At 39.3% G+C, this 143524-nt stretch overlaps 9 protein-coding genes across 14 annotated transcripts; 5 read left to right on the forward strand and 4 right to left on the reverse strand.

The window, feature by feature from the left end:
* Nucleotides 1-717: 717 nt before the first annotated feature.
* Nucleotides 718-3280, reverse strand: glo1 (glyoxalase 1). The gene is made up of 6 exons (XM_033985749.2): nt 3121-3280; nt 1871-1953; nt 1444-1584; nt 1292-1359; nt 1130-1219; nt 718-1032 (listed from the first exon to the last, which is right to left on the reverse strand). The coding sequence occupies exons 1-6, from the start codon at nt 3187-3189 to the stop codon at nt 920-922; spliced, it is 564 nt and encodes a 187-aa protein (XP_033841640.1). The 5' UTR covers nt 3190-3280; the 3' UTR covers nt 718-919.
* Nucleotides 3281-3925: 645 nt separating this feature from the next.
* eprs1 (glutamyl-prolyl-tRNA synthetase 1) lies at nt 3926-15737 on the reverse strand. 2 transcript variants are annotated; one of them, XM_033983041.2, is made up of 35 exons: nt 15552-15737; nt 14183-14267; nt 14007-14106; nt 13758-13914; nt 13532-13668; nt 12987-13087; nt 12770-12896; nt 12501-12693; nt 12249-12420; nt 11937-12170; nt 11770-11854; nt 11616-11675; nt 10646-10756; nt 10430-10566; nt 10152-10359; nt 9951-10063; nt 9751-9868; nt 9383-9565; nt 9132-9311; nt 8648-8860; nt 8298-8516; nt 8001-8222; nt 7649-7920; nt 6920-6971; nt 6619-6828; nt 6453-6525; nt 6266-6345; nt 6084-6185; nt 5844-5999; nt 5547-5744; nt 5288-5461; nt 5051-5211; nt 4827-4905; nt 4681-4745; nt 3927-4603 (listed from the first exon to the last, which is right to left on the reverse strand). In XM_033983041.2, exons 1-35 carry the CDS (start codon nt 15592-15594, stop codon nt 4453-4455), a joined length of 4971 nt encoding a protein of 1656 aa, XP_033838932.1. In that variant the 5' UTR covers nt 15595-15737; the 3' UTR covers nt 3927-4452. The 2 variants fall into 2 exon arrangements, with proteins under 2 accessions (XP_033838940.1, XP_033838932.1); XM_033983049.2 differs by lacking the exon at nt 8648-8860 and having other exon boundaries at nt 3926-4603.
* A 487-nt stretch (nt 15738-16224) lies between these two features.
* tdp1 (tyrosyl-DNA phosphodiesterase 1) lies at nt 16225-21951 on the forward strand. Its single transcript, XM_033991357.2, has 16 exons — nt 16225-16460; nt 16788-17388; nt 17470-17513; nt 17921-17976; nt 18061-18157; nt 18232-18266; nt 18379-18471; nt 18551-18718; nt 18790-18868; nt 18979-19155; nt 19235-19283; nt 20934-21000; nt 21092-21199; nt 21320-21422; nt 21491-21596; nt 21705-21951. Exons 2-16 carry the CDS (start codon nt 16794-16796, stop codon nt 21776-21778), a joined length of 1851 nt encoding a protein of 616 aa, XP_033847248.1. The 5' UTR covers nt 16225-16460; nt 16788-16793; the 3' UTR covers nt 21779-21951.
* Nucleotides 21952-22430: 479 nt separating this feature from the next.
* Nucleotides 22431-32153, forward strand: LOC117388614 (homeobox-containing protein 1-like). 2 transcript variants are annotated; one of them, XM_033986215.2, is made up of 10 exons: nt 22431-22637; nt 26332-26826; nt 27375-27460; nt 27542-27652; nt 28006-28162; nt 28242-28324; nt 28438-28533; nt 28638-28729; nt 28915-28998; nt 29080-32153. In XM_033986215.2, exons 2-10 carry the CDS (start codon nt 26333-26335, stop codon nt 29389-29391), a joined length of 1515 nt encoding a protein of 504 aa, XP_033842106.1. In that variant the 5' UTR covers nt 22431-22637; nt 26332; the 3' UTR covers nt 29392-32153. The 2 variants fall into 2 exon arrangements, with proteins under 2 accessions (XP_033842106.1, XP_033842099.1); XM_033986208.2 differs by having other exon boundaries at nt 22432-22637; nt 28635-28729.
* A 741-nt stretch (nt 32154-32894) lies between these two features.
* kif13ba (kinesin family member 13Ba) lies at nt 32895-57196 on the reverse strand. 3 transcript variants are annotated; one of them, XM_055220976.1, is made up of 39 exons: nt 57085-57196; nt 55633-55925; nt 53080-53170; nt 47262-47274; nt 47046-47106; nt 46878-46970; nt 46373-46553; nt 45757-45844; nt 45335-45469; nt 43963-44075; nt 43692-43803; nt 43386-43598; nt 43188-43298; nt 42955-43089; nt 42742-42872; nt 42559-42645; nt 42281-42471; nt 41946-42207; nt 41696-41858; nt 41466-41621; nt 41185-41334; nt 40941-41075; nt 40689-40862; nt 40447-40604; nt 40234-40366; nt 39990-40145; nt 39822-39921; nt 39559-39685; nt 39419-39474; nt 39191-39315; nt 38840-39115; nt 38605-38757; nt 38449-38526; nt 38315-38365; nt 38008-38158; nt 37251-37381; nt 36961-37020; nt 36188-36761; nt 32895-35423 (listed from the first exon to the last, which is right to left on the reverse strand). In XM_055220976.1, exons 2-39 carry the CDS (start codon nt 55700-55702, stop codon nt 35218-35220), a joined length of 5400 nt encoding a protein of 1799 aa, XP_055076951.1. In that variant the 5' UTR covers nt 55703-55925; nt 57085-57196; the 3' UTR covers nt 32895-35217. The 3 variants fall into 3 exon arrangements, with proteins under 3 accessions (XP_055076951.1, XP_055076950.1, XP_033847456.1); XM_055220975.1 differs by lacking the exon at nt 57085-57196 and adding an exon at nt 56131-56276; XM_033991565.2 differs by lacking the exon at nt 57085-57196 and having other exon boundaries at nt 37251-37348; nt 55633-56281.
* A 9100-nt stretch (nt 57197-66296) lies between these two features.
* Nucleotides 66297-78403, forward strand: pnoca (prepronociceptin a). The gene is made up of 3 exons (XM_033988903.2): nt 66297-66397; nt 76046-76179; nt 76919-78403. The coding sequence occupies exons 2-3, from the start codon at nt 76057-76059 to the stop codon at nt 77516-77518; spliced, it is 723 nt and encodes a 240-aa protein (XP_033844794.1). The 5' UTR covers nt 66297-66397; nt 76046-76056; the 3' UTR covers nt 77519-78403.
* Nucleotides 78404-78817: 414 nt separating this feature from the next.
* pdpr (pyruvate dehydrogenase phosphatase regulatory subunit) lies at nt 78818-84348 on the forward strand. The gene is made up of 18 exons (XM_033985443.2): nt 78818-78983; nt 79513-79796; nt 79881-80014; nt 80091-80172; nt 80258-80421; nt 80715-80836; nt 81028-81145; nt 81226-81375; nt 81550-81742; nt 81839-81963; nt 82129-82284; nt 82378-82511; nt 82602-82750; nt 82824-82936; nt 83201-83295; nt 83366-83455; nt 83643-83825; nt 83933-84348. The coding sequence occupies exons 2-18, from the start codon at nt 79534-79536 to the stop codon at nt 84338-84340; spliced, it is 2679 nt and encodes an 892-aa protein (XP_033841334.1). The 5' UTR covers nt 78818-78983; nt 79513-79533; the 3' UTR covers nt 84341-84348.
* A 1381-nt stretch (nt 84349-85729) lies between these two features.
* Nucleotides 85730-87686, reverse strand: mrps11 (mitochondrial ribosomal protein S11). 2 transcript variants are annotated; one of them, XM_055231376.1, is made up of 6 exons: nt 87531-87686; nt 87297-87389; nt 87115-87213; nt 86507-86636; nt 86333-86398; nt 85730-85886 (listed from the first exon to the last, which is right to left on the reverse strand). In XM_055231376.1, the coding sequence occupies exons 1-6, from the start codon at nt 87614-87616 to the stop codon at nt 85779-85781; spliced, it is 582 nt and encodes a 193-aa protein (XP_055087351.1). In that variant the 5' UTR covers nt 87617-87686; the 3' UTR covers nt 85730-85778. The 2 variants fall into 2 exon arrangements, with proteins under 2 accessions (XP_055087351.1, XP_033846149.1); XM_033990258.2 differs by having other exon boundaries at nt 87297-87401; nt 87531-87684.
* A 482-nt stretch (nt 87687-88168) lies between these two features.
* Nucleotides 88169-94399, forward strand: mrpl46 (mitochondrial ribosomal protein L46). The gene is made up of 4 exons (XM_033990246.2): nt 88169-88439; nt 88790-88991; nt 91612-91782; nt 93282-94399. Exons 1-4 carry the CDS (start codon nt 88176-88178, stop codon nt 93524-93526), a joined length of 882 nt encoding a protein of 293 aa, XP_033846137.2. The 5' UTR covers nt 88169-88175; the 3' UTR covers nt 93527-94399.
* The last annotated feature ends 49125 nt before the right edge of the window (nt 94400-143524 follow it).

The following is a 143524-nucleotide window of genomic DNA, read 5'->3' on the forward strand; positions in this document are numbered from 1 at the left end:
GGACAGGGAACATTGGGCTCACATTGGGACTGTCCCAGGTAAATGGGGACGTCCTATGCTACTGATTACAATGATATGTCAAACACAATGATCAATGCTAGAAAGCCACGCTCAACATTTACAATGGGGAGAAAAAAAATACTTTGACATTAATTTCTGAAACTTTGCAGACAATTGTTACCTGCCCCTGGTCAGAAATGCCAATTTTGCCTCTAGGGTCCACCATAACTTTCATTGTAAGTGAATGACGCTAAAAGTGCAATAGAGATGGAAAGACCCACTAAACATGAACAGAAACGGACCAAAGTTGGCAGAGTGAGCCAACCCCATGGAACCTACCAGCTTAGTGCAAAATGAATTCTCCTATTTTACATGACTCACAGAAATTGGCTTTACAGTGCCACTTTTTAAGTGACCCCTATGAGATGGGAGATACATGTGCTTTGTCTTGGGCCAATGAAATTCATAGGAGTAATTGGACACATGAGGACAACCCTAAAAGATAATTGTGGCCTGTACAGCTGTCAGGAAGAATGGCATATTGGACAGTTGCATACAGAGGTGATCACGAGTCCATGGTGGTGTAAGTCCATGGTGAGCACATGGGAGAGACGTCCACATGGTTGGGGCTTTAATTTTTTTTATTTTGCTTTTTCCCTAATTAAAATTATATATTTACATGGTGTGCTTATCCTGTGTTTACTTAAATAATAAAATCACAACATATTGTAGCTGGGGTGGTGCCTTCTGTTTTTATTACACAATTTGACAAAAAAACAACTTGTAGTAAATGGCACAACTCCACAACAGAATCTATTAAAAGAAATTACCCACTTCTTTCTTGTATTGTAAGTCACCTTAATGCTGTTCAATTTTCTTTCATCTCATCAGTCCATCTTACAAAATATTATCATCCGGTTTAGCCTGTCTTCTGCTCACCTTGTTGAACAATTTTTGCCATATTGTTGGGACTAAGTATTTCAATCCAGTAACCATCAGGATCCTGAATGAAAGCCAGACCACACATTTTACCTGGACACAGTCAGAGAACAGCAAGGTTAAAAATGTATTTAACAAGTCTCCACTCACAACATTAAATATGTATTATTAATATACAGATTGAGCTTACCTTCATTTGGCTTCTTAACAAATTTCACTTCTTGTTCTTCAAACAATTTACAAGCGGCATCTACATCTGGAACAGCAATTCCTATGTGACCTAAAAATAAAGATTTAAAAGTCATTGATTATCAGTTGCATTATATTAGATTACATTATCTTATCTTCTTACCAAAGCCTCGTGGGTCAGAATTTCCATTGTGATAGGTTGCAGTCTCATCGGTCTCAGATCCCCAATTACTAAAAAAAAGAAAGAATGAAAGAAAATGAATTACTTATATAAATATAAATGCATAAATTAAAAAAGAAAAAGTGACGACTCACTGTGTGAGCTCAATGGTAGCTCTTCTGGAAAATGTCCAGCATGTTCTGTCTTTCACATCAGTAGGAATCTCCTTTGGGTCTTCATAGCCCAAAAAGAACAGAGAGAAACGCATGGAGGGGAAGTCAAACTTTTGCAGGAGCCTGAAACATTTGGCACATCAGAGAGAAATGGCTTGTTTCAGTGAGATTCAGGGGCAGGTCTAGCAGTTAGAGTAACATCAACACAGTAAATATTTAGTGCTTATGAACTCATTCTCTTAAAAGAAAAGTTTGCGTGTGTGAAATTAAGCTTTCTGAAACATTTTTAAAAAATATCTTCTGGCTTAAATGGCAAACAGGGTGGTAACAACTACATATGTGCAACGTATTAAACCCCTACGTGATCAGCAAATGCTCTGAAAGTATTTGCTGTAAAAAGCAAACTTACGTCATGCCAAGGATTCTGGTGTAGAAATCCAAAGATTTCACTGGATCTTTAACACGGAGCATCGTCTGCTGCATCATGAAATCCTGCATGAATAAAAAAAAAAAAAAAAAAAAAAAAAGATTAATCTTTTAATATAATTATATAATATCATTATTAATCTTTTACTCCCATACAAAAAAAAATCCATCAACATTAAAATATAAAATATAACACACTACTTAGAAAACAGAATACATGTATAGCAATACATCATGTTCTGGGAAGTAAAATGTGCCTACAGAACAGAATCATTTGTGGAGTAATTGTAAGAAAAACAAACTATAGATACAGCACAATGATGTCTGCATATACTGACAATTTCAAAGTGCTAGAATCAGGACTTGAACCATCTATCGATCTACCTACATTATTGCCAGTTCTCAAACATTTTACCAGGTTAAAAGTTGAATGAGTAATAGTGAATGAATGTAGCCTGCCTAAGTAAGAGGGCCCATCTGCTGCTTATTTGTAGCCTATAGCCTACCTCAAAATAAGGTAGTTTATGCTATTTTCATGAAGTCAATGGTAAAATACTCTGTTTATTTAAAATAATAATAAAGCAACTAGGCTATATCTGTGAATCCTGGAGGGCCTTCAGTGCAGTGGACACTGTACACACTAGGAATGTGGCTTGGCACTTGGCGCTTTGGCACTTGGCGCTTTGGCACTTTGGCACGGTGAAAAGGTGAGGCGAAATACTGCAGTCTACTGACTCTACTCCAGCGTGCGTTTGGATAGCCTACTATTGGTCTATTTACACTCTCAACTTAAAAACGCCCCCAGAGCAAGTAGCCACTTCTCCAGAGGCTTGAATGTAATCCCCATGCGCTGAGCTTTGCCGCGCCTTGAACACTTTTCTGGGAAATGCGTTACGCACAGACTTGTCATGTCTACTTTGTCCGGCGCGGTTCCTATTTTATTTAAGGATTTTCTTAACCAAGAAAGCGCACATGGGAAAAGTATAACTTTCACTGTTAGCTTACAAATGCTTTGTAAAAGTTTTAGGTAAACCACTTGCCATTGTGCAGGTAGCCTATTAGACTTCATTATTTATAGCCTATAGAAAATACAAAAAGCAACCACATCAGAGGTAAAACTAAACGATGGCAACTCGCCTTCACCGAGCCCTGACAGCAGGCTTGGCCTGTGCAAGTAGCTGCACGGTCCAAGTTCAGGGCTGCGAGTTTCAATGGTGTAAACTGGGCTCCTACCTTTGTTATTGCGTGTCCCTCTTGGCACGCCGCCACTGCTGCCTCGTCTGACAGACCTTTGTCGCTCATTTTGATCAAAGTGGTTGGTTACAGTCGCCACTCGGCAGTTCACTGCTCACAGGGCGCAGCGCAGACGAGTGAGGATCTGCCTGTCAGCTTCAAGAGCCTCATCCGGCGCTGGCTTTCAAAATAAGCCACAACCTCATCTGGCTCTGGCTTTCAAAATAAAAGCCCCTCTCCCGGGTGCATTTTGCTGATGGATAACGTATTCCTTTTTGTATTAACACATTTTACATTTTGTTCATTGTAAAACGCAACATTAATTTAATAAACAGCTCATTAATAGAAAATGGTCCACTGTTTGAGTTCAAAATTGATAGCAAGCAACAAACTATCTTGTTTTTTATTGTTGAAAAATGGCTGATGTGAATGACAGAGACCGGGGACGGTGAAAACAATCTGTCTCACTCAAACCTCAAGTGTAGAATTACTCAAAAATGCATTAACCAATGAAAATATTACCACGAACAAGTTAATGATGATATATAATTGGTATAAGTTACAAGCTCATGAACGGTTTTTGTCCCAATTGAAATTGCAATTCCGCTTGTTAAACTAAGGACAAAAATTGAACAGAAAGTTACATCTGTATATTTTTGTCCTAGTGTTTTAAGTCTACTTTTACAAAGATTCTGAAGTCAATGGTTTAGGGCACGATTTTTCACAAAGATGAAGAGGGAAACAAATCTAGGCCTATGTATTCATGACACAACGTTAAAAATCCCAAAACAAAACTCAAAAATATTGTGTAAAGTACTTTATTGGGAGCACTGAATAATTGCTTTAACCTAACAGTAACGCTGAATGGCATCAGCTGAATGAGATGACTGAAGAGCACTTGAGTACCTGAGTTCATCAGACCAAGAAAGTTAAAGAGACATTACATTTTAATTCTACATTTTCTTGTCTGGTATCTATAGTTATGTTGAGTCAATTTTAAAGTTACATTTAATTATACATCTAATATGGAGATCTTTCTCTTAGCTTATCCACAAAGCGTCCATTGAGGCATTTTGACATATAGTATTACATAATTAAAACGGCACAATGACAGTACCCCAGTCCTGTGTAAATTCTGAATTACTCATTGAGCCATCAGTTGTGGGATTAGAAAAGAGGTAAAAGGAAAGTGTAATATGGCATTAAATAATAACTAAATATTACATGACACTGTCCCCCATCACCGTTGTCAGAATTCTCACAGTAAAGACATGAGAAAAGAGGTACACAGAGCTTGGAAAACGCCCTCTGACTTGTAGAAGCAGGACTGTTTTAGTAGCTGCGTCCAAACAGGGTATAGTACTTGGCAGGCTCTTTGCCACTGACACACACTTGGCCAGGCTGAAGGGTCTTCAGGGGGGAAAAGGGGATGCAGAGACTCTTGGCTCCCATAGATGGAGCTCCAGGTTCAAGATCCTGGTCCCTGTTGTAAATACAAATCAAATGTTAATTTACATCAAAACAAATCAGCTAATGAACTGTAAATGTTGTAATGAATACTTTGCAGTGGTTTTCTTGATCCAGTCTTCACACTCAATTTCTCCACAGAAGGGAATTTGGACGATCTATGAAAAAAAGTTGAGAAATAAAAATGTATATGCCATAATGAAATTGTGCAAATGTAATTGTATGGCAGCGCAACTCACCTTCCCTTGGTCCAGCTCTTTCTGAAACTCCTCCATAGTGTCAACAGCCACCATGTGAGAGTTCAAGTCATCTGAGGCTCTGCAAACATGTCAGATCAAAATAGATTTTCAGGTACTCACAATTTTATTGTCAGGTACCCATTTAATGTTTAATAAAACTAAAAGCATAACAGAAATAGTCAAGCCAAAAGAGAAATCTTCAAAATCACAGAGGTGTATCTTACTTCTTGAAAAGGTAGTTTTGAATCTCCTCCAAAAGAGCAGGTATCCTCTTTTCCACCTCAGCATCTGGAATGGTCAGTTTTTCACCAGTGTCTCTCCTCACAGCCACACACTGGCGCTGTTGCATGTCTTTGGGGCCAACTTCTAAACGGATTGGGACTCCCTGAAAAAATATAAAATAATGCACATTTCTTCATTCCATTTTTGAATGCATCACTAGAGAATTTGAGAATAATAACCTTAAGTTCCCAGTGGTTGAACTTCCAGCCAGGGGAGTAGTTGTCTCTGAGGTCAGTCTTCACCCTGACACCAGCATCCAGCAGCCTACTCATGTACTTAGAACACTGAGCCATCAGTGCCTCCTTCTGCTCCTCTGGGAGAGAGGCAGTCACACCACAGGGGATGACCACGACCTAGAACATTAACATATTTGTATGTAAACTCTACAATGTTGCATTTTTTATTTATTTTTTACTTTATCTGAGCAGTTTTGAATACCTGTAGACAGGCAACCCTTGGAGGAAGCACTAGCCCCATGTTGTCTCCATGGACCATGGTCATGACACCAATGGTCCTTGTGGTGATACCCCAGGAGTTCTGGAAGGCCAGTTGCTTTTCACCTGGATTTTTGGGGTCTTCAAACATGATCTCAAACATTTTAGCAAAGTTTTGGCCAAGATGATGAGAAGTAGCACCCTAGAATGGAGGTTAGGGATTAGAAAGATAGCCATTATAAATATTTCATTTTGATCCTATAAATGTAGAAACGCAAAATAAACCCGTTTAAAAAAGTACCTGAATGGCTCGACCACTGGCAGAGATGAAAGCCTCAACAGTGGTAGTGTAATCTCCTCCTGCAAACTTTTCCTTCTCAGTTTTTCTTCCCTTCACGACTGGAATGGCCATCAGTTCCTCATAGACCTTGGCATACAGGTCCAAAATCTGTAGCACCTAGAGATTTTTTACAAATATTTTAACATATACATGTATGTTAAAATGGAATTAGACAATATCAGGGGATGGACGGAGAATTACTTCTTCCGCTGCCTCCTCTTTGGTGGCAAAGGCAGTGTGACCTTCTTGCCACAAAAACTCTCTAGTCCTTAGGAAAGGCTGAGGGTGTTTGAACTCCCATCTCTAAAAAACATAACATAAAGGACAATGTTTTAATTATCAAGACAAATAACTCAGGAAGAGACTTCAAATAAAATACTAACCACAACATTACACCACTGATTGAGTTTGATTGGTAGATCTCTGTGGGACTGGACCCATTTAGCATAGGCTGGGTACATCACTAAAACCAAGAGTCAACAAAGAATAAATCAAAACTTAATCATGCGAAGAGGGTGAAAGTATAGATATAGACAGACTATAAACTAGCATTGAAGACGATGAAAGTACCTGTCTCACTAGTGGGTCTAACAGCAATTGGCTCAGCCAACTCAGTCTTTCCTGACCTCGTCACCCAGGCAACCTAAGAAAAGGCACAAATAAAAATACAAAAAAAAAAAAAACAATTATATATATATATATATATATATATATGCTTTTAATATACTAATTCTACCTCTGGAGCAAAGTCTTCAATGTGGGTCTTCTCCTTCTCGAGGGCTGCCTGAGAGACAAACATGGGGAAGTAGCAGTTTTCCACACCAAGTTTCTTTATTTCTCGATCGAAATAGTCCTTGATGGCCTCCCAGATGGCAAAAGACCATGGTCGAAGCACATAGCAACCACTGACGTCATAGTACTCAATCATTTCTGCTTTGGTGATGACCTGGCAAGGAACAGTTTCGTGAAATTAAAATACATATTATGGTGAAATAATGTTGGCAGGGATAAACACATTTTTCGATGGGAGACCTCACCTGAGAATACCAGTCAGCCAAATTTTCCTCTTTCTTAGCTTCAAGACCCAATCTGCGATTCATAAAGTTAAAGTTTGTGACCAGCAAGTACCAAGTTACAAATCTTGTCAGTGAAGTACATGCAAAATGCCAGTTTATGTTCAAATAAGTATATATATTTTCATGGATTTTATCATCACACAGCCATTACAAGGGAGCTTGTGCAGCATGCATTCAAAATGTCAGCAAACAGACATACAATATTTGCCTAAATGGTTAAATGGATAATCCTTATTAACAGTGCAATTCAACAGACATTGGAGACTAGCAACAAAGAAAAGCTGTAATTTTCCACCATACACAAAATGCTTCTAGTAACTACAACTCTAGAAGCTGTGCCGTCAAGTTTTTCAAACATGACTAAAACCCGGCAAGCAAACTGATCAGTCAAGCAAGTCACTCGACACTCACCGACTCCATGACTTCAACATTGAACAGCTTCATCAGAATCTTGACTGTCCATCTTCAATAAATTGTGCCTAATTCCATTTTCAAACAACTCAAATAACCAACTCAACTCAGTATTTTAGATAACGGATTTTATTGTGAGCTGAGTAGACCAATTTCAATCGTTTGTTCAGCAAATACACAATAATGCAAAACTAGATTAATAAGGATTATCATTTAACCAAAAATCATCCCTTTTAAAGTGATCCAATTTCAAACATTTTTCCATCTTATCAATCTCACCGTGTCTGCTTCTTGGGCCCTTGACCCTCTCCTCCTCCCGCTCCCCCTGGTGCCTCTTTGCCCTGGCTGGGCTTGTCTCCTTTGCCTTTCTTTCCACCTCCAGCCCCTCCAGCAGCTCCTTGTTTTTCAGATTTGTTCTCCTTCTCTTTGCGACTCTTGTTTTCACCACCAGATGCACCTGCTGCTGCCATTGGTTTGTACTCTTGTCCTGTCAATGCCTTGTACTTGTTCTTTAAATCCAACAAAGTCTTCACTGCCTCGTCAACTTGCTCCTAAAATTAACAATACCAGCTTTCAGCAAGTCTTTTCACTTCACTCGCTGCATTCATTTAAAGAAGGAATGACTTCTTACCTTGGCTGCCTTTTCTGACTTCAGTTTTCGCACCACCTCTCCTTGTTGTGCAACCTGTGCATATAGCACCTCTGCCTGTGGGGATGGAGCAGACTGGGCTGGGGGCTGTGGCTGGGCAGGGCTCGCTGGGAGTTGTACTCCTGGTTTATAATCTTGTCCAGTCTGTTGTTTGTACTCTGCCTTTAGAGCTAACAGCTGTTTCACAGCAACATCCACCTGATCCTAATAAAAGAAGAAACAATCACTCATTCACTGATGAAGAGCTACAGTGAAATGCAGTTGTAATTATGAATATACTTTTGGAGCTTTTTCAGCCTTCAGTTTCCTGACAACCTCTCCCTGCTCAGCCACCTTCTCGTAGAGGCCTGCTACAGATGGAGCTGAGGTGGGTGTGCTCTGGACAGGGGTGGGGCTCTTCTGCGCTTGGCTGGCTCCAGGTTTGTAGTCTTCCCCAGTCATTTGTTTGTATTCAGCTTTGAGTGCAAGGAGCTGCTTCACTGCTGCATCGATTTGATCCTAAAAAGTTTGGAGAACATTTTAAAAGAAAATAATATACCAATATAGTCTGATAAATGTCAAAATGCAAGCCCAGCATTTTGTTTGTTTTATTTGAAACTTTTAAGCTGTGTATATACTACATCAAATACCTTAGGTACTTTTTCAGCCTTGAGCTGCCTCACCACCTCTCCCTGCTGTGCAACACGTTCATACAGGTCTGAAGATTTGGAAGATGAAGAGGGGGCCGGAGAAGAGAGGATTGGGGTAGTAGGAGCCATCCCTGGTTTGTAATCCTGACCAGTCAGCTTTTTAAACTCTGCTTTCAGAGCCAGCAGCTGTTTCACTGCTGCGTCAATCTGGTCCTAGTGCCATTAAAAAAGCAGTTCTTTAGTCGGAAGGCTCTAATGGGCAATTTGACTGGCATGCCAATGGGTGGATGACAAAAGACAGAATGTTGTGAACAAATAGTGGATAAGGGACACGGCAACTCAGAACATACGAGTATGAGGACAAATGAAAATGCAACACCAACACATTAGTGTAGTGAATACAAGCAGTTTTGGACGGGCAGTATTGCTATACAAGACTAAAGAGCAATCCACTTAGCATTAGATCAATTATAGTAGTTTATACCTTAGGAGCCTTCTCCGCCTTGAGCTTTCTAACCAGCTCTCCTTGCTCAGAAACACGTGTGTACGGACAGGTGGAAGAGGCTGTTGGTGCGGCTGTTGGTGCAGCCGATGGTGCTGGGGTGGATACTGGTGGAGTCATGCCTGGTTTGTACTCCATACCAGTCACCTGCTTAAACTGTGTCTGCAAAAATAAAATGATGCAAGTATGATTTAATTGTAAAGATTTATTCTAAAATTTTGTTTAAAACGTACCTTCAGAGCCAAGAGCTGCTGGACAGCCTTGTCTACATCTTCTTTTGGTGCCTTAGCAGTCTTTAACTGGCGCACGGCATCTCCCTGAGCCACAATGCTTGAGAACAGACCACTGGCTGAAACTGAAGCTGGAGCAGGGGCAGGAGCTGCTGGTGATTGTGAGGCTGTCTTGGTTGCGGAGGTCTGAGCGTTTAATAACAATGACATTTACTAAATTAGCATTGTTCATGTTAATGCAGGTTACACAAATGCAGCATGTAATATAAAAGCTGGTGTACCTAACTTTTCTTGTTAAAAGTTAAAATCAAGAAAACCAGAAGTACAAATTCAGTCAATTGTATAAGAACTGCTAAAAGAGGCTTTCTTACTGTATTGTTTGGAGCCTGACTCTTGTTCTTATCCTTTGACCCAGCTGTTGGCATTTCCTTTGTATGACCATCAGGAATGTAGAAGAGGACACAGGGGCTCTCCTTGCAGCTGTTGGGGCTATCAATGTGCATGGTCACCGTTAAGACAGCTTTACAAACTTTACTGACTCAATTAACAACGAATTGACCATTTCCTTTACCTCACTGGCTCATATGGCTGATCACAAATGTAAAAGCCACGCCTCTGGAGCTGTACAATGTCTCCTTTTTTTAGGTTCTTCAGACAGGGGTCTCCAAGCATCTTTTCCTCAGACTATGACAGTAAATTGATATAATAAAATACAAATCAGAGAACCAAATTAGTCACTGAACATCATAGGCATAGGATGTCTTCAACAAACCTTGCTATTCTTGTTGATGTAGTCCTTAAAGTCATCATCTTTGCCCAGGACTGCTTTGGTGATTATAGGCTGGTAGTTGACACAAACCGTTGGCAGCAGAGGGGCGCTGTTTGTTTCAGCCAGCCAGGTGATCTTTGTGGTCTTCTTGTAGTCTGTATTCTCAAGGTTCAGACGAGCCTCCATGGACAGAACCTTCCCGTCAGCAGCTCTAAGTAAGAAAATTCAGTGCTTATAAAGGCCACAGGAATACTGCATTAAATATGTTGCTTCATCCATACTTGTTAATCCTTGTGATGATGAGGTTGCCCCAGTTGATGAAAGTTACCATCTCACCCTCAGAGAATGTTTCAGCATCTGCTCCTTCAATCAAAACCCGTGGCCCATACCAAACTTCCTTCATTCCTACATCAGCATTCTACGTACAAACAGAAAGTGATAAAAACGCATCCTTCTGCAAATCAGCATAGCTAACATGGTAAAATTACATTTCTGACCTTGGGATGTTTTGCAATTTCCTTCTTCTCCTCTGTGGCTCCAGGAATAGACACAGGAACCACGTATGAGCTGGACAGGGCTGTGTACCTGGGGGCTACTGGATCAATAACCTAACACATACAATAAAACAATTAGTCAAACAAATTACATGCATAACTCAAAGGGAATACATAAAACAAAATGATAGAAATGTTTAGCCATATATATGTAACAAAACAATACAATTATAAAAGGAGGATAGAAATGAAAACTCATGACATGATATAAGCTTGTGTACAGCAATAAAAAAAAATCTCCATTGGTGAGCAAATTATAGCCTTAATCCCTTTATCTAAACACAATTGCAAGTATTATTTATGGCAGTCTGCTTGGCTTATAAAAGAAACAAAATGTACCCATGGACATCAAACAAAATAAGACAATGACAATAGTTTTGAGAGAAAAATTGGAGGGCAGATGGAGTACCTTCAGACAGCTAATTGGCAGCTTGGAAACACAAGAGTGAGATGCCATTTAATGGAAGGGGAGACAACAGAGGAAGAGACATGTCTCAAGTGAATGGACCACTAAGATTTTGGAGTCTCTTGTGCATTACTAAACAGTGAATAGTGAATTCAACTGTCTGAAGAAAGCAAGTTTTAGTTGGTCAACATGCATGTTAGAGTTAAAGCACAGGAGTGATATTTTTATTTGATTAAATTTAAAATATCTTTAAACAGACGGCAAAGCAACATATGTCAGCAATGACACCAATAAACATAATGAATAATGATTCTGATGTTCATGCCAAATACAAAGATACAAAAATAAATGCAATGAAGATGACTTTTTGTTAATAATGGTCAGTTGAGGAGGACAGTACAGAAAAAGAGATGTCCAAAAATAATTTAACCAGCCAAGCAGAGCCATTCCAGATGTAATGGACGCTACAATGGTGCGAATATCGAGAACACTTAAAACAAAATGTACCTTTTTATTGAATGCCCAAATCTTGTCCCATTCCATGTTCACCACAGATCTGGAGCCACCCTGGATGAAAAAAGCATTTAAATGTTTAAAAATAAGATCAAACGCATAAATGCAGACCGAAGTAGACCACATTTTTAGAATAGTGGAAACACACCTGAGCAGCTATAAACTGTTTCAAGCCCTCCACAGTCATTCCTCTTCTAAGCACTCCTCTCACTGTAGGGAAGCGGGGGTCATCCCTGTATAAAACATTGGAGCAATGATAGAAAAAAAGTTCAATTAAAAGAAATTACTGAAATTATGTGTATGCTTAGTGCTTACCATCCATCAACATATCCCTGGTCAACAAACCAGGTGAGTTTCCTCTTGGATAGAACTGTGTTGTTAAGGTTGAGTCGGGCATACTCCCAGATGTAGGGCTTCCTGATACCCAGAGCGTTGATAAACCAGAAGTACTGGTCATCACGGTCATGGTACTCTGTGGTCCTGAGAGCATGGGTTACTCCTTCCACACTGTCCACAATTGGGCATGCAAAGTCGTATGTGGGATAAACTCTGCAAAAATAAGATAAAGTGTTCAATATTTGCTAAATAACTATTTTAAAGTTATTCTATATCAACAAAGTCAACTACTTGTAAGTGCTTCTGGTGCGGGGGTGTGGTGTGTTCTTGCAGCGGTAAAGCGTAGGGTCCCTCATACAGCCATTGTTGGAGTTCATGTCCATCTTGGCCCTCATACAGCAAGTCTGCCCATATTCTGTACCCTCTTTCATCTCAGACCACATTTTCATATTCTGCTCCAAAGCTGCAGAAGACAGAAAGTGCCCTATAAACTAATATGTTCCAGTTTAACAAGTGCACATGGTTGTCTCTATCACAACATACTGTTGTTACGGCATTTTGACTCAATACGCTGCTCTCTCTCCTGTTTCATCTGCTCTGGAGGAGTGTCGTCAATGTATGCCTTGCCCTCTGCAAGAAGCTTCTCGGCAAAGGCCATTATAGCAGGGAAATGATCACTGGTGTAGGTGAACTGATCTGGTTTGATCTGGAGCATTGCAACGTCTTCCAGGATTACCTAAAAATACAGTTAAAAGTTAAGTTTTTTGACACCTCATCTTGAGACTAAATTAAATTAAAGATAGCGCTCTAACCTTCTCAAAGTCCTCTTTTTCCTTCTCGGGATTAGTGTCATCAAACCGCATGATGAGCTTGCCTTTGAATGTCAGCTGGTAGTGTTGGTTAAGCAGAGCGGCCTTAGCATGGCCAATATGCAGATATCTACACAGAAAAATAGACAGTAGTATAAAACAAGCATTACACTAGTGTCATAATATCACAAATCAGAAAATCCTTTTAATCTCGTCTTACCCACTGGCCTCAGGAGGGAAGCGAACGACAACATTGCCCATTTCAGCTCCTGGCAATTCAACAAACTTTCCAACATCCTGCTTCTTTTCCTTCTCCAAAGACTGAAAATAACAAAAAAGTATCTTTTTATATATTCACATTCATATTATTTATATATTTTATTTTTACTATATCTACTTATCGTTTGATACCTGACAGATGGAGCAATTATTTTTTTTTGGGGGGGGGTTAGTATTTACTGTAGGTACTTTTTCTATTGAGGAACATTTTTATTCCTGTACTACAATAAGATTTGAGCTGTAGAGGGTTGAATAACTAACTTCTATGACTATTAACAGTATCAATTATTTATTGCAACTCATGATCATTAACAATACTGTATATATAGAACAGTTTGAGAGGAATCCTGCTTTAGGGCATTGTTTCAGTGTTAGAATGGCATTCAATATTATCATTTCTCGTCTATTTCCTTCAGCAATACATTGTACTTCAAAATGTTTTATCATAACAGGCCTAAGTAGCATTAGGATCTAAAATTTACTTACACCTGATCTGGCTTCTGGGGCTTTTTTACCAACATACTTATTGCCCACAGATGAAAAAGGGACCTGCGCATTCAGGAAGGAGAACCAGCGATTGACATGGGTGAACGTTTTTCCCTTGTTTGGCCATTCTCTATGACCTGAAACAAAATTTAGAACTTGTAGTGCAGCATTTCAAAAGCAACAGGTTATGTAATGTACATTCCACCACATTATAGAGGTCTCAAACCTTTAAGGGCAGCCCAGACAGACAGATCAGCCAGGGTGAGGGAATGTCCAACCAAGAAGGTCCGCAATGACAAGGCCTTGTCCAATTCACAAAGGGCTGCAGCCAAATCTATTTGACAGCACAGACGACGAGCACTGAACTCCAACCAATGATCAACCTGAAGAAGAAAGCACACTATATTAACATTTATGCAAGAAGGATATTTCACTTTTCACTATTTTTCATTTTGAGCATAATCACATCGCTTACCTCAGTCTGCTCCATCATGTCTGCTCCATAGAGGCCAAGGGCTGGAGCTACGCGAGCCAAGTAGCGACTAATGGAGTTGGCATCATTGAACTGGATAGCGCTAATGAGTGACACAATGTGAGCTGTAAATATCATACATGATATATAAAAAATATGTAACAATAGTTTTTACTCACTCTGACACATGAAGCTTTGTGTCTTTGCCTTCCTCCACTGATAATTGGACAGTCCCTTTCACGTGTTCTGCAGCCAGGAGAGCACCTTTGGCCGAAAGAATAAAATGTAATGTGAGGACTTGAAGATACTGAATATCAGCTCATACAGAAACATACTTTTGACTGAAAAGTCAGAAAGCGGACAATAGTAGCAACATCAGTCTGGAGTTGCTGTACACGGTGTATGAATTAGTGTTGTCACAATACGGTACTACAATTTGAAAACAATTTTGATACTAAGAATAGGAATAGACTCAACACTCAATAGGATTTTGATACCACAGGGATACTTCCAAATAACTCTTACTTTAGGCAATACATGCAACTTTCAACACAAAATAGCAGTACGGTTACCTTTATTACTTTATGATCTTATACTAGCTCTGATAAAGTTTTTAAGAGTGAGAAAGCACACTATATTAACATTTATGTAAGAAGGATATTTCACTTTTCACTATTTTTCATTTTTCATTTCTAGCTCACTTATAATTATAAAAAGGGCACTCAAGACAATAGATTTAATAAAAGCTCAAAACAAAGTAGTAAACAAAGTAATATTGTGCTAAAATATTAAACTGAAAGTGTAAATATGCAATTTCACGTTATTTATTTATCAGAACAAGGAAGAAAGTCCAGTTTGGCAGACGTTCAATCAACAGCAACATTTGGTTTCAAGGAGCTTGCATCAGCCAGCTGACCCAGTTCAACCAAAGAACTGCTACAACTGGAATGTCTCCTTTGTTCACAAGCAAACATTATAAATAACCTGACTTTATTTTGCCACATTTATGTATATGTCTAAACGTTTTTGTATTTGATAGAACTGCATCACAGAATTACAATCAGTCTCAAAAATCTGTAGCCTGAGCCTCCATGTCCACGGTATCCTTGTATTTTAGTTGCTTGGCACGTTTGAATGGTGCTAATATCGCGTTGTAGCAAATATATGCACATTTACGTGTGTGTAAGGATTGGAAATTAACGACCATAGATATGCATTCCCATGGCCCTGGTTATGACAGTGCCACGACGGCATTCAGCTTAGCTCTGCTAGCCCCAGACTGGAGCCGGTGCGCAGTAGCATTTATGCAATAATACAACAAAATTAAAATGATTATGCCATTATTGGGATACCACAATACTCTAATGATATGTTGTAATGATAATGCTGTTCTAATCATGTAAAAATAAGAGGGTTAAGAAGTCAACATTGTGGTGCATGTATCAGTTGAAGTTGGTGGTTGACACGCTGTCATGATGGGACTCTTATGCTAACAACTACTAGCAGGTAAACTAAACTCCTGAACGAACACGAATGAGCACAACTTACCCAAAGGAGGATTGCTCGGATTGATAGTTAGATTTAACGCCATGCTGTGATGTTGTATTTCACAGGATATAAGACGCTGGCCAGCAAAAGTCTGCAGAAAGACCAAAGCTTCCTCACACACACCCACAGACAAGGCAGACCTAAAGAGCACACTCCACAACGTGCTCGCTCCTCCAGCTCCTGCACGCCCTCTACTGGACAAGGAATGAAAACAGATAAAACATCATGAAACAAATGTGGATAAACTAATTAGTGAGACATGAATCCAAAATAGCAAACATATATCTGTACAACCAGAAGCACACGTTCAAGGAAGTTAAAAAGGTACTTTTTTTCTTCAAAATATTTATTTATTTATTTATTTTTTTAAACACATTAAACACAGACAACATGGTACCCTCAAAAACAAAAAAACAAAACAAAAACAAAAAACAAATTAACAAATTATAATTTTATAACAATTGAATATACGTTCATTTGAAAACATAAATTATCCTGAGAGAAAGAGCAATTTTTATACAGATTCAATTCCACATACAACCAGTCTTCTACATTCCATATTTTTATCATTATTTTATAGGCAATTATTTTATTATATATTTATTTCTGTTGGTCCTCTTCTTGTCCTCTTTTTGGCTCATGTTCCTACTCCGTAACACGCGGGGGCGCTATTGCACTAACGAGTTTAGCGCCAAGAATAACACCGCCACGAGGAAGAGCCCATGCACCTTATTGCTTTTGTTTTGTTTCGTGCATGTTTTGTGCACTTCATCGCCGCATCTCTCCAAAACGAGGTAACAATCACGCTTCCCAAAGAAAAAACGAATGCAAAGATAGAAGAACATCTACCGACAGTTGTTTTTGCACGAATCTACGGCCTTGCATCTGGGATAATAAAGACAGTGCAAAGTAAGTGAAGATTTTCTATGGGGAAAACTTTGTGCTGTTAGTTGATTTAACTGTCTAAAGGGGCTACAAAAAAAAGGTTGAGGGTACATTATCTCAACACGTTTTCTCGTGGAGATGTTACTGCTTTAACTGAAATTTTAAACGTACCTATCTTGTATTTATTCATTCATCATACTGTGGAACATTCCAAGGAAATCATTAGACTATATGCAGACTAGCAAGACCCTCTGTCAGAAAAGCTACATAATGCACTTTTAAGAGTTACCAAACATTACATAAAACGTATGTCATGTGTCAAACTTTTTATGACCTGTGTTTTTCCCTTAGTAGGTTATGTCTCAAGAAAGTCAACATGGCAAGTGGAGCATCTCTAGTAGTGAAGATGAAGATGAACGCCTTCCTCCTTCTGGAACAACAACAAAAAGTGACAAGACCACAATTTTGCAGTCTCCATCACCCCCTAAAACAGACTCAGTTTCGATCAAAGTAGACATTAAACCCGAACAATGTGACACTTCCACATCTTCACTTTTTATTGGGTCTGAGGCCAGAAAGTCTGCTGCCTCAAACCAAGTGAACCCTGTCAAGTTTGAAACCAGTCCATCGCTGGCTGGAAAGAGAAAGAAAGCGGTGCCAGAGGGGTCAGGGTGGGCTCTGTCTGATAGTGATGACGATGATGATGCTGACGTTAAGAAGAAAACTATCAACAATAATATCCCTAAGAAAGAACCTTCAAGCCCTCAAGCCAAAAAGCAGAAGGTAGCAAATGAACGTCCACCCAGTCCCCATGGTCGCGTGTACTACGTAGATGAGCCAGAAGACTTTTTTGAATCCACATTCCCCAGTCTAAATGACACCTATGGCTTCTATCTCAACAAAGTCACTGGGCTGGACCAAAAGTACAACAGCGGCGCACTGCACATCAAGGGTGAGTGAGTATTTTAACATTAAACCAATAAATATTCATGCATAATTAAGAAGTGTATTATGCCTTTTTGTATAATTGTAGACATCCTTTCACCATTGTTTGGAACGTTGAAGGAATCTGTTCAGGTAATTATCTTTATGTTTAGAGGTGGGAGATATATTAAAAAATTAATATCTTCAAAATAACCATATCAATATTATTCAACATTACAAGAAAATATAGTCTATAAAACAAATAAAAGGGCTGCAAAAAGCGTACATTAAGAATAAAAATAAAACTAATCTGCTGTGTAATCTTCGAAACACTGGTATATTTATTATCTTGTTTGTTAACACTTTTACAGTCATTTCATTCTGTGCAATACTTCAACCTAAAACAACTTTTACAATCTAATGGATAGCCAGAATATTATCATACAGACAATACTGAGATCAGAATTTAAGTTGATATCACCCATTCCTAAGCATATAACTTATTCTACTTACATTGAATATCCTTATGTCTTCACATTGCATTTTGCTTTTTCATATAGTTCAACTACTGCTTTGATGTGGCTTGGATGGTTAAGCAATACCCAGAAGAGTTCAGGTAAATACATTTTTTTTTAAAAACATGATAAAAGTCGTGCATTGTGTTGTGCAAGACTAAATGATCACTACTTTGTATTTACAGAGACCGTCCGGTTCTCATTGTCCATGGAGACAAAAGAGAGGCCAAAGCTCGGCTTGTCCGAGATGCTCAACCCTATCCTCATGTTAAATTATGCCAGGTAAAATTCCACTTGACTTTTTTCTAATAACCTTTTCAGTTTTTGCATTTCACAACCGTTCTTAATTTTTGTAGGCTAAATTGGATATTGCGTTTGGAACTCACCACACGTAAGTATTTCAGGAAATACTATTTGTTTTATTATCTGCGTTGCATTGCTGTAAGTTAACAATAAATGCAACAGTTCAATTTTAGACTGGTATTTGCCTGTTTATGATATAGGAAGATGATGTTGTTGTGGTATGAAGAGGGTTTTCGAGTCATAATTCTGACATCCAACATGATTAGAGCGGACTGGTATCAGAAAACTCAAGGGTGAGCACGTTTGGTGTTGGAATTTGTTTTTTTTTTTAAATTAGTTTTAAAACCATGCTTTTGTCTTTTTAAACATCAGGATGTGGATGAGTCCTCTATTTCCACGGTTACCAAAGGGCAGCAGTAATACAGGTGAGTCACCCACCTTCTTCAAAAGGGATTTGCTTGAGTATCTTGCAACATACAGAGCACCTGAACTTGAGGAATGGATGCAACGTATCAAAGAACATGACCTTTCAGAGACTAGGTAAATTTACAGAAGTTTAAGCCTTATTTTTTTATATTATTGTAAAATAAAAACAAACAAATCTGTTTTAGAGTATATTTAATTGGCTCAACTCCAGGGAGGTATGTGGGAGCAGACATGGATCAATGGGGCCATCTCAGGCTGAGAAAGGTATTACTTTTTTATGTTTTAAAAGTACCCACTAGACTATTATGGAGTTGTATAATTAAACCATTATAATGACATCATTTTAAAAACAGTTTTGTTTTGTATTTTTTAAGCTTTTGTATGACCATACTATACCTATTCCTGATGAAGAACAGTGGCCTGTTGTTGGTCAGTTTTCCAGCATTGGATCCATGGGAATAGACAAAACCAAATGGTTGGCAGCAGAGTTTCAACGCACATTAACTACTCTGGGGAAGTCCTCTCTCCGGTCAGATCCCCCTCTTTATTTGGTATGTCAGAAGACGTTTGTCTCATGATTAGCTAAAAACTAAGTAACTCAACAATATTCACTGCACCACCCTTTTGCAGCTGTATCCATCAGTAGAAGATGTGCGGACAAGTTTAGAAGGGTATCCAGGTATGTTTGACTTAATTTGCCATATATACACTCACCTGAAGGATTATTAGGAACACCATACTAATACAGTGTTTGACCCCCTTTCGCCTTCAGAACTGCCTTAATTCTACGTGGCATTGATTCAACAGGGTGCTGAAAGCATTCTTTAGAAATGTTGGCCCATATTGATAGGATAACATCTTGCAGTTGATGGATATTTGTGGGATGCACATCCAGGGCACGAAGCTCCCGTTCCACCACATCCCAAAGATGCTCTATCGGGTTGAGATCCGGTGACTGTGGGGGCCATTGTAGTTCAGTGAACTCATTGTCATGTTCAAGAAACCAATTTGAAATGATTCGAGCTTAATGATATGGTGCATTATCCTGCTGGATGTAGCCATCAGAGGATGGGTACATGGTGGTCATGAAGGGATGGACATGGTCAGAAACAATGTTCAGGTAGCCCGTGGCATTTAAACGATGCCCAATTGGCACTAAGGGACCTAAAGTGTGCCAAGAAAACATCCCCCACACCATTACACCACCACCAACCTGCACAGTGGTAACAAGGCATGATGGATCCATGTTCTCATTCTGTTTACGCCAAATTCTGACTCTACCATTTGAATGTCTCAACAGAAATTGAGACTCATCAGACCAGGCAACATTTTTCCAGTCTTCAACTGTCCAATTTTGGTGAGCTCGTGCAAATTGTAGCCTCTTTTTCCTATTTGTAGTGGAAATGAGTGGTACCCTGCTGCTGTTGTAGCCCATCCGCCTCAAGGTTGTGCGTGTTGTGGCTTCACAAATGCTTTGCTGCATTCCTCAGTTGTAACGAGTGGTTATTTCAGTCAACATTGCTCTTCTATCAGCTTGAATCACTCGGCCCATTCTCCTCTGACCTCTAGCATCAACAAGGCATTTTCGCCCACAGGACTGCCGCATACTGGATGTTTTTCCCTTTTCACACCATTCTTTGTAAACCCTAGAAATGGTTGTGCGTGAAAATCCCAGTAACTGAGCAGATTGTGAAATACTCAGACCGGCCACACTCAAAATTGCTTAAATCACCTTTCTTTCCCATTCTGACATTCAGTTTGGAGTTCAGGAGATTGTCTTGACCAGGACCACACCCCTAAATGCATTGAAGCAACTGCCATGTGATTGGTTGATTAGATAATTGCATTAAGGAGAAATTGAACAGGTGTTCCTAATAATCCTTTAGGTGAGTGTATGTATGTATATGTGTGTATATGTATATATGTGTGTGGTTATGTGTGTGTGTGTGTGTATATATATATATATATATATATATATATATATATATATATATATATATAAATTATACACCAGCCTTCTCTGTGGCTGGTCCCAAACTGTGGAACGCGTTGCCCCTGCACCTTAGACAGGCTGAGTCACTCTCTACTTTTAAATCAGCTCTTAAAACGCACTTTTTCTCTTTAGCTTTTCATTGATATGTTGACTTTTATAGTGTACAGTTTGTAGTTATTTATTTGTATGTCTGTCATTTATCTGTGTTTTTAAAATGTCTGTTGTGTACTGCACTCTGGTTAACTCTGTTGTTTTTAAAGTGCATTAGAAATAAAGTTGGATTGGATGTATATGTCAGTATAAATTGTTATATAAATTGCCATACATTTTGTTTAGCGGGAGGTTCGCTTCCATACAGCATTCAGACAGCTCAGAAACAATTATGGCTTCACTCTTTTTTTCAGTAAGTTTTTCTTCCAGTTTAAAATATTCAGTTTTTCATGAGTCAAAACAGACGTAAGTTTTGAAAATAAACAAGAAAACATGTTTTTCAGCCGGTGGAAGGCAGACACAACTGGGAGGACTCATGCTATGCCTCACATTAAGACATTCATGAGAGTTTCTCCAGATTTCTCTGAGCTGGCCTGGTATTGTATAACAAGGTATGTATTGTTTAGGGTTTATTAGCTTGACTTTTAATCTATTTACATAATGACCGTATTGTTATAATGCTGCCAGTCTTCATGAGCTTTTAACCATCTCTCCATATTGCATGTTTAAAGTGCAAACTTATCAAAAGCTGCATGGGGTGCCCTGGAGAAGAACAACACACAGATAATGGTCCGGTCGTATGAGCTGGGAGTTCTCTTCCTGCCCTCAGCCTATGTAAGAATCATACTTTACCCACTGTTTGAATGTGAAATAAAGGTATAGTAAAATTTTGTCTGTCTCAGAATATGAAGACATTCCCTATACAGAGAAATCCCTTTCCTGTTTCTTCACCTTCCACTGGATTCCCTGTACCCTTTGACCTTCCTCCAATAAGTTACACCTCTAAAGGTATCTGACAGCTTACACCCAACAGTGACCTCTAGTGGGGAGTCAGTCATTAAACTTCTTTAGGAAACTTGATTAAACATATTTTTTCACACAACTGTTTGTTTACAGATCAGCCATGGATCTGGAACATAGCGTACACCCAGGCCCCGGACACACATGGTAATGTCTGGGTCCCTTCATGAGTGCATTTATGAAGTCCTTCCACTAGACACTAGAAGACTCTAAGATGATTAGAGTCCTCTGAAATATTTTTATGTTTAGACTTACATTATGTAAAAATATATATTTTTAATCATTTCTGTTTGCTGTTGGACGTCATGTGTAGATTTTGTGCAAATAAACAGTCACCACTTTTAAGTGTATTCAGTTTTTTTTCAGCATCCTGAAAAGTGACGCTCAAAAAATCCAAATGTAGCCTGTACATAATTTGATGCAAATATTGTTATATATGTAAAAAGGAAAGTAAAAGCTGTGGACAAAATTACTTTCCAACTTATTTGGTCTCACTGCATAGGTCTCACTTTAAAAAAGCAAATTCCATGTCTTTCTTTTTTGTGATTGGAGACATGGGGTCATTGGGTTTACATAGCAAACACAATGTGTCATGGAGAGTGCTTTGTACTGTATATGCATACAGTATGTGGAATGTGGTGAAGTCAACCCAGTCCATAAAATGGATTATACATCCACGAAGCAAACCCACGGACTAACCCTCACCATGTATTTTTCATTTGCGTTTGTATAGGCTACTATCATAGTTACATTGCAGCACGGCAGCAATAAGCAGCTTTACGCATGTTTTGGTCGGTTTTCACATAGATGACAAAAGAAACTGCGATTCCCATCGGTCTTTGCGGTATTATATCATGGCGCCTGTCTGCCGGACAAAAGGCGAATGTGTCTGACGGAGGATTGAAACCCAATTAGAAACAGAGGAGACATTTTGGGGGAACTAACTGTGTCCGTCTGGCCCGGTGCCCCGACGAAGAGCACATATGATCCAAAAATAATCTCTAGGGGCCCTTTGACTGGAATATTAAGGTAAGTTTAGTCGATCGGATTCTGCTATAGCGATGTTAGAGCGTAATGTTGCCAGTTTCATTTCCCCGGTATGGAGAACTGAGCCGAAAAGTCCTCAAAAATGGGCTGTGCTCCGCCGCTGTAGTTTGCGTCTTGTGCACAGATTTCCTCCACCTATAGACAGCCTGTGTCGAGTAGGAAAATGTCTTTTTTGAGAGATGCGTGCATATTTAGACGATCGGCGTCAACAATTCACACTTAGATGCCAAAGTTTTCATTTGCAATCTGTGCATGCTGTACCATAGTAAATTAGAGCCAACGATGTCTAATAATACACGTATGACATGTAGCATTTAGCTTGCTTGATGTTTTTTTTAGTATGCTAATCCTTTTCAAAAATAACTGTATTTGTACAGTATGTTACAGTGCACTCAATTGAAACATAATCTACGGACTATTTCATCCGTGATCATGCAAACTCAGTCCAGATAAAGTGGACTTCGCGAGTTTAGTTAATCACAGTAAACTTTTGGCTCCTGACTTTCAATGCCACGTCCAGACTACTCTTGGGGTTAGCCTATATGTAGAACAGACAAACACATCTCAACTCAAAAATAGCTGCACTAGACGTGTGCTGTCTTCTCTGCACGTTGAAGTAAATAATTGCAGTCTAAAGTGCATGTAGCCTTATAAAAACCCTGCTTACCCACAGCATGATGTTTTGGAACTTTCTACTGGGGTCAGAGGTCAAGTTCAGAGCAGCACCAGTGAACCCTGAACGTGTTAATAGTTTTACCCAGCAACACCTCCAAAGAGTGAAGGCAGCAGGGAGGACGTGGTCTTAAGGTTCAATGCCATAAAATCTTAAATTACACTGAATTAAGGATTAATACAGAAACTAATATTAGTTAATGTAGCATATCTGACTGATGAATGTAGGTTATAGACCACCAGCTATTGCATCTATTTATAGACAGTTTGTATAGCCTAAACCTACACTCCCTTTAACCCAAAACCATACTATCGGAAACATTTTGTGACTGCTTTTTGAAACTGTATCTGCTTCAGACAGTTTATTTGATAGTTATAACAAGTTATGATGCCTGTTATCATTCCATAAAGTTGCAGTATAGTTTGGACTAGAAACTTTAAGACACACATGCCATTGTATTGCTGCTATGAATAATTGGTGATAAACTTAGTATGAATACACACAGCAAGCTTTAATGATCTGCTCTACATAAAGTATTCCAAAAATAAAAGATGCACAGTTAAAATGATCTTGTACGCCCTTTTTTCTGCGGGACGATATTGATCTTATGTATCTGCATGAGTCATCCTCTGCAGCACAGACACAAAGTATGGAGTTCAGCTGCCGGAGATGTAAATTTTTCTTGGCATTTTTCCCAAGATGCACACACACACACACAGTCTGTAGACTCCCTCCATTTTGCCGCCTGCTTCATGTAAGTGTTGACTTTAGCATTGCAGTGTGCACATTTTATTGCTCTGCCAGCCTGCTTTTTTTCTTTGGCTTCACAGAAGACACATGTGATGACTTATTACATTATATGCTTTTTATAACATTCTTTAGAGGAGAAAAATGCATCACAAGATGTGTATTAAAATGCCAGCTGGATAAAAATGGAAAAACCCAAAGCTCTAAAAAAAGGCATATGATTAAGGCATGCTGCGCACGCACACAGATAATAACTCTATTTGGGTCGCCGACATTTCTATTATAATGAAAGCTCTCTGCACAAGAAGACATGCAGAACATTGTCTGTGTGTTTAAATCTGCTCCAGGAATCTAAAAGAGGGTCTGTTACTTCTATAGGTTTGTTGCTCATCACATGGTAGAAAAAAATGCTAGATTTCTGAGGTTTTATTTCAACGCATTCCTCAATACATTAGTTATACTTGTTCTTCAAGCACATACTGTATTTGTTGCTTTGTGGCAGCTGGTCTGAATTTGAGATGCAGCAATAAATAAGTGTTGAAAAAAACAAGAAAAAAGGGATCTGGTAAAGGATCTAACCCATCAGAAAGTTGATGTGTCCATTTTGGCACATTTCACTTACTTGAGTACTACTGTATAGCCAGTCCTTTTTTTTTTAGATCTGCAACTATTGTAACATTTGTTAATTGTTTAATCTGGGAATTCCTTTTTTGATTGTTTTTAGATTGTTAAAGGCCTGTGAATATAAGATTTTTGTCAAGTCTTACGAAAGTGGTGTTGCTCCACTTTTTTACTCCACTTTTTATTTTTATTTCTTTATCTATCTTTATTTATACAGGGGAGCCGAATGAGAGCACTTGGGCTCTCTTTTTCATGGGTGCCCTGTTTAAAATACAATACAAGCAGAAGTCTGTATAAAACATTAAAAACAGGTGCAGGTGTGTGTATAAAAGTTACCAGATTATTAAATTGTGACTGTGTCACAAACATATCCAGCTTTGCTTTTCCTTGGAGTGTATTCCATTTTTGTAAAGCAAAACAGCTAAAAGCTCTCTTTCCTATCTCGGTTTTGGTGCGGCTAGTCCTTAGTCATTGATACCTGAACATTTAATACCAGATCACATGACTGTATAAGTCTAACAAACAGGTGAAGCATTCTGGCAGTTTTTGAAATAGTCCCTTATAGATACATTTCATACAGTGCTGTTCTCTTCTAACAGACACTTTTTCATAGAGAATACAGTGATGGGTTTCAAACCCATCACCTGTAATAAAACGAAGGGCAGAGTTTTAAAGTAGAGGCTGATGTCTGCATGTACACCACATCCCCATAATCCACTACATAAAGGAAGATTGCTTGCACTATTTCTTTTCTGTAATTTATTGGGATACAATAATTGAAAAATAAAATAAATACAAATAAAATTATAATTTAGATTTTAAACTGTTTTTAAAGGATAAGTTTTCATCAAGCCAAAATCCAAGATATTTATAAATGTCGTCTCTTTCACTGGATGTACCATTTAGTGTATAAAGATTTGTAGCTTGCACAGTACTTCAATGTTTTTCAGAAAAAAATCGTATACCTAGTTTTATTTGCATTCAAAGAAATTTAAGATTTATGAGGAAATTTTGGATTTCATTAAAATCTTGTTGCAGCTTTAAAGCACCTAATCAGCAGAGGGAGCACTTGGATACAACACAGCATCATCTCCATATAAATGCATATGGTTTTCTTCTAAATTGTAACCAATAGAATTTAAAAAAATATATAGTAAAAAGTAGGGGGCCCAAAATTGAGCCTTGGGGCACTCCTTTACTTAAAGTTAGAAAATTTGATTTAAAACCATTGGCTACTGCTGTCTGGGTTCTGTTTGATGGATAATTTTGGAACCAGTTACATGTAGCATTGTCAAATCCAATCTGCTTCAGACGCTTCAAGGACTCCATGATCCACTGAATCAAAAGCTTTAGTTAAATCAATAAACAGAGATACACAATGTTGTTTTAGGACATCATGGATAGCATGTAATAGATTTTTCTAGATTTTTCAACAAAAACACAAAATGCAAAATCCAAAATTTCTGGTCACTGTGTCATTTAGATATACAATATTATGGGTCTAAGCATATTTTGGATAATGATTATTTGATTAATAAATGTGTGACATTTATTTTAATTATCACTGCAAAGTTCTAGTCTCAATGTATTTATCATAATTTGTGTAAATATTGCTCATGTGAATGTGTGTTGTAGGATGTTCCAGCAGTGTGAGGAGCCTCGGTTCACCATCGAGCAGATCGACCTGCTGCAGAGGCTGCGGAGGACAGGGATCACCCAGGCTGAGGTGCTGCATGCTCTGGACACCCTGGAGCACCTGGACCGGCAGCATGGACACAAACTCCCCCACAAGCCCCCATACCTGCCACCTCCATCTTCCCTGTCCTCGTCCAACCCAGCTGCGTCCTCATGCTCCATGTCCACTGCCACCCAGACCAGCTTCCCAAACAGCCGGGTCCCACTGTCCCCCAGCAACGCCTTCGATAGCACCTCACCTCCGCTCCCGGTGCCTGTAGCCTCGCCCGTCACCATGGCAGCTCACAACGGCCTGGTGGCTGTGACCAATGGGAAGCTTTCTCCTCCGCGCTTTCCTCTCGGTGTGGTTAATGCCAGCGTGGTGCCCCCTGTCTATGGCTTTGAAGTGAATGAAGAGGAGATGGATATTGAGGACAAAGTGGAGGATCTCATGAGGTTAGAGCTGGGTGGACAAAAATGCTGTGTTCTCTTTTGCTTCTTTTGGATTATTTGGCTGTGTTGACAGTGACATGAATGTTTAGTCATAAATTCATCCAGCCACTGGTTTAGTTCAAATTGTTGTTTTGTTAAGCCAAATAAATATAGTATCATTTGGAACTGGTGTCATATGAAAACTACTGGCCAAAATAATGAAATAATAATGAATCATATTTTCTATTAATTCCACAAAAACGTTCTCAAAGTCTGGAACTGCATTGTTGCGCCCTGATCTTTCTCTGAATCTAAATATGATTATGGCTTACACATACGCAGTTTTTTCTCATTTGTATTCTGTAGCCAGACGGCTGCAATCAAAGTAGTATTGATTTGAGAGTGTGTGAAGATGAAATCATACCAGATATAGAGCAGCCTCTGATGCCTGAACACATTCATCTAATGCTATTCAGTCACATGGAAAAAGCTGTGCCATTTCTCATACGTGCATGGTCGCCAGAATATTACAACATTGATAAACAATATTTTATCTCTGTCCCTCTGTCTAGAAGGGACAGTGCCGTGATCAAAGATGAGATTAAGTCATTCTTGGCCAGCAGGCGGATCTCCCAGGCTGTGGTTGCCCAAGTAACCGGTGAGTATGGACGGTCTTCATTAAGAAAGACTGTAACATAGTAAAATGCACTCAGTGATCTTGGTCTTTACCATTTCTCAGGGATCAGTCAGAGTCGAATCTCCCACTGGCTTCTGCAGCAGGGCTCTGACCTGAGCGAGCAGAAGAAGAGAGCCTTCTTCCGCTGGTACCAGCTGGAAAAGACCAACCCCGGTAAATCAACAATGATGTTAGCGTATTACCATTAATTTAAGATGATTGCACAAAGATATGTAAATATCTATAACACTTAAAATAATATATTGTTACTTAATAGTTATAGTTAGTTTTGTCTGAAATGTAGCATTTTGCATTTTTAGTACCACAAATTAAATGTGAATTTTTAAGGTTCTTAAAAATTCACATTTAACTTGTATTTAAATTTAAACATTTAAATTTTATACTTTTTTTTTTTTCCAAAAGAAAGAGAAATATGTCCATGGACATTCAATTATTGTGGACTGTGTTGTGATTGTGGGTGAGATGTTAAGGACATATTCATTATTTTGGTGTTTGGTGATGTTTAGGCGCTACCTTGGCCATGCGAGCTGCCCCTTTGGCTTTGGATGATGTGATGGACTGGCACCAAGCTCCACCCCCATTTGTCCCCACACCTGGGGGCTTTCGATTGCGCAGGGGCAGCCGCTTCACCTGGAGGAAGGAGTGTCTGGCTGTTATGGAGAGGTGAGCTGCAAATTTGAAAGAAGACGACAAATGTCATCAAATGTACTTTAAATAAAATGTGCTTATTTGAATATTCCAGTTACTTCAGTGATAACCAATATCCGGATGAAGCCAAGAGAGAGGAGATTGCCACTGCGTGTAATGCTGTTATTCAGAGACCAGGTGACGCACAATTTTGTGTACAATTTTCACAGTATAAACATAAAATATACATTATTCTCCTTAAGAAAATCTGTGTAAATCTGCCCATAAATGCAGTAATGTGTGTATTATAGGAAAAAAGCTGTCAGATTTGGAGAGGGTCACATCTTTGAAGGTGTACAACTGGTTTGCTAATCGCCGCAAAGACTTGAAGAGGCGTGCTAACATTGGTAATGTCCTTAATATTTTGTGTGTTTGTGTTTGTAAAAATAATGTGTATTTAACTAATTTGTCATATCGATGCACTATGGTTAACTGTGTGTTTTTGAAGAAGCATCCATCTTGGAGAGCCATGGCATTGATGTTCAGAGTCCAGGGGGCCAGTCTAACAGTGACGAGGTGGATGGCAATGACTTTCCTGACCAGGTACAAATTCTTTTTAAATAGTTGATCTTGTGGAGAGTTATCTAACTTAACTATATGTGTTTTCACATGGCCTATATGTAATAAAAGTATGTTTGTAATTAGCTACATGTCTGGTAGCAACAGAAACACTTAAATGGTTCTTAGAGTTGGTGTGTGTTCATGTATAGCCTACTGTGCTGCTGCAGGTATGTGAAGTCCCCCTGTTTGACAAAAGAGCTTCAGCGCGGCCGTTTCTTTATGGCCGAGCAGACCTGTCCTCTCCAACACAGGTATGGTTTAATTACGTCTTTATTACATATGTGACAAGTGAAAGAGATAGCTGCATGTATTCAACATCTGCCCTACTCTAGGTCCCCACTCTACTCCCAAGTTGGTTCTCTGCACTGGGCAGAGGGGCCCTGGCTGGGCATCGGAGCTCTCTGATTGGCCGCACTCTGCTCTCAGGGCTGGCCTCTCACTCTGAAGGGGGCAGGTTGTCAGGGGTGTCTTGGTCCCCCCCATCCCCTTCTCTCCAGGATGAAGCCACCATTCACACTGTGTTAGCAGGTCAGGAGCCAGTCAACCTGGAGAAGGCCAATGACGAGCAAGCATCAGCTGCAGCACTGGCCAATCAGAGCAGCCAGGAGGATGACGTCAAGCCAGAAGGTTTGGAGGACGACTGAACGGGTTGGTGCAGATCATGTGCTATTATGCAAGCAGATTTTATAGGAATGTATCAAGTGACGAAATGACCAAAAGCGGTGTAACTATAACCCTGAAATACCTCCCAACCCTACCTCCAACCACCAACCTGCTCCGCTACACTCTATAGATATCACCTTCTTATCCTCCGTAGTTAAAAGTACAAAGCTTCTTGTGCTCCCTTAACAGACTTAACCAGGACATGATGCGTGTGCATCAACAGACCAGGACAACACTGTAATACCTATGTTCAGGGTCCCTCACTGCTACCACAACACAACTAAACCGCCTCAAACATTCATTTGTTATGCGTAGACAATGGCTTTTAAGATTATGTTGCACATTTCTTCATAGTCTAATATATTTCAATCTTCAGTTTAAAGTTCAGCAAAATAAGCTTAGTTTTCCTGCAGACAGAAACACTCAAAAAATGTTGGTATTGTGACTGTCTCTTCTCTCTGCTCCCATGAAATATAAGCTTATAAACTAATAACCATTTATTCATAATACTGAGCTGTCAAAGGTAGCTGAACTGTAGGCAGACTTGTATAAACTGTTAACTCTGGTGTTTAGGCAAAGCAGCTGGCCAGTGCTATGGCCAGTGAGCTGCTAAATACCACCTTCGTGATCACTTATTTATATGCAGTACTACTGTCTTCAGTGTGTATGCATATATCCACGTACAAATGCAGTACATGATTTGTGAGGGTATACACTTTTCAAAGTATAAAGATGTTTGCTTCAAGTGGCATCTCAGTGGCTTGTTGCTAAAATGCAATGATCCATCAGCCAAAGTATTAATATAGAGATTTGTTTTTGTATTGATCATTTTGTGTAAGAATATGTATTAGATATACTCAACGACGCATCAAATGTGTCATTCTGCTTTATTTGTGTTCCAAACACATTTTTATTACTTTGAATATTTTAAAATGACACTATCGTATTGACTGCTCTGCTGACAGCGTGCGCAGTGACCAGATGAGTGACTGCTTCTTTTGGACGAACAATGGATGATTTTTCCAGTGTTTAAATGCAGCCATTGTGGAAGTCCTGCCATTTCTTGTTCATTCCATAGAGTATACATTTGTCTGGTTAGGAAATATTATGGATTGGGTAGTTTAAATAGTTTAAATGTAGAATTAAGAGATATAAAGCAGATGATCTAAAATCATTTACTGCTATCTGCCGGTATGTGCCAAATCTATAAAACTGAAAGATAAGCAGGGCATACACTATAAGTGTTAGTCAGCTGCATAACAAACCAGAATTTGTATAGAACAGTCAGTTGCTTATGTTTTAGCTTTGAGAGTGTCACTTATTAAATCTCACTATAATCACTTTCTAGTGAACATCACAGGAGTTTTAGTGAGCTGATATACAAAGTATGTACAATGTTGTTCAGCACATAAGATGTACTGTACGTCTTTAAGTTGAAGTGCCTTCATATTTACTGCTTGTCATCAGACGATTTGCATAAACAAGGACTTCTGCAATAGTTGTGTACACTTTGAACCTTGTTTCTAAGCCATTTCGGCTTTTACAAATATTTTATCTCTTTAGGTGCTTCATGCTAAGCTACTAGTTAAGATTCAAAACAAATACCTCACCTTTCCTCCGTTGTAAGCTACATCAGGTTCCTCTGCAGCTGTTCAAATGTGAACCCACACTGTTTCAACTCAATGCGCCCTGAAAGGGAAATCATATTTAGGACCAACCAATATGAAAAGGGACAACCCACTGAAAATAGAATTATACATCATACTTGGTCCCACTCCTGATTTTGAATAAATACCTAAGTGTGATGTACGGCAGCTGAGCTGCTCTGTGTGTTACAAGTTCTCATGTCTGAGGCACTGCTGCAGTGTACGTTTTATTTTCACTAGATTTGAAAATGTGTTAAAAACCTCACCAAATCTTCTCTGCCTAGCAGAAGCCTTCAGAAGGGAATTGGATTTGTGAGATTTAGACTTTAAGTCATTTTTAAAACCCAACATTTGTAAGCTAAATAAAAAATAGAAAAAATGGTTATGTGTGGATAAAAGCATCAACTACTAAATTGGTTCTTCTTCGTCCTTCCTACAAATGCCTCAGAAAGCTTCCATTGTACTTACCTCTATGTCATATTGTTAGTGCACTTTGTTCGCGGCCCCATACTGTCTTTATGTTCTAATGCAGTTGTACCTTCTGCCTCCTCCCATGCTTCATTTACTGTACCTTATGACCCTCCTCAGACAACTGCTCCTCAGTGTAACTCTGGAAACCACCTCTTTCATATGACAGGATTGTGTGGTGGAGGGGCACAGGTGTGGGGGAGGCAGAAGGTTCTAATGGAGTCATGCTTCAGGAGGGAGCGTAAAAGGCTAAAGCTTTGAGTTTGTTTTAGCTGCAGAAATCTGACTCACTCACTTATCAGAACATGTAAATAGATCAGTTTGGTCAGGAGTTATCTATACTGTAGATACATCAGTGCTTCTCCAAGGTTTTTATTTGTTTTGGGCAATAAACTTTTCAATAATATTCCCAGCAGGATATTTTCTTATGTTACTTGATTGAAATAATTTTGTTTGACAGTCAAGATTTAGTGCCTTTTTTGGACAGTAGACTGTTCAGTAATCAGTATGTGGACTTTCTACATGTGCTTTTTGTTACTTTTCATCTGTTTGATAAACCGTATGTTATTTTTAAGGTGCATTTTTATTGATGATTCTATATACAAGGGATTAAACTGATCTGACCTAAGTATTGGACTTGAAGCCTTTTTTATTGATGCATGTTCAAGTAATCATACAAATACAGAAAAAAACATTATCTTTTTTTTATTTCCTTTTCAGATTATGGTTCAGATGGTTAAAAAACAAAGTTATAAATGTGTCATTATACATGTCTTTGGATTGCAGCACTGAATTACATATAATGCAATTAACCAAAACTTGTGCTCAGATTTTTTTTATGCACACAGACATACATACAATGAATCACCAAATGATGTGATGTTCACACTAGAGACAGAGATGACTAGATTAAATGTAAAACAGATTACATTTGGATGGTACGCTTTTTTCATAATTTAAATCTTAATGGAAAGCACCAAATATTTTCCGAAACAGAAAAGGACGAGGTAGAACAAGAACACTCACTACTACTGCAGGAGCTTCATAATCCTCAATCTGTTATTAGTGCGGAAAGACAACCATAAATTCAAATTGACTATCTTAATAGTGAATTTAGTGTATAATTCTGCTTAACTGTTCTAAGGCTTAAAACAGTTGACCACTTACCCCATACACCTTAATGCAGTTATTTTACAAAAGTTAAAGACAACAAGAGCACTTCAAAATAAGGAAAATCTGATCAGACTTCTTAAAGTTCACCCATGTTTATGTTTTGATGGAATATGTGCATCATAAGGACTTTACTTTTTGATAACTCAAAAGCTTGTATGGTGCTGCAAACTTTTTAAAACATTGATTGCACATACATATACATTTTACAGAAAATATGTAAAACTTTCACTTGAAAAGCAAATTGCTTCAACATCAACATCTTTCACTGTACAATACATTAACAGGCGTCACCTTGGACTAAATAAGAACACTGAATCTTGTTTTTCAATCACAACAACTTTTTGTTATACAACAGTTCCACAACTATCTTTTAATTCCTTCTTGAGAATTGTGCAAATGTATTGAAGCACTGATATGAGAAACTGCGTTGAAGATGCATGGTTGTGTATTTGAGCCACAAAAGAAAAATGGCCAAGAAGGAAAGTCAATGTCTGTCTTAACAGAATTCAAAAATCACACCGCCCCACACACATAAAAATATTGCTCCCTTCATTCATTATTTCAACAATTATGAACCACTATACAATGATATTTCCGCAGGCTCTCAAGATGCACAGCCACAAGACAAACTTAAGTCCTGTTTCCATTAACTCCACTTCCACAACTCACAGCATCTACTTTCTTTGATAAAAAATAATTATCTCCCAGAAATTATTCTAGCCTTTCCTTCTTCATGGTTCACATGACAAAGTGCCTTCTCAATTTACTGCTTCATAAAAATAGTTCGCTGCCAACTTTAGCTCAAAGGCAAAGGCATATGGATAAAATTCCAATCTAGTACACAGTAATAGATATGACTATGATTTATGATCATCCCAAAATGAGCTACGTATTTTACATTTGAATTTACAATAGCAGCGATTTTCTCAAATCATTTGTGCAACATTGATTAAATTAGCAATTTTCATGCAATAAAAGCATGTGTAAAAGCATTTACAAATAAATAAAAAACAGTCCTCTCAGACAGAGGACATGTTAATAAAAGGAATGCAAACGATGCATTAATCATAAGTAGACTACATAGTGTGTGCTTATGTGCATGATACACAATGTATCGGCTCCCAAATGATATTTCTACGTGTTCATTTAACAGGTCTATATTGCATCTGTGTATTGCTTTTTCAGGCATGGCTAAATTTGCTCTTGGCGTGTTCTGGCTTGTTCTGCTGGATATGTCTGAAAACCCAAACGTTTTCAATCAATCTACTGAGCCAAGGTCACTATAAAACTTTGAAGTCCCTCTGGAATGTGACATTCAATAAAAACCTCATTTAAAAACATCACATAGTCTGCCAAGGCTGTACCTTGTCCTTTCTCACCAGATATGCACAAAGCATCCATTAGTTTGTTTTTCCCATATGTGTCAAGATTAAAACTCATGAAAATGACAAATGCATAGTGGAAAAATAATGCTTCATTCACGATGAATTCCCATTAGAACTCTACATGCCACTTCTCCCCTCCTTTCCACATACTTCTACCCGTCCACACGAACACCTTCCCAGAGACCTCAACATGGCGCCACCTGGTGTCCAGATGCCAAACATTATTATTCTTTTATACTGTGGCTGGTTCAATTATGCTTCCTTTCCCTCTGTTTAATGCAGTGTCAAACATCTCAGTGCAAAAACCACACTCCTTAACACACTGCTAACTTTCATAGTGGCTTTATCCAACGGCGCTGACTGCCAACTTCTTACTTCAATGACAGCACTGACAATCCCAAACCTCCCGTGTCTCTGCTCTCCTCTCCCTCCATCCCTGAGATCACTTTACACTTTGCACAAGTCATCCTCCAAACCACAGCGCAAGACCAGACCTTAAATTAACAAAACAAAAACAAACTAAACAATGGTAAAGGCACATTCTGGGAGAAGAGTCCTGGAGGGAGAGAGGGCGACCACACCTCACAGCTCAGACATGTGGTACTAGGTAACAATGAATCATGGGATGTTGAGCTAGACAGGTAGATTCCTGCTCCAAAAGAGGGCTAACAAATGCAAACATGTCGCTGTGAGAGTGGAATTAAAAGCACTCCAGAAATACGCCAAGAATTACATTCATAGACAAAAAATACAAAGGGTCATGGCCAGAGTGCAGAAAACAGAAGATTAGACAAACAACGGCCAAAAATATGCCCAATTGTCTAACCGTTAAAAAAGGACTCGAGACTTACATAAATTTCCCACACCAGCTCTCCACAAAATACAGTCAAATCAAAGTCACACAACACAGCAACATGTTTGCATCCTTATTTCAAAAGTTCAAAATAAATATATCCAGCTTAAGTCTAAAACTTTTTGTTTAGTCCTGTTTACTGTCCTTCTCAAAGACGTTTATTTTTATCCATTAGTTGTGATGGATGTTATGAGCACGCCTCCAGCTGGCAAAAGACAGTTGCATAGAAAACAGAAGGGTTTTGGGGACATGAACTCTCCCTGAATCCTCCTGGAGTCTCTCTCAGCTGGTCCACGATTTGCGGTTCTCCCCCCGGCGGCTGACCAGTGTGTCTCCTCTGAGGACAGGAACGTGCGGGGCAGGGCCAAAGTTTCCTGGGGGTTTGCTATCCCTCCCTCGACTTGACACGCGGTCTGGACGAACTAGAACGCCATAACCTGGTTTACAGTGGAAGTAGCGATGGCCTCCCACTGAGCCGTCATTTTTACCTGTTAAGAAAAAAGGGGCAAACTAAGGCAAGGTCCAAGACTAGTTTAACACGACATATTTAGTTGGCTTAGCTAAACGTACTAAACTATAGCCCGACTTAACACCTGGATGGACAGTGTGTACTTTGTTTGGAAACTTGGACAATACACACTTGATTTGCTGAAATATAAAATCAACTATCATAATGTATTTTGAGTAATTCGAGTAAGGCGTGAATGCTCAGAAATGTTCTATTTTTACCCCCCACTGCTCTGTACTTGCAGCTATTCAAATTCAGAGACTAGGTTATTGATGTAGGGTTCAGAAATGTCCCAGCTATTTTTTAATTAAAAAAAGGTGAGGGTTCTTCAGTTTTGAACAGGAACTCAATTGATTTCTATTATTAAGCCATTTTAGATCAATATTGCAGCTTACAATTGTCAAAATGTGAAATAGTGTAATATAGTTTGTTTACAAAAAGAAGCTCCTAACCTTGAACACTATAATAAATGTTTAACCATCACAGGTGTAGTAGATTAAAAGCTGGTTATGTAGTATGAACTTAAAACTAATCAAACTAATCCGATATGATGGATATCAACATTTCCAAGCTGAACCTCTGCGGGTCCCCTAAAGCGACCCTAGTTTCAGATAAAGAAATGTGCAAAAGTTGTGTGGTTGTCAAAATGTAACAAATGAATCCTACACATTATATTTTGACTACCACATGCAGACACTTCACAAAGCATAACTTAACATTCACTTAAGTAACTTATTTACTTACCGACAGGTGTATCCAGCTCAACCCCCACCCATACTCCTTCAGAAAACTGAGTGAGTCCCACGAAGCGCACAGTTCCCGCCTTATTGCTTCCTACTGTAACATAAGCGCCCTCTGTCAGCCAATCGGGGAGCACTTCGTCATGGTTGCGTTCGTCATCCACACAAATCTCCAGCCTTTCAAAGTTTTCAGATGAGGTAAGCTGTTTTAGCCTGGAGGAGGAGTTTTCTGTGGTTCCGTTCTTGTGATTGGCTGAGCTATGGGAAGAGGGCTGAACAATATCGGCCATATTGGATCCGCACTGGGGAGGAGAGTTCATAACATCGCTCTGGTCAGTGTTTTGCTGTTGGGAAACTGCAGGTAATGTAGTCTCAGCAGCCACAAGGGAGGAAGACGAGGAGGAAGGGTGGAGGACGTCGGACAGGGTTACCGTGGAAACGCTACTAGAGAAATAGCCGCTGGAGGATTGGCTCAAGGGGCTCAGGGGAGTGGTGTCATGCGGGTCATGCACAGGAAGAGGAGGGACATCCGGTAAGTCTGCTCGCTTGTCTTTGGAGGACGCCTGAAGAATATTGGTCTACAGTGGACCAGCAGGAGGCGCAGGAACATGGCAACAGAGCGCATGCAGACAGACAAAATCAAAATGAGCAACAGAAAATAAGTCAAGTCACAGAATTATTATTATACAACTATGCAATGCTTTCCTTTACTGCAGTGCGACTACAAAACTATTTATTAATGCATTGTTTGGAAATTAAAAAAAATAAAAATCTCACCACATCAACCTTGACTTCTCGCTCTTCTGGCCCGGCTGATGTGACGATACGTGGCATGTGCTGTTGAAAAATACCACAAAGGTCAAGGCATGGGAATCAAGTACAATGTAAGAAAACGGAATGGTTATCCTAAATTTTGTTTTTTATGTTGTGTTTTTAACAATAGTACATTAAATCATATTTCAGTGTAATAAGACCGGAAAAATAACATTACGTCCAAATATAATTGTTGTATAAAGGAGAAAGATGAAATGCAGATTGCTGACATTTACAGCTGTAGCGTTGCTGACCTGCTGGTTGTGTGGAGATGGCCTCAGCTCCTTTTTGTCGTCTCGTGCTGGAAATAAAGACTTGAGCAGTTTGGGCATCTGAGGAACCAGCGCCTTCACTGAAAGATAAGAGGCAGCAAGTCCTGAACGACCTGGGGGGAGGGGGAAGAGGAAATGGGGAACGGAGGCGAGGGACGCAGAGTAGAGTAAAAGAAGAGATGGAGAAAAGAAAAGATGGTGTGGGAGGAAGAGGAGGCATGAAAGATTAAGAAAGTTGAAAGCCATATTCCCAAACACAGTGACAGGCTGACAGAGGCAGACATCGGCTGACAGGCAAAATGCAGATGGCCAAATCAATAGCTCTACCGCAACCAAAGCAATAAAATCATATATTAATTTTGTTCATTAATTGAACAAAATCCATGAAAAAGATGTAACACAGATTGATTACACTATCACATTATGGTTATGAGAGATAAGAACAGAACAAAAATAATTATTCAAGAGGAGATGATGAAAAAGACTGAGAGAACAGACTAGAAATAGAAGAATGAAACAATTACATAGCAGTTCTGCTCTGAGCAAAAGGATACAGGCCCGAGATTGAATATAATGGTAACAATGACACATGAGATAGTTGAGTGAGTGCACTACTTAGGCAGCATTCAGTCCATCTAGACTTGAACTAAATAGAAGGCTAGCAGTGACTGGAGAGAAGGAGCTGTGGAGAAACTAGATAAAGGAATAGAAACAGAGGATGGTATAGGAGGAGCTTCACCTTGCTCTTGTTCCTGGGTTTGTGGAGAAGATGCCGAAAGAGGAGTTGGGGCTGAGGGGGGTGATGGAGAGTAGGTGGAGGGTGAAGAGGCTGGACGTGGGAGAGTGCGCTGGACAGGTATGAAGATGTCCTGTTGACTTTCCCATCGAACCTATAAAAGAGAAGATATCCAGTCAGAACACAACATTAGATTACATGATATTTTCATATACATATACATGAACTTAAAGATTACTACATTTTGCACAATACAAAAAGCTTTGGAAATTATATTGATTTGGATATTTCAGATAGGAAGAAACATTACCTTGTCGTCCAATAGACAACTTGTGGACAGGTCCTGCCTACTTCCCGACAGCTTAACACAATAATGAGAGAGCATTTACCAATGGTACAGTATATCAAATGATAGATGATCACATTTATGGTAAAGTGCTTTACTCTATTCACTGATGGAGAGCTTAAGCTTCGTCTACTGCTCTTTCCTCTTGACGTCAGTTGCTCCTTCACAGCCACTTCCTAGAAAGAAAAAGACAACATGTTTAAGAAAAAAAAAAAAAGCTTAACTTTTGTATTGTCCTCAGACATGGTCCACACCTGTCTGAGTCTGTCCAAGGTGAGGATGTTCTCTAAGCTGAGCACACTACGGAGATATTTCTCGATGGCAGCTTCTTCTTCCCCTGACTGGCTGTTGTGTGCATTAGCAGCGAGCCGTGCCAGCATTTCCCGGTCCTCTGTACCGGGGGCATCCTGATAAGAGAAGAAAGGATCAGAATGTCTGAAGAAATAAATTAACCAACACTTCAGGACTGTTATCCCTTGGTGGCCATACCCCTGGAATGTTGGAGACCACCTCAAATGTCACCCCACAGCCGGGGATGGTGCTGCGAGTGGACATTCTTTTGAGAAGGTTGTGGGCAAAGCCCTGACGCCCAGGGTTGACATTGACACAGATCCTCTTCCTGAGCACGAGCTGCATATCCGCTGGGTGACTGAGTTGAACCACTACGCGAACTGTCAGGTAGACTCTCTGCTCAGGCCACGCCCCTCCACGACTGAGCTGAGGACACTCGTGCACTGTAGAGTCCCATGATGCCTCTGCTTTCACCTGAACAGGCCGTATAGACAAAGTGTAAGAGGGATCTTTACTGAATATAAAGGCCCTAACAAAGAAATCTCTAACCTCTCCATCATAGTGTTTCACAATCTGAAGGTCAAAGAAATCATCTTCATCCTCTCCACTCAGAGTGGCATCCCAACCACCAGCTTCAGGGACCTCAAACTGATCCTGAGAGCTTAGGTCATCAGCTGGAGGAGAGAAAGAGAATATAATTAAACATGTTGTCAATCATTCTGTCTGAACTGACTTGACTTTAAAATCAATATTAGGTGTATAACTAACAAAACTTACGCCGGAGATTCAGAAAGACAACTGGAATGTGCGTTTCCATGCCAGGAAGAGGTACCCTAAAAGACAAAAATCATACAAATGTGAATATATTTCTCCATTTATATATCTGTGTGCATGATGAAAAATTATACTGTACTTACCATTCAGCCGGTGCACCAGGAATTCCACTACCAGCAGAGGGCACCATCACTGCATTTCTTTCTTCAGTCAGAGTCAAGCGCCACTCGAGCAGCTGAGCCTCCCTTTCCATGTCATCTTCCGTCTTTTCTGTGTAAAAAGAACATACCGGTAATCCTTTTTCAGCACCCCCCAAAAAAAACAACTGAGCTTTACTCAGAGAAGACGATAATGCAATAATAGGTATTATGGAAGTGGTTTGGTGTATTTTGAAAAAAGGATTTACCTGCTTTGCTGACCAGATTCTGCAGATGTTGGTCAAGGTATTCCTGCCTCTTTGTTAGAGCAGCTAACCACTGTCGCCTCAACCGTTCAAGATCTCTTTCCTACATAAAAAGCAGAAGTTACACTTAGTTCTACAAGCAATATTTCAGATTAAAAAAAGCTTGCATACCTGATAACTGTCCATCTCATCTCCCTCTTGGTTAGTTGTAGTTGATCTGATCTCCACACAGCCTACTGACACAGCAAGAACTATCTCTGCTATCAAAGGCATGGTGCCTGAGTCCTGAACTGAACGCACATCTACTTGGATTCGCCTAGACTGACCCTAAAAACAAGAAAATCATGATATTTCAAATGTTTTATTATCAATATTGAAATAGTGTTTAAAATGCTTATTCATAAAAGATATCAACCTGACGAAGCTGAAATATTCCTCCTGTTCGGATGTCTCTAGCAGGAATGACCTCAACGGGAACAAAGTCTCCATTTTCATTTATCTCCAAGATCTGAATCCACAGCTCCAAGCGACGAGTTACCTCACTCCATCTGCACACCAAGCACACATTTTATTCAACAAATTGTTTTTTGTAATTCCTTGGTGCTTCATATCATCCTTTTTACTATACCTGTCTCTTAAAGTGCGTGTTTTGGCTTGGATGATGCTTAGGTCCCACAGAGCTGGGTTTCTGCCTGCGTCTGCCTGTCTGTGCCCATAAACTTCAATAGCGACTGCACCCTCAGTCAGATATTCAATGAAGTCCTCCGAAACAGACACTGCATGCTCCTGTTGCACCCGGGAGAAAGACTGAATTATAAGTATAAACTGACCTAAATTAAACATTAAATATTTTTTGGATCCATGCTTCACCTTGCAGCTATCAAACACAACCATGCAGTGAGGATCTTTGCCACTTGGTGAGGAAGATGATGTATCAACTTCAGGGGCAACAATGAAAGGTTCAGACTGGTCCCAGAATGAGTACTGACAGAAGACAAAGTTGGACAGGTACTGAGGAAGCCCGGTGGCTTGCAGGATCTTGATCTGTAAAATACAATTAAAAATAATGTCTTGAAAAACAGAACTCTGGTACTGGTCAAAAATCCCCAAAATATCACATACCATACAGACTAATTTACGGTCCTGTATTTCAATAGCTTCATTATCTTGGATGTTGTCAGGGTCATCTCCACCAGCTACACTGTCTTCAAGACCACCTCCTACTCTTACCACTTCCACATGAAGGCGTCCTGCCACCTTAAAACATGCAGAAAAATCAGTCAAGTCAGCCCATGGATTTAAATGAATGTCTAATATTGACATACGTAATGTTAAAGTTAAAATAGTAGTATGAGAGTATGTGTACCTCTCCTTTCTGGTTGATAATAGGCACTGCATACTGGAGCTTTACATCGTAGAAAAGACAAGATAAAAATACATTGGCAACTCCAATGAGGCTATGGTTTTCTTGCTCATCAAAAAATGGATCAGCTCGTCGAAAATATGTCCGCATACCCTGTTCAAATTTAAGACAGAATTGGGGTTAAAAATCCCCCAAAAACGCCAAAAAACATGTTGCTCATTAATATACTATTTTATTTTGGAATATTTAAATATTATGAAAAAAATATTTTCATTCATACTTACAGGGTTGTCTTGATCCTGTTGTTGATACTCTTGCCACTCTTGATACAGCTCCCTCATGTCAACAAGACGATTCTCCATTTTTTCCAAACTCCAGATTTGCTTCCCACGAGCCCTGCGCCGAACCTGAATAGCTGGTTCACTGAGCACGGCATCCCTCTGTGGAGGAAGACCAACAAGTTTGAGACATTTCTTATGAAGAAAAACTACAATGAAAGAATATGTTTAAAGACCTTGCGGTTTGCGTTGAGGTTGTCTGCTGGTATCTGCAAAGTAACCCTGTATTCCGTGTGTCTTTCTAGTTCATCGGAAATAAAACAGGCCTCTTGCACCATTAGGTTTGCTCTCACAATCTGCTCCCTTAACCTTCGCAGACTCCTCACCAACACAGCCTCCCTACAAGTAAAGATATAAGATCTAATTAGTTTAAATTTTAGACATTTCTTATATATCATGTCCTTGATTTTGAACACCGACACTCACCTGTCTTCACTCCACTGCCTGAGCCTGCTTTGAGCGCTGGTGGAGTGGCTCATTCCGCCCATGCTGAGCCTCTCCAGACTGCGGTAATGGGACTGCTGGCCTTGCTGAGTGGGTGCTGGAGTTATGGACAGTCTGTCAGGATTGAGTTTTCGTCGGAGCTGCTGAAGCTCCTGCTCGTACATCTGCCTCTGCCGCTCCAGAGCCGAGCGTTTCTCCTCTTCATGCTGCCTCTCCAAAGACTGGAGCACTGCCTGCATGGGGTCTGATGAGACAAAAAAAACAAACCCTCTAATACAGTCCCTTCACTTCAGAGTATAATCTTGCCTTGCCCTTACCATTGTTTCCCAAAGCCTTCATCATGACTTCAGTCTGGGCAAACTCATAGGAAAAGCTGACCTCACTGGACACTTCACTTGCTGTGTCACCATCAGGATCTAGCTGGTCACTGCTGCTACTATTCTTCATCACACCACCCTCACCTTCTTCATCATCAGCTGACCGGGTACGCTTCTTAGGCAAGTTAATTCTGCAGATACAAATCACAATGTTATGCAAACACATTTTTTCCAGATTAAGAGAATGTATATTAAAAAAGTATACATAAAATTTTTACCTAAAGAAATGGTTGTTTCCCCAGAGGATGCGGTCGCCATGGTGAAGTTGCAGAGCACTGGATACTGGAGAACCATTAACACACGTCCTGTAACAGAAAGACATTACGGTACTTTAATTACTTCAAAATATTCATGTCATAGAAGTACCGAGATTTTTCCCATTTCTTGCTGTAATTACTCACCTAGCATTGCGATAAGGTGTTAAAATAACAGCTGCTTCTGAAGTTATGTCAATAACACAGTGCTCTGCTTGGATACCCATTCCACACAGCTGGATGTCCTGGGAGTCTGCAGATCCCACCTTTGTGTGCTCCTACAGTAAACAACATTCCTCTGTTAAACCTTTGCATACATATAAACATGATATTTCAACACAAATCAAAGCAGTAATTTACCTTTAAATAATACACTAGTAGCTCATTAAGTGCTGGATCTGCATTTAGATTGACAAGAAAACTCTTGTCATCTCCAACTTTTATTCCTGATGACTGGAGAGAAATACCCAGAGACTCCAACTGCTTCTGTCGCTCCTACAAGCACCAACAATGGCAAAAGGGGGACAAATTATAGACAATAATAGACAAGAATCATGCTTTACTCTATAGCACATTACACAAGATATGTTTACCTGTGCTATCTCCTCTGTTTTTCGTAGCTTCTCCTCCCAAGTTACAGTCATTTCTTGAATCAACTTCTCTGACTCCTCAAGGCGATCCTTTAACTCTGGAGCCTTCATAGACTGGTAAAACAACATTTAAAGCCAGTGAATATATATGAGATAAGAAAGACAATCCCCTCTTTATCAATACTGTCATGCAAATCTAACCTCAGCCTGGGTCAGTTGAACTCGTAGTTTCTCCACTTCTTCTCGGAGCTCTCTAATGATGCGAGCATTGGGGTCTTCATTAACAACTGCATGGTTCACAATATTTTTCGCCCGGTCAGCATATCTCAAAGTGGACAGAGTTTCTTCATAATTGTCTGCTGCTGGACTAATTGTCGCAACCATTGCTGTGCGGCTGTTACCCCCCAGACAGTCCTAAAGACCAGCAAACATAAACCATCAGCAAATATAAAAACTATACAAATATTTCTACAGTACAATACAGTAAACAAACAATTTTGTCAGCACCTTTAAGAGCCATGTCAAAACGGAATCTCTGTACGGAACAAACTTGTTCTTGTTCTTGGCAGTTCCCTGTTCAGCCAGAGCAGATATCACCAGACCTAAAGTTGTCAACGACCTGAAAGCACAAGCATACAACAAGGTCAAATTCTAGATACACATATTGCAGTATTGGGTCACAATTGACAGGCCCAGTTTCCAAGTTAAATCAGACATATATTTACTTAAAATATAAAGTGAATATTTAACTTGTATTTGCAAACATGCATGTACTTACTTGTTTATGTTGCTTCCCTCCTTCAGCCTTTCACCTGCTGCACCCGTTTTGGCAGCCCTTTCACTTCCAGCAAGATCAACCAAACTCAGACGGCTCACTTTCTCTCCACTTGTCTAAATCACAAAGATCATATTCTTAATTACAAAAAAAACATCAAACATAATGTACATATTCATTTGGTATGTTGGTGCTTAATTTGATTTCTGGAGGTTCAGAGCTTTCGCATGAGGCATTGTGTCCATATGCTGAGATGGAGCAAAAATTATATTAAGGTTAAAGAACTGGCAACCCAAGTTCAGTTGTGATTGTAGTCCTTTTTCTAAACTAGTAAGACTGCAACCATCCATTACATAGGACCCTATCATTAATGGCAACCAGTTGTTAGGTGCATTGAAACCAAGAGGACAATAATGCAAAGCAAAAATAAGCCTTCCTTTTAGCTCCAATTTAACATTTAGAATGCAGAGTCACCGTCTAATCATAACTTTCATGTTGTCTGTGTAATCCCTCAATCGTGCAGGTACTGTTCTCTCAAAAGAGCAGATTGAAAACAAAATACAATACAATACAAAATACTGAATGTAAGAGATTCATGTAGGGAGGAGCAAAAGAGTTCCAGTCACCTCTAACTGTGATAAGCCAACTAAAATGTAAACAATCAAATATGACTCAGATGCCGTTTACTCAACACACAAAGTACCAGGAATTGAAGGTGCAAGAACTGAAAAGCCTACTGCCTGGAGCTACGAGATAACATCACCCACAAACCAGAAAACCAAATAAACAAGTGATTGCTATGAATAGCCAGCAAAGGACAAAAGTAGTCGAGGCTCAATGGTTATTAAAATATTATGCAGGAAAAAATGAAACAGACATTCCATTATGAGGCACGTTTGAATGAGAGGAGGTTAGGGGGGATCCTCAAATGCTATATATTGAACAACATAACATTATATCACCTATATAAGCTGAGTTGGTTAAGAGATTTTCAGCAAATGTGTTACCAGTGATTAACTGATCAATGATAAAGCTAAATGATTTTTGATGAAACCATGGAATGATAGCGCCTGGGCGTGCCCTGAAAACAGAGAGGGCAGTATCATCTGACATGCCTGTAAATTATTAACGAGATTTGCTGGTGGTAAGTTTCTCTTGAAATAAGAGCAAGAAGCACTGGAAGCCAGGTCAGAGAGGAAGAAGAATTTTTTCATTGTTGCCAATGTAACATCTGACCTGTTGATTAGTTAAAAAAACCAACCCAACTATACATGAGATTTTACATGACATACAAGTATACATGAGATTTCACCACTGCTTCATTTCAGTACTTTTTTAAAATTGCAATTTATGCATTTGTTACACTCCATCTTACCCCAGACTGCAGGTCTTTCAGCGTGTGTGTTAAGATGATGTTGAAAACAGCATGTGATCGACTGCTCTCCTCGTTCATGTTAGTAGCAGCAACAGTCCGAGACTTGTTCCCTTCTGACATGAGAGACTCAATGTCCTGTCAAGAAATTAGAGGACATCAGGACAAAATATCATTTGTCATATGTCATATGTAATATGTCATTTCAACAACACTATTACTTGGCACAGATATATTAGCAGTGTTTCCCGACTATGCTGACCCTCCAGAGTGTAATTTTTGCCCTCATAGTCTCAAAACATGCTGAACACAAATTGGTAATCCAAATACTATACTTTTAGTGATTAAAATATGGATTGCTTGTGCCACTATTGTCTCAGTATCAACCTGTGGGAAACATGGCAAAACATTAACAAGATGTTTACCTTGTAACTAGCCACAGCTAGTCGAGAGAGGCCATCTACATAGGGCCCTAGTACTTTATGTTCTCTGACTTTTAGTGTTTGTCGGCCCCTGCAAGAAAAGGATAATATGAACGATCATAACTCTTTTAGACTTCATGTATCAAAGCTATTGAATGAATATGGTCAAACAGTGTTGGTGTATAGTTGTGTGACTTCAGACTTTAACGGTGTTCATTTTGCTTTCTGGTTCCAGTTGCCCATTTGTGAACTTCATCATTCCTAGAGTTAAAGCTATTCCCATATGGAAGTCAGATGGTGCTTTGCACTCTGGGCCACTTTACAGAGGCCAGAGGCCATGTTGTAAGAGAAGGTTAAAGGTCATGCAGTCTGGGCAGCAGACTCTGGGATTGAAGCATATTTATTGCTGGCCTGCTGGATGGGACCAAATGTCCATAAGGGGCTAGCGCAGAAGGCTATCATTTTATTTACTGACCACAGCTGCTGGTGGTGCCCAGCCACACTAAGGGCTTAACATGCAAAACACTAATCAATGATTCTCCGTTGACAACATCTCTCTTTGTCATTAGTATTGAATTGGTATTTGTGTAAAGAAATGACTCCAAGCACCAGGTCATACCCTTTGGGGTCAAGCAGATCTCGGACCTTCTCATTATAGATCTCCATGTAGGACACCTCAACAGTAAAACTCTCCTCCTCACGCTGTTCCTTCTGCGTTCGGCCAAACAAAGCACTGCATAAGCGGGGAATCAGACCGGGCTGGTCCCCTGACCCCATCATGGTGTAGGATTTTCCTGAACCTGTAAAATATTAGGACATAAGACCATAAGAGAATTAAAACCATATGGAAGGTAAAATACAGGCTCAATACAGAAAGGAGAAATATGTCAAAGATAAGACATGCTCTAGTTTTGTAGTGTTAACTGCACTATTTGTTCTTTATATCAATTATGACCTATTTTTGAAGTGAAGTAATGCACATTCAAGAAAAATGCCATTGTAAAACAATAATGGCATCAAGCAGATTAATGGTACTGCTGTAAAAACTGCACTGCAAAGCCGTCTTGCTGGACCCTTTGTTTCTACATGCAGTACAGTAAAGATGCAATGCCCTGATTATTCACCTGTTTGTCCATAAGCAAAGATACAGGCGTTGTAGCCCAGGAAAGCATTGTTGAGAAGGCTTTCCCCAAGGCACTGGAAAACGACCTCCTGACCTGGAGACCAAATGTACAAATATTACTTTAATGTTGTCATTCATTTTTCAGTCTTCCATAATGTGATAGCCCAACCTGCAAATTTTTCTGTATCTGACTCATCCATGGACCAGAAACAGTAATCATACGCAAACACCTAACACAAAAACACAGCAGCATTATAAATCAATTCACAAAAATGATTTATTTCAAATGCAACAGTATACATTGTTTATTTCAAAACAGTATCTTTATAGAAGCATTACTCATGGCAATGAATTAGGTAGGTCAGTGTTCCATTTGTGTTGGTACCTTGGACTGGCTCCTGATGATGTTGGGATGATCAAGGTTCACAGAAACATGTAAACAGATAGAAAGAACACATAAGGATAGAATACTCAATAGCAGTTATATAGTTAAAGAAAGAAATATTCATTATTACTCAAAGGGCAAAAAACAGGTCAGACTGTGTGCTTTGGCGGCCTTTGTTTTCACTTGTCAGACTCTTAGCCTTTACTTGACTTCCATTAGGTTTGCATAATATTTGCTTGTCACATGTCAAAATAAACAATGTAAAGCTTACTCGCAATTGTGCCATTGGTCCAAAAGAATGTTAAGAATTGTGTAAAATGAGTGAAAGCAAAGCATTTGTGGTTGTATGGCACAGGAGAGATTGTGGGTGGCACTGTGGGGTGGGATCAGATGGTGGCATGGAGGGTTACTGGGTCAGAGCCGTGCTTGGAAATAAACACCACCGCAAGGGAGTAATGAGTCTACAAATAGAAAACAATGACATTTACCAAGAACACTGCTGATAACATGGTGACTTAAGCAGATGGCTCACAGATATGTGCGAGTCAGCTCATGCTAAAACATGCTGTGCATAGCATTAAAAAGGGATCAGGGATATCAAAGGGATATGTTGTTACATTTGTATTATGTATTTCAAGTAAGGAGAAAACAAATTATTATGTTGTTTACATTGTGCCAAAATGCCAAAGATATGGCAAAATAACTTGTGTTATTATATACATTTACTTGAAATTTGATTCTAGGCACAAATGCAATCATCTGGAACTACAAGAAAAAGGTAAATGTTTGAAAATCTTGAATTTCATGTTTCATGTACCCTAGACAGAGTTCAACAGCAGCTTTCCCACACCTGTTTCTTTTTACAAATGCACATTCCTTTAAAACCAAGACTGCAGTAGTTGCACATTTCATTTCAATGACTTATAATCCAACAACGTATTAATGTTTTATTTTATATGATCTGAAAATATTTTTCTTTTTTTAAACACAAAACATAGGTCATGGTAAAAAATAAGAATTCATTTAAATCCAATTCTCCATTATGTTGTTGTTCACAATTTTCTTGGGGTGGCTAACATTCCACTTTTGCCCATGCCTCCTCATATGCATGTGTATGCTCCGGGGTAGAAATCAGCTTGGCAGGCTTGACGTATGCAGTGATGACAGCTGCCAGGGTTGTTTCAAAAGCTGCTGGAAACAAGGGTCACTCAAATCTGTGTGCAATTGTCCATTACGGCAGCTCCTACCCCTGTCTGACCAATGACAGGACAGTACAGGGCAGTCACGAGAGCGCTGGACCCTCCTCCCTCCCTTATGCCTGCTCCCTCTGCTCAGATCATCGTCATTTAAAAAATAACTTAATGCATGGCTGCTTCCCCTTCCCTCTCCTGCTCCTCTGCTGTTCATGTTCAGGCATTCTTTCCTCATCTCTGGGACTGTACCATCTGCGGCTGTGTGGGGAGAAATGAGAAGAGGAGGATGGAGAGGAAGTGAGCATTTGGAAAAGGCCAGACAAAGGAATTTGGCTTTTAAGACTTTTTAAGAGAAGACTTTTTGATATTTCAGTTATATTAGCATATTAGATTGATTGATCCGCATCAAAATGTGTTGCATTTAAGCATTATCATACTTGACAAGTAATGTGCCATTTCATTTGATGAGAACATTAGGGTGTTATTTAGCCATTTTAACAAGTTAATTGGCACTATCAGTGTGTCTCAAGATCTCCTTAAGGCAGAGTTTCCCAACCAGGGGCTGGGTGAAACTGAATTGTATTTGAATTTAAAAAAAAAGTTCATTGTGGTAAATCTTTAAAAATGTCCAGAATCCCCCAAAACATACATATAGTAATAATGTACATTCTACTATAATAAACAGATATATTTGCCTAGTGCCTGGAGCGACATACTCGGGGTAAGAAACAACGCTTAAGGATTAGACAGTATACAACCGACATAAAAGCACAAAACAACTTAAGTTTTAAAGAATACACAAAATTGCTTTGGAATTCTCTAATAAGAAGAAAAATGAATTTGGGAAAAGTCCCAAACAACTGAATTTAACATACATTAACAAGGTTTGAAATTTAAGCTGGGGAAGTTTCCTGTTATTGCCTCATTGAAAGAAAGTTATCACTGAAATAGAGGAAGCCTCATTCCGATCGCCTGAACAATTACATACAAGTGCTAAGTGTGCAGTCTCATGTGGACAAGTCCAACATCATTTCAACATACAGAGGCCTACATAGCCCCTTTTGTGCATCACCGTGGAAACTGAGCTACTTGTGTTTGCCTCTTTGACATCTGACAGGAGACAGATTGTTGTCAGATTGTGTCAACATTGAATTTACCAGTCCTATGCAAACAGCCTTTGGTCACCAGGCAAAGCAGCTATAGTCTCTGACCACAAGTCTGTGGAAAAGTTCACTATTCAAGGATGAGGTGCCCTGGAATTCAACTCTGAAAATCCCTCGTCCCAGGGACCAACCTCCTGCTGGTGCCCAGAGAGGGCGAAACATGGGGAATCAGTGTTTTAGTTTTATGCAGCTAAAGCCTGAACAGTCCTCCTAAAGATGGTTTGGTTTAGCTGTGCCTGGTAATAGGATACTGAAAGGTTGTGACACCAAGTATTTATTTAAAGGATACTTTAAAATATGAGATGTACTTTAATTTTACTGTCCATGTAAAAATGCAGGGTTCAGTAGGCTGTGTTATTATTTCTTTTCTTTTTTTTGGAAGACAGGTCAGAATTCTACATTACAATAATTCTGCAGAGTCTGACAGTTTAGGATTACACAAAACTGCATAAAATACTATAATTAGAAAAAGAGGAAGCAAAGTATTTACAAGATTTTAAAAGTAATTCACAGGCTAAGCTCTGTTCCTTCTGTAGTTATGTTGTTACATGTGTTTTTAAGAGTACTTAATGGTTGTCATGTTGTGTAGTCATTTTTCCTGTGCACCACCTTGAGAAACATTACATACTAAAATTATACACTAATGCCACCATTCCTGTGAGTCATGGGTAGAGAAAATTTGAGGAAATAAAAAGCCAACCCTGCATTGTGGGCTCTGTAACTGCAGGAAAAACTGACTCTGGCAGACATTGGCACCACACACAGTTCAGGACTAACAGTGCACAGATCTAAACATGGCCTAAAATGTCACTAACAAATACACATGCATATGAGAACTTTACGCACTGAGATCACAGCGTTGGAACAAATTTGAAACACCCAGTGGCCTCAGAATATTTCCCAGAGTTCAATTAGATCAGCAGCATTTAATGGCACCCTTTCAACCATTTACAGCAGATCTATACATCCGTCAATACAGGCCATAGAGAGCCAAGGGAAGCTGTGTTAACACTTTAATGGGGCCAGAGAGTGAAACAAAAGTCAGGAGTTAATCCTTGGTGGTAAAAGGATTCCCTCCATCAACCACTTGGATGATAATGCTATGTGAATGGTGGTAAGGGTGATATAGACACAAAATTAATGTCTCAATATTTTCCTGTAGAACACTGATGATACTATTCAGACATTATTATATATCACTTACAACCTCAACTCTTGGATTGACATGTATCAGACAAATGTGAAATTACTAGGGCTGCAGGCCTTTAGTTGTTTAGTTGATTAAATGGTCAATGATGTCTTAGCTAAGCAAAAGTTGTATTGGGTGACCAATTATTTCATATAGATTATAAAAGGCTCTATATGGGCTGGACAACAGCAGAAAGGAGAAGTGGGTATCTGATCTGTTATTTTTGCGCATTTACTCATGATTCACAGGTTTAATCTGTCTTTATTGTTTCTTATAGTATTTTTACTGCATAAATAGTTGTTTCTGATTGCTTATAATCAACTAATCGATTTTCAGGATGTCTTTGTCGACCAAGAATTTCTTTAGCTGACTACATCCCTAGAAATGACAGTAAAATCAGCCACAAAGTGCAGAAATATCACTTGATACTACCCTTATTTGGAGTTTACAATACAACGCAAGGTGTTTTTTTTTTCAAATTTAATTTTAATCAGCTTTTGCACTATTTTGCTATAAACAATATACTCAGTATTCAAACGTATCTTACATCATGAAACATCTGCCCTCCTCTAAATGTAAACATGAGAAGGTAGGGGTTGTGTTGCATGTTTAAACAGTCAGGAAGATGACTAAATGGTTGTTGATTTGCATCCCCAGTTTCAAACAAAGGGTTTCCTGATAGCTTGGCTAGATAAGCAAATAGCATGCACCTGCAGCATCATAGCATTGGCACCCACTTCCTTGGTTTAGCTTTAACAAGCAAAATAAGGAAAATCTAAAAGATAAACAAATATGGCAGCAGTATCAACAATCTAGACGAAGCCATGCGCCGTCTGCTAGTTTGTTCTTTAGTCCCAGATAAATGGAGAGAAAAGCTATAGCTCGGCTCTTGTTCAGTCTGCCATAAAAGTCAACAGACAAAGTTTATGACCGACAGATGCTGGAAGAGAAGTATGCCTCTTCCCCCCTTCACCGCCGTCTCCTAACTCAAGAGCTTCACGGTCACCGACGGCGACCCCGAGATCACCTCCCCCTGTGTTGCCACGGAAACGGAAGAGCCGAGAAAAAGGGAGGAAGCCGCGCCGGTGGGAAGTTATGACCTAGTGAGGGAGTAAGTTCTATGCTTTGATTGTCTGTGACTTTCTTCCAAGCATGAGCAGCACCTCTCGGACACACTGGCACAACAACACACATCACTTCTGTTGTTTGCTCAAAAATCTCACATGCCCCAAGCCAGAATTATTTACTACATCTGATCAGGCAGTCTCCAGCCAGCTCGCAAAGCCACAAGGGAATCTTTCTTCCGATGCAGCTGGTTTGTTCAAAGATGGCTGCTTGGAGTTTACCAAGGCATGCTCCGTGATTTTTAATTGAGTCAAACAAAAGGCAATAAAAACAGTCCCTTAAAGTCGCTGTACCTGATTTTTACCATCTTAAAAACATTAAAAACTCTTCCTTTTAAACAGCTTGCAGTGGTCCAAAGTAATTCTATACAAATTTTGCTCAAATACATGGAAAAAATGTGGGCTTTCGGACCAGTAGATAGCCGATTGCATAGTTGGACTATTAAAAAATACATGATGTACCTCTTAGTATGCATATAGAGCAAGTCAAATCAAAGCCTCCCCAACTCAATTTCCTGATCCAATTTGGTGAAACTATGTGGACAGGGGAGCTTCATGGAGTAACAAAAGATGACATATTCCAGCTGGAGTAAAGAGGGAGGTGCAATAAATGGTAAAATGTGCACAGATTAAACTAAAGCAACACAACATTATATACACTTTGTAAGTAACTACATAACAAATGTGGTCTTCAAGAACAACCAGAGTTTACTTTTAAAGTGAATCGATTATGAAATCTCGTATGAGCTTATTCAAATTGTCAAGGTTCTCACGATCCTTCACATGGGAAAGACAACTTTGATCTTACTTTACAGGTTACGTTTAAAAGTGGAATTCAACAACCCTTTAAAAGAAATGATTCAACTGTCCAGTGAAATCAGGCAAGAGAAACTAATCACATTAACATCAACTATGTGCAAAACACCTGTCAGAGGATTCCAGCTGCTGAGCCTGCTTCCTGCCAAGATCTGCATTATGAGGGCAGAGGAACATTCCATACAAATCTGGCATAAACTCATTAAGCAGGAGCATTCAGACAAATTCAGACAAGAGCTATATGACATGCAACAAGCAAAATACTCACAGTATCGGTGCAAGTGTCATCTTAAACATACACAAATATTAAGAGCTTATAATGCAACACATTACCTGGAGTCTTTGGACAGGTTGGTGCCAGCTGGATGGAGGATGGTCTGGTTCTTCATCATCTCCACTACACATTTTGTGTTTAGTTCTTTCTCTGTGGATCAGATAACAAATGAGTAAAGCTAACAGCAACAGTGGCGGCGGCACAATAATACAACAGATTATGTTATGGCCTTATTTCTATTCAGATACATTATTTTGTCCGGATTGTATCATCATACCTTATAGAATTCTCAGTTAACTGTATGTTAATCAATGGAAACTTTATCGTGCCAACCACTGGAATTAGTGTTCACAGAAAAGTATTCTGACACTGTAGTTAGTGTAATAGTAATTGACAGACAGAAAAACTGACAGCAAAATGACCTTTTAACTTTGAGTGAGTATTAAGCTAATCAATACAGGACGCGTTGAGGCAATCAGTCACTGTGTCTCGATGACCCCACAGAAAAGAGCCTCATATGCTCGCTAAGGCTTATTTACACTATGATGCAACATTTTTGAACACTAGAGGCAGCTGTCTGAATTACTGTACTTGTTGCACTTGACACCAATACAAACTAAATGTTCAATTATGACAAAAAGCCTGAGGGATTGACAAACATAAGTAACATTCACAAGAAACACTACTCTTAAGAATATGAATTAAGTACTTTGATAACAAGTCAACAACAGAAATTCTCTAATCCCACTTACAAGACATGTTTTTCACTACACTGGTGCAGTGGGTCACTTTAGTCATCTGGGTCCACTAATGTCAATGACAGATTCCTTAACAGATCATTTTGTTGATAAGATAAAACTTATTCCTTAGTAAATGACAATACAGAGAGCTGCCCTCTGTCAAATAAAGATCATAGTTCAAGAACAGCACTTTACACTCTTCATTGTTTGCTGAAGGCAGCAGCAACGACCCGCACCATAAAACAGCATTCACCGACTTCCATGTGCTGTCCCTTAAAGTATATCACTATTTATTATATTTAAATGCACACTAACAAACTTCTTTGAGTTGTGAATCCCCTTTATAACAAACATATCATGAATAATGACATATGAATAATTTCATTTTTTCATTCAGTGTTTTAATGTGCATTACAGTACATACATTAAAATAATACAATACCCTCATTACAGTCTAAATATATCTTTGACAATTTTTCTCCCAGAGACACCTGAACAGCTGTTCATGTGATGAACGTGCCATACCACAGTGCATGGTACAAGAATACACTATGCATGCAGTTTGTGTATATAGAGCTAAAGAGCAAAAGGGTTAGGTAGGATTTCCTTCACTAAAATGACTCCTTTCCAGCCTACATTACCCATGTGTCCCTCTTCTGACAACCACTTCCTGCTGAACAGAGGGGAAAGTGTGATGTGACGTTGTCAGGATAAATGAAACCATTGTTATTTGCTGCTTCGTGCTTCGTTGCCAGCTCCCAGTTTCCACTGGGCTCTCAATGGACATGGTTGCTCTACCAACACTCAGGTCTGGCACTATGTAATAAGAGCAGGAAAAGGACTCCTGCACTGCTGTGTCTGTGTTTGCCTGTGTTCTTAGAAGGACCCGGCCATGGGAAACATGTACAATTACACAACGTAGCAAATATTCATTCCCAATAACTCCCTTCCTGTCTTTGTCCAGACAGGCAGATACACTACCCACTAACCTGGAACACTGGGCAAATGCCTCAGGTTTAGTGCTTGGAAATATTCACAGGTTTAAGTAACTAAGCTCTGAGTAAAGAGAAAAGGCAAATAAAAACAAAAAGAAACATGCTTTACAGTGTGAAAAATTCCAAACATCTGAAAAGCTTTTGACAACTATCTCCTACTCAAGGTTTAAGGTAAAATTTGCCTATGGGAACATAAAGGCAATCCATCCACTGCCTTGGTCTTGTGACCGACTTCCCCAGCGCTGAAAAAAAAGCATAATACACGTGGTGCACTTAACCGGGTGTTGGTCAAATACACTACTGCATCAGTTTGCTCCTCCTTTCATGAGAAACACTGGCCCTCACAGCACAAAACTCTTAGAACCTGCCTAACATTGGGCACAGAAAAGGCATGTACTATTTAATTCTAATACAAATGATCACAAAACTGGCACTGCAGTCCAATTACACCCTTATTACTACATGTTAATTCAAGTTTCTTACAATACAATGTTAACCAACAATCTGCAACTCGTGTTTTCGGGCATGTAGTAAAGAAATCCAATTGTATAGCAGTCAGCAACAATAGAAGCCTCATGCCTGCACCTTACATGTGCTGTCAGGACAGGATGAACAAAACCACACCACAGGACAGCTTTTTCTTCTCAACTTGCAGCAGCTTATTACACTACATCATGGTGACTGACAACTATTGCAATTTCATTCAAATTAAATTAAACTGGCAATAAGTAAGACAAGCATATGCCCATGATTATGTGGCACTGAATGGGAATAATACAAACCAGTTTGGTGCTTTGAAAAAAAAAAAAACCCGATGTTTAGAACTGAGACATGTGATTATTGTTTGTGTAGAGGCCAGTGTCTGAAATGTTCTCACCTCTTCTGTTCATGGGCCTGACACGGACAGCCACCTTGACATTGGAGTCATCCAAACTAGGCTCCCCCATTCTGACTGTTATGATGGGTAAAGCTGATCCAAAGCAAATCAGCCGTCCATATACAGATACATCCAATACGTGGAAACGATGCGCTAGCCGGAGAGACGGCCAGCTAGCTCCGCTCAGGACTGCTCCATAGATCAGGCATGTTCAAGGAAAAAATCCGCAGGAAGACAGCCGCTGCGTTTTATTTTTAGACGCTCCTCATACTCTTATTTAGTCTCATTGGAATCTGTCAAAAGAAAAAAAAATACACATTGAGTGTAACAGCTGTGGGTGATATTGCGTCTTGTCAGCTCTTACGATATTTCATTTAGAGACTGGCTAGGGAGCTAATTTCTCTAATAAAGCGAAGGGGACCAGCATAAGAAAGGCATGTTTCCACTCCTCTGCCGACATAACGCGTCTCCGCTATAACAAGCATTTCTGCGGCGTACCTTACATTTTCCATGGCGGTGGTGACACCGTTATCCTGAAACTACAGCGGAGACAACGAGGAGAGAACCGCCCGGTGCTCTCCTCTTTCAGCTGACAAACGGAGTCCAGTAGTCCACCATCCGCCCTCAGAGTCCCATAGTCCGTACCCAATTTGCATCGCTACCCAATTTGCTTCATAAAAATCTTTGCGCATGCGTAAATCAGTTTGCCATGCTGGCTACGGGAAGCCTAATGTGACAAAGGGAGCTTTTGGCACCCGTAACCAAAGAGTGGTGAATAATAATATTATTATTACATTTCAGCGATGTCAATGAGAAGACCCTAATACACGGACCATACATAACAGGAATTATTCATATTGTACGAATGACACAATAATGCTGTTATGTGGCTTTAGTTAATGAACAAATTGAACATTGACACAAATCAGGCAACTAGCTAAGCTAGGTCCCTCCAGTTAGCAACAAACTAATGAAAGCAGTTTCAACGCTTCCGCCACAAATTTCATATTAAGACATCGCAAAAACTTTGTCGGCCATTTATCTATTACAATTTGTGTTGAAACAGATTGTAAGATATTCTTTTGCAAAGCAGTGAAAAACTTTGACTTTGTCTTTGGACATTTTCCGAGTAATTTTATGCGGGGTTCTTATAAAAGCCACCCCACCCATTTTGCGAGTAGCGGTTACCGAATCTTGGTTTTATACCAGCCGCTCCGATCAAGTGGTTAATGTTAACAAGGAATGGTACATACATAGTGTTTTTGTGCCATTTATGCTGCAGTTTGCTGTGTAAGACAGTGAACACAGCGCCCAGGGTTTTGTACAGACATGTTACTTGGAGTCCATAACAAAATAAAGTTTAGAAATGTTAAGACACAACATTCTCATCATATCTATACACGTAATCCTGATAACACAATTCAGCAGAGGGTAATCAAGAAACTTATTTACCTACGGCCTCCTTCCAGAGACAAGAATGTTTTGGTGTTTTTCCCAAAAATGTGAGACCCTAACGGACCCCAGAAGAGCACACTTCCGCTTACTGCTTTCCACTTCCCTGAATGATTTCATACGATTTCAAAATAATCCATCACTCTTTGCAGTGATTGACTCTTTGCTAAAGTACTTCAAACGAAAACACCCATTTTCTCCCTAGATTTTTTTTGTCTATTTAGCACCAATGCATACAATAGTCTATCATTGATATACATACAGATACAGGGAAGGCTATAGCTTTATGCTCTAACTATTTATTTTGACACTATAGGTGTTAAAATAAAAAGGCCTACAGTATATGTTGCTGAACCAGTAAAGACACATTATGCGACTTTTGGGTAAAAAAAAAAAAAAAAGATTAAAATAAAGTTGTTGTTTTTTTGTTGTTGTTTGTTTGTTTTTGTTTGTTTGTTTTTTTTTGTGTTTTTTTTTTTTTGGGGGGGGGGGGGGTGTTTTTTTTTTAGTATTTTTTTGTTTTGGTTGTATTTATTGCACTAAAAAAAATAAAAAGAAGTGATGAGCGTAGAGACAGACTATTTTGTTTGTTGGTTCTACCTTTTTTGGCCACTAAGTGACACTCTAGTCTGTGCTATGTAGCTGTGAGCGCCAGTCAATCAACTTCATATGAACTGAACGCATTTTGGGGCTGTTATCATGGATCTTGTTATATGGTCAAGTATTTACATATTTGGCCACAGAAAAGTTAAGACACAGACAGGCCTATTGCCAAGTCAAAAACGACAATCATGTTAATTATTTCATGGATAGTTATATTTGATTGGAATATATCATATCAAATCAAATATTAAATCTGAGGATACAGATATGTGTCCATATGTTTTTGGGATTTAAACTCAATCTCTTACATATAGCTCCTTTAAGAAACTGTTGTTAAGTACATAGTAGTTAACGAGATAGTTCCTATGACAATGCCAATATGAAGTGAGGGGCAATCAACAAGAGAGCAAGACAAACCACGCCTCTAATACGTAAGAGAGACTTAAAATAGCACATGTAAAAAGACAATGTGAATAGCCTGTTGCATCACTATCAAACTTAAAGTCATAGTATGTAACTTTCTGGAGATAGAAAGTCAATTGTATGATTTTATGGAAATTGAGTTAAGTTAAAAACCATAGGAGGTCTTGAAATGTTTCACATTATTTTTGCCTTTCTAAAATGGAGAGCGTGCATAGATGTGGGTGTGGTGATGGCACTGATAAGGACGGGGGGCTGAGGGGAAGGTCTGACTCTTTATCTTCTCCTTCGTTAAGATGACACGATTACAGTAATTGTTCCGGCCACTAATCAAACCAAAGCAGAAGATGAGTGTGTGCTGTGTGGTCATTCCTAAAAGATGACTTGAGGATTTTAGGTTCTGGGGTCTTTTTATGATTACCAATGCTTATTTGCTCCTTTAGATTAGAAAGCTCTCTTTGATCAAAATCTCATGTGGCCTCTGTGAATTCAGGTGCTATAAACTTTATTATATTTATTTTCCTCCCTTGTAGCTGTGTGAAATGTCAGCCCTATTTCTTGGTTTTCATAACCACATTTACTATATCAAGTTGAAAAATGTTATTTACAAACATTAAGTTAACTTTGAATCCACTTTGGGGAAAAAATCTGTCTTTGACCATCTGCACAGAGATCAGAGTAATCACGACTTAAGTGATGTGATGTCATCTTGTCTGTTACAAGAAGCAAAGCAATGCATCAATCCTCCCACAGTCAAACCAAAAAGGCTCCAACTGACTAAACCCTAATGGGATCTCAAATGGTTGCTTAATATAATTGCCCTCATTGCCTATTGCATGTGTATGGAGCAGATGATGTGCGTTAGGGCTGTAGTTATTGTTGGGTGTTTGCAGACTTGGGCTGGGAGGAAATCCGAGGTATAAGGCTAAAAGCAGGACCCTGGTTAGGAGACAGTGGAGATGGCACTTTATGGCTTTGGTGGCCACGGCCCATGTAAGAATATGGTTGTCCATTACAGCAAGCCCTATTAGGTTAATGACTTTAGCAGTTTTATGGGTTTAAGCTCATTACTTAGACAGTTCAATCTAATCAGCTGCTGTGCTGGCAACCTCTATGACAGCAACTGGTTTTGGTGAAAACAGACCCAAGGGTCTTCCCTGCAAGGGTCCAGAGACTTTCACTGTTCTGCACAGTAAAATGTGTAACGTGTCCTGTATGAAAAATCATCTAGTTTCAGCAAACAAGTCCAAATTCATTTTTATGTAAAAATGTTCTCTTTTCTTGGTCCTTCTCACAGGAATCTACCTGTGATCAGTGGGAGACAATGATGAAAAACAGCAGCCTCATAAGCTCAATCAGCACTGTTTTTTTTGTTGCCTCATTCAATAAAGACATTCATAGGTTCACACTGAGGTACATGCCTCTGTCAGTGCAGGGCACATCAGTCAAGTCTGCAATGTTCAGGATAAAATGCATCATTCATTGAATTAATCAATATTTCATCAGTTCATCAGACTGATAATTGTGTTATAACAATCCAGCCACAAAGCAGTTACATGTTGTCTTTTCAAATTTAAATTTCAAATCAAATAGAAAGTGAACGCTTCAATGATTTAGGACTAGGATTTCAGATTCTAAATCTAATATGTTTGATTATGTGTGACCACAAAAGGAGTGCCACAAGGAATGGAGAGTAAAATCTTACAACAGAGACTGTAGATTAAACCTCATTGCCATTGATCAGTCTGAGCAATTTATTTATTTAAATTTTAATTAAAACTTTTACAGGCCAGTATAGCATGACAAGGGGTAAAGAGTGGAGAGGGCATTCAGAGCTAGAGAATCGAGCTGATAACACTGAGGCTGGCACAGAACTTGGCATTTATGGTGCAGATTAGAGCCCACTCCACTACTAGGGAGCACAATTTAAAGAGTTTTCATTTGTGCTTTCATTTTAGTACCCTTATAAAAGTGATGATATGGATTTACAACCTCACACATAGTGCTGTGCAACCTGCAAGAGTCTGACAGTCTATGAGGGAAATGTACCTAGAAATGAAGACGTGTGTGCCGGAGTGGGATGAAGATGAAGATCCGCAGGTGATATTCCCCCTTTTTTCAAATCTGCTGTCCAACGAATGTAGCTCTAGGAGACTTTCAGTAACTGTAAAGGATCTGAAATATCATGTCCAAGACAGAGAAACTATAAGTAATGTCTTTATTCTTGAGCGTAAATACATTTTACAAAAAATGAGACATGGCCAGTACAAATCAGATAACTACTATATTTAGCCCTCTGATTATATCTGATTTTCAGTACACACGTTTACATGCACAAAAGAAATCCGATCATCAAAAACACCCGGTGACATGTATCAGTTAATCAATATATTTTTAGAATAACTGCTGTATTTTGAAGAAAAAGTATAGTATGAAAATAATTTGAAAACAATGCATTCAACCTTAACATTCCTTGTCAAAACCTGCACAGATGTGAACAATCAGAAAAAAAAAGAATAAGAATAAGAATAAGCGCACCAAATGTAACTATATTGCCGTCATTTCAATAATCTGATAATGATGATATTTTGGTGTGGACGTAAACCTAGCCAGTGTAAGATTATTTGTTACTATTAGACAATACTATTACAGGCAATGTTTCCCACAGAAAATGAGAATGAATGGATGAGTAGAGGTTTGCACATAATCACCACAATTCCCTTTAAAGAGGATTTACTACAATATCTCACGTATGACTAGTGCTGCTGTGGCTGTGTGTGGCTGAAGAGTTGAGGCGACCGGAGGCTGCTTGATAACAGAATGCTTGTGTTCGCCGCTCGGCTGAACACCAATCACTTCCTCTTTCAGATAAAGAGGAGAGCAGTGAAAACAGAGAAGTGAGGAATGTGTGTTGGGGTTGTGTGGCCATAAAATGTTCTGTTTAAAGTTTTAATATTGTACTTTTGCAGACTCAGCTGTCCTTGAGTGAGTGGCTTATCTTGGTTCTTGGGCAGACCCTGTGGGGAAACTAAGAGTGCTGCATCGTGCTTCCAACTGGCCCGTGATGCCTTGACCTCCTGTTCACGTCTAGATTTAGGAGCTAATGGTTGTGACCTCTATTAGTGCCCCTTTCCATCAGGGACTCACCTTGTTCTCCACTCCTACGCATATTAGCCCATCCTACTCCGCTTTGGATTTATATTCTCCACTGTACTAAAAATCCATAATTTCGTCAGTTAATTACTCACTGTTTTAGCTATTGTCAGTATAGCGTCTTCTTTTTTCAATATGTTTGATTATGGCAGTTTTATTTTCTTAACTGTATGCTATAGGTATTACAACAAAAAAAAGATATTTTAAGAATAAATCCCTTCATAATCTAGCTATTATATCAATGTATCTCAGTGGCATTTGTCATGAGCCCCTAAATCTTCTCCTTAATATTGAGTTTGTAACCTGTCCTCATCCTGATATGCAACTCATAAGGGACGGGAGGGGCTGGTCTGCTTGACGTAGGAATCCCAGATGTGCCACCATTGTTCATTTAGCACACAATTGAGATGTGTGTGTTAAATTCCTTTTGCTGTCTAGTCCTGCTTCTGATTTTATCCATCTTGGTTTCTTCTCTTCCCTACCTCTTCCACTGTTTTAACGAGGAACCAATCGCTTGCTAGATTTATAATCAAACCTCTTACCAATGACCAGCTGATGACTACCTTCTATAAATGATGGTATTGCGTTAAATTGATAGGCCATTCGTGGCTGTTTTTCATCATTATCTCCAATAGATTCAAAGGGCTGTCAAGGGCAGAGATGGGAAAATATATTTATTCAATCATTTACTCATGATTCAGGGATGAGGAGGCCACGGTGGTCTGATTTTCAGAGGCTGATAAATTGGTTATGGTGGTGGAGGCGGGATTTAAGCCTAATTGGCCCCTGCCTAAACATGTTGAGTTAGGGAGATTAGGGAGAGAGAGAGTAGAGCGAAGGGTACCTCATTGGTCGGGTCAAAGCTATGACGAGAAGGTCCTTCTGTGTGATGCAGGCTGTGTCGTCACTGAGGAATGAAAGAAAGAATTAATAAGTGTCCCTGAAATGTCGTCATAATTTCCCCAACAAATGAATACATAAAACACTAGTAATTAATTACTGAAAACAAAAAACAAAAAAGTAATTTATTGTTTGCTATTTCGATCTTAAATATGACACCACTATGATTTGGAGAAGACATAAATGATGGAACTAAAGACATAACTAATAATTACATATGACGATAGTATTGGAGAAAAATGTCCATTAACTTTAATAGACATTTTCTGTGTTAGAACATCAGTCTGGATGAAAGACTAGGGGGCAGTCCCAGTAACCTTTCAGCATCACGGTGTGAAGTAAAGCCACTTTGTCAGATGCCTGTGACTGCATCAGATCTACCACAGTTGGTTATTATCGATGTTCCTTGTGGCGTGTTTCACTTTGTGACTTGTACAACAATAATAACACTCAGAAAAGTTCAACTCTTTGATAAGGGATGTACCCTTCTGTATTCAAAAATGTATCATCATTAAAGAGTAGTTGTGTTCTTTGTTATGGCCAGGCTGGCACATGGTATTGTACTCGTATATCTTATGTAAAGAAATGTGAACATGAATCCAAGTGCGGACAATGTGGTGGTCAGTTATATCCATAACACAGCCCACTTCAGAATGACAAGGAATTTACCAAACCTCTTCATCAACATCTTTGTTTTCCCTGAACCTGCGTCTTATTGAGGCTTGAACATCGGACGTAAAAGTCAATGAATTCTTTTAAGCAGGTCTTGATTGGATCAAGACTATAAACGTCTGGCACACACAAGATAAGCTCTGTTATCTGTTATCGTCCGGCAAACCGTGCAACCTCGCTCTGTCCTCTCCATAAGATGAGTAGAGACAGGGAGAAGCGCTGAAAAAGAGACAGGAATACAAGAAAGAATAACACATCAAATAAGTGACAAAACTTTAGCATCACAATTACAATACATGCTGTAAAAATTAGGATTAGTATTTTTTGTAAATTTGACTTTATATATCATAGGCAAATGTAACCATTTGCATTTCATTAGATCTTCCTACTGTTGAACCTACTTCTGGTGACCCTGTAGACCTCAAAGATCTGCCAACAAGCTTGTTTGGTCTAACTGTCTATTAACGGCAATTAGCTTCAATACAACCTAATGGCTGTTTTACAATTTTGGAGTCTCTTTTTGAGCTGTGCATGTGTAATCAGCAGTGAGCACTCAATGAGATGAAGCCAATGAGTCAGAACTGAAGATGGTCTGTCATTATCTGACCTAGGTTTACTTCCTCCATTTAGTTCACCAAAAAGATAAAGGAGAATGGAACTGTTCAAGATGCGCATCTGATGACTATGCTCTCATTATCTGCATTCCTATAATTAGGTTTGGGTGAAATTTATCATATTAACTAATTTAATTAGGTTAATAAACAGTTTTCTATCAAGAAAAAGGGAGAATTTAAATATCAAAACAGCATGGATGTTGAGTTGTTTAGTGTTACAAATATAAAATAATTATCAAGACATGAAAAACATGGAGATACGATTTTAATGTTGTATCTGTATTTCACAGGTGGAGCACATATTCCTTCATAATTCCATGGAAATAGAAATGTGAGACCAACAGAACTTTCTATAGACAGATTAGGCTTGTGGAGATCTGTTTCAGTGCAATAAAACATCAAATAAAAAAGAACCAAAAAGCTTTTATTTATTTTGGGGAAAGAAGTTACACAGTGGGACTTTAACATTCTTATAGTAGTAAGATTTCCCACCAAGCTCCTGTTTGCATTGAACCTGTGGCAGACTGTTGGTGGCTTTATTTTTACTGGTGATGACTATCAGCTAATGAGGCAGCAGCCACAGGACAAAAGCAGAATAATGGTCTATTGACTTCTGGGGGCATGCCTGTAAAGGTGTTACAACAGTCACACTTGTCAGTAAGAGGAAAGGATATTATCACAATATACTTTTTGCTTTGACTTTACTTTTAACTGATTGGTAAACTAACATTTATGCTGTAACACTGATGAAAACCTTTCTTTTGTGTAAAGAAATGCTCACCTTTGGGGATTGCTATTGAGCCTTGTGCACAATGCATGTCAAATAAAGTGACTGTGTGATTTTCTTTTGAATTAAAACATAAAATTAGCACACAAGATAGTGACGATAAACTAAAAAAATTATGAATGTAATAAAGTACTTCAGCAAATCTTTAGAAGAAAAATAGTGTGAATCATATCAAATTCTTCTTAGAGCCTCCAGATGTGTAACCATCTGTAAAAGCTTTATGGTACCCAAAAACAAAAGGTCAACTGTACATTAGCTGAAACGCCACTGCTGCTAAGTGCACGACTTGAATCTGTTCTCGATTAAGATAATCGCTGTTGTCTGTGATCATTCAGAGCCTGGTCAATGTTAGTCCTACAGGCAAATGTTAATTCACAGTTACCGTTAGGTAACCATAGTAGTAACTAGCTGTTTTTAGTAACTATTAGGGAATTAATTATACACATTGAAACAATCTGAAAATCTACAGAATTTAACCCTCAGAATATGAATGCACATTGGGATTGTTTATTTTGTCAGTCATATTAGCAATAGGGATGCAGGTGTTCAAGTAACATGTCTGTTTAAAAAGGCACTTGCCAGGAAATATTGAATGACACTGCATTTATATAAAATGAAGAGAAGAGTGTGCATTCTGTGTTTTAATTTCACATTTAAATGTTTGTGTATCTTGTGTGCCTGCTGCTGGATCACGAAGCAGACCTGAGCAGGAGCAAAGCCACCTTAATCAGACGAGGCAGGACATGTCCGCTCTGTAATAAAGGCCGGAGAGATGCGTAATAGGGAAGAGTAGAGTTTGGATGCGTCGTGTTTCCCAGTGTTTCCAGCCCTGTTTTTTGTATGTGAGCAGAATGACAGTAATACTGTTGTGCCATCAGTAAAAGACAGGCCAAGGGACATGCGGCACACCCAACACTCTGTGTGGGAGTGACATTTCCTCCAGCTTCCCCATTCACAAGAGACTACAAGAAAAACACTTTTAATCTAAGAAGTTCATGCAAACTTCACTTTAGGGTATCAAGGATAATATTTATACAAATATTATGTATGCAGGTTTATTCTAATTATTCACACACCAAACACGTTATTGGCAGACGTGGTTTGTTTGTTTAATATCTGGAGAAACTAATAAATTCTGAAAATATATGAGTAAACCAGATTTTGGAAGGGATTCTTGGTCATTATGAAATTAGCATCATTACAATTATTACAAATATTTAATGTGATGATGGTGAAATGGTATTGGGAGTACGCTCACACTTGTACTTGTACTCCCAGGTCTGAAATGGTAGAACAAGTCTCAGGCTGGTGCTGGGGGCACAACAGCAGGTGAGATGAGCAGGTGAGAATGATTATTGGCAGAGGGAGATGGAAGCAGGCTGGAGGTAGAAGCCAACACGTTGATTGAACTGGACATCTAGAAGTCAGACTGGAGTAAACTCCACAGACAAAACAAAAATAAACTCACCAATAAAACAACCAATGATAAATCTATCTGTGATTAAAGCACAATACTCTTTCTTTTATAGATTCCTACAGAGCAGGTGCTAAAAAAAATATTCCAGTTTTGGGAAAAAGTCCAGTGGAGTGTATTAGGGTGAAATCTTTCCCTAACCTTTACAGACTGATTCTTCGATCATTTCAGAGGGACAGCAAAAGTTGACAAACACTAATTTTGCTAACTTTTAAATGCACAATTTCCCTATAACGTTTTCCTATTTCTGATTTCAGTCAGTTCCAATACCACTTTCCTGCTTCACTGCACAATGATGAGTAAGCTAAACAAGTACACTATAGCGTCACTCAAGCAAGAAAATAACACTGCCCCCTACATTGCATAACCCTAGTAATACACATAATACACATACTGATACAATGATGGATGTATGTCTCTGCAATGATTTATCAGCAACTTGAACTTTAACATCTATAGTCTCCTTATAGCAGCAGTCTGGTGTTTCGTGCGCACTGAACGCTGGAGTTTTGAAGGCAAGTGAATTAGAGGAGGAGGTTGAAGGGGAGGGGTGAGTCCCTATAAGAGCAGCAGCGACCAGCCTCCACGTAGCCAGAAACCCAACTGACAGTGAGGAAGGAAAACACAGACTTACTCCATCAACCTGAACCCACGGGAGTCCTAGGCACCCACACCATTATTTCAGCACAGGTAAGACACTGGAGGGGCACAACAGAAGGGAGCGGGCAAGGAAAAGGGTTAACCTTTGACCCTTGGTACAACATTATATTTTTACTGTAGGTTCATGTTATTGAGCCTGTTTGGATGCTTGATCTTAGCTTTTTCATTACTCTCAGTTGCAATACTCTGAAATATCGACCTGTGTAATTTGTATAGTGTCCTTTCAGCTGAATGCAAACAGCCAGCTAATGATTTTAACATTACATTAACAATCTACTATTGACCTTTACAACTAAGGCCTTTTCACAACACTGACTATATGTTTTGACAAAAATCAATGCATCTCTTTTAGAGGATGTCGTAACGGTGCGGATAGGACCAAAGGATGCAGACCAGAGCAGTTTTAACAGTGTTTATTTACAGCGGTGAAAATGCAGTCTTTAAACAGGTCACAAGAGCAGGTACAGGAACCGGGGAGCGGGAGACGGGTCAGGCGGGTGCGGTGCAGGTAGAGGCGGGCAGGACAGGACCAGGACGGGGATAGAAGCAGGTGCGGTACCAGGGCAGGCGGATCAGACGAAGACCAGAGCGGGGAGCGGGTGACAAACCAGAGACCAGGACCGGACAGGAGACGAGACGAGCAGGAGACGAGACGAGCAGGAGACGAGACGAGCAGGAGACGAGACGAGCAGGAGACAAGACGAGCTGGAAGCGATACCGGGACTGGAACGTGGCGGCAGGAGCTGGGCGAGTAGAGGCAGGAATCTGGAGGGTGCATAAATCCAAATGAGCATTTGCCGGAAAGTACCATATAACAAAGCTTAGCAAGAAACATTCACGTTTTACACGCGGACGGTCTGGCACCGAGTGTAGACTGCCAAGCCTTCTTGTACTCAGCAGCAGGTGGTGGTGATTAGGCTGATGCGCCCCAGGTGCGCACGGGAGGAGTCAGGCACTCCACCCAGCTCCAGACACACAGGTAGGGGAGGGGAAGAGAGCACGGGAGGACAGGGAAACTGACATCATGACAGTACCCCCCCCCTAAGGTCCACCTCCTGGTGGACCCCCAGGCTTGTCAGGATGAGCGCGGTGGAAGTCTCTCACCATGTCGGGATCCAGAATGCGTGCCCTGGGCACCCAGGATCGCTCCTCCGGACCGTAACCCTCCCAATCGACGAGGTACTGGAGGCCCCTACCACGGCGACGAACGTCAATCAGGCGGCGGACGGTGAACGCCGGGTGGCCGTCAATGACTCGGGCGGGCGGTGGGGGATCGGCCGGAGGGCACAGGTCGCTGGTCCGGACTGGTTTAACCTGGGAGACGTGAAAGGTCGGATGAATCCGGAGAGACGGGGGTAACTGGAGGCGCACCGCCGATGGATTTATGATCCTCATGATCTTAAACGGTCCCAGGAATCGGGGGGACAGCTTACGGGAGTCCGTCTTCAGCGGGACCGTCTTGGCGGAGAGCCAAACCATCTGGCCAGGTTGGTATACGGGCGCCGGGACACGGTGGCGATCGGCCGTCGCCTTAGTGCGCGCTCCAGCCCGAAGAAGGGCCGCCCTGGCCTTCTTCCAGATCCGGCGACAGCGCTGGAGATGGCGCTGAACAGACGGGACGGCGAGGTCCCTCTCCTCCGTGGGAAAGAGAGGGGGTTGATATCCCAGCGATGCCTCGAAGGGGGACATACCAGTGGCGGAACTCACGAGGGAGTTGTGAGCGTACTCTATCCAGGGCAGGTGAGTACTCCAGGTCGCGGGGTTGGCGGAGGCTGTGCACCGTAGGGCCGACTCCAGGTCTTGGTTGGCCCGCTCCGTCTGCCCATTAGATTGTGGATGGAACCCGGACGTGAGGCTAACCGTGGCCCCCAAACCGTCGCAGAAAGACCGCCATACCTGAGAGGTGAATTGGGTCCCTCTGTCGGACACGATGTCCACCGGGATGCCGTGGAGTCGGAAGACATGACTGGTCAGCTGGTCGGCAGTTTCTTTGGCTGTGGGGAGCTTAGGCAGGGCAACGAAATGGGCGGCCTTGGAGAAGCGGTCCACAATGGTGAGAACCACCGTGTTCCCCTGGGAAGGGGGAAGGCCCGTCACGAAGTCCAAGGCGATGTGGGACCAAGGGCGACGAGGAACTGGGTCGGGGTCGTTGGTCTGGGCCTCTCGGACGGTGTCCTCGATATCCCAATGGACCGCGGCCACCACACACGAGGAGGGAATAATTGTTTCTGCGGTGACCGGGCTATCCTCCAGGGCGAACTGGCGGGAGAGGGCATCGGGTTTGACGTTCCGAGATCCGGGGCGGTAGGTGAGGAGAAAGTTGAAGCGGCTGAAGAAGAGGGACCAACGAGCTTGACGGGGATTGAGGCGCCTGGCGGACTGGATGTACTCCAAGTTTTTATGGTCGGTCCAGACGATGAATGGTTGCTCCGCCCCTTCGAGCCAGTGGCGCCACTCCTCCAAGGCCAGCTTTACGGCAAGGAGCTCCCGATCCCCCACGTCATAATTGACCTCGGCCGAGGACAATCGCCGGGAAAAGAAGGCGCAGGGACAGAGGCGGTTGTGGGGGTCGAACCTCTGCGAAAGCACGGCCCCCACTCCCGAGTCGGAGGCGTCGACCTCCACGATGAATTGCCGTGAAGGGTCGGGCTGGTGCAGGATGGGAGCGGAGGTAAATAGTCTCTTAAGCTTCTCGAAGGCTGTCATATGGGCGGTGGGGCGGTAAAGAGAGGGCCTTGCTCTTGCTAAAAACCTCCCCCAGGTCGTGATATTCAGCAGGCACCGAGGACAGATTGGGGGTGTCTGGGGACGGATCAGCGACAGGAACGGACCTCCCGGCCGGAGGGAGGGCGGACCGAAGGCACTTGGCGTGGCAATCGGGACTCCAGCCCGAAACTCCGCCCCTGGCCCAATCGAAAACAGGGTTGTGGGCGCGTAGCCAGGGGTAACCAAGGACCAGAGGAGAAGCGGAGGAGGACAGGACATGAAACTGACGGTTCTCTTGGTGGTTGCCGGACAGAATCACGGTGACAGGTTCTGTGATGTGAGTGATGTGCCCCAGAAAACGTCCATTGAGCCCCTGGGCATTTAAGGGGCGTTCGAGGGGCTCCAGGTAGACCCCGAGCTGCTCCGCGACTTGGGCATCAATAAAGTCCCTCTCAGCCCCGGAGTCGATAAGGGCGGAAACGCATAAGGTCTCTGTGCGAACGCACAGGGTGGCGCTGAGCCGCAGTCTATTAGAAGAGTCCAGGATGTGTTGCTCGCCCACCAGTACTCCCAGTGCTACTGGTGGGCCCCCCCTTTTGGCCGAACTGGGCAAGTGACCACATAATGTCCGCGCTCACCGCAGTAGAGGCAAGCCCCGGCCAGACGACGCCTCCGTTGACGCTCCTCGGCCGACACAAGGGTCCTGTCGAGTTGCATGGGCTCATCCGGCGGGGGCGGGGCAGCGCGTGGCTCCGGCGGGACCGGTGACCGGCGTCTCTCTCGGCGACGAGCCCGTAGGCGGTTGTCTATACGGTGAGTGAGGGAGATGAGGGTCCGCAGGTCGGGGGGTTCGTCCCGGGAAACCAATTCATCTTTCAAAGTCTCGTTCAGGCCCCGCACAAACACAGCCCGCAGCGCGCTGTCCGTCCAGTCCAGCTCCGCCGCATGTGTCCAGAATTCAATGGAATAATCCGCTACCGTCCTGGAGCCCTGGCTGAGAGTCAATAACCGGGAGGCAGCATTGTCCTGGTAGTGCGGGTGGTCAAACACCAGCTTAAACGTGGACACAAATTCATTAAAATCCAGGCTATCCACAGACGTCTTCATTAGGCGCGCCTCTGCCCACTGGAGAGCTCTGCCCCGGAGTAATCCACATATATATCGGATCTTGGTGGCCCCCGAGCTGAAACGAGAAGGGCATTGCTGGAACATGAACTCGCACTGGAACAGGAATCCGCGACAGAGGTGAGGTTGTCCAGCATACGGCTCCGGATCCGTGCCTCTCGGCTCCGGGAGGCATGGTGGCGCTCCAGCTGCAGCAGGCGGGGTGACGAGGAGCGCGGCCACCTGGTGGTTAAGCTGTGCCACCTGCTGGGACAATGTCTGATTTAGCTCCAATAGAGTTCGAATGGATTGTTCGTGCTGACCCAGCACCGCCTCGGGGTGAGAGTGCGTGAGGCGGCGCGTCTGGTCCGGATCTGAGCCTGCTTGGTCCATATTGGCCAGACCGTTCTGTCGTAACGGTGCGGATAGGACCAAAGGATGCAGACCAGAGCAGTTTTAACAGTGTTTATTTACAGCGGTGAAAATGCAGTCTTTAAACAGGTCACAAGAGCAGGTACAGGAACCGGGGAGCGGGAGACGGGTCAGGCGGGTGCGGTGCAGGTAGAGGCGGGCAGGACAGGACCAGGACGGGGATAGAAGCAGGTGCGGTACCAGGGCAGGCGGATCAGACGAAGACCAGAGCGGGGAGCGGGTGACAAACCAGAGACCAGGACCGGACAGGAGACGAGACGAGCAGGAGACGAGACGAGCAGGAGACGAGACGAGCAGGAGACGAGACGAGCAGGAGACAAGACGAGCTGGAAGCGATACCGGGACTGGAACGTGGCGGCAGGAGCTGGGCGAGTAGAGGCAGGAATCTGGAGGGTGCATAAATCCAAATGAGCATTTGCCGGAAAGTACCATATAACAAAGCTTAGCAAGAAACATTCACGTTTTACACGCGGACGGTCTGGCACCGAGTGTAGACTGCCAAGCCTTCTTGTACTCAGCAGCAGGTGGTGGTGATTAGGCTGATGCGCCCCAGGTGCGCACGGGAGGAGTCAGGCACTCCACCCAGCTCCAGACACACAGGTAGGGGAGGGGAAGAGAGCACGGGAGGACAGGGAAACTGACATCATGACAGAGGAGAAAGCTGCGTGTTGTGTGTCCTATGACATGTTCAAGGTATTTAAGTAGGGTTCAAATCAGTAGGCAGCAAATACATCCAGAGGGTATGTGGTGATGAGGGCACTTGCACAATGTTGTCACGTCTAGCGATATTTAGTAAAAGGTCATAAATCATCTGTCTTAATTAGTCATGAATCGTTAAGGCCTGATTTACTGCTGTGCTTGAGTGCTTTTGTGAATGAAAGACATCTTAAATGGTGGACATTTGCTTTTATTTGTACCTACGTGAATGTTAGGATAGATGAATTGATGCGGACTTCTGTCGAGGTGCCATTTTAAAATAGAAAACTTTCAAAACCCTCTTTACTCTGTATGACACATTCACCAGTTTCTTGCACTGTAACTTATTTTTTTAAATTAGCATTTTAAAGCTCATAAATGTGATAATTGAGTGAGGAACTTTATTAACATAAATAATGGGATAATCAATGAATTATGTATTCCTCCCTCCCTTTTCTCCTGAGATTTAATGTGACCTTGAATTTCTTATGTATCAGAATCAGAAGACTTTTATTGCCATTGTCAGTGAACACAACTCACTAGAAACTTTCTTCGGTGATAAAGTGCAACATAAAACACTGAATAATAATAATATATAAGTTTAAAAAGATATGCTTAAAAATAAAATAGTCTAAGAATCTATAAATATAATAAAATATATACAAATAAATAAATGTGTTACAATAATGGGTGAGCAATATTGAAATGTTATGAGTGGGCTGTAAAACTAAACACATATTTGTTCAAAATCAAGTATCACTTAATACCCGTTTGGAAGATTATATGGCAAATTTATTATTTTTTGGCTCACTTGAGCTTATTCTGTAGACATTAAAGTCAATATTCAACTGAAACATTTTTGTAATGTAAGCATATTTATATAATTGATATAGGCCTACAGAATATACATCATTACATTTATTAATGAAAAGCTGTATCAAGGAAGTGAAAGAGTTAAACACCCATTTTATTTTATTATTTTAAATAAATTATTCAGTAAGTTTGTCTATACCTGATATCATGTCAAATGATTAAAAAAGGATATTTCTTTTGGTGTCAACTTAAGTTACCTTGTTGGGCTGTAACCTGTCAATTCACACCTCAAGTGTCTCTTGGCTTAAATCTAATTTATGAATCCATCAATGTTGCGCTTTGTGGGTATCTCAAGTTTTTCCACTAAGTTTCATCACCTCAAGAAGAAACCACTAAAGGAAGACTGAATGTGGAAGACAGCAAAAGGATTAGTGAACGACATTAGCTGGTGTGCAGCTGAAGTCCACTCTAGGGTTTTGCTCATGTGGCGTTTAGTCAAATATACAATGTCCTCCCTCACCAGGAGACTGCTCATCCTTTTGTACCACCAAGATGTCATTTAGCCTCTTTCATCTTCTGAAGTGTCCAAGTCCATATTTTAGGCCTGTAGGAACAAATTACATTTCTCGGAACAAGTTCCATAATTGTATGACATCATCACAAAATTAATTTGATTTTCACAAAAAAAAAAATCTCTGCAAAATGAAGATGGGCTAGTGATAGGTGATGCCAGTGATCTTTGTTCTGATCCAATACCACTGCTCAATAAACTAGTCTAAAAACTAAATATATGTGTAGATAAAGTAAAATACAAATAATTTTATACATTGTTTAACAAGCTATGTATTCTTATTAAATTCAATTTTAAGTATCGATGCTTGAGCAGGTGGATCGTTCTGTGACATTATCGATATAGGTACTGATTGGTTATTTGTAGCATAAGAATATTATCAAAACTCAAGTCAAAACTAAAGATTGATAAGCTGTAAATTAACAAAAATGACTGAAATGTAAGAGTTTCTTACCTTAAAAAGGTAGTTCCACTATAAACAAGATCTAAATTGAGCCTGTTAGCATGAGTTCTATGATAGAAGTGCAGGTGTGATGCTATAGGAAGGACTGTAAAGTAATTTACAGAGGCAAGGAAACTATTTTTTCAACCTTAAACCACACAGTAAATATTAACTATTGATTATATAGACACCATATAATAAAGTAAGTCAGCAATATATGCACATAAAAGGTTCATTCTCAAATAGCTAGCTTTGCTTTTTAAGCTCATTTTCTAAAGAGTTTTCCTTTGTAGTAAAAAAAAAGTTGACAGTGACAGCGTGTGGGCCAGACATTAATTTACTTGCGGTGATTGGATCCATTCAGAAGAGAAATTGATTTAGTTTCTGTGTGCCTAGGGCTGTAGGCAAGTCATCTAAGAATTAGTCAACTTGCCTACAGCCCTAGGCAAGACATGCCCTGTGCATCATGGCATTACACTTTCACAAAATCTTTAAGATATCTTGCAAAAACTACTACAGAAAGTACTAGTGACTGAAAAGACAGACTAAACTGTCCAGTCACTCCCAAAACTCCAGTAACTTACCCCATCCTGTCTCTAATATGTATCATAATTTATGAATTTACCTTTAATATATTTCTGATGAAAATACAATGTCATCAGTGAAGAATGTGACTCTTGTCCCCACCTGGGAGGACCACACCACAACGTCACAATCTGAAAACGTCCATTACGGGTTGTGTAGGTAGGGTCAAGGCAGGTTATATATATGGACCTTAAGAATTGACCCATATGGATTCTCTTCTCAATGACCAGCTTACCAGTTAAAACAAAGAGGACAATGTAATTTGAGTGGGCATACGACAAGTTGTCAGTCATAGAGATTTTTTGACAGATAAATGTAGTCCGTTATCTTCCTCCACTCTAAAAAAATAAAGTAACATTTAATTACCTGTCAAACTGACTCATCAACCAACAAAGCCAAGTTGATGATCACGCTTAAATAATTAACGGTCGATTTGTCTTTTTAAAAACGTGCTAGTCCTCTGTGCGTGCTCTTAAATTACTTTACAGTCCTTATCAGATGTAATTGTCCAAGTTCTTATACGAATGATGTAGCCTATAAACTAACTCTGCGGCTTAGTTTAAAAAAAAAAAAAAAAAAAACGTGAAGAAATGTACTATATGTATTGTGTCCATCCAGGCATGCATAATCCGGCTTTAGGACACTTTTGGAGCAGAGAGTCAATTATTTTATATTGGCTGCGTTGATGAGAAATGCCTGTAATGGTGAAAGAAATAATAGAGAAACATTTGCAGTCACTTGCTGTGTGTTGGCATGAAGAGAATTCAGATTAGACCTGGAAAACTTGACTGCAGAATAGTCTTTTTGAAATGGTCTCTGTGGAGTGTTTCCAGTTAAGTTCTAAAAAGCGAGTTATTTTTTTTATTTTTTTTCATATAGCAGGTCATCTGTTTATTGTCCGTGCAATGTAAGACCCCCCCCATCCCCCCACCTCACACCCCCCCTTCCTCACGAAAAGTGCCTCAGAGCTGGACCAGACACTAATGACTTAATTAACTGGTTTATTTAATGGTTAATCAGTTCATTAAAACCGCACTAATTGGGTTTGAAAAGCTCTCCAGAGAATCCGGAAGGCGTCAGGATGAGATACTGCTGCAGGAATCTGAAGTTAAAGAGTGCATGGTAAAATAAAAATGTGATTCTGTCAACTGGACTTAAAGTTGTAGAAGTGAAGACGCTTCGCTGCTCATCCAAGCTGCTTCTTCAGTTCTGGTCAGTACCGGTGTTTTAAGGCAGTGTCCTCCAGCAATCTGACCAGAATCTAATGTTTATTTTACTATTAATCACACCTGGATGACTAAGGGATTACACAGACATCTTTTAAACAGTGCTGTCAATTTTTACTACTTTTTTTTTTAAGTAGATCATTTGTTTTGAAAGTCCAGACAAAGGCTTAGCAAAGTAATTCATTTGACACTATTAGCTGCACACTTTGTAAACTGTAACATGATTCACTGAACTCACTGAATAATCTGTTGTTAATGTTAATTTCTGAATGAAAGCCACAGCTGGGTCCCTCGCGCATTGTTAGCTGTGATGACAGTGGCAGGAAGATGGAGAGTGAGACACATTCAGGACAGATGAGTGCGCCCAAGCTGTCCCCAACTGATGCCATCTGGCAATCACTGCCCACCTTGCCCAAGTCTACCGGTCCACCCGTGTCCTTCAGTGTTTTTCACATATAAACAATTATTAATGAACTAACCACAGATGTTTTCACTATTTCATATCTAAAGCCTAATTAATTTTGATTGAGTTTTCAGAGTCACTGCCTAATAGACAGTTAGAGCAAAGTAAGCAACAATTAAACTTTTATCAGTTTTTAATTACTCTAATCCTTTCAGTACAGACACTTCTATTATACGGTTTGATACAGATTGGTCCGTTTCCTTGGCTTCAAACAGGACTCTGCGTATGCCTTTCTGTGTCTTAAAACCTCGGAGTGTGTGTAAAAACCAGAGCATTATGTGTGTTGTGATTTTACAAGCCCTGTGTGAGGATGTAATGTCAGCACAAACAGTGAGTCAAATTGTGGCCGGAGGCATTAATTGAGGCATCAATTAAAGGAGTTAACGAGTTTGTTTAATGAGATGAAAACTCTCAGTGTGTTTCTGACGTCAGGCTGCACACTCAGGGCTCTTCCCACCAAGATAAGGTCAAACCACTTTATTTCTTTGGTGCATCTTATTCTATTGTATTTTCATTAGTTTGCACAGCCCAGGTCATCTTGTATAAATGTGTTATGTTGTTTGTCTTTGGATTGCAGTTGTTTCCACAAGCTCACTGTTAAATGGTGTATTTTTTTTGTGGATAATTTCTTTGTGTGCAGGTGACAGGGGAATGATGAAGACTACGGTGGCTCTGTTGCTGCTCTGTCTGTGTGATCTCGGACAATGCGACTGCCAGGCAGACTGTCTATCCTGTAACAACATACTGCCCAAACGGCTCAGCTTTAACACCATGGTGAAGAAATGCACTTTTAAAATTTGACAGATTATGTAAAAATAAACTTTTATGAGCTTTAAACCATGTTACGGCAACATGCAACAGCAACATGCAACAGCAACATGCAACAGCGCTCCCTCATCATGAACTCTGAGATGTATTTTGATTGATCCTTACATGTTTCACTAATCTTGTCTATTCTTTTGAAGCGTGAGTGCTCAGAAAATTCAGCTACCCACTATGCTGCCTACTGCTCTGTACTTACTTGTGATTATTCAAAGAAAATCTGAAAAAAATGAAGATCTAGGTACATGCATGGTTCAAAAAAGTCTTGAAGCATTTCACAACAGTTAAAACAAGTAAACTGCTTGTTACAATGAAATTCCACTATTTGAACCCTAAATATATGAACTGGAGTCTGAATTTTTGGAAAAATCACACAGAAAAGTAGGCGAGGATAGGGGGTAAGTGAAAACAAGAATATTCTGAACACTCAATGCAGGACAATACAAGATTAGTCAAACATGCATAAATTAATCAAAATGACTTTGAGTAAGCTAATGATGACATGATTAAATCTATTAAGTCTTTTTTTTTTACATATGTCCCCTTTAAAACGATACATTTACTTTATATAAATAGCAATTCTCCCCTCAAATTTAAGTGTTGATTAAAGAAGTTCTTCAATTTTCACTTGTTTCTTGTGTGCATGTTATGATATTGCATTCACGTAGGCTATCTCTTCTGTTTGTCTTAGGTTTGTCTGATTGAGTGTGAAGGTAACGTCTCCCCAGCTTTTTCCTGGGACTTTTGTCGTAAGGCGCTGCTTATACCATTAGAGGCTATAAAAGGTGTGGCAAGAAAGAGATCTCAGGAGGAGGTGGAATCATTCATGCCAGATGAAGAGGAGCCAGTAGATAGAGAGTTGCTTGTGCCAATGGCCTTACAGCGCTTCGATCATGTGACTCGGGGATTTGGAATTGATGAGAGCGACATGGGGGACACAGCCTACGATTCCCAGAATGCCTTGTCTCTTGAGGACAACTTGGAAAATGAGGCGGGTCAAGGCGAGGTTGATCCTGATGTGGCTACAAGAGCATTGGGTGATGTGGGGTTGAGTGTTGCAAAGAGGTTTGGAGGCTTTGTAAAGGGGAGGCATGGCTACAAGAAGATTATGTCTCCTGGAAGATCATATCAGAAAAGATACGGTGGCTTCATTGGGATTCGAAAGTCAGCCCGCAAGTGGAACAACCAAAAACGTTTCAGTGAATTCCTGAAGCAATACCTAGGCATGAGTACTCGAGCAACTGAATTCAACAGTGTGTCAGAAGACCTCACCTCACAAAATGAAATCTAGCAGGCCTCATCTGTTTGCCTATCACATCATATTTTAGAGCATCCTGGTTTAATAATCAACATCAAAGTCAAGTGTCTCAAGAGGACCACAATCTAAAGCATTATTTCCAAAAAATAAAAGAATTATCTTACTTAATAATCATGTATTCCATTGAACATGAGGACAGTAGGTATCGTTTGTTTATCACGCGTTGTACCAGTACATTATTTTGTGGTTTGAATATCACAGTGCTAATTAGTTCACCCACCCAAAATGGTGGCATATTCAATTCTCACTCATCTGAAATGATCACAGTTGTTTTAGGTTATATGCCGAGAGTCAAGATGGTTTTGGCCTAAGCATTTAAACTGTCAACTTTTGAGCAACCCTCCACTTAACCCTCAGTACATCATTTTGTCATTTTTGCCGTGATGATAATTGGTTAAAAATGATTTCATGCTAATAGCCTGCCTTACACTATATTTCTTGTGATTACTTTAGGTGGCAACGATTACAGCATCATTTTATTTTATTCGTAGTCAGCAAACACTGGTGTGAAAAATAGCTTTATGACACTAATGAATTTGAAATTCAACTACATGCAGTCAATAGATATTAAACCAGAATCAATGTGGGTCTGTCTCACTGGCAGATTCTACACAAAATGGGCAGGCCTTCTGTACACATCAAATGACGTCATGTGCCAAACTGTGTTACACACATCAATCTGCCTAGCCATGGGTTATATAGCCCACAAAAAAAAGTATATTTCTGTATATTTCTGAAATTATTCTGTAGTGGTGTGCAATGTTTTAGTTGTCCATGAAGAAAAGTGTAAATAGTTGTATTTAAATAATGTCAATAAAATAGTTTACTATTTCGTTTGTGACTTGTCATGCAGCAACTAATTATGTGTCTTGGGTTGTTTTATTCTTTTCAAACTCTTATAGTTTTCATAGTAGATTGTTGGAAAAAAAAAATAAAGCAGACAGCACCACTGTGTGGTCATTTATGTAACTGCACCACGTAGAGCCATGGTCTATTCAAACCCACTGCTGCCATATTGATGGCAGTGATTATGATTCATGAAGGTTACACATTTATGATCGTGTGACATGAATAGAACATGAGAAATGGCTGTTTGGTTTAATGTTGATCACAAAAGAACAGCTTTTATAAATGAGCACACGTCGACCTGGTCGGGTTAAATAAGGCTTCTTCTACCTCTACATATAAAGCAAAATATAAATGTGAACAGCCAAAATATGAATGTGAACACAGACCCTGAACAGCACATGACCCACAGAAATAACTCCCCGTGAAACGGTTTGAAGCTGAAAAAACTCGCACAGGAAGCAGTGCTCGGTGTTCGGTTGTGATCGCCAGCTTTACCGAAAGCTGAACCGCAATACAAGTTTAGTAATACCACCAAGACTATATATTTTTGCTTGGACTTGGATTTAAAGTTGTGACTTGAGTGGATCGGGTGAGTGTTGTGGCCTCATTTCATCTGGAGGGATATGCTCTTTATGTTTAGGTTAAACCCTCAGGTTCAGATTGCTAGCTCCTCGATAGCTTAACTTACGCTAGCAACGATGAGCTAACTACATTTAATGTAGCTACTGCATGTTTATTACACATTTACCATACTAAAGTGAATAACCTGACACAGTATGTGCTTGACAGATGAGCTGGGGCCTGTGTCTGAGGTTTGTTTTGTAGATGGCAGCTGTGATAGCTGCTCTGGAGCTAACACTAATGTGACAGTGGCTGTATTCTTAGTGACAGCTGAAGGTCTAACTTGTTTTGTGTTCACCTTGTTGTGTTGTCAGGCCTTCGTCTCTTCTTAGATAGGTTTGTATTTCGCCTGTCTTTACATAAACCCAGCATTAGCACTAGAAACTAAAGTTTAATTAAAGTTACGTGGTTGACGCGAGCCCTCATGTCAGATCCAGTGTAATATTTACATGAGGCAGGAGGTGACCGCCTCCTTTGTCCGCTCTTTTTCTCTCCAGCTTGTTGGTAAACGCACAGCTATGTGCAGCTGTGTGCGGGGCTCCAGGGCTCTGGTCCCTGCCATGCTCCCCAGGCTGCTACTGCCGCAGACAGGCCACAGACTCACTGGCAGGGCGCTATGGACTTCTCCCTCCTGGAAGGCTGGCACTGCAGACTCCCACCTGCCCCCTCTGCCTGGACAGGCCCGTGTAGTGATCTGTGGTGGAGGCATTGTGGGGACATCAGTGGCATATCATCTGGCCCGCTTGGGTTGGACTGAGATAGTACTGCTGGAGCAGGGCAGGTACGATTTAAAACACAAAAACAGTATAATGTTTGTATATAAGTGTAAAATGTAGTTTTGTCTTGACTTTTCTACTAATTGCAGACTCGGTGCTGGAACAACAAGACTAAGTGCTGGCATAGTTAGTGTTGCTAAACCTATTTCCATAGAGTGTCAAATGGCAAACTATTCCAATACTCTGTACCGGCAGCTTGAAGAAGAAACAGGAGTCAAAACAGGTAGGTCCTTTTGTAACTACATTAGCCGTGATGTATTACCATACAGGTCTAAATGTTGTTTTTTTTGTTTTTTTAGGGTATGTGAAGACTGGCTCACTGTGCCTTGCTCAAAATCAAGATCGATTCATCTCTCTAAAGCGACTGGCTTCCAGACTCCGGTAAGAAGCTAAGACCAAAAAATTCAATTTGATGTGTACGATTGATCAATAGTGTGGAATAGCTATTGTTTGTTTCTCATTTTAGAGTAATGGGCATCAACTGTAACATAATCAAGCCAAAGGATGTAGCTAAACTCCATCCACTTGTTAACATTCATGACTTGGTGGGTGCTCTCCATCTTCCTGAGGATGCAGTGGTTTCTTCACCTGATGTTAATCACGCACTTGCAGTGGCAGCAGCTGGACATGGTTTGCTGTTTTTATATTATTACAATGCACTGTGCACTATGTGAATTAAATTACATTGACTAATTCCTTTACATTATTGTTAATCAAAAAAGTGAATAGTGTACATACTAGGATGTTTACTCATTCATCCAAAAGAAAAACCTTATAAGTTATAATGTTAGTAGTTAATTATTGAAGGCATATTAAGATCTACTTTCCTTTCCCTCCAATTGCTCCAATCTGGAATTTTGAAAATTCTGATGAAATAGCATTTTAAGGGGTACAACATTAAGGGGTATTCTTTCTTCTTTCAGGTGTCCAAATTCTGGAAAGAACCACAGTCCAGCAAGTTTTGGTGGAGAAGGGACAAGTAATGGCTGTGGAGACAGATCGGGGCTCCATTGAGTGCGAATTTTTTGTCAACTGTGCGGGGCAGGTGAGGTTACAGATGCACAATATAATGTTTTTGGTGGAGGTGTGTGTTATGTACCTTGAGAACTAGGGTGATGCAGTAACTAAAAAGATGTTTACCAGGTGTAGAACTAAAATGGGAAAAAATTATTAAAGAATTGTACAGAAATGTAAATACAAAGAAAAACAGGAGTGCTTTTCTCCATTTTCTTTCAGTGGGCTTATGAGCTCGGCCAAGCAAGTGAAATGAAAGTGTCTGTTCCTCTTCATGGATGTGAACACTTCTATCTTCTCACCAAACCACTCGAAGATCCAGTTCAGCCTAATACTCCAGGTATAGAAACAAGGCTCATATGAAAACATATGGGATTTTTGATTTTTCTGTACTGTATAAGCTGCCTGCCTTTTCTACAGTGATTGTTGATATGGATGGAAGAATTTATGCACGGCCCTGGCAGGGGGGAATTCTTTCGGGGGGATTTGAGAAGAATCCAAAACCCATTTTTACTGAGGGTCGTAATCAGCTGGAGATCCAGAATATGCAGGAGGATTGGGACCACTTTGGTAAGGGGGCCTACAAGTTCCAACTGTCTTCATAATTATTGGATGGCTCATTGTGTATGTATTTTAAGATAAAAAAAAAAATATATATAATTTGTAGGCAAAGCATATATATATATATATATATATATATATATATATATATATATATATATATAATTATTTTTTGACCTGCAGAGCCCATGCTGAGTGCACTGCTAAGAAGAATGCCTAATCTGGAGTCTGCAGAAATTCAACAGTTGATCAACTGTCCAGAATCCTTTACCCCTGACATGCGCTGCCTGATGGGGGAAACACCAGGTGTTTCTGGTTACTATGTGCTGGCTGGAATGAACTCCTCTGGCCTGGCTTTTGCTGGAGGAGCCGGAAAGTATGTAATCATTACTTACTTAAAATCAGTTTAAAGTGTCTGTGTGTATGCGTGTGTGTAATTTTATATTTCTTTGTAATTGTTTGGCCTTCTAAGGTATCTGGCAGAATGGATGAGTTATGGCTACCCGACAGCTAATGTCTGGCCACTTGACATCAAGCGGTTTGGCAACCTGCAAAGTAGCCGAACCTTCCTGCGACACAGAGTAATGGAAGTCATGCGTAAGTGGTTTATTTTTGATGCAGCTTGGTCAACAGCTTTTTTCCTTTTATTTATGTCGTCATAACTATTTTCAAGCAATATCAGTATTTGAATTAGAAAATTAATTGTATATATTAACAAGTTACAATGACATGGTCACCTTAACATTTGTGTACACTTTGCAGCTCTGTTGTATGAGCTAAAGGTCCCACGGTGGGACTTTCAAACTGGTCGTCAGCTGAGGACTAGCCCCCTGTATGATCGTCTGGATACGCAGGGAGCACGCTGGATGGAGAAACATGGCTTTGAGAGACCCAAATATTTTGTTCCCCCGGGAAAAGGTATAAGATAAGCACTTTTCACTGTAAAGCTTAATTAATTCAAAAGCTTTTAAAAATCTGAATTTTCACTGTGGGTAATTTTGCAATTTTCAGATTTGCTCTCACTGGACCAAAGTAAAACCTTCTATAAACCAGACTGGTTTGACATTGTTGGAGCTGAAGTGAAGTGCTGTAAAGAGGCTGTCTGTGTCATTGACATGTCCTCTTTCACCAAATTTGAACTGACTGTTAGTCATTTATTCACACTTATTCAAAAAATTGCACACTTGTTTTACATTAAAGGTGCATTCTTTAAAAGTATTACATTGATCTTACAGTCAGCCGGTGACCAGGCCCTCACGTTGCTGCAACATCTTTGTGCAAATGACCTTGATGTTCCAGTTGGACATATTGTACACACTGGGATGCTAAACGAGAGAGGAGGATATGAGAATGACTGCAGTGTGGTTCGACTGAGCAAGAACAGGTTTGAAAAACCCTAATGATAACTTTACATTAATGATATAATCATATGTACTTTATTAATTTTGTGTCTGTAGCTTCTTTATAATCTCTCCAACAGACCAACAAGTACACTGTTGGTCTTGGATTAAAAAACACATGCCTAATGACCCACATCTGCATCTAGAAGATGTCAGCTGGAAATACACAGGTAAGCACATATTAGACACAACCGTATGTAGGCGTACAGTACAATCGATGGACCTTTTCAAGCATACAATTCAAGTTCTTATGGTGTCTGTGTATATGAGTGAGTGATTGATGATGGTAGTTTGAGAGGCTGTGGTTAAAGGATATTATCTCACTACCAATTGTGAGGAAGTAACAATGGACTACTCCTGTTTAAAGAAAAAGTTTGTCAAGAAGAATTTAAATGAGGTCATTATTTAAATTTTCACAATTTTCTTCCTAAAAGCTCTAAATCTGATTGGGCCACGTGCAATGGATGTTCTAGCAGAGTTGTCATATGTTTCAATGACACCTGACCACTTCCCTTCCATGTTTTGTAAGGTAGGAAAGTTGTTAAATATTGTGTATTATATAGCAATATTCAATGCTGATTGTGCATACACTTACACAGGAAATGAGTGTTGGATATGCCAATGGCATCAGAGTGATGAGCATGACTCACACAGGAGAACCAGGCTTTATGCTCTACATTCCTATTGAGGTAAGGGTTGCTCAGTCTACACAATGGGCAGTAGTACAAAGGTTTCAAAAAGTTGTTTTATTAAATGGTTCACAGTAATTTTGTTACTATGGAACATGTCTGGGTCCCTCACTCGCATCTTAGTTTAAAGATATTTTTCTAACCACAAACATTTTAGAAAGGCCCACTCTCCTTTTATTTCTTGCAGTATGCCCTCCATGTGTACAACGAAGTGATGTCTGTGGGACAGAAATATGGGATTCGTAATGCTGGGTACTATGCATTGCGTAGCTTGAGAATTGAAAAATTCTTTGCCTTCTGGGGTCAAGACCTGGATGCCTTCACTACCCCACTGCAGTGCGGACGAGAGTTCAGAGTAAAGTTTGATAAGGTTTGTTAAATGGTCATGAAACAAATTGTTAAAATAGGGCATGGCAGCAGTAACATTGGGATAGAACTGTATGGTATTTGATATTCAACAGTCTCCAATTCCACCAGGACACAGATTTCCTCGGTCGTGAAGCTTTACTGATTCAGCGCCAGGAAGGTGTGACTCGGAGGTTTGTTATGTTAGTTCTTGACGACCACGACACAGAGTTGGACCTGTGGCCATGGTGGGGTGAGCCCATCTACCGTAATGGTCAGCTGGCAGGAACAACCACCAGCAGTGCATACAGCTACACCCTTGAGCGCCATGTCTGTCTGGGCTTTGTATCCCCACCTCTAGGCCCAGAGGGGCTTCCAACACCAATCACTCCAGACTTCATCAACAGAGGGGACTATGAAGTGGACATTGCAGGCCAGCGTTACCCAGCTAAAGCCAAACTTTATCCCTTCAGTTCCCTGTTCACTCAACAAAAACGCCGCAAAGACGACCTGGAGCTCAGCAACCTTCAGGGGAAGTAATAATATAATATCGAACATATATAATATATATAATATAGAACTCCTCATAGGGGTGATTAGGCACTCCACCAATTTATCAAATCCACACCTGCTAAAAACGCACAGTGCCATTCATTTTCAGTTCATCACTCGAGGCAGGTTGCACCTTTTACTGTGTTTTTGTGGAACTTCTCAAAGTGCAATATTAGGAAAGGACTTTTTCCCTACTATCAGACTCCATATCAAGTGCCTTTATTAAGGCAACGCCAGCACAAGCTGCTGTCATTTGTCACTTTACTTGTTCAGTTGTCTTTTGCCATGATTCTAGTCTAAAGTGACACATTGACTGTACATACTTTGGACTGTCACAGGGTCATGTTCTATTGTTGTGCAATTACCTTAAAATCAATGTTGTGATCTAACTCCACATAGTTAATGTCTCTAAATATGGGTGGGGTTGTATGTACCATTGTGTTGCTATTGGTTAAATTCAAATATTGACCACTACATGAAACATAGTAGTGAAGAGAAGTATGCTTTCCATTTTGAAGGGAAGCTGCTACATTGTAGCCTTACCATAAGGCTTCCCTTTTTTCTCTTATCAAATTGCACAAAATGTAAAGGTGGTTTTATGTTTGTGTTATTTATGTTGTCTGTATAAAGCATTTTTGGCATTTCTTCATTGTACATGTAGTGTTGAATGTATGGCAGATGGGTGAAAGATAGACTGAAACTAGTTTTATCCCAAATATATTTGCAAGCAAACTATATCTTAAATGTGCCATGGAGTTTTTTCTGACCCAGTTTGATGACAAAGGAAAGGGAAGAGTTCATTTACTTTTGCAATAAAGCTGTGTATTTTTGTATAGCTATTAAATGTCTATTTACTCTTCTATTAGTTGATTATTGGTTAAGTTTTCCTGTTATGTGTTGCAGTTATGTTTTAAATGGCACATCAGAAATGCTTTAAATGCTGTGCTTACATACTGAAATGTTTGCGTCATTATAGAAAATATAGACAATTATCAAACTTCACATCTTGGACAAAATACCCATCTGCATATAACTGTCGAAAGTTGTAGGTTTACGAGTACAATCTTTACCACTTGGACATACTCATCCTTGCTTTTGATACAGTTGCAGCTGTAAAATAAGGGCTAATGTTTTTACCCTGTCCTAATACTTTCAAAGCACTTTTTTATTGAAGGATGTATAGTTTAAGGAAATTACCCATTTATTTCTCCTTCAACCAAACATATGATAAATAAATGTTTGCACAACCATTAACCGTTTAGTCCTGTTGCTGTGTAGTTTTCAATTTATTCCAAAGTTGGACTATGGTACTTTATTTTCCAAGTAAACTGTCAACACAGATTTATAGATAAAGAAAGGGCAATATATAAAACATTTTTATTATACAACATGGACAGCAAGCATCATACATTTGGTCCACTAGACCTCAAGTTCTCCGAGCTTTGCGTGGGCGGCATCCATTATGTGGCACAGGCGTGTTGTCAGTGATGGACACCACCTCCAGACCTCCCATGGTTAAGCCTTTAATTGCAGACTGCAAAGGACAGACATGCAGTTTAACTCAGTGGACATACAAATGTGCACCCTAGTACATACTAAGCAGATAAACTACCAGCCTTGACACGCTCAAAGTTTACTTGGTGTGGGGTCAATAATAGGTGTCAAACTGAGAATAAATAGTTTTTTGTTTTTTATTTGGATACCAGTTTGGGGAAAAGTTGCCTATTGGTCTCTTTTTGTAATGCTAGTGTTTTACCAGAAATGTGTGGATGTTTTATGTGCATTGCTGAAGTTTAATATGGGCTATATTATTATTATTATTATTATTACTACTATTACTATTACTATTACTACTACTACTACTACTACTATAAACCCTATATGACACTAACCTTAATATAAAATCACCTTATTGGTATTTTTCTAAATAAAGTTTCTAATTGAATTGTGTTGAAATCATGTTATTATATGTATACTTACTTGACGCCCCGGACCAATTCCCTTCACCACAACACGAACATGTGCGACTCCCTTTGCTGTTGCTTTCTATTAACAATTAAAAAAACACAAAAAAAAACACACAAAAAAAAAACATTGTTAGTGACAGGGTACTTGGTCCTGATTTATGTTACACAGCCTTTGAAAGAGACTTACTGCTGCAGCAGAGATTGCTGCAGTTTGAGCTGCAACAGGTGTAGATTTCTTAATATTTTTGAATCCTTCTGTCCCACAGGATGTCCTGACAAGAGATGCTCCTGCACTGTCTGTCAGCTGAATATGTGTGCTGGTAAACACATTCAAGTAAATCAGGTTTATGTTTGTTTTATCCACAACATGAACCAAAGACAATGGGTGGCGTTCACATCACATCACAACATTGTAGAATGCCTACTTTAAAATTGAGTTTGAAAACAGGTTCAAATTCTACAGTGGAATTCACTGTTTAACTGGAAGATTTTAGATTTGCTGAATTGATTTAAGGTTAATATCCCTGAAATTCCATGTGAAAGCTGGAACACGTTTGTGTATCTTTATCAGTACAAATAAACCAAAAAAATATTCAATTCCAAAGATATGATTGTTCTCAGTTGAAAGGCCTTTAAACCATAAGAGCAATATGGCAAGTTTGTGGAGTCAATTCCAAATCAAAAACACAAAATCGTCTGTAGAGTTGTAAGCCCCTGCACTCAATCATGAGTCATGACTTGAGACAATCAAAATCTAGAGCGTGAACGCAATCTGTTAAGAATATAAAAACTCACTTGTTATATGTGGCCTTGATATGAACTATAGGTAATTCTTCAAACTTCTTCCCACCCCATCTCAGTGGACTGTCCTCACCCGGCAGAGGAGGGGTGTGGCTGTAACGTAAACACAATTTGATTTTCATTCCTATCTTATCTCATTTTAGGGCAAAGTTTAGGCGTGAATAAAAAAGACTAACCTGAATTTATTAGATATTGTTTTCGATTCAGTGGTAGATGTGGCGACCTCCTGCAGTCTGACAACACCGCTGCACAGTGTTCGCTGTAATGCACTTTGTGGCCATCTGCAAACAGTGTAAATAGATTGAGGTTCATTCAAAACATAAAAACAACCCACAGTCAGTTGGAATAAAAGATTTAGCAGCAAGGACTATGGAGATTGGTGATGGTCAAAGATGCTACCAAACATTTACCGCGAGCTCCCGTTTGCGAGCAGAGAACCGGACAGCTGGCGGCACAAAGAACTTGTAGAGCTGAAAACACGGTGTAAATTAAACATTTTGTTGATAAAATAACTTAATCATTACTTATTTGTTAGACATTATAAGATGTAGATAATCGTAACGTGACATTGGACAAGTTGGACTACTTTATTCGTTACACTGGCGGAGGGTGATTCAACATGTTTTACTTGCTTAAAAACATAGGGGAAGGATTTTTAGATCTATGTATTTTAGTTTAACATATCTTATATTAGTCGAATTAATTTAAATCCAACACGAAATTTCTTATAAGTGTTAGAAAAACTAAGTTTCAGACCCCTTCAGACCAAAATGGACTGTTCCAAGAAAATGAAAAGAATTCTGGGTAGTTTGTGCTGCATTCAGGGCAATCCGTGATTTACAGTTGCTGTTATTTGCCAAGTTCGTTTCTAGGCTGTGTGAAAAATGCAGCAAATGGCTTTTAATATGTATATAGATGTTTGCTATAAACAAACACAATTAATACAACTATTTTATGTATTCTAAGCAGACTTAAAATCTTTAAATAAATAAGAACTTTTGAAGTTTTACTATATTTACACTTTTACAAACTAACAGTGAATGTACCCGAAAAAAATGGCTGCCCCCTGTGGAAGGATGGTGAGTCGTTCTGTCATACAGTTTTTTTGTACATTTTCCCGTCCTAAAAGCAGAAATGTGGGATTTCGACAGTTCGGTATCAGTTCTGCGTGTCGGGTGACTCTAAAGACCAAAAGTGTGTCAGAAACAGCCAGCCCATCTCCGTATGGTTTAGCGGCAGCGGTGTATCTCCAGCGACTACCCGTGATCTCTGCGGACTGTTCTCCCATCGAGCAGAGTTTCAAAGACATGATGCATCAGGTAAATCCAATCAACCAAAACGATGAACGGCTACACTCACTTTCTTTAACACACAAATTCACTAGCACTGGGCGCATTTGTCAGATTCACAGATATGTTTTCCTTTTGTGGGATAATACCTCCAGTAAATAGTTTTACACCGGTCAAAAAAAAAATAAAAAAAAAATAGAAAAGTTAATTTGGCCATGGGAAATTAATATAAGGGTTACATATCTATCTTATGGGGGATCAGGATTTTCAGAATTGTTCTTAGTTCCAAAGCTGAAAAACTGACATAATGCAACTTGTATGTTATAGTGTTTCTTTCAACAAGAGTCACAATTCCATGATACTGCATTGGTCTTTTCCAGATTGAACTCGAGAAGAGCCTGTTGTCAGACCATGAGCTGCGTTTGATCGAAGATGCTGAGAGGCTGAAGAGGAAGCAGGCTGACGATTATGACTCGGATGAGGAGGACAGCCACATGGATCAGGACATCGTATTGACCCAGGACTTGGAGGACTCCTGGGAACAGAAATTCAGGAGCTTCCAGCCTGCCCCAAGGGTTAGAGGTCAGTGTAAATGCACGGAAGTCAATTGAAGTGAAAGTGATTGCTGCTTATCTACTTTAGTAATAAAATGTGTGATAGAGAAGATAAAGTGAGTGAATGACTGAATGCATGTCATGTTATGGTGCAATGTTGCACCCCACCCTTATTCTACATTGAGAGTTAATTCTACAATTTCCAGTTGAATAAATAAATGAAGAATAAAAAAGGTACCATAGATCGTCAAATTTTATAATGCCACCATGATTTTTTTATTCATCTCACTTGTTCATTTCAAAGGCTAGCAAACAAAACATTTTTAAATGGCCATAAAATACACATTTTTTACATAATGGAGCTATTTTGCCATAAAAGAACACCCAAAGTAAACTATAAAAAAATTCAAATGTGATATTTTCAAAATTAAAACAGTAAAGTGGAAAACTTAAGCTTAATTTATCAGAGCTTTGTATATATCAATAATTTATGGTGGAAAATTTGTTGCATCACTGTTTTGAATGGGAGAGGATTATTTAAAAAAACTCACGTTGCCACCATAGGCAAGGGTTCGAGGGTTCATTTATAAAATCCACATACAGTTGACACCAGAAGTTTACATACACTATATAAAAAGACATGTACCAACCCAAGAAAAGCAAAAGACCTTATGAAGATACTGGCTGAAGCTGGTAAGAGCGTGTCATTATCCATCCTGAAATGCGTACTGTACTGACATGGGCTAAAAGGCCACCCTGCCAGGAAGAAGCCATTACGCCAAAGGAAACATAAAAAAGCCAGATTACAGTTTGCAAATGTACATAGGGACATTTTTGAAGACAAGTCTGACAAAACTAAAATAATAATAATCCCAACTGCGAAATATGGAGGTGGCAGCATCATGTTGTGGGCTTTGCTGCAGGAAGGACTGGTGCACTTGACAAAATAGATGTCTTTATCAAGAAAGAACATTATGTAGAAATACTGAAGCAACATCTCAAGACATCAGCCAGGAAATTAAAGCTTGGGGGCAAATTGGTCTCCCAAATGAGCAATGGCCTGAAGGATACTGCCAAACTAATTACAAATTGGCTTAAGGATAACAAAGTCAGTGTTTTGGAATGACCATCACAAAGCCCTGATCTCAACCCTGTTGAAAATGTATAGGCAATTTAAAGGCATGTGTGAGCAAGGCAGCCTACAAACTTGGCTCCATTACACCAGTTCTGCCAGAAGGAATGGGCCAAAATTCCTTCAAGCTTTTGTGAGAAGGATATGTGGAAGGATATCCAAAATATTTGACTCAAGTCATACGGTTTAAAGGCAATGGTGCCAAATACAAATGAAATGTATGCGAACATCTGGCTTTGAAGAAAGTAATGAAATTAATTAAAAGAAAGTAATGAAAAAATATTCTGGTATTTAGCAAATAGAAGATATTTTGGTAATCCTGACTGACATGAAATCAGACTAAACTTTTCTTGTTTTACGGCAGAAAGAAGCATATGTGTCTTATAGGTTATAGTGTATAATGTAATGTATATGTAAACTTCCGATTTCAACTGTAGATTAATATTGTTTTCTACTTTTAAAACTCTTATCTCTTATCTATTTCTACAGTACTCAAACTTTTTATATGCTTTGTATATTTTCTTCATTTATAAGCAAATTTTACCTTAAAAGTACACCACAAGTAAACTATAAAAAGTAGAAAAATTACGTTTTCAAGAGGAAAACTTGAGCTCAATTTATTAGAGCCTAATATATGTCAATAATTCATGGTGGAAAAAAGTGCATTATTGCATTTTTGTTCAGCATTATTATGCATGAACAAAAATGTCATGTTCCCATTGACTTCCATTATACACCTGTAATGACTAAAAATGGTCTGGTTGCTTTGGTCTGAAGGTAAAAACTGGCTGTGAGTTCAGCACAGACACTGTGACCCTGTGACTGCATCCCCCTGTGGCACCTGTGTGAACACATAACTATTAGTGGTCAAAACAAGAGCACCTCAAACAACAGCATCTCCCCTCTAACTGGTCAGCACAAAGTTGACCTATATTTTTTCATGTGTAAAAGTGACAGACAGAGAACTGCCCAGGTTATTTTCACAGCAGTCATTTTGGGTCAGATGATGATTAGAGGCTAAATTTAAGAGGTAGGCCCTCGACTGTTCTGCAGCAGATAGTAGAGGATCTCAGCAGCCAAGATGAGGAAGAGGATGAGATCTATGGTGACAAACATGAGTTGTTTTTTCCCCCCCTCCAATCCAAAACACCTTAATGCACCCAATTTTTTCCACCATAAATTAGTGACATATACTAAGCTCTAATAAATTTAGCTCAAATTTCCCACTTCACTCTTTTTCACTCTAGGGTGTACTTTTAAGGCAATATAGCCTTATAATGGAAAAATATGCATAAAATATATAAAGTCCGTGCATGTATGAGTAGAGTAGAAATAGATGAAGAGATCTGAGTTGAAAGTATAAAAGATATTAATCTATGGAGACCCTCGAGGGTCTCTAGGTGACAAACGTGACATAATTTTGAAGGTGACCAGAGGGTTAATGTCATCACATGCTTGAAAGTAAATTTGTGGCCACTGCAGAAGGTAGTTCATTCCACTCTCTTTCTGTGACTAGATGATGTGGATAAAGACATGAGTTCAGTGCAGCGCTGCCTGGCCGACTCTCTGGTGCTGGTATCTGAACAGACGGTGGGGGATCAGAAGTTGTGGCTGCTACCTCAAATGCAGTGGCAGGAGGGCGAGACGCTCAGGCAGACCGCCGAGAGGGCTCTGGCTTCACTCCCAGGTGACTAGTTGCTATTTCTCAGATGCCAGTCATGATGTGTGATGTTCTGCAGATCCCATATTTTTGTGTGGGAGGTATATTCAAAAATGATAATGATGGTTGAGGTACAATATGTCATTTTGTACACATAATATTACTGTGAATTATATTTTTATATATATAGAATATATACATTACACTTGACTATGAAAAGTATTTGAGCAGAAACCATGCACGAGGACATAAATACATACAAGTGCAAAACACAGACTTTAGATGAAGACTACATACATAGTTAAAGCAGTTATGGAGTATGGTGATAAGTGAAAACAGTGATGACAGATGACATTTAATTAAAAAGAGTGATTCACTTTACATGGTTGTAATTGTACGCTTACATAAGTCGACATCCATTCACATAATACCTTGTTCTGCCTGGATAAAATGGTAAAGGTTTTATGCTTAACATTTGACTACTTTGATTTGATGAGCAGAAAACATCGTTCTCCATAGCTCTGTTTTATTGGACATAGATTTGGGTGGAATTGATCAAACCTGTCAGAAAAAAGTAATAACTTCAATCTTTAAATGTCAGACCACCTTTTAATTAAAAGGTCAGTTTGCCAAACATCAGCAACATGATCTGTGTTTATATCGTCCCCATTACACATTTAAAGGTAAAACTCATACCTTTAGTACTTACCTCATTAGAGACAAATCCCTTCACGATTGAAAAAAGTATCTTATTCAAAGCGAAAGGCACTGAGCAATCAATTAATGTTGGACTTGTATTTTCTTTCTAAAGGAGGACTGAGTAGTTTATTTGTTTGTTTGGTTGTTAAATTACAATTGTTGTGGAATGGTGGGAGAGTAGAAGTTCAGAGTTGAATAAACTGTTGTGTAATCTTGGAAATTGAGCAATCTGTCCTGATGGTTTATTGACGTATTTTACCCTTAAACTTTAAAACATGTGGCTATTTTGTTGGGATGTAAGGTGGCAGTGTTGATCAATTGATGCAGCACTCACTATATAGGTCTTTAAAGGGGGGTATTATGCATAAAGTCGATTTTTGAACCGCCACCTTAACGCCAGTTGGACACAGCCCAAAGGAGCGATGTCAGGAACAGTGTCCCTCTTTGTGTCCTTTGGGAGGTGCTCCTAGAATTGTTCGGTCCCTGTATGACCAGAGCAGGTGCTGTGTTTGCATTGCTGACAATAAGTCAGACCTGTTCCCAGTTCATCTTGTCACCAGTTCTGTTCATTGTATTTATTTAAGAATTTCTAAGCACAGTCGGGCATCTTTCTTTCAGTGTAATACCCACCTTAAAGTGCAGGTCAGCTGAGATGGCATGATTTATTTTAGACAACACAAAGTTAGATTAAAACCTTGAATACGTGCTATTGGTGTAATTAAGAACATAACTTTGCACAAATCAAACGTGGATTATTTATGATGGCACAATTAAAGGTGCATTTGTCCTCACCTTTTCTCTCACTGCGTGTCCTTGTGTCTCTGCAGTTGGTCTCAAGGCGACTTTCCTTGGTAACGCCCCATGTGGAGTTTACACGTACAAACTGCCCAAGCCTCTGCGCACTGAGAGTTCACTTGGGACAAAGGTATTTTTCTTCAAAGCCATTCTGTCAGACAGTGGTCCTTCTGCACCTCCTAATAGTGCTCTCCTCTGGCTGAAGAAAAGTGAACTGCAGGGTTATCTCAAACCAGCATATCTGATGAAGGTCGAGCGATTCATTCTCGACTTGTGAAAAGTTGGACATTGATATTGCAAAGTTATTTTCTTTTTCTGCTTCTGTTTTATATAAATTAATGATAACATCTCGAAAGCTGCCAGTCTCTATGAAGTTATTACTTTGCCTGGAATATTCCACGTGATGGCATTAAACTTACCTATTTCCATGAGGATAAGCAGGTAACACCACTAAGTTACAGATCAGATGTGTGGAGGGTTACACTGTTTATATTTACAATGCATTTTTAACAAGGTATTTGTCAAATCAAAATATCACATGTAATTAAATAAATATAAGATGGGTGATTTAATGCCATTATGTGGGGCATTCTAAGCAAAGCAAAGACATCTCCATGGAAACAAGCAGATGGCAGAACCTCATATTTAAAAGGATTCTCGCTGTACAAATAAATGAGAGTGTTTACCAATTACACTGTGTGCATCGTCAAAAATTAATACAAGAATACTTAGCCCTGACCTGAATGATTTAGTGGATTTGAAGAGATTGTGAAATGATTAATTTAGATGTGTACCAGTGTTTTGTTTTGTTGTAACCTCAGCCATAACAAGAGCAAGTGAGAACCGGATCTCTGAGTGCACACTTGATGCTGAACTGAGGGGGCTTGGCAAACCTGTTAGGAGTCATCTGTTGAGCCTACCTGACTACACTGTTTCACCAGCGAACACTAGATGGCAGTATTGACACGCCGGGGAACAGGGACACGGTGATAAGCTGTGTAATTATTGGTGTGCCGTGGCCTCAATGGGTCACTGCAGAGAGAGCTTTTGTGATCAGCACAGATCCCTCTCATTCGTACAGAAATTATCCATCAGACAGAGATAACGTTCTCCGGATTCTTTTTAGTAGGTAAGAGCATTGTGATGTTCCTGACCTATTTTCTACCATTTGCGTCTACAGAGACAAAAAGTTATTAATTTTGTAGACCCCCTCCTTCCTCCTCCTCCTCCACCACCTCTACCACCACCACACACAGACACACACAATCTTTTCCCAGCAGTTGTGCAGAAAGCCCGAGGTCTTGGTTAGATGTGAGATAGTGTTGAGAGCGCAGTGGTGCAAGCAGGAGCTGAGGTGTGATATGTGAAAGTCGAGAAGCTGATGAAGCCCATTAGAGCGTGTTTGGTGGGAACACATAACACAGAAGAGCCGCCGCCCCCTCCTCCCTCTCGTCCTCCGCTCGTCCCACACGCCTGGCGATGGCTGCTGTCGCCCCGGGGCCAGGTTCAACGCCCTCTGGTAAAATCAAGGTAATCACAGGTGAAGAGAGGGCGCCATTCACCCTTGTGCTTTCATCCTGACTGAAGGTAGCCTGAGAAGAAGACCTTTAAAGCTTGCAAAGGCTCTGGAACGAACTGACAGTAGACACGTTTATGCAACAGCAAGAATATCATCGAGGTTTAGAATTCGAGACATATAATACATATTTAATTTGACATAACAAAGTCAACCCAGGTTACTTTCAATAGAAAACTGTCCATCACGTGCGTTTTTGGAACCATTACAACATCACATTAATCGGAAATACTGACCAGTGTCTGACTAAATGTTATCGACTGGATTTCAAGTTACATTACATTATGTTTCAGGAAGGATTACCTCAACATGTAAAAGCCAAAGTTAAATCTGTCAACTGGACAAAAAGCTGTAGGAGTGATGTTTTGCTGCTCCTACAACTACAACGTTTTGTCCATTTTATAGATTTAACTCTGGCTTTTACTATGGATCAGACCTGGACGAAGGATTACACAGATACCTCAACATGTTTTATTTCTACATTCTCAATTGTTGTGACGTAATCTGAAATCCAGCAGTACAACAAAACTACAACAAGCAAGCACTATGTAAGGATTAAATTATAATAAGGTATTAACCATGTTTTATTGTTCACCTTCACCTCATGTTCTTTTTGTTTAATTTACATATAACCAACAATATCTCCAGACCTCTGAGGCTGTGTTGCCATTGGGCTGTCCAAAAATAAATCCAATTTAATTTAGTTTTATTTATGCAGAGGGCAAAACATTCTGTTCACACCCATCCACGCAGACTTCTACTTTAACTACTGTTTACTCCCCACCTTCAGTAGCAGAGGAGACCGATACTTTCCATGCACTAAAATAAGATTTGAATTATTAGGTTATCTACTGTAATGTGCAATTTAAAAGTATTAAAAAGCAGGGTATGTATTTTGTCATGTGTTTACCTTAAGGATAAACAAAAAACATTCCATGCAGCATCAACAATGGTGACTTTGCTGCATCCAAGGAACTGGCCGACTGTCAACCAATTAGACGGCACATGATGGTGGCGGGGAACAAATGTCAAGGGAAAGGTCTTGCACTTTTTCACCACAGCAAAGGGTAAGTAAAAAGCCCTAAATGTCGCCAAATGGACATGTGACTGGAAGGTAGCCCCACAACAACATCAAACATGGCGGCACGTCCAGGTATAGATATGTTACTATTGACAGCCACGACACTGTCCCACTCTCTTAGGAATTTCAAACAGATTTTGAAAGCAGCAGCTGAATTTTTTAACCTTATTCTTGTGATTCTTTGAAGTGGAGGGCTCTGAACGGAAGGCTGCCAGGCTTTGGAGCTCGGTTCCATGGGAGTGACCTGTGCTAAGAATAGTGCACTCTGCTGCTTGGGACACTGTAGGGGATCTAACAGGAGATAAAAGCTCAGCACCCAGATCTGCCCCTTCTCTTTGGTGATGCCGAACACTTTTGAACCCAGATTTTTGGAGAAAATTGAAATGAAATTGAACTGAAATCAATTTGAAAGAGAAGCTAAATTTAAATGCAATAATTCCATAAATATGCTTTTCACACCCCTTCTGTCCCATTTTTGTATGCCACCTTCTATTACACCTACAGGAACTATTGATATTATCAAAATTACTGAAAATCAGATACAATTTAATTTAAAAAAGTCTAAAAAAGTCACATACACAGGACTGAAATGAACCTTTCCTGAATAGCTTTAGAACAATCTAGAGCTTTATCAGAACAAGTATAAGACTGGACGTGGACGTGGACGTGTCCATGTCCATGGAGCACGGAGCACTATGGAACATACCTGGACGACTGAGGGATTATACAGATATAAGGCCACATGCTAATATGAAAGAAAGTGCTAACATTTAATGCTGAAAATAGCATTCCATTGTCTAAAGTTAAGTGGTTAAGATTTTTATCAATGTTATAACAATATTTTTTCATATAGACTTAACTTAAATTGAGCATGGTCTTTGTAGTTGTTCTGTGTGCTTCTGAGTCCTGGAAAAAAGTTGTGTAGTGCGTGATTGAATCTCTTAAGTAATAAAAAAAAGATGATAATAATAATAATAATAATATTAATAATAATAATACATTGCTTTTATATAACACCTTTCAAGGCACACTGCATTATTCATTCACTCGACTGGTTAGTTACTATTGTAACCACAACTGCCCTGGGGTAGAGCGATGAAAGGCTGCCAGTCTGCAAGAATGTATGTGAGTGAAGTGTCTTGTCCTAACGCTGCATGGTTTTTGTCTAGATCGGGCATTGACAAGCAGGTATAAAATGCCACATGAATTTTGATCAGAGTGGCTTTACTCTTCTTATATTTGCACAGTTTGCCAGAAATGTACAAAAAGTACATTCAAAAAGCACTTACAGGATTGCTCAAATCAGTAATCATGACTTTAGAAACTGTCCTTCAAGCATTTGGAAAGAACATATCCACGTACCATTCTAAAATTTGCAGTTCATCAAAGAAAGTGCTTGAGAAGGTGTGTATGGTGAGGAATTTATGCTGTTAATGCCATGTCTTGATTATCCTACTTTTTGATTAACAGCCAAATTTGTAATCCCAAAAGTTATCTTTTCTTTTGATCAGTGTTTGGGAGCTGTACAAACCCCCCTTTTTACTTGAACAAACTGATATGACTGCAGCAAGTGGATAGTTCACTTATGAAAACATGAAGTGCTTAGTAAAACAGCAGGTATCCACAATGTGTCATAAACATCCTCACACTGTACAACCAAATTTAAAAAAGGACATTTAAAACAACACTATGTCCTTTGCTTTAATCCGTCCAGCAGCAACACTCAGTTAAACATGTTCTTGTTAGCTAGTTCATTTTGGCACAGTTACAACTGCAATGAATTCTAATTTGTAGCTTTGACATCTTTGACTTCATACACTATTGGTAAAAGTCAAATTCAACTCATTTTTATGTTTTCCATTTTTCCACAAGTCGCAGCTTTTCAAGTGCAAATTGCAGTAACACCACACCATCATTTAGTTGAAATGGCTTTCAACACATGAAAAGGTTGTGGCCACAAATACTGAGAAATGTGATGAAGCTTTTCTTTTACATATAAATATTTCAAAATTGTAATATTATAAGGTCAAAATTAAACCTATTTGACAGCTCCCTGCAAAGACCTTGAAAGGGAAATTATTTTTTCAGCTTCTGTTGTAATACTATTGTATAATAGTGTGGATATATCAGCTTAGACATTCTCTTGGAGGTTACAAATATGAGTTAAAAGAACAATAACATATAGGCCTTTTTAAAGTATGCAGTACAAAAGGCTGTAGGATTTGACTATAGCACATCTTACAAACATGTACCTTGGCAGGAGTTTGACACATTGGTGAAAGCAGGTTCAGAGCGCTGCTCCTCCATGACCTGTCAGTGTCATGTGCAGTTAAAAACAAAGGCAGGTTGTGGGAGACAGCAGCCATCTGTAGAGAAGCACTGCTCCAGATCTCCTCTCCCCAAAAACCTCTCCAATGTATTTACACACACACACACTTTCCTCATACTTTTTATTTTATGCAAATCTGTTCCTGCTTATGTCCCGCTCAGGCACTAGTCATTCAGAGTAGCTTAACCAAAACACCGAGGAAGGAGCTTATTAGCTGTCTTTATGTAGCGTTTTGGAATAGCAGGTATAAGAAAGAATGATAGGGACCTCATGAATTGGAACCAAAAAGCTGGACCACCTTAAGCGTCTTAACTGCCACCCTCTGCCGTTCAGCTATCCCAGCATGCTGTGCTCCCAGCGCTGCACTATTACTCTTACTCTTAATCACAGAGTGACAGTCAGTTACAGCGGGCACTCTGCCATCCCACTCTGCCTCTTCACCGGTGTTCTCTATCACATATATATGAGCTAGTTAAGTGTCTGCATTATAAGGCTGAACTTCAATAGAAATATATGCAAGGTACAAATGCATTGCACTAGATCAAGCATAACACGAGCGCTTGTCTAATATGAACACTAATCTTTTTATCAGAGCCAACATTATGTAGCTTCAAACTTTCTCCTCAGAGTGGTCTAGCTTGTGCTCCCTAAAGACACCACTTTATCTTTTCATGGATCACGTTCAGAATAAAAAGAAAATTATGAGAATAGGGTCTATTACAAAAATATTATTATGGAGTTGTATTGAGTATGACAGAAAGAATGACCCTCCTATATACAGTTTAAACCAGAAATTTACATACACTATATAAAAAGAAGCATACTTTTTTTTCCCCTCACTGTCTGACATGAAATCAGACTAAACTTTTCTTGTTTTAATTAGGATTACCAAAATTATTTTATTTGCTAAATGCCAGAATAATGAGAGGTGGATTTTTTAGACATTTTTTCATTACTTTCTTCAAAGTCAGAAGTTTACATACATTAAGATTACTATGCACTTAAAAGATTTAGGAAAACCCAAGTGATGATGTCATGTCTTTTGAAGCTTCTCATTGGTTTATTGACAAGATTTGAGTTAATTAGAGACACACCTGTGAATATATGTGAATGCACACCTGAAACACAAGCTTCTTTGTGTGACATCATGAAAACGTCAAAAGAAATCAGCCAAGATATCAGGAAGATAATTGTGGACTTGCACAAGTCTGGTTCATCCATGGTGCAATTCCCAGATGCCTGAAGGTGCTACGTTCACCTGTTCAAACAATTATAATAATATAAACACCATGTCCAGCCATCATACCACTTAAGAAGGAGAAAGGTTCTGTGCCCCAGAGAGGAACATGCTTTGGTCTAAAATGTGCATATCAACCCAAGAACAAAAGCAAAAGACCTTGTGAAGATGCTGCTGAAGCTGGTAAGACTCTGTCATTATCCACAGTGAAACAAGTACTGTACTGACATGGACTGAAAGGCCACTCTGCCAGGAAAAAGCCATTACTCCAAAGAAACATTAAAAAGTCAGATTATAGTTTGCAAAGGCAGACAGGGACAAAGACCTTAATTTCTGGTGACGTGTCCTGTGGTCTGACAAAACTAAAATTGAACTATTTGGCCATAATGAGCATCATTATGTTTGGAGGAAAAAGGGTAAAGCTTGTAAGCCTAAGAAAACCATCCCAACTGTGAAATACGGGGGTGGCAGCGTCATGTTGTTGGGTTGTTTTGCTGCAGGAAGGACTGGTGCACACAAAATACAATGACATCATGAGTAAAGAACATTATGTGGAAATATTGAAGCAACATCTCAAGATATCAACCAGGAAGTTAAAGCTTAGGAACAAATGGGTCTTTTAAATGGACAATGACCCGATGCAAACTGCCAAACTGGTTACAAAGTGGTTTAAGAATAACAAAGTCAATGTTTTGGAGTGACCATCACAAAGCCCTGATCTCAGTCCTATTGGAAAATTATGGGCAGGCCTGAAAAAGCATGTGTGAGCAAGGCGGCCTACAAACTTGGCTCAGTTACACCAGTCCTGTCAGGAGAAATGGGACAAAGGCAGTGGTACCAAATACAAATGAAATGTATGTAAACGTCTGAAAGTAATGAAAAAATGTCTTTAAAAAAACATTCACTCATTATACTGGCATTTAGCAAATAGAAATAATTTTGGTAATCCTAATTGACCAAAAATAGGAAAAGTTTAGTCTGATTTGATGTCAGACAGTGTGTTTTTATATAGTATATGTAACTTCTGGTTTCAATTGTATGGTACTGAGCAATGTGTGGAGGTGAAAGATCAATATTCAGCTTAGTGTCAATAACACCAAACACAAATACAAGTAAATACACCTTATACATAGAAATAAAACGCACAACACAACAGACATGTCCTGATGAAAACAATTGAAGTTCAGAAATGATCACACCCGCAGAGATACATGGCATTTAGAAGCAGGAAAGGTTGATTTAGCAAAAAAATGGGACTGGCCAGTGGAAAGTTGTCTTGATCATCTTTGATTATCAACTTTTACCAGTGGAGCAGTGCAGACAGTGCTGCAGATATAACATGGCTGTGTGGTGTTGCAGGGGCCAGATGGAGAGATCTTTTCTCCTGTTTTGCTGTACTGGCATCATGTTATGTCAATGTGCCACTTGATGAATGATACGATTTTCTCAGCTGTCAACCAAGGCAGGTATTTTTGCTTCCTGTCAAACACTGACATATTTTAAATGCTCTTTTTGTGTTTTGTTATTGTTTATTTTGGCTTGTATAGGTTTTATTAGCCAGGGCAGTAGGCCTATGATGTGAAATGGGGGTGTGACATTCAAAGTTTTATGAATTAATTATGAATTATGAATTAAAATGCTTAAATACTTAATAAAAGCTAAATTTAATTATAGCAAGTTGTTTAAACTATTGATTTACTGCACAGTGTGGGCCTAATTGCTTAAGCTTTTTCCACAACTGGCTGATGTCACTGAAATGCATAATTGTAATATTTAAAAAAAAAAAAAAAAAAGTTTATTTACTTTTTTTATTCAAAATCATTGTGCTATGGTCAGAAAAATTTGAATTTAAATTTCATCATTAATTTACTTCCATAACTAGAGTTTTCAGCCCACTGTTGAGCCCATTATCATGATCAACAAAGTGAACAAAAAACAAAACAAAATATCCCCCTAATATTACTTGAATTGCCTTTTCCCCATAATCCAAGTAAACAACATATGTTAGCCGGCATTTCTCATTTCCTCACCATAACCTTTAGCTCTCATTATCGCTGGGCTTGTATTCTGCATAAACCTTACACTTAGGCATTGTGCTGCATCTTCACAGTGAGGCCAGAGGTCCTTTTATTTACCCATGTTTTTCCTCACGGCCACTGGGAGGAAAGAGCCACCACTGAGGAACGCCACTGTCTGTCACCTATAATTAGAAGCAATTCACTTTAGCGCCACTATTATCTTTCACCTACAATAAGGAGCAGGCTGCAGCTCTTCTGTAAGACCGGCACGCAAACCAACAACAACAGTATGTCCCCACAGGCTCCTGTTTGATGAATATCCCCCCTGTAGAATAGTTTTATAAAAAAATACCATAGCTTTTTTTTTTGAGATTGGTATTTAATACACAGCTTGTAGTATTCTTATGGAAAGTATGCGACCAAGGTGTGCCAGTCTGTGCCGTCAGCCTCATTTGAATGAAACATCAAGGCACCTCCGTCGCCAACCACTGATTAAAAATGGATTAATCAAGTTTGGTTAGGGGCAGAACAGCACTCTGAAATTCAATTTATCAGGCCAGCATATTTAAAATGTAATTACATCAGAGGCGTTGACAGATTTGAAAAAGGCTTTAGAAAGATTTTAAAGATTTTTTTTTTGAATGAGTGGAGCCACTGACAGCCATGGCGGTGTTAATAGGCAAGACTGTTGTGTGAGAGGAGCAAGTAACAAACAACTGTTACCAGCAATAAAATAAAATGTACCACTGAGATTGGTGAAAGGTAATGCCTAAAAATTGGTCTGAAAAGGGTGTGAAGCGAACTGATATGTATATGCTTATGTTAAGGGCACGTACTTTCTGGAGGCGCCGCATGGAAATAGAAAGTTAAAACCATACTTGGGAATATTCTTCATATAGATAGATGAATTTTATGTCATATTGTGGAAGAGTATAGCCAAAGGAACAACATCTCTCTTCCAGCTTAAAGAAGAGTCAGGTTTGTGGAGATGCAAGCCCACTCACAGTAAGGGCCCATAGTTTTAAAAGTAATATGTCACAGTTCTGCCTGTTTGCATGTTTTTCCCCAGTCCAGCTCCATTTTTCATCCTATTCCAGCCCTTCTTTTGTTACCTCCCTGTTTTCCCTGCAGCTGCCTCTCGTTTGTTAATCAGCCCAGGGTAGTCTATATATACTGCGTCTGTTCTGTCATTTCTTGCTATATTGTTGAATAGTAAAAAGCAACACTCAAGCCCTATATCTGAAATACCCTGTTTGCCTTTCTGAAATTTTGAACCTGCATTTATCGGTGTTTGATTTACCTGTTCCTGAGTTTATTTGCCCAGCCTGTTTCCCTTATTGAATCCCCAGTGTGGAAGAGATTTTTGTTGATATGAAATAAGACATTATTCCTCAGTTGTTTAGTCCCTGGTTTGCCATATTCTGAATTACCTGTTTATAGGACATTTGACTGTTCTCTTTGTGTTGCATTTGAGTCCAGTTCGCCTGCCTGAGATAATACACCCAACCAAAAAACATACTTTTATTTTAGTGAACTGTGGCTCTAAGTTGATTTACTCATCACCAGTAATGTTTAATACATTGCACATTCAGATTGTATGTCCTGAATAAAAACTGCTATAATTGAAAGTCAGATATGAGTTTTTGGCAAAGTCCAACACTAGTTTACTATTTATTATTTAAGTTTATTTTATTATTCACCATACAGTCAAAAAGGGGTTGCTTATCTTCCAGTATTGTCATTTTGGGAAAAGCTTTTCAGTAAACACCTTATAAATCCATTAACACAATGATTTTGCACAGAAACAGTAAAGTTCAGACATGTAAGAGATTAAATTATTCACTTCTAATAACATTTCAAGTAACAATCGTGCTATTCCTTATTAGAGAAATGGTTTCCACTACAATCAAACCAGATTTCCATTTGAAGTGTCTATCATTGTCTTTTAAAACTACAGAGGCTTTGGACTCCTGTCTGGCTGTCTGCTTGGAGCTGAACTTGGCTCTTCCTGGAATCATTTCTTGATGGCAATTAGCTTGGTGTCTTTGTGATTGCAGTGGAAAGCTTCTGGAAATGGTTTAAATAGGGTGCCTTTGTGAGTCTGGTTATGTATTCTAATATGTGACCTGCTGCGATAATTTGGGCTTGATAAGTGTGCGAGAAAGTACCTAATCACACACCCCTCTGTCATTCTGCCATTAAGTTATATATTAAGCACGTACTATAATCCACAAAGCTGCCACATTCAGAGTAGTGAGGAAAAAGTAATTTTTCACATTTTTATTCAAATGTGTTGCCCGCTTAATATGCTCTGTTGCACCTCCTCTGTTTTAGCACATCATTATTTTTTCCGTATACTGAGGGATACTTTCTATATAACTAACCAGTACAAGTACTTAAAGCAGGGAATTGCAAGTACAACAATCGTTCTATCATATATGTATCGCAAACATTATTGCTAAACCCTTAGAGACGTAGAGCAATAGTACTGTTTGGAAATAAGTTTGTTGTCTAATTTTTCTATCTTTTGCATCTGTTTGGGGAATATTTATAACCTTTAACACTGCAAAAAAGAAATTATCATTTAAATAAGTTGAACTAGTTTGAATTAAAATGGCCTGAACTGATTTTTTTTTTTTTTTTTTTTTATGTATTTCAGCAAAATTTGTCTTCAGTACAGATATATTATATGTGTGCATCTAAATGAATCAGGAAGTGCAGATTGGCATGCTAGTTATTGTTGGCTTTACCGTAAGTGAAAGTGCTTATAAACTCATTGTGGTGAAAAATTAGAATGTTCGGAAAATGAAAGTGAGGAATAACTAAAGACCATTGCATCCATCCATTTTTTTCTTCTGCTTTTACGGAGCCGGGTCGTGGGGGCAGCAGTCTAAGCAGGAACTTCCAGACTTCCCTCACCCTAGACACGTCCTCCAGTTCCTCCAGTGGGATCCCAAGGCATTCCCAGGCCAGCTGAGAGACATAGTCCCTCCATAGTCCTGGGTAAGACCACTGCAAATCGTTTAAAATTAACTTGTTCTATTTTTCACATTTACTCACCTTTTTGTAAATTTGGTCAAGAGGTAATATTTATAGGCTTTTTGTTAAATCCACAAAGACAGCAAACCCTACATATGGTCCATCTTACAGTATTTGAAAGTATTAAAAAGAAATGATTATATAAGCCTTATATGTGGAGAATGTTTAACGGGGTTTGTGCGAGCTTTCGACTCACACCGTATGGAATCATTAGCATACTCGCCTACATGGGGAACTGGTTTGCAAACTGCGCACGTATGTAGGAGTGCTTCGTACAGCAGATGTTGTGTGACTTTCTCGTGTTTCCATGTTGCAAACTTTGACACGATTACTATTCATGCACATATTATGCCCGAATGCTGCTTTTCTCATTAGTATTTGGCAACAACGTTTGCTGTTTTGAGTGCCATTCACCTTGTCACAGCTAAAACCCTGCGCTAAAAGTTTGGGGCCTGTCAAATTTTGGCACTATATTTACTATTATTGAATCAGGTGGTGGCTGCATTCAAATGCTCTCCTCCCCAGTGTCACACTCATAAATATATAAACAGTGGGGGAAATTGTGAATTCACCTTTGTCCTTGTCCTGCCTCTGTTAAACACAGCATTTTTAAGCTTGAAAAGTGAAATGAACACAATTTTATAATTCATAAAACATCTATTTAAATTTGTTTGAAAATTAGCAATGCTCCTCCTTAAGGTATATATCAGAATACTCTATTTAACTTTCTTTAAACATGAAAAACTAGTTCATTTTAAACTGCTTGCAATGGTCAAACGTTTTTGATTATCTTATACACTCAACACAATGAGTTTATAAGCATGTTTTACAACTTCCAGAGGCAAGAGACTGGAGTTTGCCGTCACTGTAACTAAAAACTATCATGCTAACCACACACTTCCAGATTCTCAGACAATAAAATGCTTCATAATTAAATGCAGACAGACACAGTGGACTTATTTTAGTCTCAAAGTAAAACATTTAAAGGTCCAGTACAAGCAGCTTTCTGCTTGTACTGGACCTTTAAATGTTTTACTTTCTGACTAGAGATGCAAATGTGAACATTTTGCACTTATTTCTTTTACATTTTTAGTGTATGTTCCAGATTTTAAATGTCTTCTATCTTCAAAGATTTCCTGTTGGATGAATTCACTCTGCACAGATATCTGCACTCTGGTCTTGAGCACTTCACTCTGTTTCTTATGAACAATTTGTATCTCGATTTGAGTCATTGTCCAGTGTCCGTATTAGCACTCAAAATGATAACCATGTAAGATGTGTCGTGAAGGGCCATATTATGTAAGTTGACCTTTACGACAGCAGGTAATTTCATTGACCTCTGAGCACTGGATGTCACATTAATGATACCCTGTCCACATTCTTTTCACAATTATGGCTTCCATAAGTTCAGTATGGTTCCAAGAAATCTAATCTAAAATGTATTGTTATAGGTGTCAAAGCTTAATAAAAATAATTGCACACTGCTGTAATATTTTAAAGGAACCATATGTAATATTTTGCTTTTAAATTCCCTAAACATGACTCTGGACTCTGACTCATATATGACGTAGACATGCCCAGATCCAATATATCTTTTACTGATTATAATTGTAATTCTGATTTATTCTTAATCACAAGAACAATGGACATGATGTCTCTCAAGATGATTATCCAATTAGAACACAGAATGAGCCCCACATGAGTCTCAATTGAACTGATATTTTCTGTGCTGAAATTCAGTTGATTTAAGGACTCTGATCTGAATGCTCACTGACTCCACCACAGCATCTGCAGCCAATCATTAATCTGAGCTAGTGCAGCCTCTGCAGCTGCAGTGCTGTCCATATACTGACAATATCTGTGTAATCTCCTCAGTCGTCCAGGTCTGATCCATAGCAAAAGAAAAATATAAAATGTGTCAACTGGACAAAACGTTGATTAAAGCTTAAGTGATTTTCTCTTACCAGTTTGACGGTGGTTTGCCTGTAGTTCTTGAGACGATATCTGTGTAGCCCCTCAGTCATCCAGGTCTGATCCATAGCAAAAGAAAAATATAAAATCTGTCAACTGGACACAACATTTTTTCTAGTTGACAGATTTTATATTTTTCTTTAACTATATACTGACAATGAGAAAAACTTGTATGTGTCATTTATATGCCGTCGGAAGTCAAAATGTCTAGTGACTTACTATGAGATGATGAATGTTATTAAATGTAAAATGAGCTTTTAACAGTGTTTCATCATCATTAGCTTACTCAGAGTTTCATATATTATCTTGCATATGAAGTTTGAGTGCGCAAAAAAAATCTATTTTCACCTAACCCCCATCTCCACTCATATCTATATAGTTTTTGCTACGCCCATACTGAATACCCCCAAAAGCATGTCTTCTTTAAATGACTGGGGTTACATTATCTAATGTAATACATTTCTCCAATTTTGAGATTTCTCCCATTCTTCTTAATTTAGCCATACGCTTTTTGGCCCCCTCTTTCCAGTTTGGTCGACAGTTATTCTCTTTTATTTGTGCTTAAAGCTTTAACTGTCCCTCACCACGTCGGCTGGATGTGTGAACAAAGCTCTGAGGGAGTGGGGCCAAAACGTACCTTTGAGTCAGACTCGCTCAGGCGGGACGACTGGCAATGTCTTGTCTTTGGCTGTCCCGAAGAACACAAGGCCAAAACAAATGGACTTCTTTTCTCCTGGTCTTATGGTGACTAGTCCCTGCTCGGTGTCCACTGCTTGTGATGGGCCTGCTGTCAGAGTCAATGGAGAGGGATTCCAGTGGTTCTTGCACTATAAAACTGTGCATTTTTATAGATTTTAGTTTTTTGATGTAAGATTCTGATGAATGGCTAAACACAATTCTTATGATTTCAGTTGTTCTCTAAATCAGCTTTAATGCAATGTAATTACCACAATCATCAAATAAAAGTCATGCAGTTGATGATATCAAAGAATCTACAAATAACAAGTATGTGTGAGGAGATTTTATAAAGTAAACTTGCATACCAAGATGGGTTCTCGTGATATTTGTGAGTTCACAAACTCACGACAATCCATCTTGACATACTCCAGCTCAATGTAAACAAAAGTAAATGTTTAGAAGGAGTTACTGCACAAACTGAATTAATCATTTTATATATAATTTTATCCTATCATATATATCATATCATTTTATATATATGCTACAGCGCAATAAGCTGCTACACAAAATTTGTTGATCATGTATTCATCACAACATAACCTTTTTTACAGAAGAAAAAGCTGACAACTTAGAAACAAAAAATCCTTTTCATAAAATATTATACTAAATTTTATAAACCAAGTTTTACTTAGCTGCCAAAAAGAGCTTTGACATAAGCCAAAAAATAAATAAATTTAAAAAAAATTCATATTTAATCATAATTATATTTAAGATTTGACTAAAATTCTTCCATAGTTTATGATTTGACCTCCTGGTTGTGCATGAGCAGCAGATAGTGTCGTATCTTTTTGGATGGAATTTTCTGTGTTTTGCGTGCACTACTTGTTCTATTTTTGTTCTTTTCTTCTACAGTTTTTTTTTCCCCTCAAATAGCCACTTAACTGATGTAAAACCATGATAACTAAACCAAGTAATAATTAGAATACATGCACATGAAAAACTGTTGTATGTACTTTAATTCCCAGTGCAAACAGACTCTTAAGCATTAGCTCATACGATTGCTGGATGTCCTGATTTCCTGTGATATTTACCAAATCATATTTTTCAGTTGTTGAGTTTTACAGTGCATGGTCTGGGTCTGCCGTGTGGTCGGCTCAGTCAGGCAACTCACACAGCCGTGACCTGGTGAGTAACCGGTCGATAGGAGTCGGCGTGGATTGACTTGGCTTCGCAGGTGGCCATGACTCATTGTGCTTGCCCTATTCCTCTATTCTGCGGACATACATTTTCTAAGCCATACCATCTACGTGCGTGAGAGAGATAAGCTAAATTAAATCAAAATAGCCAGTCAATAATTAATGTAACAATAAGGGCACACGTTTATCTATTCAGAGAGCGCAGTGGGGATGTATACATAATAAGAATATTATCTGCCTGCTGTGTGGCTGCCAGCGTGATCTGGCCCATTTGGCTGTGAGCTAACTGCGGAGTTTGGCTGGCAGCTATCGAACCGCAGCATCTCGGGCACTGGGTAGAGCACGCTGGCACCAGGACGCACCCTTGTACTCCTGACACATCACTGCATCAGCACTTTGTTACTGTGCAAGTAGGAAACAAAAGGAACAAAGTGGTTTGGAAGATATAACATTCTTTCACATGGTTGATCTACAGTTTCTAGAAGAGGTTGTCCCACACACAGATCCTTAAGTTTTGCTTCAACAATTGTATGGTGTGTTTTTTTTTTCAAATATTTAAAAGGATAATAACAATCTGAACCTGAACGTTAGATTGGCAACATGATCATTCTTATCTTTGTATTAGCAAGGACAAGGTTTGTTATTGTGCAATTTCTAACATTACATAACATTTTTATTATATTATATTTAAACATATGCTTAAGCCTGGAGTCCACTGTCCATCTGTGATAAAACATTTGTAATTGTGGGGAAAATCTTGTATTGTTGCTCAAAATGACAGGCACAGGACCCATCAAATGATCAAAGACAAGCTGCGATTGCAATCAAGCAGAATGGGCCATCCTCTCACTGCATCAATCTTTCAAATAAGTGACCGACAGTAAACACAAGTGCACCGTCAAAGTAACATCGAAGAGCTCAACTGTGGACGGGCATATCTCCCCTTTTCACTTTAACTTACTAACTTTTACAAATGCAAAAACATACAACTGACATTGTGATTCTCACACAGAGTAAAGGACATGATATTAATTCGCTCAGACAAACATTGGTTTATATTCATGACTGATCATGCGAACCATCACACTGTGGAAATGTGTTGTCATACAAATTAAATTCCTCACATCATGTAATGTGACATCCCTGGATCTTATAAGATGAAAAAATAAATCAGTGGAAACCAGGCTATCTGAAACTAAGCAATGAATAAAAAAAAGAACAGCGTGGTCTAACTGTACCAATTATGATTTTATTATGGCTGCCGAAGGAGAAGTCACATTTTTCCTTTAATTTTCCACCTTTGAGTGTGATGTAGTTAAGCTTTTAATTGTTAAAGCTGACTGTGACAGGTCACTTCGAAATCCAATGGCATATGTTTTCCAACTGTTTGCATTGCCAGTTTACAGTGGTCACATGCTGTACTATTTATCAAAGAGGTCCAAGCACACAAACAGTTGGCTGGTCTAAAAACACACTTTTACAGATCAAACACTAACTACTGTAGAGATCATGCTATAAATATGTTTGCAAAAGATATTATTCCCTGTACCTGATTTTTTTGTCCATGAAAAGGAAAATGTGTTTTTCCCTAGTATTGTAAAAGTAGCTGTTAGGTCGTTTTCACACATGTTACTGTGCCCTGTAACATGAGAAGCCATCAGCTGACTGCCAAACTTATTTCCATGACAACAGACTTCAAGCAATACAGGCCCATAGATACGCACACACGCATTCACTTCTCTGGTGCTATACGCTTTAGTCTTTTCTTTAAATAAGCTCCACTCTGAGGCCATGCTCACTGATGGCAGCAGAGAACAGGCAGACAGACCCAAGTTTAGACAGAGGCAGGAGAAGTTATTCCAAATTGCCTCGTCAGATGGAGGTTGCAAACGAAACACTCTGAAGCACTGGTGGACTGCGCAGCGAGAGCTTTCACGCCACACTCACGCCGCTCCAGAGTGCCATAGGAGCCGCTCTGAGACGTCCTGTTTCAACTGCTCTCAGAACAGTCATTTACTTGGTCCAGAATGCGGCTGTTGGGTTCACACCGGCTTAAGCACACCACTCTTGGATCAAATGCTCTTATACATTGTAAGTATTTACAATGTGAACATGACTTCAGTCAAAATGTGACCACTGTGTATTGCCTTCATCAAATTATAAAGGGTTTTATTTTCAGAAAACCAAGAAATGCACTTTGAATTCTAGGAATTCATTCGGAAAGTGAGGAATCAAATTTGGTGCCTTTAATTTACATACTATATAACATTACATTTATTTTGCTTGCATCATCTCTTGGGCCTACTCTGTTTGAAGATTGCTTGTCTGTAGCTTAAATGAATTTCCAAATTTTCTTTTCCAATACCTTGTAAAGTGCGTACTATAAAAACAGCCGCACTATTTTCTCCCTATTGCTCCAGGTGCCTATCATTTCCCTTGCAAGTTAAGTTGAAATAGTGAACTTTAAAACTGTATTATACCAGGGCACTTAATATCACATCAAATGCTATTTCTACATCATTACCTCACTTCAAAACAGGTGAATGCTCCATACTATTTCAGGCAGGATTCTTCAAATACAGGGCTGCCAGTTTAGCACAGTAATTGCAGCACACTGTCGTTTTGGTGAAAATTGGTCTGGGATGAAAAGTAAAGCGTTACAAAAGAAATTGATTTGTATGTGTGTGCCATTACCCCTCTCTATACCAGGGTCTGATCAGCTCTCCAGCTCCACCACTGTCTATTCTAATGTTCACAAAATGAGGCTGGCCCTATGCAAATTGAATGAAGACAATATGCAGACATCGACTTGCTAAATTGAAAAAGTCACAACCCAACTTATTCTGGCAAAATGGCTTCCGTGAACTGAAATAATTCATCACAGACACTAATAGTGGCCTGTCATACAAATGTGAGAGCAAGTTATTGAAATCCGGTGTAAACATAATTTCTTTATTATGAAGACAACGTTCTGTTCCTAGTTGAATCATGGACACACGCATAACTGTTAGTATATTTAGCGTCTGTATTACTGCTGTATGATCAAAATGTCACTCTGTCTTAATTGCATTCTCTTTGTTTTGAGTTGACTTCGTAATGTAAATTCTGTTTATCTTTATTGAAACTGCAGAGTTACGATCAGGGTTCTATGGGTGATTCTAAATGAAGACATATTAAGCTTTTGTCTAATATAAGATTGAAATCTATATGACAACTGTGGATCATGATTTAATATTTTGAACATTTTAAAAGCACAATATCTATATGATCAAAAATGACTCAATAAAAGAAAATATGGAAGTATTATTTACAAAAATAGTGGGTGAATTTGGACCGCAAAAACAGCCTTTTAAGAGTATTGTGTAGCCTGACGTAATAAAAAGCATCATTTTCAAACAAGATACAGTACATCCCATATTCTGCAAATGATCAGCACATTTTTCTCACTTTAAATTCTCCCAGACACAGATAGACTTAAAAACATATATTAACAGAAAACATACATCACACACCATCATAGCAAGTTAGTTTCATGTAGAAATCTGGTATTCTCTCATTTGTACCATGGTGGCCTTCTTAGGGAGATGCTTGTTCAGCAGAAGCAATTGGAGTGTGACATGCAGACAAGCAGACAAGGTGTAATCCATAGATAAACAGTGTCGAGGAGCAGACAAACAGCACACCACGCCTGTACCCCCCAACACAGCTCTGCCCCCCAAGTCAAACAAGCCCCCCGGAGCCTCCCTGTTACCTTCTCTCTCTGCATTTACATTACATTGGGTATTCAGGCTTTGAGTGACATTGAAGTCTTTACAAGGATAGAAACAAGTTCACACTCCAGCAAGGGTGGAATTTTTCCATCATTTTATGAGTTACGATTATGAAGAGGTGCATTTAAAGAACCTGTACTGGATGTTTTTTTTCGACATATTTGAGCAAAATTGCTTTTGCTCTCAGCACAGATATATTGTACGAGCAGTTCTTGAGATGAAAATAAGTCAGCAGTGTACTGTCTGTACCAAATTATAAAACTTTTTATTGTCTGAATATCAGGAAGTGTGCAGTTAGCATGCTAGTGTGCAGTTAGCATTACTGTGATGACAAAACTGCTCTGGACTCTTAAAAGCGCTTATAAACATATATCTTATATCAAATTTTCTGTAAAATCATTGTTTCGGTGGATTCTTCAGCTATTTAATGTGAAACCTGTAACCTACTGTGCTGCAAATTCAGAAAACAAAATAAAGGGACAGACAGTAATCTTTTTTTCTCGTGAGATCTTGAGGCATTACATCTATGACTAATACTTGCACAGGGTAAGGTAACAAAGGTAACATTTTCTCAGCGAGTTTATACCTAAAGATAAGTACGTACAATTATTAAAAGCCTATGAATCAGTTCCATCAGTATTTAATGTTTCTAGCTTTACACCTAGGTACAGAACATTATAAGAAATGAGCCACAATACACAATTTTATATCTGTCTCTGCTTCTTTATAAGATTCAACCATTTTTCAGCATGCAGCCATTTTTATTCCTCAATAGATGTGACTTATAGAAAAAGTGCTAATCACTCCCGCCTCTGGGATTACATTCCTTATCGTATCTGCCCCCAGTCAGGTTAAGCACATTGCCACCACAGTGCAAGGCTTTTTAATAACGTTCCATTTTAAATCAAGATTTCGGTGAAGCCACCCACTCAGTTAATTGGTTTCTATTAGGAGGGATTGTACAAGGGCCGAGTCAGGCAGACAGACTCGGGTTGTGGTCTGCCTGTTCTGCTGACTCATAAAGGCCTATTTGTGAAAGTAGAGTGGAAGTTGTTGGTGTGGGATGGTTAAGTGCAGAGAGGAGCACAGGCCTGGTGTTTGGTGAATGTTCTTACTCAGGTCGTGGTGACTGTGCCAAAGGATGTTAGCAGCTCAGTGTTGGAGATCACCGAAATTATGTTACGGTGACAGAGGGGGCTGGTGCTCAATTACATTTACTTGAGTAATTATAGTTTTCTAGGAAATTTTCAGGCACCATACTTTTCCTCCTACTCCTACTTGAGTAGCCTGTTTATATTTTACAGTGTAACCATACTTTTTTGTTAAACTTTCCTCTAGTTAGTCCTCTAGAGTCTACAACTGACAAAAAACATTATGATAAGATTGAATGATGTGAGCAATTTTTTTATTATTATTTTTTTGCACTGCTTCTTCAATTTTCTACTTTTTTTTCTTTTTTTTCTAATTTTTGTGGTCTATCCTTTGAAAATGCTAATACTTTACTAATGTTTTGTTATTCAAATTGCATTAACTCAAATTTTAATATAAGATACAACAGTGGGGTAGCAGTGGCTCTAGTGTGAACTGTTGCTGTGTCCTTAGGCAAGACTCTTCACCCTCATTGCCTAGTATGAATGTGGTGTGTGTGTGTGAGCGCTTGTTGGTGGTCGGAGGGATCAGTGGTGCAAATTAGTGGGCTCATTAGTGCCAATTGAAGCGCTTTGGGTGTTTTGAAAGACACAGTAATTACCAAATACTGTCACCTGTGTATAAGTTTCCCCAAATACTTTCTTACTCTTACATGATTTCCTGAAGTAATGTTATTTGAATACAATGCAACATTGAACCATCTTGCTGAGGGTTATTGTGCCACCTCAAATTCAGTGTATTTGGCTCGTACCCATCAGCACAGCTACTTCTGAACTGTATCTGTCAAAAATACAAACACACTGATGCTTTTACTAAAAGAACATTTGTAGTCACTCTCAGTGTTCGATTTGAGTCAGATAATAAGGTGGACATATTTGCTTACAGAGACAAGTATCAATAATAAATGGAACAATCAAAACCGACTGATGGATTTGTGTGTGTGTTTACAAACCAATCCCACAGAAATTGGCACATTATTATCTAAGACTTTGCATGAAGCCAAAATGATCAACACAATTCTATTTATGTTTTCTTTTCTGTGCAAACAGTCTGAGCTTTTGGCAGCTTTTGATTCCATATTTACAATTCCAGTGAGCAGAACAACAGCCAGGAGGGCTCTTAATTCAAGAGCATACAAGCAGACCAAAATGTATGCAAACATTTTAGGTACAAACCAACTATTCAAATCAATCTAGGTTTCCTGTTGTATGACTGCTGTAGACACGTACACTAGTTACTTACAATAATGAACCAATATCTTTAAAAATCATGGAATGTGTGTACGAGGCTGAGGCTGCCGGTGCACCAAGGATCTTGTTATACACACTGGCAGCAAGCATTCACATTACCAAGATAAGGCTACTCTGGATATGGTGTAAAATAGACTTTAAAAATGAGAAGAAGCTTCATTACAATGTGCCGATGTACCAGTGGTGGTTAGAGCTCAGGAGAGAAAGACAAATCAAATATACAGGATTACAAACGAGTCAAGTAAAAAAATAAAATGTACTAGAGAGTAATAAATCCTTATGTTTGCTTGAAAGTGAGAACAGACAGGGAGACTATAATTTTTATCATATGTCCTGTATATACTATACTTACCTTGGAACGTAACTCATCTGCACAAGATGAATTGACGTATATGGAGAGAATTGCACTACAAAGTTAAAGGCGCTGTACCTGATTATTACTGTCTTGAAAACAATACAAATTCTTTTAAATGCTTTACTGCAGTCCAAGGTTATTCCTCACTTTCATAACACATTCCCAGCATCCTAATGCCTTTGAAGCCCACTGAGTTTATAAGCACATTTTACAATTTTCAGAGACCAAAGTAAAGTTTTACAATCATGGAAATGCTAACAACGTTGCACCAGCATCCCTTTTTATTTCACAGACAATAGAAACACTTTATAATTAGATGCAGACAGATCACAGTAATCACATTTTGACCCATAAGGTTGCTTTTTACAATATATCCGTATACAAAAAAAATAATTGACTTTGTTACATGTAGAAATAGGTACAGCCCCTCTAAATGCATCTGGGGAACGTTGTCTAACACTTGTCTAAAAATCCAATATTCATGCTGATAAAATGTGACTGTTTTGCTCTACAAAGCCCGCTTGGTTTGAGGCACAAATAAACTTTGGAATTGTTTTTGTGATACTCCTGAGTCCTGTGACAAAATAATCACAAAGTCTGTCAATCAAAACTAACTGGATTACCTTTTGTTTACTAAGAGCTGTATTAATGCAGAATCTTCACTCAGTGTCACTATCAATTTCTGTTTGGGACAATATGATGAAATTGCTGTTACACAGTGAAATGTGAGGTTATCTCTGGTCAACATTATAATTTTCAGGCTTTGAGTCGGTCATCAAGTCAATTATGTAAAGTTCAAATGAAGACTAAGGAAAGCGTTTTATGTATTCCACAAGGCCATATTCCATTTACATAGGGTTGTATAATGAATTGGTTGATATATCACTGTGCTATGTTATTTTAGAAATAACAGTATGTTCAGGATACTTATTTATACCTAAATAAAATTATGACATCAGTGGATCAGTGGTGTTTTAAGCAGATACTAAAATATGCTTCAAGTGGGATTAAACGCCTAAACTCTGCATTTCAAATAGAGCTGTTAAACTGGACAGTGCCTGGAGGACTAAGGAACAGTGTAATTGGTCTAACAGGTCTCCACAGGTCATACTCCGCTCCTGTAGCCAGACATCTTTAATCAGAAACACCTGGCTTCAATTGGGTCGGTACAGTGTGATATCACATAGTACTTGAAATCACACTGGCCACTGAAGGCAGTACACACTGTTTTTGACCAGAAAGCTACAGATGTACCTTACTATCTATCTATTAAGGGAATGGGCTTGAGGTCGGCTCCATCCATAGAATCAAATGGTTTTAATCTGGAGCGACGCAGCACCTCCACCAGCACCATTGGACTGCACGGTGTATGATCTGAGCTCCTCTGGTAACTTGCGTTTATACAGAATACCGGAATGGAGCTGCACCGTGTGCAGTCTGAAAATGTGGCAACACTTGAACACTCCAGGCGCAGTGGCCTAAACAGATTATGTTGGTTCAAAATATAAAAAAAAACACACAATGTGCAAACAATAGTGGGTTTGTGAGTGCACCTCTTCCACACAGATGATGCCATGCAGTAGCCTTTTGGTAATGAAAGGTCCAGTCTCAAAAGGTCATTCTTCTCTCCACGTTCTAACAGCAGTTACACGGAGGAAACCAAAATATATTTTTAACATTGGAAGCACCTCACTGCATCAGGAGCACTGGCCTACACTTACTTTTGAGAGAGAGCGCTAAAAGGATAGCTGTGCACCACTGACAACTACTAACATGCATGCGCTAAGAAAGGATGCAAAAACCTTGCATCGGTGACACTTTCGGACCGTATAGATCTGCTCCAAAGTGAACCAATCGAAACAAGACTGAAGTATAAAGACAGCTATGAAGGGAAGTAAGCAAAAGGTTAACATTTAGGGTATATATTTATTTATTAGTTGTTAGCACTTCTTAAGATAGCTTACTACTGTTCATAAATTTTGTGTTAATACTGTGCTTAATGTGTTAATTGTCCTGTCAAATAAATACATAAAACATAAATGACAAACCAAAAACATCTCTATGAAGATAAGCATGTGGCAACACTCCACCAGAAAAGTTATATAGTGCACCTTCAAAATTAAGGGAATGAAAAAAAAAAAAAAGCATACAGCTATAGTTAATTTTGATAGACTTTGTTGATTTGATCTGAAGGCTGTTGACGCGCACTCTGTACTAAAAAAAAAACAAAACATTACTCATAAAGCCTGTTTAATTCCTGTCGTAGAGCATATTACAAACATCATATTTTTAGCTCTTTGTAAGCGAATCAAAGATGGATGGGATTTTGTTTTGGATTCAGCAGTGCCATCTGGTCCTGAACATACCATACTGGAAAGGTGATTCACGGGAAAAGCCATCTGCCCTGTGTTGCTATAGTCAGACAGGATATTATTGGTGGTACTCAAATCAGTTCTGTACATGATGCATCCGCTCCAAGTGCTGCCACCTCCTCTTTGAAACGCTGAGGAGGATCTGACAGCAAACACACCTCAACTACTCACATGTACAAATCGAGCCACAGTCATACATGGTGTTTTCTTTGGTGGTTTATATTGTTTTTCTTTGCTGTCTAAAAATCAAGATTCTGTTCACGGGAAAGTAGTTATAATGCTGCATAATTAAAGCTTCTGTGTTTGGTTAATTTTAATTACGATTGTGATTTGATTGCAAAAAAATCTTTAGAATGGCAGATGTCCAAAGAAAAATTAGCCTGAAAGGAAGAAAAGACATTAGGCTGAAGATCTAATGCAGGGGAAGTAAATTTACCATCAGTATGAGACCCGGGACCTGGAGACATAAACCCTCAAAACATTGTAATAGTATTGTCCAGTCCAGTCAAGTCAAGTCCAGTCTGACTATGCTTTCGTTGTAGGGAGTATTATACCTCTTATGTAGGCCAAGATAACGAGGGCTGAGCTAGCACAGCACAAAAATGAAATTTCTCTATCATCTGGTATTAAAATATTTAATAAGGTGATGAAGTAATTTGCATGATACGTAAAAGGTTTTTGTTGTCCACTTTTTTGTAAAAGAAAAAAAAAAAAAAGAAACAGCCACTGAAAAGAGTACCAAATATCTGTATCTGAATTTTCCAACAGATCAACAGCTGGTGAATTGAACTTTTAGACAACCTCTTGAAGCCAGTGCCCCTGTGTTGGAATGAAGATGAGAATCTTATCATTCAAAAAGAATGAGCAAAAAAGAAGCCATGAAATATGCCACGCAATATTACACTCAAAAGACATTGGTAGAGGGAACAGAAATAAAGAAAGGAGCTTTTTCAAAAATAGTTCCCCACATGTGGACCAGGCTGACAGTTTGTTTACACCGGTTACATGGAAAAAGCAGCTCTTTATTTTGGGAATGTCACCAAACTCATCATGGAATCAAATTTGGACTTGGCTAATGTATGCTTCAGTAGACAGATATGTACAGTATGCACTGTGTAACTTTTCTAATGCAGAGTCTGTCACCTGTTTGTCTCCATGGAGATATTATTGCTCTTACTATAATGCTCCACAGGTGTGGCATTTGACTTACATATTATATATAAGCACGTGAAGCCAGGTTGAGTTACAGGTCAGATCTGTGGAGAGTCTACCCCGCTTACAGGAAGAAAGCATGTTTTAGTATAGTTAGATCAAGTTTTGTTTTTAAGCAATACATCACATGCAACTGAATATATAGAAGATAAATCTGGCACAATCCAACCCAAGCAACAGCACCTCCATGGAGATGAGCACTGCAGGGTACTTTTAAATACTTCTACTACCTTCAGTGGCTCCACAGTCAGTGCACTGTGACTTAGAATAGTTGTCTGTACTGCCAATGTTTTAAAGGACTCTTCTTAATAACATTAATTAAAAATAGTGCTGCTAATTTCTTCATTATACTTATAGCCTTTTATGCTCTGATAATACCAAGCTGACAATACCAAGCTTCAAATAGGCTCATGTAAAACCCATGGAGATAGTTTATTCTGGTACAGCCTCCTTATGTCTGCCACATCACTGTCATTCACGCTGTCCCCTCTCTCTTGCTCTGGCTCAAGACATGCTCTGTTCTGGGTTTAATCATCCCCTGTATTCCCCTAGCCCTCCAGTGAACCCTGTTCCAGGACTCTTCTCCAACCTTCTCCTCTTTTATCTAAAGTTCTCAATCCCTTAATCAGACGGAGGGTACGAGAAGAGAAACGAAGGCTGCGTTACAGTGCGTTATAAATGTCACAGGATTAGGGACTGAGCTACACTGACTCTAACCTAGCCAGAGCTCTACAGACATATAAGTAATACAAGTGCAATATCGCTTTAGTGTTAATAGGCTACTTTACTGAAGTCATAACGGCAAGTAATCTGGGATTGCAAACACTGTAATCAAGTGAATGAAGGTATGGATTAATAGAACACACACACACACTGCAAAACTTGGACATTTGACCCATCCTTCAATCGGTCCTTCAGTGCAACCTATCAGTGGTTAAACACAGTGCAGCGGCAGGGAACACATCTCCAGATCTTGGACCAAAATCCTGTTCAGGACTAGCTACCAAACTGGAACTATTACTGTCATAATTTACAAGCAATATCGTCTTAGCTTTTCTCTTTTGGAAACATCTGAGCAAAACACCCATTAAATGTGCAAAATATAATGGACGAATATGCACATTAACATGAGAGCAGATTTTGTTTCAGTGCACTTTACAACATCTTAAAATACATCACAACTTGGTAAAAAGATTGTTTCCAAGATGGCATACAATTCAATTTTCTTACAAAGCGAGACTGCAAGAAAAAAACTTGTGTAATGTTGTAAAAATCAAATATTTTTTGCTTAGTTCCTTGTAAGTCTAAAAACAACTTCAAGGCCTTTCACCAGAACTCTCACTTCTTAGATACTGAACTCTCAAACATGTCCCATTCTTTGGTAAACCTTCATATACTATATTCCTTACTTCAACTTGTGGTACCTCACCTTGGCTGTCCTCTTTGTCAGGATATTGCGTGAATGGAGGATCTCCCACATAGACGGTCCATAGTGCTGGCAGCAGGCAGGAGAGCAGAAGTTGTAGCCCGAATACTCAAAGTTGTACCTCTTTGGTTCTTTGATGTGGGCACCTCTGAAAAAGTATGTGGGTGGACTGGGTATATGTTCATTAAACACTACTGGACTCACCACCAAACGCAGCACTTTGATCTGAAGAGAGAGGGAGGGAGACAAGAAATAGTAGTAAGTTAATTTGGTTAAACTGCAGTGAAGGATTACTGATTACTGGCACATTTTATTGAACTGTGTAACCTACCCTGTTACTTTAGAAGTGCACAGGGGAACTTATCTCCTGGCTTAGCTTAAAGTGCACTGTGTAACTTTTGTGGTATTGAGTTTGCCACCAGAAAAGTTACTCAGTGCACCTTTAAGCTTCTCAGAGCAATGTATATTTTTGCTATACTTATTTCACACTAAAAGGTCTTCACAACTGATACTGTCAACCAATCAGGTCAGTATGTTTTGTTGAGCACTCTGAAATGTTATTGTTATTGGACTTTAAACATTCTCTTGAGTATCTCTGCTTTGGCACTTCATTTTTTTTTTTTTTTTTTTTTTTTTTTTTTTTACAAAATTAACAAATAAATTGCCCTGGAATTAACAAATATAATCACATCCAATCAGATGAGTTCCCTATACTGGGATTTGGTCTTTGGCACAACATCCACTGGCTGCAGTGGGAGGAAAAAAGCAACAAAAACTAATAAGGCAATTTGACAGTAGGAATTCTCAGAGTCTGGTGATGATTTAATGAAGAAATGAGAACAAATGTGAAAGATTTTTACCTTTGTCGTCACAATCCAGGAATAATTAAGACAATGTAAACAGGATTAATGAAAGAAGAATGAATAAAGTGAAGTGCAACTCCAAATATGTTTTTTATAAAGGAACGTGACATTTCTAAAAGCTCCAAAAAGTCAATTTCACATAATAATTGTCCTTTAAGCTATACTATACAAAAAGTCTACCATCTGCACAAAATAAATAACTTCCTAACTGAGAGTGATTCTGCGGGCTTACATTTAGACCTTGATCAAAGAAAATAAACTCTGGCATGGGACTCATTTTGGGAACGACGCCAGAAGACAGAATAATGGTTATACAATATTTTAATGCTTTGTAATTTCACTCAAGACAGTTTACTCAAGGCCACAATCATCACAAAAGAGCCATGATTTATGTACTATTCATGGTATAATGGGTATTTTACAGAATTCCCTCTCATTACAGAGAACTTAAGTCAGCTGAACTCTATTTTTGTCCTTAAATACAGACTTTTTATATTATGCAGTTGTGTAAAATCACTTGTCTCTGTAAAACCAACTCCCCCTCAGTGTTGTAAGATTTCCATATCAGCCTCAAACTGCGATTAACGTTTAATTTATTCACTGTTAAAAATAGAAGTGAACTGCAGACCCAGACTATTCCTAAAAAGCACTGATGCTGAATTTGGCTGTGACATGATTACCCTGTTTCACCTGGATCACCTGCTGTACTAGCTTCTTCTTGAATTTGGAAACAATGTAAATGTCCCGGTCAAATAATTGTAGTGAGTATTTGTAAGAGATGTATGTTTTATTGCACAAGAGGTAGGCAAAGAAGACCATCTTTTATTCACAGCAAGTCCAATTATTTCATTATTGTCCAGTACTGAAACAATTTTGAACAGAAATGAGCTATTGGCCGCAGACTGATGTTGCTCTGTTTGCATCATATGCAAAAGTATTAGAAAAAAAACAAAACACATTTACAGCAGTGAACACATTGGCCAAGCTGAACCATGAGATTAATAATTGCATTGAGCATTGACTGCCAATACACTGCACACGCGATTAAGATGCGCTTTAGATTGGAACACGCAGCAAGCCCAGCTCAAATCATTACTGCTCTGGTGATGAAACCTCACTTTACACTGCCTTCCATCCAGGCTACCCACGGGCATATATGACACATGTTCTGCTAGCGAGCTTTGTGATAATTGTTTTTCTTATCGCTGGTTTGTTGACCTATGCCCAAAGAATCCAATCACGCAGAAAGCAATCTTGCCACAAAGTAGGTGTTAGGGTTCATTGTAATGCTGTGGTAATTGTTTGGTGAGTCAGACTGGCTGATTCAAATGGAGAACTGTCATGATCGGTTTAGGCGTTAGGACGATCCAAAGGCGTCTATGGGCAGATTGTCGATGGTCTGAGGGTTCACGCTGTTCCTCAGGGGTGGTGTGTCCGGTGCTGGTAAATGAGGTGCGCCCACACCACTGTAGCCAATGCGACTAATCGTTCACTGATCTAGACATTGATCATGAAGTGGAAATCAGTTGTTGTATGGCATCATAGTGTTTTCAGTCCCGTATCTCAAAATGATTTCTTATATGTTGAGTGGAATGACTGTGTCTTCTGGTAATGGCATGATTCAGTCACAATAGTGCAGTGGTGGTCAGTATACACACTTGGATGGTGGCACGACACAGAACAGGTTTAGAGCCCAGTGAAATGGTTCGTCACAACTCGCACAACTTGTTTTGACTGATTATGCACAGCTATGAATTAGATAAAGACAAAATTCCACACTGGCGGGCAGAATTGGCTCAGTAGCAGAGCGTTCACCCATAAATCCAGAGCTGAGTTGATTCCATTTCCAACTCGTACACAGCTATTGTGTCGTTGGGCGAAACACCTCACCCACCTGCCTACAGTGTATGTATTGAGTATGAGTATTAATATTAATATCCAAACAATCTATAGTGTTCTTTTGCTGGTTTCAGTTTGCTCTTATATTAATATTTCCACAAAATTGACTATGGCTGGGGAGGGACATTATCGGCAGTTCAGTGTTCAGTAGAGACAATGTGGAGTCTACAATTTACCCACTATTTTAAAATGCATTATAATATTGTACACTTGTTCTTGGGTGATGCAAGTGCAGACTTTAAATCCATGAACACCTATTTGTATTACCAGTAACTGCGCTAAACGTAAACAGGTTGCAATACTATAACATATGACTGATATTTGCCCCCACCCCTCTCTAGTTTGTGTATGTTTGATTCAGAAAATATGAAATGATCCCAGTCAAAAACGTAACCCCAAAATCCCTTCAAACCTCTTTCCTAAGTTCCCAAAAGTCTTTCTAGTCACACAAAGTTTACCATCTTCTCAGCAGCAAATTAAAATCCACAAATTTGCATTTTCCTTTTGCGAAGTCTTTCAAAGTTGCTCCAAATTCATACGTTCTTGTAACTGTCAGAGCATTAGACGTCATGAACACAGCTGCTGTTAATGAAGCAGACAGGGAACGGGATCAATACAGTTATAATAATAGCTATAGTTGAATCAAGCCCAATTCAAAAGAAGAGAGGCACTTGACTGAAGTAAAATTGGGGGTAGAGATCGAAGAGTGATTTTGACATTGACAGGGGAAAATAAGCCAAGAGACAGAGAGGTAGAGGAGTGGAGCGTCTGGCATAGAAAAACCTGCACTGCAATTAGAGTAATGCAGTGCGTGTACTAGAACTCTGTGTATTTTGTATCAGGTAGAAAGGAGGTCACACTCACCTCTGTGGGATATTTACAACCCAGCATGAATGCCCTGACCAAGAAGGCAGCCTAAAAAAACACATCCTTAAATGTAGGGCCTGCTGACTTCACAGAAAAGTCTAAAATGTCCCTCCCAATGTCAAATAGATCACTATAATAAGAAATCTTGAGTGCCCTCTACTCATCGTGGATCATTATCATAATTCTGTGTTAAAGGTCCTGTTCCCAATTTTCCCATGTGTCTGAGCAAAAATTGTCTTGTCCCTGTACAGATATATTGTATACGCAGTGCTTGAGATAAAAATACGTTTTGTGCTGTATATCTAGTTTGAAAGCTTTTTTTTTTTTTTTTTTTTTTTTGTCAGAGAATCAGGAAGAGTGTGTAAGCATGCTAGTTGTGGTCAGCTTTATTGTCACAGCAAAACTCCACTCTGATCTCTTTGAGCGTTGTGAAAAGCATTTCTAAAGTAACTGTAGTGAATAATTAGGCTAAGTGAGGAATAACTTTGAACTACTGCAAAGCGTTTATTTTAAATTAAGTGGTTCTGTTTTACACGTTTTTAAGACAGTATAAATCTGGTACAGTGCCTTTAAACGTGTGGCCTGCTGACTTGACAGAAAAGTCCAAATGTCCCTCCCAAAGTCAAATAGATCAGTATAATAAGAAACCTTGAGTGCCCTTTACCCATCCTGGATCATTATCATAATTCTTTGTTAATCAGCTCCGCCTCCACAAGCCGACAGCCTGAGATCTAAAAACGACCCAAAATTTCTCACTTATACCGCCCCTCGGCTCTCACAGTGAGGTGTGAGCGTTCATTCAGGGGGTGTGGGGTGTGATCTGGTGCTAAGAGGAAGAGCAGGGATGCTTTGATGCTGCCATAGAGTTTGGTTCTAATGAGGCTGGGTGGCACTGGCAAGCTAAAGGTGGCAGAGAGGAGAAGCAGCCAGCCCGCTAAAACACTCCTGCTATTCGTGGCTTGTTCAGCCAGGCTCCAGCTTGGGTCAAGACTCCAGCTCTGTGGAGGCAACACACAACAGTCACTACCATAGACAGGTGGTTCTCAAACTGTGGTACAGGGGTATTTTTCATATAGAACCGGTTAAGTCTTGAAATAGCCCTTGTTTGTGTAGTCGTAGAATGGCTAAGACATATTTAGGACCAGAAAGTTAAAGCTACCGTTTGTAATTAGACTGGCTGATCCAATCCTGTTGTATTCTCACAAAACATCACTAGATGATATCTGCTGTCTGTCAGTGTACCTATTTAACATAAACTGTGTACCGTAAATTTCGAACTATAAGCCGTTGCGGCCTATACAGTGGTGCGGCTAACAGTCAGCGGGGGACACTGTCTAACAGTAAATGCAAAAGTGAGACAAACGTGGGGAAAGACTATGCCCTGAAGAATACACTAGTTTTCATTTTGTGCATCATACACACACCCTCATCATGGAAAACACATGAAGAAATGCATATGATGCAGCTTTTAAGCTAAAGGCAATGTATCTGGCATCAAAGAAGCAAATAGAGCCACTGCACATAAGCTTGGCATCAGTGAATCAATGGTGCGACGTTGGAGGCGGCAGTGGGAAGAATTTAGTCAACGTAAAAAGGAGACAAAAGCTTTAAGAGGAAATAAATGTAGATGTCCAGTGTTGGTGCTGTTTTATTTTCTAAACCTGCAGGTATGTTCATCCTGTGTTGATGGTGTGTTGGCTCCGATTTTCAGGCAGTTTGAAAAAAAGCCTCTGTGTACTGGCTTTCTGTGTAAATATCTCATGTTACAACATGAAAACCTGCGGCTTATATTCAAGTGCAGCTTATATATATACAAAATGTATTTTCTTTTCAAATTTAGCTGGTGCGGCTTACATTCAGATGCGCTCAATATTCCAAAATTTATGGTAAGTTTTCAGGTGGAGGGGTCGTCTTCTGCTTGCCTCATTAAAATGTTATTGCTTTGCTTGGAACATTCCTCTCTTTCCCCCCTTTCTGGAGCATGCCCTTCATGCTCTGTGGTGTTAATTCTATTCAAGGATTTATTGGTGATATTGGGAGGACTTTTGCCCATTCAAAAGACATCATATTTTGTTCTGAATTGTTAATTGCTATGGCAACACTGCAAGATTTTCATCACTTTGAAACCTGTGGATGGGACAAGAACCAGAAGCAACTGAATTTGTAATGATGCACGTTAGCCCCGCCTATTCACTTCCTTATTTTTTCTGTCTAACATTTCAAACTTATCCATGTTTTTCTATCATGGTGCAAAATCTAGTATAGTCCCCATGATTTATTACCAGCTCAGTTAATACTTGTAAAGCCACATTTTTGAGAATCACTGCAATACACAACATGTAGCAGCACAAAAAAACAGTTATTAAAGGCCAGGGTCTTGCAAATTATAGCTGTGTCAAATGAAGTTTTTAACCTTATTTTAGAAGTCTAACATTGCTATATAATTACTTCTACATGGGTGCAGAGGTCTGTTTTAATGCATACAGTAATACGTATTTACCACAGAGGGCAATGCACTCAGACATCGACCTGCTGTTTACCTCTGTTGATTTCTGGTCTTTGAACCCTGCACCATTTAATTCAGAATTGATTAACTCGTGCTGTAAGTCTAAGGCCTAATCTCCACCCGCTTGTTTTCCCTCTTTACTGCTCTGCTAAAGACACACATAAGGTTGGTTTACAGTATTTTCTGCAACACTAGCCGTGCTAATAGCTGCTCATTACCCCCACTGCTAACACCTCTAGAATAGCCGATGGGAGCATTGTTGACCTATTGGACAGCAGCAGACCCAATACGCCACTGAAATTCCGTATCACTTCTTTGTTGAGCTGCGACGTTGTCAGTGCTGCACATACACACAGGATTTTCAGCTGTTTAGAAGACGGATATTCATCACATTGTGGGAACTGAAATCTGAACACATTTCTTTTCTATATGCAATTCCCCATGAGGTAAATCCTTCAATATTAGATCAATGACATGCCCTAAAGTTCATATATGGATTAATTTAGGTTAAGGTTAAGGTTTAGGTGAGGTGTAAGGCAAGAAATAATTATGTTAGGTTAGGATAAGTCTCCAGCAACTCAATCTTATGTCTCCACAAAACATAGAAACTTAACATATGTGTGTTGAACTGCAGGGAATATTCAACCATTTTAATCCAGTCTATGGTATACAACCCAAAATGCCCCAAAGTCAGACACTTTAAAATCTTCAATAGCTCCTATAATTCTTAAGTTATACTCACCAAATTTTAGCAGTAGGTAAATTGAACCTTCCTCAATTATTGGCAATATATACGGTTATAATTGTTCACTTACACATGAACTTATCACTACTTAAACTAGTGGAAGTAAAAATGACCTGATTTTTAAAAAATAATGTTTTTAAGTGTCCACCATTTTTGGTTTCCCACTGAATAGCGCTCTCAACACACTCTGCATAACATTTGAAAGCATTTCTGGGCTTATGCCTCTTATTTGATCCTCGATATTACGTTTTAAGTTGTCTATTGTCTGAGGTTTATTCACAAATACCTTTTTTTCCCAACTGTCAGTGACCTTTGGGCCACCCTGTACTACTACTAATAATACATCTGTAAGTACTTCATAGTTTGGTGTGTTATTTGTTCACTCCCCAATCATTATACTGTGATAGCGTACTATACTTTCTGTAGCCTAAAGAGCCCTGAGCAGAAGGACAAAGATGCGGTGGCGATTCTGCGGCTATGGCCTTCAGAACCACCACCTTTCACACCCATGCATAGTCACACACACATCCAGCCCAAGGAAACAGGAATGATCCAGCAACCTACTGATAACAGGGCAAGTACTACACCACCCTCAGAAATACCTGAGTTCAAGTAAATAAGAAAAATAATGACTTGCCCTTGTTAAAGCCTAAAGCTACACTATAGTCATAATTCATTCAGTCAATACTCAGTGGTGGTAAACAACTGTTATAGCCACGGCTGCCCTGGGGTAGACTGATGGAAGTGAGGCTGCCAATCTGCACCATCAGCGTCTGCAACCACCACCAATCACTCACACATACACCACATTGTCTCAGAGCTAAGTGTCTTGCCAAAATGTCTGTGTAATCTCTCAGTCGTTCTGGTGATCCATAATAAAAGCCAAAAGTAAAATCTGTCAACTGGACAAACAACTTTTTTGCCCAGTTCACAAATTTTACTTTTGGCTTTTACTATGTCTTGCAAAAAGTCATAACTTGGTCTGAACAGTAATTGAACCTCTGACTACTATTAGTTGGATACATTTTGTCTGGTTCCATTTCATCTTGTTTTTCTGCTCATAAAACTCTTTCTTTAAAAAAAAAAGAAGCAAAACTGTAATGATATTGTATAATTACTTTAAAACCCTTTGAGCCCCTGTGACTTAATCAGAGGTTATTCGGTTAATAATTCATCTTCACCCAGTCGCTCAGTAATAAAGGTATAAACTGAAGCTGAACTAAACACTCTACTAATTGCATCTATTCTACAAGGAGAGCGTGTTCGGGGAGTCAAGTCAGTCTTTTATTCAATTTACCAGTTGCATATTCTGGCGCTGAGATCCCTCCTGATATTTCCCCACTTACTGAAGCGTAGCCAAGTGCGAACAAGTTAGCATGTACCAAATCACGGACTCCCATGCACTTCTCCTGTCTCACTATGGTTCACAGCGCTCCGAGTCTAAGCTAGTGTCAGTCGGTTGTTTGCATTTGCGTATTCCCAGGTTTAATTGGTGTCACGCAAGAATAAAAACGCTTTTCTGAGATCGCTGAAGGTTAAGTGAGGAAGAAATACAAACGTGACTTTAGTGCCATCGAATATTGATTTGCAATTTAAAGATACAACAGAAAGCTTGAGGCGTATAGTCCTCCGTGGAAAAGTTTTGAAAACGGAAAACATTCGGTTGGCTGGGTCGGAGTAATTTCATAAACTCTTTGCAAAAGCTGAAATGAGCATCTTCAGTGACCTCCTCTGATCCTCGCACCAGTGGCAAATAATCAGCAAAGAAAGCAGGTCCTCATTGGTTTAGCGTTTGCTTTTTTTCTCAAATTATTCTCTAATTGATAAATAACACAATTATTTATTTTAATAGGCCAGAGTAGACTTAAAGCTAAAATAATGCAAACAACTACTAGCATGCTAACGTGTACTTCCTGATTATCGGACAGAAAAACTCTTCAGAAGTAGATACAGACACGTTGTGGGCGTATTTTGACTTCTTCTGCATTTAACTCAGGTTTCAACAGTAACATGTAGTAACCATTCTGCCATAAACAGCCAGGTAGACCGGTAAACTTTGTTAAAATTGCATTTTTAATCAAAAAATAAAGCCATATCCTACTTTATTGTGCACTTTACGCTGATTCTCAGTGCATCTCTGGAACCCCCGCAATTTATTCTCTGCATAAATGTCATTTTAATCTTAAGGGTCTCATTTGCATATTTAAAAGGAAACATATTGTCTGTTGCCGTATGTAGGTGTAGTCTTTGACAACCTTCATTGCTAATCAGTGGAAAACCAAGAAAATCGTAAATACGCAACTTCACAGTCCAGGATGTATTCAGATTGATTTTTTTTTTTTTTTTTTTTTCTGGAAATGTTGCCGGTTTGCCTGGAATGTTCCACAATATGGCATATCTAAAGAAATCTATTTCCATGGAGGCAACGACTGATGCCACCAGTCCAAGTTACAGCTCAAATCTGTGATCTGTGAAGATTTTTTTTTTTTTTTCTAGAAATTAAAATGATGAGATCAATCAAAACTGAATAGTATGTATATTTGGTAGTTTTTAGATTCTTAAATGTGATGATGATGATGATATTTATTACATTGTACTTTGCCATGAAATATCCAAGAGTACTGCAAAATGCACTAATGTTGAACCTTATCATTTCTATCAGTGACTAGTCCCAAGAACTCGCTATATTACGAAAAAAAAATGTTAACACTATAATAATTCATTTTAGCTGCCCCCATCTGTATTAAATATTATTGTCCTATAGGGTGTTATGATGTCATCTGAAACCCAGCAATACCATTCTGTGGAACATTCTAACTAAACCAATAACCTCTCCATGGAAGTCGTGGACCCTCCAGAGAGGTTACAGAGTCACTTTTAAATATTACTTATTATATCCATTCTCTATATTTATACCAAATTCTGTGTCCAATTGTGGCAAAAACATAAATGTACGTGAATGTATTTCTAACTGAGGGCTGGTGCGCAATGTGCTGAACATGTGTGAATTGTTGTTAACGCCATAAAAACACTATGATGTACAGGCCCTGTGTGGGGAGCTTGGAGGTGACGCCATGGGAGGAAGTGAAAGGTTAAGGGGTGAAGATTTATCTGCTAGGCTCCTAACACATGGTTTTATCAAGTCCTTCCTACATACCCATCTGCACTGCGAACACAGGAGTACATGCGAGGGAGTTTCCAATCATTAAAACAGTAAATGCATAAATGATTTTGTAGTTAAATAAAGATAGCCAAACAATAGCCAGGTTTATTCCATATATTATGTTACATAGAGGAAACTGACTCATGATATAACTATAGGCCAACTGAAAATAAAGGGTCTGTTTATGGGATACACTTATTTTGTATTTACATTTTCTTCTTTTCTCCTTCTTCTTTGTAATTGTATACATGCATGTTTCAGTAATTTAGCGATCTCTCCCAGACCCTATTCAAACCCTAACGTTTAGCTGCAAGATTCTGTCCAACAAACCTACATCAACCATACTCCCACACAACAATTCTCCATAAATATACAAAAACATGATGCAAACCTGCTAATGAAACCGGGATGCGGGATGCGGGATGCACACACATTGCGTTGTGATGGTGCTTTGAAGGGGAGTGACTTAGCACAGAGAGCAAAGGGAGGGGAAACTCAGAGCGTCAAAGATGAAAGTGAAACAAAGGAAATATAACATTTTCAAAACAAAAGGTAAAGATCTAAATATGTTATGTGTTAGCAGGTAATACCCTATAAACGTAAAATAACCCCTCTTTTGAGTATTGGAAAAGTGTGTATTCTGGATCCTAAGCACTACTGTAATTTGCAGAAAGAGTACATAATTGTTACATAGCTCAATGGTACAAATTTAGCTTGAATAGCATATATTTTTTTTAAAGTACTAACTACTGCCACAGTCACAACTTACTAATTGCTAATTGTGAACATGCTAATGAACTAATGAACATATTTGTGCAGTAACAAGTAAAATAAAGTAAAAACATACAAAAAATCTTCAAACCACTTTTCCAAACCCGTTGGTGTGGCAGCAGTTTAATCAGAAACATGTTCTCATCTGCAAATGTTGACTGGGATTATAGCAGTGACTGTCGTTTCAGTGCTGCTTTTGAGTAAAAATAAAAGCATTCTGTTCAGATTTGGGAAGCATTTACATGGAACACAAACACAGCCTTAGCCTAATGGGACCCACCTGCTTTGTCTTAGTGTAAAACAAGACGGTAAGCAGAACTCCAGATTTTACTGAATTACATTTCGTGTTATTCATTAATTTATTTACAAAGGCCCCTTTACAGGACTGGACACATGTTTTTTTCCTCTAAAAATATTGTAAATTAAAATGTGTTTTTGGTAAAGCTTCCACCACCTGCTTATTTTGAGACACTGCTTTGTCTATAATGTTGCACAGTGACATCAAACAGATCAGAGCTGTGGAGGGGCAAGCCTGTTCACATTAAGCTACTTTTTAGCAATTAAAATCTGTAATTGAACATGAGTTTAATGCTATACAAAATATTCCAGGCAAAGTAATAAAAGCAGGAAACAAACCCCAAAGTTAGATAGTGCACCTTTCATTTTCAGATATTTCTCAAGAACCAAAACGAATAAAATTTAATGGTGACTTGTTGTTGTTTGACTATTTTGTGAACTGCTTAATGAATTGCCATTATCAAACTGCCAGTTCTTGCTTGAATAGCATAATGTGTTCTTTACTTCAATTAAAAATGAGTTAATGACATTACGCAACATGCCACTTGATTGTCCAGTGCCAATGGACCCGTCTGGAATGTTTTACAAGTCAAATTAGACATACTCGATTGTTCCTGCCAGCCTGTTCTGCTCCTGCCTCTATGGGATGAGAATTTGAACTGGGTTATATCAGTGAGTAGACAACATTAATGATACTGCAGAGGACCAGACCACCCCAGCCAACGGGAGAATTTGGCCCATGCCTCAGATAGAAACCAACAGTAGTTTGCAGATGAAACGCGCCTGTTTAATTTATGTGGCTTTATAACAATGTTGGTTGTGGTTTTCCTTTGAATGTAAACTAAATGCACCATGCCGAAAAGAGCAAGTCCCTCACCATGGTTTGAATTAAGCTTTTAACCCAGTACAAATATAAAGCTGTTGTGCTCTCATAAATAATGCATGATGTGTAAAGCAGATGCATTACGTGGGGCCTCATTGTTCGGACACTCTGTTTGATGAATACACTGTAAAAAAAAAAAAAAAAAAAAAAAAATTACCATAAAAATACACTACTTTTCAATAGAACTTACTGTCATTAAAAACTGTAGATCACCGTACATCACGACACTTAAATATGAGCAGGATTCTAAAGTTTACATTTTCGGTATTGTCCAATATTTATTCTCTTGGAGTACATGTGTTTGGCCATGTCTTACCTACATGACAAAAAGGTTTTTGGTCATAGAAAGAACCTGCATAGGTCTGGTAGCTTACTATGGTTTTCATCAAATTTGTTAAAAGGTGCTAATGATTGACTGTGTTGTTGATTTGAGGTATCTCCTGCTGCGACTAATGGTCAGCTGATCCTACTCTTTCTCTCAACACTAAACACTGAGACTTGCAGATAAGTGAAACTGTTTTACAGCATTTTAAGGGATATTTTTCTTTTATATTCTGTTCAAACTGAAGTCTATATAAACAATACACTTCAATAGCTCATGATTATATTTACCATAAGGTGGACATAAACATGACTAAGAGGCAAGTGACTCACAACTTCCCCGTTCTCAGGCTGTTTCGTGTTAAACCACATGTGGAAGAGGCAGAAGGCTTTGGGCTTTATGTAAAAGGTAAATATTTGAAAGGAACTACATTTGACTTTGTTTTTGTGGTCATGGGCCTGTATATTTGAGTGTATGTTCATATATTTTGTTGTAACAATCAAATTGTTTGATTGTGGTCATATTTGCTTTATAATTGTTGCACAGATTTGCATTTTTAATAAAACTAATTGTTTCTAAGCTACTGAGTATAAAGGAGTTTTATTTTGAAATAGTATTTAACAGATAGAAGCCATAAATTCACCACCAGTAGTGGGTCATAAAAATAAAATGGTAATGGTAAGATGCGTACACCTGTATACAATAAGAAACAGTTTTTTCATCCACTGTAGGCTCACTGCAAACACACGGCCTTGTACAGGCTAATTTTGCTGTCAGTTCTTTAAACGCTATTTTTTTCGTACAATTTAGGCTTCACTAAGAGCCATTACCTGAAAGCAAAGCCACCGTGGTGTCTTCTCCTGCTCCCCGCATTAGTGAACCGGGGTTCCTAAGCTAAGACCCTGCTCAAGCCTCCCCCCTGACTGTCTCATGTTCACGCTCGCTAAATTGTGTCGGAATTGCTCCCCTGGGAGGCATGAACGCAACAACAGCATGAGAGCTATAACTACTCCTTCCAAGACAATATTATAAGCCGCCTTGGCCTTTTGCTTTGAATAAGAAATTAATTATTCATCCACCATTGGGAGATAAAGAGCGCAGAGGGTGATGGAGGGTTGTTTTTGTACACAATGGACGTTGGAACCCTTTCAGGTGTCGGTGAAGCCAAAATGAAGACATCAAGAATAGATGAGGAGAGCGGAGCCTCCTTACTCTGATTGTCCTCGCATTACTGTCGGAGAAAATCAAAGGCGTTCGCGGAAATTAAAAACGCTGTCATTTGGGGCCATCAGCAGCCCCTTTCACTCGCTTGTAACAATAATCCATGTCATCTGAGTGGCTTGTCACCTGTTGGCCGTTTGCCACATGATTCATCGGAGCGGGCGCGGCTGGAGCTGTGGGCTGTTTTGACTGTTCCTGAGATGGCACTATACTGAGTCACTCACCCAGAGGTCAGACCAGGAGCATTCATCTTTCAAAGTCGCGACAACAAAACACATCTTCCTCAGTGCCAGATAAGGGTGCACATAAGAGCCGCTATCAGTGCCCGAAATCAGGCCCTAATCTCCACAGCAGTCGGCTAAGCATCAATAAAAATGCATTTAATGTGTGAAGTTCTGTGTGCCAACAAGGCAAAGCAAAGATTGGATCAACCTCTTGCTACACGGAAGGAGTGGATTTAACCATACGGTATATTTCAGTGTTATGCTAAAGATCCAACATAAAAGTGACAAATGCGCTTGTCGTATCAAAGAGCCAAAATATCAACATCCATCATTACTTGTAGTTGGAATCACTTCTGAATTGTTAATTACCAACTAATTTGATTTGGTTTGACACGTAGGACTAATTTCCGCATGGCTCTGTAACTTTAACAAACCAATCAATGAGTGTTGTAAGTGATTTTTGTTTGTTTATTTATTTTTAACTAAGACTTCTAGTGATTCAGAAATCTAATGATCAACAAATTTGGATTGCACAATTAAAAATGTCTGAGTTTGGAAATTATATTGACATTATTAATGACTTTTGCCCCTAAATGAAACTAAACCGTGCTTTCTTTGTGGTGGCACTCCCAGTTAAGTTAGAATCCCATTCATTTCAATGCAGAATTTGAGAAAGGTTTTGCCATTAAAATATGATATAAAGTAGGTTGATTTGTGTAAAATGTTCAATGTTCATGTGCACCAACAAGTCAACACTGCACATTCTCTGGGAGTCTTTAAAACGGCTTTGTAGTCCTTATAGAACTTATTTGCTGTCAAAATGGGCAGCCCCAATGAAGATAGCGGCACGCACAGCGACTTCTGGACTAAGGTGAATAATAACTTACTTCTATTAAAGGTGCACTATGTAACATTTCCGTTCTAGGGAGGGTATTATGGCGATCTTATGTTATACTTTGCCTTTAATGTTCCACAGTATTACATTAAACTGAAATACAGTGGTCCCTCATTATATCGCAGTTCACTTTTCGTGGCCTCACAGTTTCGCTGATGTTTTTTTGTGCAATTTTGCAACGTATGAACGTGCATTGTGTTCTGCGTCCTGATTGGCTAAGGGACTGTAGACCACTGTCAATCAATCTCCTCTGTCTCCTGTACAGAATGCATTCAGTCAAATTTAAATAAATGTTTAATCGCAGTGTGACTCTGAAGTGCTGAAACCTTTGCTGACAGGGATGACATTCATCACAGCGAGGAGCAGGATGATGCGGAGCCCAGGCCATCGATGAGTCTTTTTCACGCAGTACCAAGCCCATTTAATGCCAGCAAGGGCTGATTTGACAAATTTCAGAAACACTTTGGACTCAAAAGTGTTCTGCACGGAGAGACAGCCTCTGCGGATACCACTGGAGCAGAGGCATATGTGAACAACAACTTTAAAGGATCATCGAGGCAGGGGGATATAAGCCTGAACAAGTTTTTAATATGGATGAACTTTGAGAGTGTTTAAACAAGAGAGGAATATGAAAAAATGTTGTACAAAGTGTGTGGTGAGGGGTTTTACAGCCTTAAAACATATATAAAAAACAAAAAATAAAGCTGACTACTTTGCGGATTTCGCCTATTGTGGGTTATTTTCAGAACGTAACCCTCGCGATAAACGAAGGACCACTGTATAGTAAAAGCCAAAAGTAAAATCTGTCAACTGGACAAAAAAGTTCTATAAGTGAAGACATTTCACTGCTCATCCAAACTCCTTCTTCAGTTCTGACTGAACTGAAGAACTGAAGAAGTGGTTTGGATGAGCAGAGAAACATCTTCACTCCTACAGCTTTTTTATCTCGTTGACAGATGTTGCTTTTGACTTTTACTATGGATCAGACCTGGACAACTGAGGGATTATACAGAAACTGAAATATACCTTATATATCATATGTATTTAATTGAAGATGTTTGTATTGCTTAAAATTCCTTGGATGAAACCTATTATTATGGCTTGCCTCTCCACAGATTTAACTACTAACTTAACTAACCTGCTAATCTCCATGGAGAAGTTTAACACCATACTGTGGAATATTCCAAGAAAAGCAATGATGCCAATGGATGTGGCATACCCTCCACAGAAAAGTTACATAGTGCATCTTTGTGCTTACATAGAAGGTTTGATATCTGGTCAATGACATAATCAATGCTGCATATGTAATTCACCAAATTCAATGCAGATTATTTCTCTATTCTAAACAGATCATATTTTAAAGGGAAGCACAGTAATGGGAACAAGTGCTAAAATCTAATAGACCCATCTCTAATTAATGAACTAGTGCTTTACAATAACACCCGCCTCATACATACTTTATCACACCCCTCTAATTGGCTTCTAAATCATTTATCAATTAGTTAAATCACAATTTCATACTGATTATTAGGCAAGATGAATTTACAACGTTTGTCGTGCCTTTATGTCAATTTGACTGGAGTTTTTATTACCATTTTAAACAATAATGTGCTTTATCACTGCCTCAAAATTAACTATACATGTCATAACATTGCTGCAGCTCACTAAAACCCCAGAACTACAATAGACATTAGTGGCAGGCGTACAAAGAACATAATGGACATAATTACAGACAAAGAGCCGTTACTAAGAGCTGACATAATATTGGGCAGGCGAGCAAAACCAAATGAGGGAGACTGGAGGGGTGTTATTTCCACAAAAAAGGTGTGCGTGTTTTGTAAGAAGTCATTGATTTGTCTAAAGAGAAATCCAATAGCTCTGCGGACCACCAGTAAGGCACGCATCACAAAGAGAGGTAGAAAATACAACTGTTTCCATTGACTTTTCAACAATATCAGTGTAATGGTTTTCTATCGGCAGACACTAGGGCAGACACTAGGGCAGACACTAGGGCAGACACTTAAGCTTCATCCTTTAACATGATTCATTCTTCATCAAAAGCTGTTGTAAATCCTAACCTTAAAGTTTCCTCAGTCAAACTTGAGTTACCTCTGCCCCGTTGACTATTATGTGGTCAATGGTTAACAGACAAGGCAAGGCAGGGCAAGTTTATTTGTACAGCAAAATTTTTTACACAAAGTAATTCAGAGACAGAATAATAAAATTAGAGAATAATACAGGCATTCAAATTCCAATATAGCAAATTAAAAAAGAAATAATCAGAAATAATCATAATCAAATCAACATTAAAAGAGAAGAGTGCAGCATAAAACCCTTTCAGTCATATGCACAGCTAAACAGAACTGCTTTGACCCTGGATTAAAACATTGTCAAAGTCTCTCATATATTCAGGAAGACTGTGCCAGGTTCTAGCTGCATAAAACTGAAACGTTGATTCTCCATGTTTAGTCCTGGCTCTGGGCACCAGCAGGAGGCCGGTCCCTGAAGTCCTCAGAGTGTGAGATGGTTCATATGGCACTAACAAAATGTTGGACATATACTTTGGTGCTAGGCCATGGAGAGAACCATCTGGGACGATCGATTCTCACTAGGATCAGTTAAAACTATTCTTCTGTCATTAGGCAAGGCCCTTCACCCACCTTGTCTAATATGAATATGAAGGTGTGTGAATGATTGGTGATGGTTGAAGGGGCATATGGTGCAGATAGGCAACCTTACTTGCATTAGTCTACCCCAAGGCAACTGTGGTTACAGAAGTAGTTTACCACCATGTTGTAGGTACAATGCAAATACAATATATAAATCAAATGCTGTATTATTATTATTTTTAGTAGTAATTTTACCTCTAGAATATAAGAATATGAACTGTTAATCGTTATATTATTCATTATGTGTCCTCCTTAACTAAAGGTGTGCAACTTAAAATGATGCACTGTGGGAAACAAATGAAACAGTTTGGGGCCTTTTGTTTGAATATACAAAGTGGTGCATTGACGAGTAAATTTGCTAAATCAGGCTAAAAATCAAAGCTGCTGACATCAATGTTGATTAGCTGCATATGGAAATCTGAGAACTGAAATGATTAGAATGAGTCTGGTGTTTTGATTTCAAAAACAGGAAAACTGAAGTTTTTTTTCTTCAGTACTCAAACTGAAATGCAATAGTTCGAACTTTCAAGCTTTTTACTCAAGCCTACTATACATATTGCTGCTAATAATAAGATGAATGGTGTGGGAGCTCTGTTGGGCTGGCAGTCTGCCTGGGTGACAGGGTCAGTGAGAGGTGTGCTATTACCATGTCTTTATTAATCCCAATTCTATGTTTCTTTTACTATATAAATATTAAGGAACTGGCTTCGTACAGAAAAGAGATCAAACTTTCTTTTGGTGGAAATAAGGTATTTTCAACCTTAGGCTCATTCTTATCAAAATCACCATGGTAATATAAAGTATGTTTCTACATGTATCTCAACAAGCCACATCAAACCACACAAGACCCTGTGTAATGTGGAAGGAAAAACGAGTTTTAAACATACAGATTTATTCAATTTATTTAAGATTAACTGACCAATTTTCCGGTGGCCAATTGTTACCCTTGAACACTGAATAGCAGCAGAGGAAGCACTGCCAAAATGCACTTACAGCTCATGTTGTTTACGAAGAGTGAAAAGTGCCTATAGGGACTGGAAAACAGTCAACAAATCCAATTTGCTTAAAGAAAAACAGCAGCTATTATATTCCTTTGGCAAAGTACATGGGGTTCTGTACTGGTCACAACAAAACAAGTTTATTTAATATTTTAAATGTAGAAGTATTATTTATAATATTTTGTTGGCACATGCATCTTGAGCTCTTGCAGTATCAAATGGACTCATTTAGTATCAGCATGACAAACCACAGGGACACAATTTTATATGCATATTAAAAACGGCACCTGCATTGTTCTATATTATTTTCTCCAAGCTCTTGTATTATTTATAGAGAAATATGGGAAATCATGTAGATGGAACAAGCAATTGGAGATACTAGCACTGACTTCTTATCACACATTAAATTGTCTCAAAAAAAATTCTTCACTTCATCCCTTGTGACCCTTTTTGAATGTCACCCTACGTTGTCTTTTTAGAAAAAGGATTTACAGAGCAACAAAACACATCCAACTTAAATACATATACACTGAAGCTCATTTTAAAGTGCTCTTTGCTTTGGGTTGTCAGCCATGCTATAAGCTCTGTCACACACTGGTTTGTAGTTAGGTCAGCGTGAGAAAGTCACTGTTGTTTTGATGTTTTGATGTGCACATGCCATTCTCTCCTCCCACCTCAGGCTCCGTGACTCTTTAGCACTTCAGCACCAGCAGGTCATGTCATGCTCTGACTCAAACAGACAGCACTGGCGGCCATCTTTGAGTACTAAAGACTACAGAAATTGGGTGTGGGCATGTTTACAAAGTCATGTGGGAATATCAACTTGACAGTCATTTGCGAGGCCTGGAAGGACAACACTAGCTCAGTTGTCCTCTATGCCGAAGGTTGGCGGTTCGAATCCCACCCCTGGCATAAACATCAGTGGTAGAGTGGTCAGATCCCCTTGCCTACAGGTTGACAGGATGATTCCAGCTCCCACAGATACATACTGCATCCTTAAGCAAGACATTTAAACTCAGCGCCAGTATCTGCATACACTTATGTATAAATGTGTGCTTGAATGACAGAGGGGTTCCTTGATGTAAACTGTTTTGAATTCCTTGAAAGTAGAAAAGCGCAATAACACTGCCACTAACACAAAAACATAAGTCGCCACCTGGATTTAACTAAGCAGGTTGGGGTTGCTGCAGTTGGACAGGTCTAGGTTCAGCAACAGTCTGTGCTCAAAGAATGAGGTCAGATGACACCTGAATATACTGAATGACCAGGTTATTCCATCAATGGATTTTTTCCTTCCCTGATGGCACGGGCATTTTCCAAGATGACAATGCCAGGATTCATGGGACTCAAATTGTGAAAGAGTGGATCAGGAGAATGGGACATCATTTTCACACATGGATTGGCCTCCACAGAGTCCAGACCTTAACCCCATTGAGAATCTTTGGGATGTGCTGGAGAAGGCAGGGGTCAGACTCTACCATCATCTTGGTGAAAAGTAATGCAACACTGTATGGAACTAAATCTTGTGACATTGTAGAATGCCACAGTGAATGTGTGCTTTAATCAAAGCTAAAGGCGGTCCAAATTAGTGTGTGTGACCTTTTTTTTGGTGGCGACTTTTTTTTTTTTTGGCCAGACAGTGTATGACAATTACCTGTTGAAGTTAGAAGTCATTTTAGTCATGTCAAGGTTATGGGGCAGTAACAGTTTAAAGTTTGGCTGTAGAAATTCCATGTGAGTCTATGTAGCATCCAGACAGAACACACACACTTGACGTGTGCTTGACGATGGAAGGCAGCTGGGCATGTGGGTGGTGGCCTATCACATGCAGCATCAGTGCAGCCCTATGAGGTGAGGACGCATTGCTCAATCTGGGCTGTGGAGCGGGAGGTTGCATATATATGCGTGGATGGGTATTTATTGTGGGGACTAAAATCTGTACATACGCTCATATCATAGCATTCTGGACAAAAACCAAATCCCCATGATGTAAGTGCTATATTATTACATCACGAACATCTGTGGTAGAATTGGTTAAGGGGACATATGTAACATTGATGTTGTAAGAGTGTTCCCTTACCATTTGCTTAGTCAAAGTATTATTTCCATTGATTCATGCATGTTTGAGTAATCATGTGAGGCTTAACTGCTAAGAACATTTTTCTTCTTCTAATAATAATGCATTGGATTTATAGAGCAGCTTTCAAGACATCCAAACCACTTTACATTACACTGCATTCCAAATTATTACGCAAATGATATTTTTCTCTGATTTTGCCAAGCTGTCAATATAAATGACAGTTATCATAATTTTCAAGTCATCAACCTTTAGAGTACACTTTGAATGTTATTGAACCAACCTCCCAATGATAACAGTATTTTTTCAAAAATAAAAACTTAAAATGTGCTGTTCCAAATTATTATGCACAACAGAGTTTCAAACCATGTTATTTTTGTAAAGAACTGAAAATGGTAATTTGTTTATTTTTCAATTAGAGGTATTAGCATATTACTGAAATGATGAGGATGCTCCAAAGGTTCTCAATAGAGTGGAGGTCAGGGGAGGTTGGGGGCCACATCTTTTCTTTTATGTTCATAGAAGCCAATGATGCAGGGGTATTCCTTGCAGCATGAGATGGTGCATTTTCATGCATGAAGATGATTTTACTAGGGAAAGCACAGTTCTTCTTCTTGTACCATGGAAGGATGTGGTCAGTCAAAAACTCCACATATTTTACAGAGGTCATTTTCACACCTTCAGGGACCCTAAAGGGGCCAACCAGCTCTCTCCCAACAATTCTAGCCCAAAACGTGACTCCGCCACCTCCTTGCTGACGTCGCAGCCTTGTTGGGACATGGTGGTTGTCCACCAACCATCCACCACTCCATCCATTTGGACCATCCAGGGTTACATGGCACTCATCAGTGAACAAGACTGTTTGAAAATTAGTCTTCCTGTATTTTTGGCCACACTGGAGCCATTTCTGCTTGTGAGCATTGGATAAGGGTGGCCGAATAGAAGGTTTATGCATAACTGCAAGCCTCTGGACACTACACCTTGATGTCGCAGGACTCCAGAGGCACCAGCAGCTTCAAATACCTGTTTGCTGCTTTGCGATGGCATTTTAGTAGATGCTCTCATAATTCGATGTATTTCTGGTATAAACCTTCCTTAGTGTGCCTTTATCTGCACTGATCCGTGTGTGCTCTAAATCAGCTACAAATCTATTAATACTACGATGATCACTTAAGTTTTTGTGAAATATCAAATGTTTTCATACCTTGTCCAAGGTATTCGACTATTCAAGTTTTTCAGTCCTAGAGAGATCCTTTTTCTTTCCCATAATTGCTTGAAAATGTTGGTTTGCTTAATAATGTGTCCTTCTTAAGTACTTTTTCCTTTAATTGGACTACCTTGCAAACTAATTGGCACAGGTGTGTGACCCAAAGAGCCCTAAGACACAATACCATCCATGAGTTTCACAGGAAAACAAAAAAATGTACCTTTACCTTTATGACACTTAAACAATTTGCATAATAATTTGGAACGCAGCTGTATTCATTCACTCCACACTCGGTGCTTGCAAACTACAACTGTAGTCACAGCTGACCTGGGATAAACTGATGGAAGCAAGGCTGCCAATCTGCACCATCACCCTAATCTGCACCATCGCCCCCTCCACCACCAACACTTCACACATCACTGTCATATTAGGAAAGGTGGGTGATGTGTCTTGCCTAAGGACACAACAACAGAACTTGGTCAGAGTGTGATCAGATCATTTGATCTATGGGAACCGCTCTGTCCTCTTCATTTATTTGTAATTATTAAAAAAATGTAGCCTTCGATCTCTTCTGGACAAATGGGGCATTACACCATCTTGTTTCTTGTTGAACTATGGTTAAGTGTAGAATCACTCTGCAGGAAATGAATGTCCCCAAGAAGCTCAGAAACTGAACATGTGTGTGCGTTGAGTGTATGTGTGTGCACCTGGTGATGTGGCGCCTCGAAGTGCGCAGTGAGAGGTGCAGGAGAGGACTATAAATACAAAACCTGCTGCTGGTGCGGTGGGCAACCTCCAGCCAGTTTGGAGCCGTTCCGATCACCCAAAACGCCATTAATCTAATATATTGGCCTATTACGACCTCTCCTTTATGTGCACCTGCTGAGGGAGCCCCTGCAGTCTCACAGCAGGGCCACAACGCACAATTGATTGGGGAATCGTTCTATTTCTACGAGCAAACTCTCTGTCATGGCGCTGACTTTTTGTTGTCTCCTTGTGACTTTCTTCTCCTCTTCTCATTTTGAATTCTGTGTGTTCTTTCATCCACCTCTTTGTCTCCTTTATCTTTTGACTGTCTCTACTCTCCCCCCGGGCTGAATACAAGAGCCCCCCCCACACACACACAGAAATCAATAATTTCATTCTAATTCAAACTGATATCAAAAGGCACAAGGCCGACAAACGCCTCTCTCCGCGGATCACCGTAAGCCCATGTTTTTCCACGTCATTTATATTTTTGGTCCCTTCGATCTTCCCTCCGGGTCGCACTGGCCTGGCGTGTCTGAGAGAGGGGCTTAGCAGATGCAATGGCCATAGAAAGATTTGGCGATGTTAACGGAAAAAATATCCCCAGCGTATATGCATTGAAATCCATGAGTTTTTTGTTTTAGTCAGGATTTAGTCAAATTTTTGCTATTATTTTTGGTCTAGTTTTAGCTGATTAAATGTCATGCTTATTTAATTTAGCAAAATCTCACATTGGTCACACATTACACCTGAAAGTGGCTGTAACCATTTTTTTCCATGTAAATGAGCGAATTACATCAGTATATACTGTATAAGCAGATCTTTACGCAGGCCTATAATGCACAATTTTAGACCTTTTTTCTCATTTACTCAGTTAGTTATTATTCATGTTTGAGTAATTTATATATTCCTAAAGTCATTAATCCAATCAAATACCATTTCATCTGTGTTGCATGTGCGATTTGGGAGCATCACATAGCCATTTTGACTCACATGAAAAAAATAAATGAATAAATCAACACTTGCTATCATGATCTGCAGCTATTCATAGGAAGAACCAACAATATGCGGAACCCAGATTTGTTTCTTTTATTAAGTCATTTTAGATCAATATTGTGATTTAAAATCCCAAAAATACAAAATAATGATCCATGAGTGTCGAAGATTATAACTTTATAGCAGACAAATGCATAATATATCTTCATTAAGGTACAAATGACACTGTTTTGTGCAGTCTGTATCTAATTATAAGGCGTTTTACC

Source organism: Periophthalmus magnuspinnatus, chromosome 3 (genome assembly GCF_009829125.3).
Source record: "Periophthalmus magnuspinnatus isolate fPerMag1 chromosome 3, fPerMag1.2.pri, whole genome shotgun sequence".
NCBI lineage: Eukaryota > Metazoa > Chordata > Actinopteri > Gobiiformes > Gobiidae > Periophthalmus > Periophthalmus magnuspinnatus.

Bases quoted from the DNA above. Each gene is read 5' to 3' on its own strand.
- glo1 (XM_033985749.2), bottom strand. From the start codon at position 3,189: ATGAGCGACAAAGGTCTGTCAGACGAGGCAGCAGTGGCGGCGTGCCAA. The intron at 1,585-1,870 runs GTAAGTTTGCTT...CAAATGTTTCAG, and splicing joins ACCAGAATCCTTGGCATGAC to GCTCCTGCAAAAGTTTGACT. The intron at 1,360-1,443 runs GTGAGTCGTCAC...TCTTTTTTTTAG, and splicing joins GCTACCATTGAGCTCACACA to TAATTGGGGATCTGAGACCG.
- pnoca (XM_033988903.2), top strand. From the start codon at position 76,057: ATGATGAAGACTACGGTGGCTCTGTTGCTGCTCTGTCTGTGTGATCTC. The intron at 76,180-76,918 runs GTGAAGAAATGC...TGTTTGTCTTAG, and splicing joins GGCTCAGCTTTAACACCATG to GTTTGTCTGATTGAGTGTGA.
- tdp1 (XM_033991357.2), top strand. From the start codon at position 16,794: ATGTCTCAAGAAAGTCAACATGGCAAGTGGAGCATCTCTAGTAGTGAA. The intron at 17,514-17,920 runs GTAATTATCTTT...TTTTTCATATAG, and splicing joins CGTTGAAGGAATCTGTTCAG to TTCAACTACTGCTTTGATGT. The intron at 18,158-18,231 runs GTAAAATTCCAC...TAATTTTTGTAG, and splicing joins CTCATGTTAAATTATGCCAG to GCTAAATTGGATATTGCGTT.
- mrpl46 (XM_033990246.2), top strand. From the start codon at position 88,176: ATGGCTGCCCCCTGTGGAAGGATGGTGAGTCGTTCTGTCATACAGTTT. The intron at 88,992-91,611 runs GTCAGTGTAAAT...TTCTGTGACTAG, and splicing joins GCCTGCCCCAAGGGTTAGAG to ATGATGTGGATAAAGACATG. The intron at 91,783-93,281 runs GTGACTAGTTGC...GTGTCTCTGCAG, and splicing joins GGCTCTGGCTTCACTCCCAG to TTGGTCTCAAGGCGACTTTC.
- LOC117388614 (XM_033986208.2), top strand. From the start codon at position 26,333: ATGTTCCAGCAGTGTGAGGAGCCTCGGTTCACCATCGAGCAGATCGAC. The intron at 26,827-27,374 runs GTTAGAGCTGGG...CCCTCTGTCTAG, and splicing joins AAAGTGGAGGATCTCATGAG to AAGGGACAGTGCCGTGATCA. The intron at 28,534-28,634 runs GTAATGTCCTTA...GTGTTTTTGAAG, and splicing joins GAAGAGGCGTGCTAACATTG to AAGCATCCATCTTGGAGAGC.
- mrps11 (XM_033990258.2), bottom strand. From the start codon at position 87,616: ATGTTTAATTTACACCGTGTTTTCAGCTCTACAAGTTCTTTGTGCCGC. The intron at 86,637-87,114 runs GTGAGTTTTTAT...TGTGTTTACCAG, and splicing joins ATCAAGGCCACATATAACAA to CACACATATTCAGCTGACAG. The intron at 86,399-86,506 runs GTAAGTCTCTTT...AATTGTTAATAG, and splicing joins CAGCAATCTCTGCTGCAGCA to AAAGCAACAGCAAAGGGAGT.
- kif13ba (XM_055220976.1), bottom strand. From the start codon at position 55,702: ATGGGGGAGCCTAGTTTGGATGACTCCAATGTCAAGGTGGCTGTCCGT. The intron at 39,922-39,989 runs GTATGCAAGCTT...CTTTTTATGTAG, and splicing joins ATGAGATGGACAGTTATCAG to GAAAGAGATCTTGAACGGTT. The intron at 39,316-39,418 runs GTAAGTTTTGTT...TCTCTCCTCCAG, and splicing joins TGTCTTTCTGAATCTCCGGC to CTGATGACCTAAGCTCTCAG.
- eprs1 (XM_033983041.2), bottom strand. From the start codon at position 15,594: ATGGCGTTAAATCTAACTATCAATCCGAGCAATCCTCCTTTGG. The intron at 14,268-15,551 runs GTAAGTTGTGCT...TTTCGGCCAAAG, and splicing joins TCCGAGCAATCCTCCTTTGG to GTGCTCTCCTGGCTGCAGAA. The intron at 6,000-6,083 runs GTAATTCTCCGT...AAAAATCTCTAG, and splicing joins AAGAGGAGGCAGCGGAAGAA to GTGCTACAGATTTTGGACCT.
- pdpr (XM_033985443.2), top strand. From the start codon at position 79,534: ATGTGCAGCTGTGTGCGGGGCTCCAGGGCTCTGGTCCCTGCCATGCTC. The intron at 81,743-81,838 runs GTATGTAATCAT...TGGCCTTCTAAG, and splicing joins TTTGCTGGAGGAGCCGGAAA to GTATCTGGCAGAATGGATGA. The intron at 83,456-83,642 runs GTAAGGGTTGCT...TATTTCTTGCAG, and splicing joins TGCTCTACATTCCTATTGAG to TATGCCCTCCATGTGTACAA.